Below are 141,479 nucleotides of genomic sequence, written 5' to 3'. Positions count from 1 at the left end.
GAGGTCAGGAGGCACCTCAGAATGGACAAAAGCACCTGAAGAAAATAAGCTGAAGGCACAGGTGTCGGGGCTCGGCCAGGAGCTGACCTCTGAGAAGAGCCGGACAGCAGAGCTGCAGAAGGCCGTGGAGCAAAGCAAGGAAAACATCAATGGACTTTAATCTGACGTGTACGGAAAAGACTCTGAGGTTTCTGCCCTCAGTAAGAGCTCAAGGCATCAGAGCAGAAACTGAGCATGGCTCAGGAGGAGCTGGCTGATAATCGAACCCATCAGTCAGGCTTAGAGTCCCAGACACAGGACTTGAAATCAGGCTGGAGCTTGCTGGAGCAGGAGGTCGCCAAACCTGACAAGAAGCTCCTACAGCAGGAGCAAACCCTGAAGGAGCTACAGAAGCAAAAGGGTCAAGTTAAGGAGGAGCTGGACAAGGAGAAGATGCAGGACACTGGAGAAAAGGACTGCCTCAATTGGGGCCAGAACCAGTATGGACAGAACTTTGAGCAGCAGCACCAATGGATGCAAACAGACTGAAATGGAGGAGGGCAGGACCCCAGGGCACGCTTCAGGCCGTGGTTTATCCAGAACACCAGAACAGGAAAGTGATGAACACAGACACACACAAACACACACACACACACACATCTACATGCATTGACTCAGAATGAAGAGAAACACACATATGAACACATATGCACTCGTTGATTCACTGACACACACACACACACACACACGTGCTGAGTCAATTGAGTGAGAAATGACGCACACAAATCGAAATGCTGATTCAATTCACTGAGAAGTGATACACACACACACGCTGCTGCAATGAAGAATGCTTTACTAACAAATGCTTATGCTGACACGCAAAATGCTGCACACAAACGTCCAAATACAGAATCTGTTACAACAACAAGAAGCCATTGATTGTTTATTGGTTAAACGCATTTCATGTCACCCAGAGGGCGTTTGTGTAGATTTGGGGGACAGGGTCTAAAGCAGTTTGGTTATGAAAACAATGTCTGTGCGTGATGTCTGTCTATGGCTCAAGGCCTCGACTGAATTGTTTACTGTGCTTCACACAGCCTGATAAGGAGCAGTGGTACAGAGTGAAAATGATGAATTAACGGTGTGAGCCTTATTTCGGAGCGCCACATTTTTGATTGAGATTTAATTGAAGGAGGAACACACTGAAAAAAGAAAAGAAAAAGAAAAAAAAAAAAGGGGGGCCAGCCCTTGGATTTACGTAAGCATCTCGCGTGTGTTAACACAATTGCCTCAGGCTTTAAAGATCTGTACGAAATTCAACAACTCAATTTGTTCTCATTGAAATGACACGATACAATCTAATAAGAGTGGTTAGTTGCTCAACTCACGGAATTCACAACACCGCATACGATTTCAAACTGCAGGAAAATCACTGGAGTTATAAGAAGCAGACAACGACACACACACCACATGCATGCTATTGCTATTTATTGTGGATTAACCTGTCAAGGACAAGAACAAAAGAATTCTGCATCAAATACAGGAAATCAGAGCTTGCCTGTATTTCCTACATTGTTGGCATGCTGGTTAGTGCTGTTGCTTGACAGTGAGAAGGTCCTGGGTGCAAGTCCACAGTCTGGCTAGTTTGCAGTGGTTTCTCTCTGGGTATTCTGGTTTCCTGCCACAGTGAAAAGTCATGCAGCTATTAGAGCTAGGTTAACTGATGATTCTAAATTATCCATGAATGTGAGTGTGAATGGCTGTTTGTTTCTATCTGATAGACTGGTCAGCTGTCCGGGGTGTACCCTGCCTGATAACCTATCGCTTTAGGGTTATTTCCCAGCCCTGCTGCAACCAGGAGAAAGATAGGAGGATGGTAGTTGTTGTAGACCCATTCAATTATATGGTAACCAGGATCTAGACAGGATCTAGATCTGTTGAACCGCATGCAATATGAAGACAACATGTAGTATTTAAGTGACCAAGTAGAATTTGAATAAAAGTTATTGAATAGTGTTGAAATAAACTGACAGAATTGAAGGATCAAAATATTCCAGGAGCTCAACTTACTCCATCTGAACATGTTTCAATCGTGTTTTATGAACACGAAATGCACAGGTTTACTGAATATGAAAAGGTTGTGTTGATTTAACTCAGTTGTTTGAGTTTCTGTCGGAGCAAAACATTTGTGTGCAACCAGTGTCCATTATTGAATCAAGTAAATCCAACACGTTTTTTGTCAGGGCAAAAAGGAGTTACGGTCCCTGTATTCCTACACAATATTGTCCCGAGAGGGAGAAAAACTTTCTGGTGAATTTTAGTTGATTTTTGGGTTTTGCTTAACACTAGGTTGATTTCATCAGTGAGGTTTGGATTGTTTTCTTTCTCTAAGAGAGAGAGAGAGATGGTTTTATGCTTGGACATGTTTGCAATGGGCCCCAGTATTTGTTATTATATGAGTATTTTATTGGTTACGTTTGTCTTTGCTTTTGTTACAGTGCACTGAAATAAGAACATCTGAGAGGTGTGATCCACCGGTGGTGATATTTTGGTATTTTGTGAGTTCCTGATTTAACAAATCAGCTCTTTAATCCAGGCCTGAGAGATTGAACTTTAAAGCGCTATAAAATATTCTTACTGACGACAGTCGCAAAGTTTTTTCTCCATGATTATAATGGGCTTGGGAGAAATTCACTTATATGGGACACTGATCACATGAGAAGTCCTGAGCCTAAAAGGATTGCAGCGAGTCAATCCAGTCAAAAAACAAGGAACTGTTTTCCTCTAAAATGATGACGTCATCTTGCTGGTGAGGGAGGCTCGAATAGCTTGCGCGTGAGACTCCATTATCAGCAACTTCTGGTATGAATGTGTGTGGATGTATGCATGTGGCTGGACTGTGATGGACTGACGACTAAAAGTTTTAACTGATTTGATACTGAGACAAAAACGGTACCGACTTTAGGATTAGTAAATGTCCACAAACAATTCACCCAGCCTGTAAAAAAAGGTGGATGTTTTGTCTTGCTTTGTTTTGTTTTTACAAGAACAGAAGGATGACAGAGACTAAAGGGGGAGACTGTAGCTTGACATGAGTGTGAACTGCAGACTTAACCCTTTGGTGGCTAATTTTGAGTTACTGATGTTTGCATTAAGAAAATTGTGTTTTAGTAGCTGTGTTTCGATTAATGTATCACATTATATTGTTGGGAAGGTTAAATGCTAAAGTGAAGAAAAGGTTTGATTTCACTCATGACTGAACATGTTATTATTAACCATAGCAGGCCACTGTAAAGAGTCAATTAACTTTTATAGAGGAAAAAAGCAAAAAGCAAAAAAAAAACAAAAAACCCTCTTTTGATGTCTATGAATAAAAGGGGAATGATAGGCTTGTCACATTCAAAATGGAGATATGTAAGGATAAACACTGGTCCCCATCTTTTAGGTCCTTTCATTGAAATAGTCAATAATTCAGAAAAGTAGAGATATAACCGACAGGGGCATGTGCTGAGAGGTGGTGCTGCACAGGAACAAGAGCAAAATAAAGAAAATTTTTGTGTTTAGCTTTGAGAAATTAGAATTAAAATTAAAATGTACCATTACACTCAGAGGTTCAATATGAAATCAAATATATGCTAATTTTGTATGAAGTACATGACTGGTGACTGTTCTGTCCTGAGCTTTTGTTTTTACAGCACCCACTTGACCACACCAACAGTTTCTCGCCACCAAAAGGGGGTACTTGCAAAGAATAGGGAGGAATATCATCAAAACTGGGAAAGGTAAGCCCCAAAAGGGGGTGATAACACCATAACTTTCACTTATGGTCAAATTCTCAAAATTTGACCCCCGGCTTGAAGAATTCTTCAAAACATTTAGAGACCGAGTGGAGTTTTAGATAAATATAATGTGCCAAACCACATGCGGATGGAGAGTTGGAATCGATAACATGGTGAAATAACACGCAGGAAAATATTGACCATGTTGATTATGTTTATTCAAGTGTGCAGAGATTGGCTAATCTGACAAGGAAATGTTATAAAATGAATTGTCGGAACAGTCAGCGTTAAAGTCACCTTTGACAGTCCAGAGCAAGGTTATTATCGTTAATAATTCAGTCTAAACTGCTGCAAGTGAATTGGAAACAAAATTTGAATGAATTTAGGACAGTTCATACTTATAACACAAGTGATTTTAAGCCATAACTTGATTAGGTAAAGCTATTAAGATAATTGTGAGCTGCCTTGACACAAAGAAAGTGAAGTCCTTCACCCTGAAAGGATGGAATTATGCTCTGCCTCTGTAGTCAAGTTCAGACATAGGCCTTAAGCAATCATGAGCCACTAATAAGCGTGACAGAATTAATAAGCTTAAATAAAGCACATTGGGTGAGCGACCCTGACAAGAAAAAAATCTATGAGCACGCAATGAAGTGGATTTGTTAGAGCCCGTTTAACATCTGTCTTTCAGAAAGATAAATAAATAAATTGATTTGCATTAACAGACACACATTAAAAAAAAAAAAAAAAAAATCCCATTTGACACTGATAAATCCCTGTTCAAATAGAGTACATGTAAACAAAATATCGAAAACTAGAAGTGAAAAGAAAAAAGACATTTTCATTAACAGAAATAAAAATAAGAACAAAAGGAAAACTAACTAAAACTGTAATGAGCGTTCACAAAACTAACTAAAATTAACTGAAGTTATAGCAAAATGTGTTTAGTTTTCATTGAGGTGTGCGTGTCCTACAATAGTCATGGGTGAAAATGAAGTTTCGTTTCCAGATTTTTTCTTGCCGTCTCATTATGCCAGCAGGTGGCAGTACGTTAGTCGAGTCGTCTGTGTTGCTGCTCCGTCCACGCGCAGAATCATGTCAGGAAAAGTCGGGGAGAAAGCGCCAGAGTCCAATTTGGGATTACTTTGAATATGACTGTGTTTTGGATAAAGCAAGTGTCTTGTAGTGGAAAGAGACAAATTATGATGGTCACTTCTAAGGGGAAAAATCCCACTTTACAAACCTTAAAGTGCACTTGAAAAGCCCACACAAGAAGGCTGACCTGGCTTACCTTGAAAAGGTAAGGGGGAGCACACTCCCCCTCCTCAGAGAGCTCCCCCACTCAACCCTCATCACCAGAAAACAGAAGCTAACCCCATGCAAGGCAGCGTGATGCATCCCAAGACAACAGGACTGGGACATCTACATAACTGTGTGAGTCAGTTGCCTTCAAAAAGTTTATCAATTGACTTGAACCAAAATTGCAAACACCCGGTGCTGCAAGAGTTAATAGTTTCAATACCCAAGGATAAGCAGAAGAGCATGACTGATATGATGAAACTGGGATTTTGTTACACTTAATTATTGCAAACACAACTAAAACTATAACTGAAACTGATCAAAACTAAACTGAAACTAAGGATTTTCAAAAAAAATAAATAAAAACTAGACTGAACTAGCAAACAATTGGTAAAAACTAATTACAACTGACATAAAATTGAAAATCTGAAGTCGAAGCTAAATAAAAATAAAAACTAATGAAAATTGCAAATCTATTAGAACCCTGATCCAGACTAAGATGGCATTGGACATCTTCAGGGCGGAAAAGGGTTGGTGTGACCAAGGTGTGGTTTGGCTTGTTGTATGTATATTTCGAGATGATATGGCTCTGGATGGACCAGTTACCAGGGCATGGAAGGAGGACAGACTTATTAAATGAGGAGAAGGAATTTTCTGGGATTGGAGATCCTCTGGGTGAGTGGTTGACTAAAAACATGCATAAAATAAAAGCTATTTTTCATTATTGATTGGTAATAGATTGATAATTGGCCACATTTACAGCTGTATTGACTTGTTGTGGACGTAGTCTACTTCATGTTTAAGCACTCTAATTAACAGATTGAAAATAGAGACATTAAAGGAAGAATATGCAGCACCACCCTGTCAGACGCCAGTGGCGATGGGGCTCAGTGATGAATCAGGTGGGCTGGATTCATGGCTGAATCAAAACAAAGGTTCCCCTGCTGTGGTCAGTGAGGGAAAAACAGGGGGAAATAAAATTCAAAAGAGGCATGGATAAACGTTTATTTGTGAAGTTTGTAAACGGGATAAAAGGAGGTGTTTTACTGTTATTTTAGCATCAGCATTATTATTGCATCAGAATCATATAACAAGCATTGCATTAATGATTTATTGAAGCTTTTGACATTATATTAACATTTGTGTTCCGGTGATTGTCATAACCTCAGGTTAATCTTCTATTTACAGGTGTCAGGATAATCGTATGATCTTTCATTGCAGGTGTAACCATGATCATTTTTATACATATTGCAGTTTGTTGCTCATTATAGAGTTGTGCTCAAGTTAATAAGGGTTTAGAGCTACAGTCAGCGCGATGTCTGGCTGATCTATGGACTGGAGTGACTTTGAGCATAGAAGGCCGCACGCGCTTACACAACACAAATATCATGCTTTTCTTGGCTCCGGGCGGAGCCTACTGGAGCTACGACACTGGATAGGAGAAAGTCTGATACTTTCTGAGAGATGAGGTCACTAACCTTTTCTTTTAAATTTCTAGCTCCGTTGATTTGACACATTGGAATGTGAGATCTGATGCTGTCTGCGTACGGTGTCCATCTCCCATGCGTGTGATCATTAAAATCATCGTTTGACTCAACCCGGCCGGACCAGTGTTGTTATTTTGGTTTTTCCTCTTGTATCCATCCCCAATATTTGAATCCGTAACACCATCAAAATGATCTCTGCAAACACAATGATGTGCAAAACAGTGTTCTTATCAGTACTGTTTTTATTTTTGACAAAGCTAGCCACAACTTCCAATTTTCAAAGGTGGAAAATGTTTGTCATTTTGTTGCCAAAATTCAAAAATGTGTTTGTTTGATTGTTTTCCTTGACATAACTGTGCTTTTCTTACTCATTAATTTTACTGGTCTACTGGTCCAATTCTCGTCTTTATGCAGCAACAAACTGTCCTTGAGAGTTCAGTCAGACTTGTGCCACATATCAAACACGCGGTTACCACTATAAGAGATCCTTTTCATAATATATATTGTCTTCATCATTCTGGTAAGTGATAGCAGTCTGTCAGTCAGACGTGACAAACTTTAACACTAATACAGGCATCATTAATATAATTGCTGGTGTTAATAATTTCAGAGTCTCAGCTGAATGTTCACTGCTTAGAATAGTTTTCATTTGCTCATTTCTTAACTTACTTATTTGCTTTATCACACAAGAGCACCGAAACCCAGATTTCCAAATGAATAAGGACCGGAAATCTTAAAATGATATTTTTTGTGTAGTATATAAACATACTACATGATACTGCACAGTTCAAAAGGTGCAGTGGAACTATCGTGTAGTGATTAACAGATTTGCCTAACACCTGAAAAGTCTGAGTCAAGCCTGGGAGGAGACGCAAATCCCAAAGAGGTCTGCGTCATGCAGGACATCTGGTGTAAAAATTGTGTAAAATTCACTATGACTACAAAACTTCTTTGTGATAAGCATATTGTGTATTTGTGGTACCATATTTTTTATTTTTATTGATTGATTTCTACTCATTTCCAATAGTATATTTAGCTCATTCAGCCAAAGGACCTGTGAACTTTTCGTTACTCATTAGTCCTCCTATAGAAATGGTAAAACTTACACATAATGGTCTTTGGGCTTTACCATACAATATAAAGCATCTCAAGATAGCATAATTTCCTTAGGGATTATTAAAGTATTCTGATTGTGAAGATCAAGGTTACGTTTGTCACTTTACAGGCAATAATCTGTGAATTGTGAGAAAACTGAGCTGCTGGGTTATTGACATTATTCTCTGGTTTTTGGTACATTAAAAATATGTATATAGAGTATATTCCACTTTGACTTTTATTTAGTACGTTTATGAGATATTTTACTTGAATTAATCGTCACTAATTTGCACAGAGATAACTACTTTGGCTTTTTTAATTCATGTTCTTTTACCATGCTGTAAATAATGTTTAAACCTGGATTATAATAACACCATGAGGTATGAACAGTGAGATTGATGGTGATGTTACATTAAACAGTGGTTTTTGTGTTGGTTATTTGTTAGGTGTTACCATTTTTATTATGTACAATAGTGACAAGGTTTTTGTTTTGTTAATGAATTTAAAATTTAAAGTCAAGCCAAGTTTATTTATATCACTCATATCACAACAGACATCAACCAAAGTGCAGCACAACAATTGGTAAAACAATTAAAAAGACCAATTTACATAGGAGGACAGGCTAAAGAGAAATGGTGAGTCTTCAGTTGAGGTTTGTAGGCTGTTATTGAAGCAGGCAGTCTGACCTGGAAGGGGAGATTGTGCCAGAGTTTCAGAGTTACGTCTTTATACCCCAGTCTGATAGATACTGATACTTGTGTATGACCGATGCAAACATTTACAAGTGAACTAAGGAATTTTATAGTGAACTCTAAACTGCACAGGTAGCTAGTGTAACGATGCCAAGGCTGGTGAAATATGTTCATGTTTTTCTTTACCAGTCAGATAAGGCATCTGGTGTAAAAGATGTCCCAAATCAAACATGTGGAGCTACCCACTTTGGCAATAAGAGAACAGTCAAAAGTAGCTGCTTCAAATTTTCAGACCACAAGTTTTTACCAGACAGATGTGTAGCATCATCTAGAATTAATTCTTGGCGTCTGGCATTACAATTGCATTAAAATCCACTGATAAAATCATATGATTTGTGCAGACAGACACTTCTAGTCTCTCACTCATACATTCTGAAACTGCACAAATATCAATATAATACATTTTTAGCCCAGGACATTTCAAACTGTCTAAATGTTTGCATAAACATCGCTGTGGATTCAATTCTGGGACAGTTTGTGATGTAAGAAACCACAATATAAAATTAGGCTAATACCCACCCCTCTATTGATTGTTAAAATGCAGATAAATTAACCTGAATGTTTCTCTAAAGAAAAAAATCAATTGAATTTAATTTTGATCTCAATAAAGACAGTTTTGCCGCTCATGATCCAGCAGTGCGTGTATCTATGACTTTTATTTTGACAAAACAGAGACCGGAAGTTGTTGAATTATTGCACAGGGGAAGGACGTGGCATATTTCCGGTACTGGCGGCATATCCAGAGGTAGAGTTGAAGCTGTCTAATGGCTGCGGGTGAGTGTTTTGATCAAAAAATTTACACCGAACTGTGAAGCCAGCGGATTTTCTGTGAATGAAAGTCTCCATATGTGAATCCAAACAGTGCGCAGCTTGTCACGTGTGCACATATCAGACATTACTGTCATATTATGCTGTGGCATGAACCAATCTGCGCTAGCTTCCCCCCTAATATTTAACCAGCTACATGAGAAATGCTGCTTTTAAAAGGAGGAGAGAGCTGATGGAGGCAGCTAAGAAAGCACTGCAAGTTTTGATCTCTTGTAGTTTATTATTAAAACTGGGAGCTGGTTTGACAGAAGAGGGGCCTGAAAACTGAAGGCTCTGCTTCTCATTCTGCTTTTAAAACCCCTGGGATCTACAAGTAAGCCTGCCGTCTGAGAGCAAAGAGCTCTGTTGGGATGATACGGTACTATGAGGTCATTAAGGTAAGATGGGCCTGATTATTTAAGACCTTGTATGTGAGAAGCAGGATTTTAAATTCGATTCTGAATTTAACAGGGAGCCAGTAAAGAGAAGCCAGTATAGGAGAAATAAGCTCTCTCTTTCTAGTCCCTGTCAGTACTCTCACTGCAGCATTGTGGATCAAATGCAGACTTTTCATGCAGTTTTTAGGACATCCTGATAATAATAAATTACAGTCACAATAAATACATGAACTAGGTTTTCAGCGTCACTCTAAAACAGGATGTTTCTAACTTTAGAGATATGGGACTAATGAAAAAAAAAAAAAAAAGTTTAATATGCACATTGAGCTAGCTGCCATTGTTCATTATAAGTGTGTGTGTTTCAGTGTTTCCAGCAGATGTCCAGCAGCTTTTGGTGATAAAAGAAGAGGTTCCCCATGAATGCAGTCTCAGTCTGGACCATCATGACTCAGAGCTTCTTCACATAAAGGAAGAACAGGAGGAATTCTGGAAAAGTCAAGAGGGAGAACAGCTCAGTGGGCTGGAGGACAATATCTCTGGGTTCCCATTCACTGCTGTCCATGTGAAGAGTGAAGATGATGATGAGAAACCTCAGTTCTCAACGCTTCATCAAAGCCAAGCTGAAAACAGCAGAGAGACAGAGCCTCCAGCTAGCAGCTCAGCTGAACAGATAAAAATAGGAAATTATTCTTCACCAGATCCAGTCAGACACCCCCATCCAGATACTCCTTTACAATCAAGTACTGATGGAGAGGCCTCAGAGTCTGAAAAGACTGAAGTCAGTGAGGACGATGATTGGCAGGAACCTTTGTCAGATTGTGGACCTGAAACTGATGAAAGCAACAGCTGGCTGAATGACAGCACAGTAACTGAGTCAGGTGTAAATAATGATGTGAGATGTAACGCTGCAAAAAAGTCTCTAAGCTGCTCTGAGAGTGGAGAACAGTTTGTCTGCAAGCAGTCTCTTCAGAAACACATGACATGTCATTCAGAAAAAAGGTCTTCCAACTGTTTGGATAATGAGAAAATTTGTAGAGTGGAGCAAAGTGTTGATTCTCAGGTGAAACGATTTGGATGTGACGATTGTGGTAAACGATTTAACCAAAAGAAAGATCTTAGAATACACATGAGAGTCCACACGGGAGAGAGACCATTTGGTTGTACTGAGTGTGATAAAAGATTTAGATATCAAGGAAATCTGAAGATGCACACAAAAGTTCATGCAGATGAAAAACCATTCGGGTGTGATGATTGTGGACAAAGGTTTAGCCGAAAGACAAATCTTACCAGACACATGAGAGTCCACACGGGGGAGAAACCATTTGGCTGTGATGAATGTGGACAAAGATTTAACCATAAGGCAAACCTTAAACTACACATAAGAGTACACACAGGGGAGAAGCCCTTTAGTTGTGAAGACTGTGGACAGAGGTTTTACCACAAGACTGATCTTAAGAGACACATGAGAATTCACACAGAAGAGAAACCATTTGTCTGTGATCACTGTGGTAAACCGTTCAGATATCGATGTAATCTGAGAAGGCACATGTCAGTTCACTCAGGAGAGAAACGGTTTGTTTGCGGCGTTTGTGGTAACATATTTAACCGAGAGGGAAATCTAAAGATACACATGAGGGTCCACACGGGAGAGAAACCATTTAGCTGTTACGTTTGTGGTAACACGTTCAACCGGGAGGGAAATCTAAAGATACACATGAGAGTCCACACTGGAGAAAAACCATTTGACTGTGAATTTTGTGGTAAAAGTTACAGACATCAGTACAGTTTTAAAACACACATGAAAATCCACGTAGTGTAGAAACTGCACTGTTGCACTTCATTAAAACAACACATTTCCTAATATATTTAGTATATTCTATTTAAAATATTTTATTCTTTATTTAAAAAAGATAACAATTGATCAGTGTACTTTGATCTGTGTCACGAATACAACCCAGGAGTACAAGGGCTGCATGTTAGTTAGCATGAAAGGTAGAGGCACTGACAGTCAAAGATGGTGTGGATTTAAAGAAGAAATGAGGTGTGTAACAGTCAACTGTTTTTAATGTGCTTTTTTACTGTTTTGTGTACAATGTGCATATTCAACACCTGTATTAATTTAAAATGTACAGTATTATACTGATGTCCAGAACTTCTTTACACTTCTACTTGTCTTAGGTATCCCAAAATAATTTCATAATGCATATTGAGATACACACTGCTGTGGTGTCCATAAACGTGAAGTCTTTGTGTTTTATGCGCGTTGCCAGCAACAAAAGAAAAAGAATGCTGGGACTTCTTCCCCTACTGTGTCGACTCTCTTTGTTATGCTCATTCTGTCTGTAAACATAGTAGCTCAAAAAGTTTTGGATGAAACACACATATATATACACACATATATATACATATACACACATATATACACATATATACACACACACACACACACTGGGTGAATGTGCAGTAGTAGCAGCAAGCAGGTGAATTCTGTACATTAATATGAATAGACATCTGACTACCGTCGTTGTTGCTAACGACAACGCATAAAAACAGGCGCTTGTTCGTCTGTTGTGTGGTTATATTAAATGTAAGAGAAAGAGAGAACTTTAATAAATTAATATAGCCACTACAGTGACCATCAAAACGATGAGAAAATATTGCTGTAAACAGTTTATTTTGTGACACCACGAAACAAACGATAGCGTAAAATGAAACGATAGACGTTTTTATATCGTCATCCGATATATATCGTTATATCGAACAGCCCTATTGAAAATTAGTAAAAGTTTTAAAACTAAAGTATAAAAGTATAGAGTATCTAAAAGTATAAAGTATCTAAATCTAAAATATGTCACAATTGACCTCTGACCTCTCCTTCAAGGCCAAAAGATTGATATGAAGTTCAAAGTGATTAAAATGTTAAATAGGTTTTTACCCCACAGCCTTAAAACGGTGATGGGATATTTTTACTTTGCAGGGTGGGCGCACCGTGTGGACACCTAATTTTGTGAATGCGATAACTGGAGAACAAGGCAAGATTTTCAAATTAATTCAAATCTCAGTGACAGGTGCATGTACAAGAAAGCTTAGGGAAAGTTCATCAGCCACCAGTATCTTTGTAAGACTTCTTTCAAAAAAAATGCCTTATCTTTAAAGCAGTTCTTAAAATTCTACTCCCTTTGTTTGTATTGGAAGCATTTAGGAAATGATATGGGGATTCTAAATATCACATTATAGTTTGCATCCCAATAGCATGTTATATTTCACCGCTGATCTCAGTTTTACATTTCATGTCTGCCTTTCTGTCAGGTTTACCCCAGAATGTGTTATTTGTACAAACAAAATCTCCTTCCAGGAACTTGCTGACATCTGTTAATCTTTATAATCAGGCAAGAATTTATTAATCTCTCACTGAGAAAAGTAAATTAAAAAAAAACATAAATGCAAAGTGGGGAATCAACAATACTGAACACAATCACAATAGCTGTGGGCTGCATCAATGCAATGTGGAGTTGCATTCCCATGGAGGTGCACGTGAGGTTACTGCATAGATTACCTTGTAGGTTTTCAGAGCATTTGCGGTTAAAACATACCTATTGTCATGGTGAGCTGTGTGGTAGGCCATGGTTGGACTCAGGTGCAGGACTCAGAGACGGAATATTTAACTTAAAGGTGGCAGTTTTTATTCACTGGCAGAAAACAAACCTAGAAACACAATACATGAGCCCTAGAAACAAAACCAAAATTCAAACTAGGAAGGATGATCTAAACTGGGAGTTCATGACATGACATGACATGACATGACATGGCCTGGCCTGGCCTGGCCTGGCCTGACAAAACACAACAACTGAAGAACACACAACTAACGCAGAGGATGCAACGGGCAGGGAAAAACACAGGGCTTAAATACATACTGGCGTAATCAGGGAATGGGAGACAGGAGGGAAACACAGCTGGGATAATGCACTCATGACGAGACACGGAGAGCAGAACTGAAATTATAAACATGGGACAAAGACTACCAAAGTAAAACAGGAAACTGAGACAAAGCACCAAGATGCAGACTTGACACTAAGACGCGGAAACATAGGAAGCTGAAGCACAGAGATGATACAAAACAGAAACCACAATCCAAGGACTAAAGATGTAACCTAAGCAGAAAATCATAATAATAATCAGAACTAGAAAAATTTGCATTTCCTGCGAAAATGCTGTGTGGATGCCTTAACGCGTAAGATGTCTGCTGAAAAAAGCTGAAAAAGTTGAAAAGTTGCAAAAAGTTGTATGGCGGTGAAGAAACTGAAAATTTTGCAGAAAACAGGTGAAGAAGCAGAAATTTTTTGCTGAAAAGTGGTGAAAAGCAAAAAATTCTACTGAAAGGGGTAAAGACGGAGAAATTTTTGCTGAAAAGTGGTGAAAAAAAAATGTTGTCCTGAGCAAGATTCGAACCTGGCCCTCCTGGTTTCAAGGCAGTCACTTGACTGACTAAGCCAATCTCATTCTCTCAGAGAAGAGGTGGAGAGACTGACAATTTTGCTGAAATGAGCAGAAGCTGCTGAGAATTGTGCTGATAAGAGGTGAAAAGGCTGAAATTTTTGCAGAAAAGAGGTCAATCAGCAGAATTTCTGCTGAAAAGAGGTAAAGAAGAAGAAAGTTGCGCTGAAAAGAGATGAATAAGCAGAATTTCTGCTCAAAAGTGTTTTTTTCTGAAAACAGCTGGGATTTGTGCTGATATGAGGTGAAAAGGCTGAAATTTTTTCAGAAGAGGTGAATAAGCAGAATTTGGGCAGAAAAGAGGTGAAAATTCTGCTGGAAAGAGTTCAATCAGCAGAATTTCTGCTGAAAAGAGGTGAATGAGCAGAATTTCTGCTGAAAGGAGTTTTTTTCTGAAAACAGCAGAAAAAAACTGAAAATTTTGCTGAAAAGAGTTGAATGAGCAGAATTTGTGCTGAAAAGAGTTGAATGAGCAGAATTCTGCAGAAAAGAGGTTTTTGCTGAAAACAGCTGAAAAAGCTGGTATTTGTGCTGAAAAGTGGTGAAAAAACTTAAAATTCTGCTGAAAAGGGTTGAAAAAGCTGAAATTTGTGTTGAAAAGAGTTAAAAAAGTTTAACTGTTAACTGAAAGAAATGTTGCCATAAGCGGGATTTGAACCCTGGCCTCCCAGTCTGAGAACGGATGCTCATCTCACTGAGCTAAAACACAGCTCAACCCGGCATGCAAAATCAGTGACCACATTGATAATGTCTTCCATTCATTTCAATGGTCAAAAGTCATAACACACATTAGCAGAAATAGTTTAAAGTTTAAACATAGTATTTCTGCTAAAACTTAGTATTTATACTAAATAATATTTTTTTCCTGCCAAATCATAGCATTTGTGCTGAAACACAGAAAATTCGGCCAAATCATAGTATTTGAGCCAAATCACACAATTTGTGCTAAAACATTATTTATGATTTAGCAGAAACACTGGGACTTGGTAGAAATACTATGATTTACATGAAATACTTTGACTTAGCAGAAGTACTACAATCTAGCAAAAAAGTACTACAGCATAGCAGAAATTCTATCATTGAGCAGAATTACTAGGATTTAGAAGAAATACTAAGATTTGGCACAAATACTATGTTTTAGCACAAACACTGATGTGGCTCAAGAACCTTTATTGTGCAGTTATACTATGATTTGGAAGAAATACTATGCTTTGGCACAAATACTATGATTTGGAAGAAATACTATGTTTTAGCACAAATACTATGATTTGGCTCAAATACTATGATTTACCAGTAATACTATGTTTTGGTACAAATGCTATGCTTTGGCACAAATGCTATGATTTGGCAGATACTATGATTTAGCAGAGATATGGTGTGGTTTCTATGATTAAGAACAGGGTATGCATTACAACGTGCATACAGATTAAAGATTAAGAAAACTGGCAACAAATTCCTCCACTACAAATCAGTCTAATGCCACTTCTTACAGGGTTCACGTTTACTAAGGCACTACCCAAAAGGCGCCACAAGAGGGCACTCCAACACAAGAGATGACCCATTTACACTGTTGCACTTAGTAAACAGTCAGCCCCCTACTTAGCCACTACATAATACAAATTCACATAAATTGGCAGAGGGAACAAACAAAGCTGTAACAAGCCCAAAACAATCAAATAACTGGGCTGCCATAGCTATCGCTAACTAGCACATATGCTAAAGGTAACTAAAACCAATACACACAAGTAACAGTGTAACCATCTTAAGCACACCATCCCCAACAAATACAGGATGGGCTATTTGTTTCCCTTCCCAGCAGCTCTCTCAATCGTTAGCCCAGGAACAAACGAAGACCATCTAGCTCAGATGTCCCATGAATCCCATCACTGCTCAGAGGCTGTTGGGTAATGTAGTTCACACTAACACAGGCTTTTCTACAACTATGATTTGGCAGAAATACTATGACTTAGTAGTAATACTATAACATAACAGATTTCCTCAAAATACTATGAAATTGCAGTAATTCTATGACTTGGAAGAGATACTACGTTTTAGCACAAATACTATAACAAAGCAAAAATACTATGACTTAGTAGTAATACTATAACATAACAGTTCAATGTTCTTGCACAAATACCACAATATGGCAGAAATACTATGTTTTAGCACAAATACTGTGATTTGGTATGAATACTATGATTTGGCACATATACTATATTCCGCAGATACACTATAACATAACAGATATTCTACGACTTAGTAGTAATACTATAACATAACAGAATTATTAATTGGGCCCAAATACCACGATTTGGCACAAATACCACGATTCGGCACAAATACGATGACATGGCAAAAATACTATGATTGGGTACAAATACTATGAATTGGCAGAAATACTGTGACTTAGTAGTCATACTATAAAATAACAGATATACTGTGATTTTGCAGACATAGTATGTTTTTGCACATATAGTATGATTTCGCTCAAATACTATGAAATTGCAGTAGTACTATGATTTTGAAGGAACACTATGATTTGGCAGAAATACTATGATTTCGCAATGATACTGTGTTTTAACACAACTACTGAGATTTGATTGAAATACTATGATTTAGAAGAAATACTATGACTCCATACAAATATGATGCTTTGGCACAAAAACTATGATTTGGCACAAGTACTATCATTTAGTACAAATACTATGATTGGGCAGAAGTACAATGTTTCAGTACAAATACTATGATTTGGCAGAAATACTCTGATTTAGCAGAAATACAATCTTTTGGTAGAAATTCCTGCTAAAAGGTACTATTTCTGCTTTTTAGCAGAAATACTGTAATTTGGCACAAGTACTATGATTTAGTACAAATACTGTGATTGGGCAGAAGTACAATGTTTCAGTACAAATACTATGATTTGGCAGAAATACTCTGATTTAGCAGAAATACTATCTGTTGGTAGAAATTCCTGCTAATAGTACTATTTCTGCTTTTTAGCAGAAATACTGTAATTTGGCATAAATACTATGATTTGGGATAAATACTATGATTTGGGATAAATACTATGATTTGGCACATATACTATATTCAGCACATATACTATAACATAACAGAAATTCCTCCACTTAGTAGTAATACTATAACATAACAGAAACATTATGATTTGGCACAAATACCATGATTTGGCAAAAATACTATGATTGAGCAGAAATACTATGATTGAGCAGAAGTACTAAGTTGTAGTAGAAGTACTTTGATTTAGCACAAATACTATGATTGAGGAGTAATACTTTAACATAGGAGAAATATTAATTGGGCACAAATACTATAATTTGGCACAAATACGATGATATGGCAGAAATACTATGATTGGGTACAAATACTATGATAAGGCAGAAGTACTGCGTTTTACCACAACTACTGAGATTTGATCGAAATACTATGATTTAGAAGAAATACTATGACTCCATACAAATACAATGCTTTGGCACAAATACTATGATTTGGCACAAGTACTATGATTTAGTACAAATACTATAATTGGGCAGAAATACTATGTTTCAGTACAAATACTATGATTTGGCAGGGGTACTATGATTTAGCAAGAAATATTATGTTTTAACATAAATACTATTTTTTGGCAGAAATTTCTGCTAAAAAGGTACTATTTCTGCTTTTTGGCAGAAATACTGTAATTTGGCATAAATACTATGATTTGGGATAAATACTATGAATTGGCACATATACTATATTCAGCACATATACTATAACATAACAGAAATTCCTCCACTTAGTAGTAATACTATAACATAACAGATATATTATGATTTGGCCCCAAAACCATGATTTGGCACAAATACTATGATTGAGCAGAAGTACTAATATGTAGTAGAAGTGTTTTGAAATACTATGATTGAGAAGTAATACTTTAACATAGGAGAAATACTGATACACACACACATACACAGAGAGTAAAGGGAACAGGAGCTGTTAAGAGTCTGGGCTTGGTATATCTAGGTCAGTTGAATTAGCTGCACCTGCTGTAATCAGCCCTTACACACACAGACACCTAGAGAGATATGAGTTTTCTTCAGTGTATTTCTGACATTCAGGATTCCCCTCGAACAAATGGCCATAATTTCCTAACCGTAGGGGCTAGAACGGTCATTCAGACATCGTTTTGTTCAGAACAGATGGGGGAATCTTCGAGTCTTCATAATTCAGAGAAAAAATATAAATTATTAAAGATATATGACTTGTAACACACTGCAACTGAGAAGAGGCGAAGCAAAAACTGCCTTGACTTGCCCTCAAACAACCTTTGGTAACTCTAAATCTCTATGGAGCATCAAAATCATTCTTTCACCGTAAGAAACAGCAGGCTTTGGTGAACAGTCATGGAAATTTTCAGGGCTCTGTGGAAATCCATCAAAAAGATATGACGAGAGAAAAAAGTGCCTCATTTCCAGAGATTGAAATCTGAAGAAATCTGAGTGAGGGACAAATTTCCTACCCTGAAACAAATGTAATTCATTGCCAAACAGTAATAGGTGAGGAAATTTTTTTTGAATTGTGAGCATCAGGAGAGTCTGAAGATATATTGGCACAAGCCTCATGTCTCAACTTTGCTTTGTTAAGGAGATATGACAATTTGAAAATGCCCCTCATTAGAGAAATCCAGCGGTGATTTTGAATAAACTCTCCATTGACTGTCTATGGAGAGTTTTCAGACATAGTGTTGCTCTGAGGAGATTTGCAAAAAATATGCAACTCCCACAACAATGATAGTGACATTTTCTGAAAGCCAGCAAAAATACCTACGTTTTGATGTATAATTTGTGGGGGTTGAGTGGAAATTGAGCGAGTAGCAAGAAGTTGTTCAGACATGAAGAGAAAACTGAAAAAGGACAAGTGCTCACTCTGAGTTAATTGCATAGCAACCATAACAACGCATGTGTTTTCTGAAAAATCACAATTTTGCAACTGAAAACTTAAAGAGGCATTAAATGAAAACGGTAACAGATCTGAAAAAGCTGAATCACACAGGAATAGCCCAATCATTTGAGAACGTTTTAAAGTTTGAATTGAGTTTCTACGTGAAAGTATGAGCATGTAGTTACGTTTCAAAGAAGAGAAAGTTTTAGCAGAATTGTGGAAGTTTCCCATTCATTTCAATGGGACAAATTAAAGGGAAAAAGTGTAATATTTTAAAAAGTATAATAGCAATAAACACCAAAAGTCATAGCGCACATTAGCAGAAAGAGCAGAACAGTTTAGAGTTTGAACAGAGAAAATCGGCTGAAAACTGAGGGAGTAGTTAAGTGCCAAAAAGTGTACGGAAGCAACTAGAACTAGAAAAATTTGCATTTCCTGCGAAAATGCAGTGTGGATGCTTTAAAGCTGAAGCTGTCTGCAAAAACTAGCTGAAAAAGCTGAAAAGTTGCAGAAATTGTAAAAACTTTGCAGAAGCAAAGGAACTTTGCGAAAATGGAATAACTTAGCAGAACTGCAATATCTTAGAGGAAATATAATACTTGGCAGAAATACAATAGCATAGCAGAACTTTGCAGAAATATTGTAACTTACCAGAAACATGATAACTTCTCAAAAATACAAGAATTTAGGAGAAATAGTATAAGATAACAGAAAGAATATATTTAGCCAAAAATACTTAAACATTACGGAAACACTATGATTTAGAAAAATAGTACAACATAGCAGAAATACTGTGTTTTACCAGAGACACTGTGATGAACTATGAATATTGTCATTTTAAATTAATACTATGTTTTAGCACAAATACTATAATTTGACAGAAATACTATCATTTGGCAGAAATACTATGTTTCAGCACAAATACTCTGTTTTAGCACAAATATTATAACATAGCAGAAATACAATTATATAGCAGAAATGCTTTATTTAGAAAGAAAAATATAATATAGTAGAAATACTATGATTTAGCAGAAATACTACAATATAGCATAATAACAATGATTTAGAACAAATACTATGATTGAGCAGAATAGTAATAACTTAAGTGAAAATACTGGAAAAGTAAGATGACAAGCTGAAAAAAAAACGGAACATGGTTAAGTTCCCTCAAAACTAATTGTTGTTCACCTGTGAAAAAAAAATAAAGAAATAAAAATAAATTTAAAAAACAAGAAGGAACAGCCAACAGATACACACAAAATCAAATATGTATACACAAATGCACAGAGAGAGAGACACACGGAGGGTCTATGCCAGTCAACCAGTCTGAATATATTATATTTTTTTCCAACAATGAGATGCTGCCCTAGAGAGGGTCTCTCTCTCTCTCTGTCACACAAACACACACACACACACACACACACACACAAGATCCAATTCAGTCAACCAGTCTAAATATATTGAATTTGAATCTTACAATGAGATCATCCCATAAAAAGGCTCTCTCTCTCTCTCTGTCACACACACACACACACACACACACACACACACACACACACACACACACAAGATCCAATTCAGTCAACCAGTCTAAATATATTGAATTTGAATCTTACAATGAGATCATCCCATAAAAAGGCTTTCTCTCTCTCTCTCTCTCTCTCTCTCTGTCACACACACACACACACACTCACTCACACACACAGAGGGAGAGAGAAGCAAGTTTCTAACTCAGTCAGGCAGCCTAGGAGCTGCTAAATTTGAATCCACCAATCAGAGAGGCTGTGCACTTTTTCCCGCCAAAACAGGTGCACGCAGCACAGAGAGACACAGGATTATTGCAGTCTATTTCTCATAGTGAAGACTCCCCTCAAACAAATGACCATAATTTCCTAACCGTAGGGGCTAGAACGGTCATTCTTACACCGTTTTGTTCAGAAGAGATTGGGGAATCTTCAAGTGTTGACAATTTATCATTAAAATATGAATTATTAGAGATATATGACATGGTTGACTTCTTGACTTAGAAGCCACGAATTCCCCAATATGCAAATTTGAATGCCTCAGCCCACATATATGATTGGCTGGCTGGGAAGCCGTGCAGGCCCTGATTTGTGGATTTGAATTCCTCAGCCCTCAGATATGATTGGCTGGCTTAGAAGCCATGAAGGCCCCAATATGCAAATTTGAATGCCTCAGCCCACATATATGATTGGCTGGGAAGCCTGATTTGAAAATTTGAATGTCTCAGTCCTCACAGAGGATTGGCTGCCTGGGGACCTGGCAGAAATATATAGAAATAGTATGATTAAGCATAAATACTACATTTAGTAGAAATACTATGTTTTAGCACAAATACTATAAAAAGAAGAAATACTATAATTTAGCAGAAATACTATATTAAGCACAAATCCTATAAAAAGCAGAAATACTATATTAAGCAATATAAATATCCTATAAAAATCCTATAAAAAGCAAAAATACTGTACTATGATTTGGTAGAAAAATTCTAATTAATCAGAAATACTATATTTGGCACAAATCTTATAAAATAGCAGAAATAGTATGATTTAGCACAATAGTAATAACTTAAACAGAAAAATTGGAAAAGCAAAATGGACAGCTGAAAAAATGCTGAACATGCTGAGGGTCCCTCAAATATACTTGCTAAATGAAAAAAATCAGCAAAAAAAATATAACAGCCACACAATCACAAAAAATTGTCACATAAGGAAACACACATGCACAGAGAGACACACACACAAGATCCAATTCAGTCAACCAGTCTAAATATATTGAATTTGAATCTTACAATGAGATCATCCCATAAAAAGGCTTTCTCTCTCTCTCTCTCTCTCTCTGTAGCACACACACACACACACACACACACACACAGGGAGAGAGAAGCAAGTTTTCAGTCAAGCAGCCTGGGAGCTGCTGAATTTGAATCCACCAATCAGAGAGCCTGTGCACTTTTTCCCGCCAAAACAGGTGCACGCAGCACAGAGAGACACAGGATTTTTGCAGTCTATTTCTCATAATGACGACTCCCCTCAAACAAATGACCATAATTTCCTAACCGTAGGGGCTAGAACGGTCATTCTTACACCGTTTTGTTCAGAAGAGATTGGGGAATCTTCAAGTGTTGACAATTTATCATTAAAATATGAATTATTAAAGATATTTGACTTGTAATGCACCATAACTGAGTAGAGGCGAAGCAAAAACTGCCTTGACCTGCCCTCAAACAACGCTTTGTAACTCTAAATCTATTTGGAGTATCGATATCATTCTTTCACCGTAAGAGACAGCAGGCTTTGGTGAACAGTCATGGAAATTTTCAGGTCTCTGTGGAAATCCAAAAAAAAGATATGACGAGAGAAAAAAGTGGTTCATTTCCAGAGTTTGAAATCTGAGCGAAGGACGAATTTCCTACCCTCAAACAAGTCCAACTCATCTCAGAACGGTAATAGGTGAGAAAATAATTCTTGAATTGTGAGCGTCAGGAGTGTCTGAAGATATACGGGGACAAGCCTCATGTTTGAACTTCGATTCGTTAAGGAGATATGACGATTCGAATATGCCTCTCATTACAGAAATCAAGTGGTGATTTTGAACAAACTCTCCATTGACTTTCTATGGAGAGTTTTGAGACCTTGTGTTGGTCTGAGGAGATTTGCCAAAATTTTATAAATCCCACAACAATGATAGTGACATTTTCTGAAAGCCAGCAAAAATACCTACGTTTTGATGTATAATTTGTGGAAGTTGAGTGAAAATTGAGCAAGTAGCAAACAGTTGTTCGGACATGAAGAGAAGACTGCGAAACCTTCAGTGGCACACTGGAAGCCAAGAGCATAGCAACCATAACAACGCATGTATTTTGTGAAAAATCAAAAAGATGAAACTCAAAACTTGAAGAGGGATAAGATGAAAACGGTAACAGATATGAAAAAGCTGAATCATACATGAATAGCCCAATAATTTGTGAACATTTTAAAATTTGAATGGTTGTTCTAGGCGAAAGTATGAGGAAGTAGTTAAGTTTCAAAAACGAGCAAGTTTTAGCAGAATTGCGGAAGTTTCCCATTCATTTCAATGGGACAAATTAAAGGAAAAAAGCTTAATATTTTAAAAAGTATAATAGTAATAAATAGCAAAAATCATAGCAGAAATTAGCAGAAATAGCAGAATAGTTTAAAATTTGAACGGTGAAAATAGCACAAAAATTGTGGAAGTAGTTAATCGGCGAAATACGGAGCAACTAGAAGAATAATAATAAAGTATAAAGTATAAAGTATAAAGTATAAAAATAAAGTATAAAGAATAAAGAGAAACAGGAACTCAATAGTGTGGATGCCTTAAAGCATCCACACAATAAAATAGTGGAATAAAGAATAAAGAGAAACAGGAACTCAATAGTGTGGATGCCCTTGAGGGCATCCACACAACTATCAGTTCACCAATAAACACAAAGCACTGGGTCCGTGACCCAGTACCGTGACACCCATGGCAATATTAACACAGAAGTGTAAATCCAATGAGTGACTTTAATCAAAAGCCAGACTTCCCAGCATGGTGCAGGTGGTGCACGGACGTGATCGATTGCTCCAGCAGAGGATGAAGGCACCTGAAAAATGCTTTCAGTAAGAAATGCATCAAACAGCTGACACCAAGGTGGATTTCATTTATTATATTGTGTGTATCTGCTAGCAAATAAATCATTTTTATTGATGGCAGTAAACAAAAAAAGCTGCCCAACAAAGTTAAAACTGCACCAGCAAGAGAAAAACTAGAGAGCTCAGAGACTTGATTTTCAAATAGGACTGAATGTTAAGATTGTGTTGTAAAAATTCAGTGGACTAGTTAACTCTTTAATTGTATATATAATATGCGAATTGTATATATAATATACATATATAATATATAATATCTTGCAAGATATTATATCACAGATCTACATTCGGTCAGTCAGCTTTTTCCATAAAGGCCTGCCATCTGGGGAACACACTTCCAACCGAAATCATATTGATTACAGACATCAGATCCTTTGCATTGAAGGTTAAAGTTTGGTTAAAGGGAAATCAGAGATGTAGTCATTTTAACTAATGATTTTAATTTTATTTTAAATTATTGTCTATTAATTGTATTTATGATGTAATTTGGCTTTATGAAAATGTATGTTTTATTGTAAAATGTACCTATTTTGATTGTAAACCCAACAAGGGACAATTGTTGAAAATTAGCAATAGCTATAAACTTATGTGTGTTACATCAGTTTCATGTTTTGTACTTGGACTACTTAAACTGCACTGTCCCTTTTAAATAAATAAATTCAAATTCAAATATTTTTGGGAAATAAACCTAAAAATTTAGACAGCAAAGTTCCTCCAGATTCCACTAAATATCCAGGTAGGGCATGCCCCTGGACCCCTACATGTCACCTTCTGGACCAACTGGTACAACTTTTACTGCCTTTTCAGGCTTTTTTGGGGAGGATCACTCTTTTATACATAACCTGCTATTCAGTGATAATTTAAAGACTAACAAAAGACCAGAATTAGAGCACAAATTTCTTGGACAGCCTGTACATCGAATGAAATTCTCATATTCTCATAATTCAATTAACATGATCTAAAGAGCACAAACACAATGGAGAGCTTTAGTTTAATGACTCCCAGTTAGTGAAGTCTAGCAGACACCGATTGGCTACAGCTGCTGGAAAGCTTCATGAAAGGCACCAGGATTTCAGAGGGGCTCTGCTCTTTGCTTCTACACGCCTATAACCTCTCTGCTGTCTCCCAGGTGAGAAAACCTGCACAGTTAAGCATGCATTCATGAGAAAATGGGAATGTGCTGTGGACTCGGGATGGCAAGCAGCCAAAGGAATCTGTTAAGCACACAGAAGACACAATAGCAGCAAATCCTGCTTTTTCAGACACAAGCACCTTACTTAAGTCAGACTCAAACATATTTATCTAAGATAAAAGCTGAGCGTTAAGCCATTTAACAGATAAGAAATGTCCGTCTGAATTTCCTTCTGTGTAACATTAACCATAAATCAAACATTATTTTCCATAAAATGACAATGTGTTTTGGCACGCCAGGATGTGAGACGCTCTGACGCAGGTCAGCCCACGTGGTGCACCCGGTTGTCCTGGTCACACACACTTAAGCACAAACACTCGCTGTTTTTTCGGTTCACAGACTCTTTGTTCGGTGGGTGTGTGTTTGCGTGACCACAGCTGGTTACACAGAACAAGCTCATGCTTTCTGAAACAGAGAAAGGAGTTCCCTTTGGGATGATAAATGGCACCAATTCACATGCCAAAAATGCTACTGATTATTTCATATGCAAATTAGCATTTCTTGCTATTAAATAATTCAAAGAAATTCACATATTTGTTTATTTTTCTTTCTTTTTGGGCACGTTTGCTTGGAGTAAAATTTCAGTGCCACAGGAAATTGTTGTCCTTTTTCCACTAACGACAATTGTTCCTTTCTGTAGTCACTCTAGAGATAAGGATAAAATTGGCCATATACAGCAGTGGCATTAAATTACTTTCCAATAACAGTGAAATCGGGGGGGAAAAAACAGGATGTCCGGGACGACACTGTGAATAACTATCTTGCTGTTTGCTTTGACAATCTCTCAATCATAGGCTTCTTCAATAAAAAGTGACAATAGTAGCACGGTGGTTTATGGTTGTTGACTTGTCTCATAAGTACTGCAGAGTGTGTGTAACGAGTGTAATGTGCAGTACATGCTGTAATCCAGTCTGTTTTTTTTATATGTGCCACTTGTATTTAAACCTGTTTTTTCAATCAACACAATTCATATTTTCAAACAATATGAACTTTTTATTACACTAAACTTTTACATTCAACACTTTTTATTTACATTCAATATATAAAAAAAATCAGAAGTACAGAGCTAATGTTTGACACAGAAGCCGCTGTTTTCTCCAGTAACATGACACCCTGTAAGGTTCAATTACGGTAAGGGAAAACCTTCTAGCTCACATTTAGGGAATTTTAAAGGAAGTATATTTTGTTTCTCCAAAAATATTTTTTTTTAAAAGAGAAAGAAACAAGACAATCCTACTAGTAAGTATTTTATATGTAACCAAAACCTGATACAGCTTAGGCAAGCTTTCTTGTCATTTCTTTAACTAGTCTTCAGAATTACTTCTCCAGGTTTCTTAAAGGACATTTAAAACTCTTCTTTGGATGTTGGCAGCGTTTTGTTCCGTTCTCTGTCAAGATGACCCCACACTACTTCAATAACATTGAGGTCCAGGTCCAAATCTTTCTACATACTTTGTTACTGCTAGTAAAGTGCCGAGAGATACAACTTAAAATTGTTTTTTCTACGAAACACTTGTTCATTCCTCAAGTTAGGTGTCTTTTCTCATGCCTGATTTATTCATATGTCATTGTTAGAGCCTAATAAAATAAAAAAGCTCCTCTGAAACTGGTCAGGTACAAGAACTTGACTGAAAATGAATAAAAAGCAGCCAGTGTCCAAAGAAAAGCTTTGAAAGGCTGTCTGAAAGCCTATTAAAATTACAAGTAAGTTCATGGAAGCAAAATATAAAGACATGATGAGTGGCTCAAAAGTTTTGCACAGGACCAGAAGAAAAATACTATTTTTGTAGGTTTTATAATTATTTTGTATTGCATTTTATGCCCAAGACTATGAAATTTCATTCTGCTGTGGTCATGCTAGCCAGCTTGCTTTAAAAAATATAAATGACACTAAATATTTCTGGCTTTTTAAAAAGAATTTTAAAAGATCTTTAGTTAATAAGTGACTGAATAGCAGACTTTTTATGGTTTTAAAAATACAGAATACCACCAACCTTACACTATTAGATGAATCTTCTTTACAGTCTGAAACCACTAAAGTAAATATGGTTTTCCTATCACCTTTCTCCTGCTTGTAAACTTTCTTTGCTAAATGAAGCAGACTCATAAAGCAGTGATACTTCCACGTCATGCAACTTGCAGAAAACAGCTTATGTACAGTACAGCTAAATGCTAAGCAATTGAATTGTTAATTTAGCAAATGCTCTACTGTTTTTAAGAAATATCCTTCATTTAGTCTACAGTAAACACACACACACAAAATAACCTTTCGACCATCTACATTTTGTTCGAAACCCTTATTTATAACTGATCACTGAATACGTGCACTGTCTCTGCGGAAATTTCCCAGAGAGCACGTTCAGCAGTTTACAGTCTGTTCAATCAGAGTTGACTATGTCAACGTACAGGACTGTGGCTGGCCAACTGGAAAAGTAAGCAAGCACAGCGAGATGTGCAGCACGAGAGCACTATGTCAGTAGCTGGGAGAAGAGGTTTAGGAAGAACTCAGCCTGTGCCACGCTGCCACCACTTTCTCTGGATGAGCCATTGTGTCCTTCCACTGCTCCACAGCCTCTGGAATAGGGCTATTGAGTCCCAGCTGAATCTGCCACAGATGCAGAGAAGGAGGCAACTCCTCAGTTTGTTGCAAATAACTTAAAAACATTTTGATTTTGAGTTTTAGGCTAAAATAGATGAAATTGTATTCATTATATTAGAAGTAATGAAAGAATAGGCTAATAAAATACACCAAGGGACTCACCTGTCCGAGATATTGTTTCCTCCTGACTGAGCTGCGACTGTAGAGTTTCACTGAGAGTGAGTAGGCGTGGTCTAAGGTGGCCAGATGGAAGTGAAATGTCTCAGCCCACTGACACTGACCTCCCGAGGCCTTGAGCACTCGGGTCTTCTTCTTCGTCACCTGCTCCAACTGGGTCATCTCCACTTTGACAAAAAAAGCTTCAGAGGACAGGTGCAAGAGAAGAGAAGTTACCATTAAAGCTACAAAGCTACTTATCTTAGTGGTTAAATATTGAAAAATACAGATGTGTATTTTACAGGTACCTTGAGTGAGCGGTGAGGAGGACACTGGGAGGTTTTGAGCAGCAAGTACCTGGACCTGGATGCGTCCATTCACCGGCTGAAAGCACGTAGTAAGATGCAACTCAGAGTGGCACACCTGTAAGAGAATGGTGTCAATGAGCTTTTACATTTACTAACATTTAGAAAGAAATAATAAACCTCTTGCGAGCCACTGTCCTCTAATAAGAACATCACATTTCTGCACCTTATAATTAAGTAAAAATCCATTAGCTGCTTTCTAGTAAATTACACCCAAAGTAGCTCCAGTCTTGCGCATTTGGACCTTTAACCACTGTTCTGCCTTTAAAGTAGTCAGTGCAGGTTGTCAGGGCATGTTTTAGTTGCACTCATAACATGAAAGCTTCAACAGATTGAGCTTTAATAATGGTAAAGTGGCTACAGTTACTGTATAGAGTATGCTTTTGGTCTTATCAACAAAGTTTTAGACTACAAGGTGCTTTTACTGATTTTTCTTGTTACAGGACATATTTCAAAGAATTAAAACAATATAAAGGCTGTTTGTCAAAGGAGGCTATGTAGAGTCATTTAATAATCCAAAATAAATAAAACAAGTTAAACACTGTAACCAACAGTTGTTCTTTCTAACCAAACGCTGTAAGGCGTTTGGTTAGAAAGAACAGCTGTAAAACTGATGCAGTGACATCATACAGGTTCCTGTTGAACAGCTAAAAACAAAGAAGAGATTGACACGGTTACTTTTCTTTCATTACTCAGTGTTGTGGTTTTTTCCCCTTCACTACCGTCTCCACCATATTGTCAACACTGAGTGCCACACCAGCGCACTGAATCTCATCATGCTTCACAGGCATCTTTGCAGAGCAAGTCCAGTCTCAATGCCAGCCTGGAAAAAACTTACTTCATGGTCTGGAGTAGTACTGGAGTATGAACCCTAATGACCTGATTTCTTCTACGTGAAGTACAATTTTGCTTCATCTCCTACAAAAATCCTGAAGTGACACCACATCAGCAGCAGCTGTACTTTGTGTTTGGTGCTACCAAAGTTGACTGAAGGGTAGTCTTTTAAAAAGACGAAACTCATAGTCTATAGATGATGAGCTGGGAACATGTCAGCATGTTTACATTATCACCAACACTCTCAACAACTTTTAGACATTAATACAGTTTTGACAATGAGATATTTTGGGACAGTGAAGTATTTTTGGTCATTTGTTTTCTGTGCAATAGTCAAGATGAAGTGCAGATTTTGGGCTTTGACTTTAGGGGTTCAACAAAACTATTTCAGTAACTAGTCTGTAATTACAGCCTTTTTATTTTACTTTTCACAGGCTCGAGAGTAACTGGACAAGCTGAATAATCTGAAATACAAGGGATGTTTTAAATACTTGGTTGAGAAGTCTTTGCAGTTAATGTGTGCCTGAAATCTAGAAACCAGAGGCTGCATTTCCTCTTAGAGATGCTCCACCAGGCTTTTACTGGAGCCATCTTTAGCTGCTGATTATTTGTGGATCTTTCTGCCTTCAGTTTTGTCTTCAGTAATGGAAACACTGCTATGTTGGGCTGATGTCAGTGGACTGACTAGGCCATTGAAGAACATCCCATTTCTTGGGGTGCTTTTACAGGATGTGTCAGGTCATTATCTGTTTGTACTATGAAGTTCTGTGCAATGAGTTTTGCAGAATTTGACTGTATCAAAGAGCACAGCCATGTACACTTCACAGTTCATCCTAACCGTAACCATCCTGCCTCTATAAGCAGTCACGTCATCAATAAACTCTAGTAGCCCTGTTTCATACATCACCATGCCATGTTGCCTCCACCATGTTTGGCAGATATTCTGGGCGGTAGGGGAGCTTTGAATCATGAAATGCTAAAGAAAAGTTAATCTTGGTAAGAAATTTCTTCTGTCCTAAGACTTTTCCCCAGATCTTTGCCGGCTCTATTAGGTGTTTTCTGACCTTCCTGTTCTTGAGTGTATCCAGTAGTTTGCAGCTTGCTATAAACACCCAACAATGATAAAACCTACAGTGTGTTGAGTGTGTTCTTAGCTTTGTTAGATGTTGTGAAGATGTGTTTTTCTTAAATAAAGATATGAGGTCAACCAGGCTTTCAGACCCTTTGGTGTTATTTTGCTGGCCAGTTTATTTCTTCTTGTTGACTTGCCCACTCTTAAAGTCCTTGTTATCTCTCTGACAGGTTTTGGTATGCAGAAAAATAAAGGGACAGACCTTACCTCACCAAGAAACTCCTTAATAGTCCATTGTTTATCAGTAGGCAGAAGGGGACTATATAAAAATTGCTGTAATTCCTAAACAGTTGATGCAATTCTTTTACCAAACCCCTTAAACTGAAGCTAAAAATCTGCAGTTCAATCACATATTGATTGTTTGAGATAAAATCCACTGCAGTGGTGTACAGAGGCAAAACTACGAAGCACATTTCAGTGTCCAAAAACGTATGGACCTAACTATGGCCTCTCAGAACTCCTAAACATGCTGCAAACCAGTTTTCCCACTTAATAATTCTACTTTTTTTTCTTCATTGGGTTCAGCTGTCTTCAGCCTTAAGAGCCCCCTCTGAATGACAGTGATTTGGACAATTTTGCTCTTTTGTGTCCAGCAGATGGGTAAAATAACCGAGTGAATCAATTTGTCCCTCTGAAATCTAATGATGAGTCATCCTCTGATTTTCCAACTATACCGACAGTTTGTATTTTACCATCACTGGCCAGACATAAATCCATTTATCAACAAAACCACTCTGCACTGGTAAAGTGGTTTAAGGTCTGACCTACTTTCCATGTCTCACATTTCCAGGACATGCTTTCTGCTTTTTACTCTTATTGTTAAAGCCTGTTTCCTTATTCCCTGAAAAATGAATTCCATTTCTGTTTTTCCTGTGATTATGCAACAAATTCAGCAACAGCATTAATATTTTTCTGTTCGGGCCGAGAGGATAGTGTGTGTCAGTGGGCTACCATGCATCATGGGGACAGTTTTACGAGGCACCTTTAGCACTTTCTCCGCATTTTCTATACTTTTAAAAAGAAGTGACAAAGGAAAGCAGCCAACACAGGAAATGGTGAAGAATAGGTAGTAAAAATCCAGGGAATTCCCACACAGAGTTTTTGCTCTTGGCCAAAGGAGTTGGAAAGTTGTGGCCAAGTACGAATTACATAGATAGTAGTTAACACTTTTCTTATTCTTTGCTTTCAAATAAGTTACAATCTTATCTAAAACTTAGAGCTAACATAAAAGTAAAAACAGCTGCAGAATTCATGAAAAGTACTGATGCAACATTGCCCTAAAACAGCAACAAGATTGGCAGAGATAGATACAGAATAACAACTGACTCTCTCTGTATACGTCTTTCATTGTACTGTATTACTATTTAACACATCAGTGACGGAAAGCATCATGGAAACAGCAAACAGACTCTGTAAACCAAGCTTCAGTGCTACAGGCCCACCTAATGAACAATGTAGTGAACTCCTACCGAAGATTTAGACGGAGGGTTGAGTTCAAGCCAGTGCTCTGTCTCCTGAGAACTGAGGTGTCGCAGGGAAAGGACACACTCTGCCACCGTGCGTTTTTTGGGGTTGTGTGTCTGCAGTCGCAGCACCAGGGCGCTGCAGCGCAACAACTGGAGATGCAGCGCAAACACAAAAGTCTCCATGAAGGACACATCCTGAAAGCAAAGAAAGGTTAAAGTAGAGATTAGGCAGTTCTGCAATAGCGCTTTAAGGTCCTATAAATACTTAATAAATATAAACAGCATCAATACCTGACAGTACTCTCTAACTGAGCTCTTGAACTGTATAGGTTTGGGGGTGGTAATGATTGATTTGAAACCAATCATTTGCTGCTCCCCTCCATCCGGATGAAGGTTGAGGTCTGAGCACTGTTAAAAAAAGAAGATGTGGTTCAGTCTATGTGTAGAACAACAAAGGTTTTATCCACGGCGCTCTACTTGGAACAAAAGATGAAAAAAAAAAACAGTTCAGGTTTAGTTCTAAGAAAGTCATCAGGCCAGACAACAGTGGCAAGATCAAGTGCCACTAATGTGACCTTAGGATAAAAAACAAACCAGAACCAACAACAAATCCCAAATCAAAGCTGGCAGAAGAGTACACCTTGTGGAGTTAGAGTACATATCTGCAGTAGAAGTTTATTTAGTGTAGGGTTTTGATTTCTGAATAAACAAACACTTCCTTAGACGATGTTGGAACTATTGAAACGTCAGTCAGGACAGTTCAGTTCCCTTAGAGGAACTTTTCCTTCTGAGTGTCTGAGCTGGAGTTAATAGAGCATTGAGAGGAGCTAAAGGAGCGCTGTATTCTAGACGAACAGAGGGTCCATTGAGAAATGCTACCAGTGACCACAATAGGGCTTTTTGTCCCTGAATCCCCCTCCTCCATACTGCATGTAACCTTACCTGAACCAGGGTGATCCACACCTGCTCCAGAGCCTCCTGATAGTTCAGCCGGACACACACCTTCCCCAACTCGCGCTCATCCCCAGACAAGGTGACAGACTCTGCAACATTTGGAAACAGACAGCAGGATGTGGCGTTAGCATTTAAATACGAGTTTATGTACTGTATAATATGATGTTTTAAAGATTTTAAAGATGATGCTTTTCAATTGTTAAACTCAAAACTCAAGGCAGAAAGATTTACAAACACACAGTAACTCAAGATGGCTGCACTAAAGGGTGAGAGGAGCATCTCAAGGGAGGAAACACAGAAATTGGTGATGTCCATGAGTTCTAAATTTCAAGCAATTATTTTAACTGTGATATTAAAAACAATCCTTATATTTGGGATTATTTGTTGTTTTTGTTGTTTTTCCAGCTACTTTTGAACCTTGAACCTTTGAACCCTGAAAATTCCTAAACAGTAAATGCTACATTTTGATTAAACCCCTTAAAAGTCTCCACTTCAGTCACATCTTGATTGTTTAATTTCAAAAACTGTGCCTTTGTCCCAAAAATGATTTGCTTGACTGTATGAAAAAGCCAGAAACATTATATATCAGGAACTAAGGTTGAAAGTCTCTTTTTCTTTTTACATTGGGAAACTGCTAGAACAAAAAGGTTTGTTTGTATGATGTTTACCCAGGCTGCTTGTCATGGAGCTCATCTTGGAGGATGCACTGCTGAGGGACTCAAATCGCTGCAAGGAAAACAGAACAGACGACACGTGTGAGACCAGACATACTGCAGTTTCCCCCTTCTTGATCCCACACCCCCTTTTTCTCTTAGCAAATGTGTCACACTTATCATTAAAGACATTTTAAGAATACAATTTCAGTTATTAGGGGTAAAAAGCTACCCAAACCTACCTGGCCCTGTGTGGAAATGTAATTGCTTCTAAAACAATAACTGGTTGTTCCACCCTTGCACCAAGAACTGCAACCAAGTGTTTGTCATAATTCAAAATGAGTCATTCGCATCATTGTGTAGGAATTTTGGCTCGCTCTGCTTCCCTGAATTGTTTTAAAGAGGCCAAAGTGGAGGAGTTTTTGAGTGTGAACGGCCCATTTAAGGTCAGGCCAAAGCATCTCAATCTGATTTTAGTTGAGATTTTGACAAGGTCAGTCTTTTTTTTTTTTTTTTTTTAACATTCATAGGTGGACTTGCTGCACTTGCTTTCAGATCATTGTGCTATTACATAACCCACGTGAAATTTAGCAAGTCGTCAGGTCCTGAAGCAGCAAAGCCTTACACTACCGCCACCATGTTTGACTTGTTTGATGTTCTTTTTTATAAAATGCTGTGTTTGCGTTACACCACACATAAAGGGGCTCAAACCTTCTAAAAAGTTCATATTTTGTCTCATTAGGCCACAGAATACTTTCCCAAAAGTCTCAGCCATCATTGAGATGTTTTTTGGCAAATATGAGATGAGCCTTTGTGCTCTTTTAGGTCAGCAGTGGTTTTCGCCTTGGAAATCTGCCATGGATGCCATTGTGGCCCAGTCTCTTTCTTATTATTAAATCATGAACTCTGACCTTAACTGAGGCAAGTGAGGTTTGCAGTGCTTTACATGTTCTTCTGTGACATCCTGGATGAGTTATCAATGTGCCTACTTCACTCTATCAAACAGGTGCTATTTAACTGATTTCTTGATCCCTTGATTTAGGGTGTAAACACTTTTTCATAGCACTGTTTATAAAAACTTTATGGTCCAAGAATGAAATATTTTGCTCATCGGTTTATGGACTAGTTTAAGTTTTCTTTTACAAAGAATGCTGTTCATTTTATAAATTGTGGTGCCATTTAGAGTAAAATGGAGAAAAAACATAGTATGATGTGGTGTGTAGCTCCCCTGTGATTGCCCTGCAGTATCCTCAGCTTATTAATCACATTCACACTTCGCTTGTTCAGATCAGTGTTTCTTCAAAGCTGTTGTGTTTACTGTAAGATCTATTGCCAGTAAGGTGGTTTGCATTTTCTGCCTATAAAACTTTTGTTAGCTCATGATGGTGTCAAACTAAACAGCTAAGCTAAACAGCTATGCTAATTTAACTGCAGTTGTGCATGCAATGGATGCCGTAGTGAGCCATCAAGCCAAAAGAAATGCACAGAAATGTACCTGTGTTAGTTCCCAGGAAGAAACTGCCCTGACATTTTTGACACCGTGGGCTCTGAATGAGGTTTTGTAATGTTTATTTAGGTTTAGGGAGTGACTAGATTGATTGTAAGAGACAGTCAACTATTTATGTAAAGTAACAAGGAGCTGATGACAGGTGCGTCACACCACATCCTTTATTGAACAAAGAAATCCAACCCAACCTGGTCCTTTTTTAAATTGGAATTACTGATAAATGCCCACTTTATCATAGGCAATCAACAGGTATGTTCAGTCAAAAAAGCTGGAGCTGAATCACATGTGGCAAACAGAAGTAGATTTTATCATAGCTACTAAAGGGGAAGAATAAGCCCAAAAATGAATCACGACTTTCAAATTCATCGCCATAATTTTAAAACAAAATTATAGGCTTATCTTAGCCATAGATTATTAGTTGAGACTGAAGGTAACTGAATGCTTTAAATGAGGTCTACTACCTAAATAAATTACACAGTTACATACCTAAACGCGACTGTAAACATCCTCTAAAGAAGATTTCATCTTTATTTTAATGTCAGATCAGTTGATAACTACTACTTGGCTTAACTAATCTCAGAACACTTATTCTCTCTTCTTTTTTCTACCAATGTTATGGGACAGGAGTCATACCAATCTCATGTCTGTATGGTAAATATAGAGGTAGCTGCATTACACAGTACACATTACACTCTTTGCTGCTTAAATCAAAATACCAGCTTCTGAGCCTTGTTTGCAATGCTCCACTATGCTGCTGAGGACAGTGGAAACTATAAAAACTATATTTAGTCTAGGTTGAGACAAGGTGAGAATTCTGTGTGAATACAGATTAGATAGAGGACAGTCTCACCTGCATGTGACCCTGGGGGTTGGACAAATCAAACATGGAGCTGCTCAGTCGCTCCTGGCCACCTAACTTCATATTCCAACCTGGGAAAAAAGATAAAAAGATGTTTTGAAGCTGTTTCAATCCTGAGATAATTCTGGTTTTCATGCTTCACTCTACAGCAATCTGCTGACGAGTTCAGGTAGAGCTCAGTAAACTACTGAATAAACTGCTCAGTATTAAGATGAAACATGTGTCTATGTCCAATTTTGTCATTATGTAATATGTTTACTACAATTTTAGTTAAATCATGCCCAAATTCTTGTTTCATATTCCTTTCATCCATCCGTTTTCTTCCACTTATCCAATTTAGGATCATGTTGGAATTGGAGCCTGTCCCAGTGCCATTAGGCGAGAGGTGGGTATGGGGTACACCTTGGACAGGTATTCAGTCTGTTGTGTTTCATATTAAACAAACAAAATACCACTTTTTCTGGTATTTGGTACCTGGGCTTTGTGGACCAAAGCTTCTCTTCTTCATTGTGTCTCGGCGGCTCGAGCCGGGGGAGATGTGCTCTGCCATGTGACCCTGATGGAAGAAGGACTCGGGGTAGTAGATGAAGGGAGTGGTGCTGACCAGCTCTGCCTTCCTTGCTGCATATGTGCACCGGGCTGAACCTGCAAGCAAACAGCACAGCTGGTTGTTATCATGCTTCAAGCACATTATTGTTCTCTGCATCTCTAACAAGTATGAATAGCTATTCATCAAGAAACAAAGTGCCTTCACTTCAGTGCATTGAAGAGAGCCGATAATATCTTAATAACCCCTGAGATAGATTTACTGCAGCTTAGATTCTGTTTGTTTGCCGTAGCCTTTGCGTCAAACTAACCCTGGGTTGAGGCATGTTATGTAACTTTCACTTATCTGTCTTGTGGTGCTTCTTGTTGAATTTAATAGTGAATTAAAATTAAAAGTGAATGTTTCCACTTTTGGCAGTAGGATCCTGCACTAGTTGATCATACCCCAGGTGTAAACTTCCAAGTCAGTGTAGTCATACGTTTTGTTGTGATATTCCCTGGAATCTGAATGTAGACGTGGGCTGAGTTGAGCAGAAAATCAGCTTCATTTAGAAGGAATTCAGCCCAAATGAGCCAGATTTGGCAAACAATCACCAGCAAAAGTCATTTTTGTTAACTCACATTCTAGTACAGCCAGTCAAATAAAACAGGTACAAACAGCAGTTTTTATTTTATAATTTGTCTGTTAATTTATATGTTTTGCTTTTAGGATAACTCTTAAGGCAGACTGCACATATTTAAATATTGATATGAAGCAGAACCGAAACCAACAGTTCAGTCTCATTACTGGAAGTATCATTATTTACCAGCCCATCCTATAAGTCATCACTATCCTCTCACACGCTATAACTAATTTGGATCATCACTGTTTGATTCTTTAAATCATATACACACCTTAAAACTTAATGTATGTACTAACTGATACAAGTACGTACTCTGTGGCTCAGCCTGTAATTTAGGGTAGCTTGGTTGGACATAGGTCGGCACAACAAAGGGAACCTCTCTGCCGTCTGGGGGCATCTTGGAAAGTAAGTAATCTTCAGATACATTTGGTCCTGGGGCTGCTGCTGTGTTAGGGGGCATCTTCAGTGCAATCACTTTAAAACAGAAGATATTATTCAGTGAGACACAAGTAGGTCTGTTAAAACCAGTCTGATACACATCTGTGCAGGACGGCAGCTTACCTTGGGTCTCCCGCTCCTGCTCGTTCTTCTTCATGAAGTTCTTGCAGCAGTTTTTGATGCACTCCATGGCTGAATCTGGAAATATTTAAATGTTGAAATAGTAAGTGGAAGTTGCAGATTGCATGGTAAACAGTAACAAGGTGGCTAACAATGAAAAGCCAAAAATTATTCATGGAACATGCCAAAATGACCTGGGTTTGCTACTTCTAATCTAACTGAACACTCAAAGCACTTTGATCTGTAAGCCTCAGTCATTGAGTTACTCTGACATTCATGCAAGCATGCAGACTCAAGGTACCCAGGATTAAACCAGTGACCTTCCAATAAGTGGATGACCTGCTCTGCTTCCTGAGCCGCAGTCACCACCTTTAAAACAAATAGTCCGCTTGCACAAGTCTAATAAATTTTAGGAAAGTCCCCAAAATGTGCTGAACTTGTTTACCTGCTCTGCAGTTGCCACAGTGTGGTAGGCTATTTTATATCTGTTGAATTCCACTCTTTGATATGATCTGAGATCTCAAGGTCCCCTCATATCACCCCCAAATTTAATTTGGTAACATGTCATTTTTTGACAGTGTGCTTAAATGTGGTATAAGTACCTGTTGCTATGGTGTGACCACACTTTATAAATCGGATACATTAAAAAATATATGTTATTTGTTATATGCTCAAATTAGGAGCACATAAAAAAAAAATCATAAGACACATAAACATAAGAAAGTTCAGTCACTCCACACCACTTCTACAACTATTCCAGTCCCCAGAAACAAACAACTACATTCACTGCCATGACTTTCTTCAGGGGGCTTTGATTAACCGGGATTATTGATTAACTCACCGCTTAAAACTTAATAAGTAGTTATTTAATAAACCAGTTGGGCTGCCAGTGGATGGAGGAATTTCCCTATGGCGCACGCTAAAAATAGCACATCATCAAACATCACTTTAACTTACCAAACAAAACACAGATACAAAAAAAAGTTTATAAAAAATAAACTTACCGACGCCTTGTTTTCATTTAAAGAGGATCCGCTTCGACCACCCAGGCCTGAGGTTCACACTCACCGGCAGGCGGGAGAGAAATGCCACCGAGCTCAGGTTTAAGGCTGACTTTCGTTACAGGTCTGCCTCCCTCCCTCTCTTACTCCCGCCCACGCTTCTCTCCTCTGTCATTCCCGGACTGACAGTGGCGCGCGCTTCCTTCCCCGAACAGCTGTGATCACAGCGCTTTCTATTATAACCTTTTTGTTTATCACTTATCGCTGTGTGCTCACTGTCATTTGTTTCTTTTCATCCTCGGTCGATATGTTTGCATTGTGTGCATCATCCCAGCAGAAACTTGGCCATCTCCCGGGATTGGCGCTTACTGACAGATTTACAGCTCCTTGCTGAGATAACAATGACGCAAATAAGAAATTGAAAGAAAACACATAACTTTCTCAGGCAACTGTTTTCCTTCTAAGTCGCCTATACTTGACATATTACCCACCGATTAATTAATGTAGACTGAATTCGCTGATTGCAAAACATTTGCTCATATGTAAATATATAATTTTTTTTCTTTATATACCTAAAAACTGTCATGTGTGCCCAAATCACGCAAATTTTCTCAGTCACCCCTCAAATCTATTAACAGTTTAGATCCTGAAAAAAATGTACAAGAGGTGTTAAAAATGTGGTTCCCCATATTCAAAACAAGTGTTGCTATAACATCCATATTAAGTAACCCTCACATGGTATAGCACCCAATGGTTTATTATATGCCCTTTTCACAAATTCTGATACCCAAATAAGTGCTGCTATAAACCCATACTTATCCCAAACTGACAGTTTTGTATATATGTGTAAATCCAGTAATTCAAAATGTATCACAGTCCCACATTATAATCCATAAATTAGCTGTTGTTTCAGGAGTTTTTGCTAAAGTGACCCCTAAAATGCATTGATATAATCCCACATTTTGTTATAGTGCCAAAAACAATCCCCATCCGAATTCCCCAGAGTATCCACAAAACCAGGTGATGCATTAGTCTGGGAGCCGCCTCATGCCAGGGACAGCTGTTTGTGTGGTGAAGAAGTTTATTGGTCAAAAAGAAACTGTGATCAATAATTCAGTTAATGACTTGTTGTTACATCATTTCAAATACTGCCTCTGTAAAATGCACATTTACACTTCTGCTTCGGATAACTGGCTCTCCTCTTGTCAGCTAAGATCAGATGCCACTTGAGAGGAAATGACAACATAAAACTCACAGCTTATGTGAAGGGATGAAGATTCACAGACAAATGGACAAGCTCGTGTGTATATACACCGATTCTCTGTGATGTTGCTGTTGTCAGGTCATCCTATGAATGGAGGATGTCGGAAATTGTACACCATAAATATCCCTGCATGTCTGTGTGTGCGTGGGTTTGTGTGTTGAAAGTCAATATCGCAGTCGTAAAAGCTCAGTGTCTATTAAACAAGGGTGGAGATTCCAGCACGGGAAAGTCTTCCCGTCAGCTGTTCTCAGCGGAGTCCTGTTGTGTCTCTACCGAAGGTGACATAATGAGGGGGGGGGGGACAACAAGAAAACTATTACATCAGCTGCAAGTGAAAACAGCTGCTTCATGCTTGACTTTCTTTTGTGGCAATGAAGTTCATTTGGGACCCTCAAAACGGATGCTCTGATACAAATATTGTCAGACGGATGATGGAGCTGCCTCTGAAGTTGATGACATTGTTGACCGTGACCATCTCCAGGTCCAGCACCACCTTCTTCGGCCCCTTGATTGGCCGCGATAAGACGAGCGTGGCGCTCACATTACTGGTTTGCTTTAAGAGAAAGAGGACAGAGACAAAAGGGGAATGTGAGGAATGAATTACAGGAAACACTACTGCACACAGCGGAAGAAACACGTGGCTCAGTGCCTGGTTATACAACTTCCAGTAAATAAAACAAGAGCACATTTGTTTAGAAAGCCAACTTAGCAGTTTCTGATCCATCTCTAGAGCAAAATCAGCTTCTCAGATACATTACACACAATTACTGTGCCATCTGCTGGGTGCACTCTGCATTGTCAGGTTCTTACAACTCATTAAACCTGTGGTACACATATATATATTTATAATTTATTCAAAATAAACGGTATTCCGTAGCCACTGTTATCTAAACACCTGATATTTCTTTGACGTGTATCCAGAATTTGATCATAATCACAGCTACAAAAAAAAGATCTAACCCTAACTTTAGCCCAGGATCAAAACTACCATCTATTTCTTTCTGTCTCTGAGCACAAACTCGAGTCCTTATTTTAAAACGTCAAATCAGTCCTGTGCAAACTGTAAATAAAAACAGAATGCAATGATTCGAGAATCTCATAAACCCACATTTTACTCATAAAACTACATAGAAACCATGTCAAATGCTTAAACTGAGAAAATGTATCACTTATGAGCTCATTTTAAATTTGATGACACCAAGACATCTCAGAAAAGGACAGTGCTATGTTTACCACTGTGTAGCAGCCCCCCTTCTTTTATCAACAGTCTGTAAACATCTGGGAACCGAGAAGACCAGCTGTTGGACTTTTGAGAGGAATGTTGTCCCATTCTTGTCTCATGGAGGATGTTGGACTGCTCAGAAGTCCTCATATTTTTGGTTTCATGATACTCTAGTGTTTTCAGCCAGTAAGTCACATGTACTTTTTTACAGATTGGTCAACCTCTGTCCATTTACTTCTGGGTATAAAAAGAACATCAGCTAACTTGTTCCCAATTAACCTCATTAGTCGCAAATTGTTCCTCGAGCTGTTTCTTTTTAGCACCACCTCCTTTTACAGCCTTTTGTTACCCCCATCCCAACTTTTTGACACATGTTACTGCCACCACAGTCAAAATGAACTCTTTTTTTTTTTTTTTTTCGAAATAGCAAAAGGTCTCAATTTAAAATGTCATGTTTTGAATGTTCTGTTATGACTAAAATATGGGCTTATTGGATTTTCAGATCATTGCATTCTGTTTTAATTTACATTTTACGCATTGTCACAATTTTGGGAGGGAATATGGTTTGTATTAGAATGAAGATCAAAAACTTTGTGTAATTATTTGTTGTATTTTTGGTTACATGTCACTCCGTGCTGTGGGTGAACAAATCCTGATCATCTCACTGTGTAATGATACGAGGAAGTGCTGATACTATTCACTTAGATAAGTGCCAATACTAGATGGAAATAAAAAAGCATTACAAGGAAAGGTGCTCCAGGTGGTCTTACTTAAATCTCAGATCAAACGCCTATGGGAGTTTGTTACATTATATCATATTACTGAATCAATAAGATGGATTACATTAAATGTATCTTTTAGATAAAAGTTTTTGTAATGCGCTTACATAATTCTTTCAGTTGTTTTCAGTATTTCATTATGAATAAATTTGTATTCATTCATCTTTTTAGATAAATGTCAAGCATTGCATTACTTAACCTTTAAGATAAATGCAATACAATAAAAAGGAGATTTTTTTGCGTCGCATGGTATCTTCTTTGCAGTGATTCTAATATGTTTTTCTCACTATTAAGCTGGTGAATTATCATCATCTAGGACCAGTCCAAGACTGATTTTGGAAACATCTTTGGTAACTAAACAGTCACAGCTGTGGAGTTTCTGGACTGCATTCTTTAACAACCAAACACTACTGTCATTTCCTTTCCTGCCTAGTTCTGCAGTTTCCTTGAATTTCCCCATCAATAGAGTTTGAGTTTCTGTAGGAGTGGGGGCCCACTTTCATTTATTGTGTTACTTTGCATTAATGTAGTGCATTAAAGTCTTCCATCTGCCATATCTTCTGTTGATGGGTCTCTGAAAAACGTACCCTCATGTAAAACTCTCGCCCATCGTTGCCCGACTTTATCTGGAAGATGTAGAAGGCACCTGGATAGCGCGTGGTGGCCTGCATCTGGAAGATATCTGCAGGCACACTGCGCCCCGACGACATGTCCATGTGTCGGTACAAAATGGTGAAGGGCTTATCCCTGCAGGCAGGGTTCTCAGCTGAACACATACACTGACTGCCAAGGAGGAGACACGGTCACTTTAAGCTTTAGAGGATATTTTAAACAAATAAGCAGTGAAACAGTTTATAATTTGGTGTTAAAAGGCGTCTAGAGAAAGCAAAGCAGTAAAACTCACTTGTCACTAACTTCGACGTAAGGAGGGTTGCACTGTAAAGGATTCAGGCATGTATAGCTTCCCTGGAAATTGAAACACACTTGTGCTGTTGTACAGGTGTTGTTACCAGTGTCACATTCATTGATATCTTTAAGAATCAAACACACAACAATCAAAGTCAGTTTAAACATCATCATCAGGAGAGAAGAAGAAGAAGCTTAACAATGTTGATATTAAAGAAAAATAGATGCATGTGTCCTGAGTCAAGAGAAGTATTTAACAATAATAACTTTATCACATAAACTAATGCATTCAGTTAGGAAATGATGTATCTGTGTGAGAGTTCCTCATCCTCTTACCCTCACAGCTCCTGCCGTCCTCATATATATAATATCCAGGTGGACAGATGCAGGAGTAAGAACCGGGGATGTTGACACATCTGTACTGACACAGAAACTCAGAGAAACTGCACTCATCCAAGTCTGCACGAAGCAAGAAACAGAATTAACACCTATCAGAAAAGGACATCAGCACCAACAGTGTTCAGTGTTCAAGCTCAACCAAGCCCACCTCAATATGTCTGAGTGAAGTCTGCATGTTTTGTACGGTCTCAGTCATGCAGCTTGCTCTTTCTAAACTGTGTCGACCTAGCCTGTGATAAACTGGAACCAGTCTCATACAGCAGACCTGCTCTCTGTGATCCTGCTGCCAAAGCAAACATTTTTATTCTATTCAATTCACCTCTGTCATATGACTTTTTGCTCCTTTTTACAAAAATGCATCTCAGTTTCTGGTTCTTTACCGACTCAATCATTCACACTGCTTCAAAGATAGATTAATATTGATATATCAAAAGAATAAAATCTTCCTCACCGATGCAAGTAGTACCATCAGATGCCAGCTCAAATCCTTCGTCACAGTTGCACATGTAGGACCCGTAGGTATTCAAGCAGCCATGACTACAAGGTTCATCTGCACACTCATCCACATCTGGAACAACAGAAGCTGGAAGCTGACAACACTGGTACACGATATACAAGTGTTTCTTTTCCTGTTGTAAAGCCGAGGCCCGGTGCTTGTGAATGTGTTTACCTTGACAGGTCCGGCTGTCTGGATTGAGGATGAAGCCAGGATTACAGGAACAAGAATATGAGCCGGGCACGTTGGCACACAGCTGCTGGCAGTAACCATAGCGACATTCATCAATATCTGGTACCAAAAAAGAAAAAAAAAAGAAGAAAATTTTGAAAAAAGTAGAAGGTAGTCACTGACCATAACACATATTGTGCTGTAGGCAAGTTTACTGTAAGTAAATATACGATTAGTGTTTTGATTTGAACAGACTCTGCTGGGCTGCATTGCACCACAAAGCATGAAGAGGGCGCTGTTCTTCTTTTCTAAATGAGGACAAGTACATGCAGGGACTTTACTGTATTATCCAACAGTGATCATAAAAATTGACATAATCTCTGATCTATGCTTTTTACAGTGTTAGTACTAAGATATAATAGATTGCTGGTTTTGCATGTCCAAGACTACATTTGCATTTATTAGTGCTTGAAGAAGAAAATCAAAGCTTTTGCATCACTTGGTAATACCAGAAAATATTGAATTAAAATGCTCGGTGCTTGTTTTCCTAGCTTCCTTTCATTTGATAATTTGCACAAAGTAATGGCAAAATTGAGCGATGGCTGAACGATAATAAACCGACTCTGAGTTCACTTTGTAGAGTATTTGCAGTGATGCAATGTGAATTCCATTGGGTAAAGTGTATTGTTAATATATGCTAATGTTTAAAGAAGTTTCAGGGAAAAACTGGCTCACCCTGACACTGTCCACCAAGGAGCCAGTAACCTTCAGTGCAGGAGCATGTGTAGCCACCTGCTGTGTTGATACAGACCTGGGTGGGGTTACAGTGGTGAGAGTTTGTCTCGCATTCATCAATGTCTGCAATTTTAAAAAAAAGGGGGAAAAAAAAGAGGAGAAAAAATGAACAAAATTCAACAAAATTAAAAAGGACGGTTAAAGAGGCAGAAGCGACATAAAACAAAAACAGTTTAGCACATTAACCCAAAAAACATGTTTTTCTGTTACATTTGGCAGCTAGCCCTTCAAATCGACACAAAAGTAACACCCAGAGAGACACTTTCAAAGTTTGTTGAGAGTTAGGAGAAGAGTATCACGTATCATCTAAAGTATTTCATAAAGTGAGGCATGGATATTTTTAAAATGACATCAAAGTAAACAGATGAGATAAAAGCACACTGATAATATTGATTTCCATGTGGGAGTTATGCTTTTTGCACTTCTCGGACGTCAGTAGATTTGATTCCAAACATTTAGGTTTAGCCTTCACCTCACCTTTTATTGACTAACTCCAATGCAGGATTTGATGCTCATGTGCCTTGCTCGAAAGCACATCAGCTAGTGAAATTTTTCCTGCTGGCTTGGAGATTGCACCAGCAATCTTCTGTTTGAAAATCAGTTTATCCAACACTCAGAGTTTCATCGCCCTGTGCTTAAAAAAACCCAAACTCTTAACCAAACAGTTATCATTTCAGCGCTTATGATCGTTTCTACACAGATTTGCAGATTTCTCAGATTACAATCTGAATTCCATCAACGCCCCTGGAGCAGCTCACACACTAAATCATAATGCCCTTATGAGGATACGACAAATCGCAAATTCCAACTTCTGTTTATGGTTCTCAGACAATGAAGTCACCGATCTCTAGAAAACCGGTGGGGGGAAGTAGGTGGGAGCCTGTTTTTTTGTTTGAACAGGCAGCTATGATAAGCGATAACGTCTGTCTGTGGGACCGTTGCCCTTTATGCCAGCTGGGACCACTGGCCCTTCACGAGGGTGGAGGAGACCCGGTGCATTAGGCCACCGGCCAAAAGCTACACAGCCACGGCACCTGCTTACAGTTTCCAGTGAAAATCTCCCTGAATGCCCCTCATCTGCACCCCATGTGTAGACCTTACTGCAGATCTCCAACATATACACACACAAGCCGCAGGAGCGTTTCAATTCACCTCCTTATATAGGCTGTTTTATGAGCTGCCCACGAGTTTTTGGGGTTGCTGACAGTCCTGATCAGCTTCAGAGAAGACATGACAGGGTCAGATGTAGATGCAAAAAAAAACCAAACTCCTGTGCAAAAAGATCTTGACCACATATGGCTGCACAAACTGATTCAAAATAACAGTAAGTGACACAAAACCAGCTTGCTTTTCTTTATCAAGATTCCAATGAAAAGATTATAAAGGATAAGAGTTTATAGCTTCACTACCAGAAAAATGCTCTGTTAAAAGATGAGCTGTTGTGCATTTTTGAGTTGACCCACTGGTTTCGAAAGTCCATAAGGCTGGATACTTTTCTCAAGGCACAACGGAGCATGTAAACCCCTGGACTCCAGTAAAAACCTGAAAATCCCTAAAACTGAGTTATGAGCTGAAATGAATATTACAGTCTCTAGTGGGATGAAAAGCACAGCATCTGAACTTTAATGGTTTCTTTTTTTTTTTTTTTTTACTTAGTAGAGAATAAAAAGTGTGCTTAAGCAGTGACAGTTTTGTACAGATTTTTAGCAGGTGTCATTTTTATAATGTTAATTTGATCTATCCTCATCTATCCTAATTATTGTGTGTTTGTCTAGAAAGTAAACTGTAAGCACTTTTATTACGGTCCATTTATTAGAGATAGTGTGATTAAATAGAGTGAAAGCTCAACCTTATTCAACACCTTCAGGATGAAGCTTATCATTTCTATTGTCCCCCCAGACTGGTTCCATTTGAAACACTGACATGCCATTAACTCAGAAACAAAACCGCAATTGTTGCAGGTTCAGACGGGAAGTTGCAGTCTGTGTATTTTCTGCCCCACAGCAGCATCAATCAGCAACTAATTACATCACTGCACACACAGTGTGCCAGCCTTCAGGGGTGTGCTGAGTCGTTGCCTCCACAGAGGCATGCCTGTTCTCTTGCCCTGGCCTAGGCACAAATTTGGCAGCATATGACCTCATTTTTGGCACTCACATGGTGTAGTTTACCCAAACAATGTTGCGAACTGATTCCCTCACGGACCTTCTCCCCTACAAAGAGGGGGAAAAAAGTCCATATTTGTCCATGAGCAAACTTCTAGAGCTCTCTTTGGAGGGGGAAAACTGTACCACATATGTACATTTTCCTCCTCCCAGCATAGTCATGGCTAATTTATCCAAAATGACAGGAAAACACCCCAAATGGACCTTAAGGAACCCATTTTTTAACAGCTTGTCCCTGCTAGACCCGCCAAGGAAAGTTTGTGAAGTGTTTATCTAACAGCTGGGAACTCTTGAAGTTGTGAAATTCAAACAGCTCAATTAAAAAAGATGACATTTATTCGCTTTGAAAAGTTAAATGGGCCTCTGGGTCGGAGGGGTGACAGCAGACAGGCTGCGGCACAAAACACTAAAAAACATCTGTCCCTGTGATGCGATGGATTCATGTATTTCTCTGGATTTTAACCACACTGAATTCCTATTCTTTATCTTTTTCCACTCATGTTACCTCGTTCATAGCTTGACTCTAATATCTGATAAACCGCAGCAGGTGGCAGATGTCAAGACTACATTCTGCAAAACATTCAAATGTTTCAGCCACTGCTGAAATCCAGTTAAGAGCCTCAAGACCAGAAACAGCTGCAGCCGCGGATAGACACCTTCCACCCTTATATCTCCTGCAAGCAGTGAGACAGTATAAAAATGAGCTTTGGCAGAGATGGGTTGCAAAGCAACTTGCAGATGTGCAGTAACTTCACGCCCTGTGATGAAATTTGCCAGGTGATTTCTGATCAGCTAATCCACAGGGATCCTGTTTGAAATTTGACTTCATAACTTGCCTGAAGTAACTTTAAAGATGCATTAGAGTGGCAGCAAAGGGAAAAGCTGCGATTGTGTTAAGAAAAATACTCCAGAAAATCAAATTTGACATTCCTATGTCAGTTAGGGGGTTCTCTTAAAGGGGAAGGTAATTAACAAGAGAGGTTACAAGATGACCACACATTTTAATGGAAATTTATGAATAATTACATCTTCAGTCCCCAAATAGAGTTGTTGAATTTCAGTGTTTTTCTTTTTAATAGAAAGGCTGGGATCTAAACCCTGCTTGTGGTTACATTCCCTCACTGTGATGAATGGGTGCAAATGTTGACCCACCGTGAACAATCAAACAAGCGCTTTGTCAGACTGATGTAAGCAAACGACTGAAAACAATAAGCAACTTTGAACTTTCGGGGACTTCTGATGAACACGAACAAAAGACTTGGCTCGAACAATGTTTACTTCATTTTTGAAATTGGCTTGAACGGAAGAATTGTGACGTTTTCAGCAGAATTTTTTATGAGTCAGTCTCATATGACTGAACCGCAGCTACGGGAGTTCTCCTGAGCCCAAAGTTAATACTTTCTGCATGCGCAAATATGCAAGCGTCCAAGTGACATCAATTTTTAATGGATGCTAATTTTGTCATCAGAGGTTTTACATGATGATTTGCGCAGACAACCACATACCTTATGATTATCAGGATTTAACCCATTAGCAATTACCAGATCATTTCTAAATAGAGTAGTGACTGCACTGGCTTCCTCCAAATGGACAAAAAAGGTTGTATAATAAGAAAAACTAAGTATAATCCTGGCTTCAAGCAGGTGACCAGCCCCGCATAGAACAACTGGGGAATGAAATCAGACTGAAAAACTTGCAGTACATTTATTCCAGTGCTGTATTAAAGTACAATGTTGAGTTACAATACTTTGCAAAAGTCTTGAGCTGGCTCTCATTCCCTTATACTTTGCTTCCAAAGGGCCAGACTTTCTTGCCTTTTTTAAGGGTTCTTGAGCAACAGTTCTCCAGTCTTTCAGAAGGTCATTGGCTGCTTTTTCACATGAACATTTTCAGAGGAATGTTTTTTGTGTTTGTTTGTTAGGCAACATGGACCTGTGTAATCATTTAAACAATTATTCAAAGATAAAAAAGGCACCTAACTCAAGGGATAAACCAGTGTTTTGTCTACAGATCATAGACAACTGAGCAGGCACTTTGTTAACAGCAGCCTGTCTCACAAAAACACATAATTTGTTCAAACTTCTTTAGTTGAATTCTAGAAATTTCAAAGATAAGGCAGTTTGACAGACATAAAGAAGTACTTTTGCACTATTAACTACTAGCAGCTATTAGTTGAAAACTTGTCACACCTCAGCATGGTGTGCAGTCTTTCCTTTAAAAAAAATGTAGCTAACTGCACAAATGGAGGACAGTATTTGAATGTCATGTCATTAAGAAACAGGGGGGGGGGGGATCTCAAGAAGCTCATCTTAAAGAAGGGAAGCAGGGAAGCAGGGAGAAAAGATGGAGGCATGTCAAATTACATAGGAACTGGACTGAAAATCAATGGGAACAGGTCTTATGGAGTGATGAATCCAATTTCCCCCCCTAAAACTGACAACAACTTGAGGGAAAATTTTGAGGGAGTTGGGGAGAAAGGTACAACAGTGACCTGTGAGCCATCTGTAAAACACGGTGGAGGCTCTGTCATGGTTTGGGGCTTTGTTTCAACCAGTGGTGTTGGAGATCTCATCAAAGTTGATGGAATTATGAAAACTGAAAAGCACCATCAGAATTAAATCCAACATAAAATACCATCTGGAAAGCATAGGGTTGACTATAAATTCATTTTTCAGCATGACAATGATCCCAAACACACTGCCAATGCAGGAAAGGCATATCTGGACAGACGAACGCACAATACTATCAGTCATAAATTGGCCTCCCTAGAGTCCAGACCTCAAAGTTACTGAAGCAGTGTGGGATCATCTGGACTGAGAACAGAACAAAAGGCAGCCAACATCCAAAGAAGAGCTTTGAATGTCCTTCAAGAAGCCTGGAGAACTATTCCTGAAGAGTACTTACAGAAATAACAAGAAATCTGGCCTAAGAGACTTCACACTGTATAAAGAATAAAGGTTTCATTTTAAATATTGACTTTCAAGCTTATTCAAATTGTACAAACTGTATTTGTGCCTTTATTTCTGTTTTAATAAATTATTGCAATTATTTCTCATTTTCTTCTCAAAATATAAAGAAATCAGGGGTAGCTCAAAAAGTTTACACATTACTATATTCTACTTGTGGTAGTAAATATCTTAGACCAGTGAGAACAAACTGCAGAATCCTACTAACCGTTACAGGTGCCATCCTCTGCAAGAGTATATCCCAGGATACATTGCGCAGTGCTGATCACTCTTGGGTAGCTGGGCTCCACAGATCTTGGGGGAGATGGGACGAAAGAGTCTGGAAATCCAGCTGAAGGGTCCGGGTAAACCGGCTCAGGCACTATGGGATCCGGTCTGTAAGGCTGGTTGTACAAGTTCCTCGGGATGCATAGGTAACCTCCGTTCTGGTTCACACAGCGCATGTCTCCTCGGCAAGCATCTGGCATGGTACGGCACTCATCCACATCTGGAATACAGAGCCGTGCACTGATAAGGACATTCTTGCATCCGGAGCATGTGTGAATCTGTGCTACAACCCATCCCGGTGCTTTGGGATTTGATTTTCTTGCGCACACTGTGTTTGCATTCCAGACACGTCTCTTTGTTCTATAAATGTAACTTTTCGATGCAAAAAAAAGCCACAGAAGTGATGCCACTCACCTATACACTGTCTTGTTCTGCGTTCATATGCGAAACCTTCTGTGCAGGTCTGAAGAGAAGTGATCAAAATGCGGTTTGAGCATGTTTTTTAACGCATTCATTTGCTGAGATGTCAAACTAGTATGAGAAGAATATATGTTATAATGCATAAATATATTAGCTTGCATCAAAGACGCATTTGCATCTTTATTGGTTTTGGTAAGTTTCAGAGCAAATTTTTAGTTAAGTGATCACAGCCTTAGACTAAATGGATGAAGGTGTCTTACCTGTCCGCGCCCAGGCTGGACACAAAGCAGAATAAATACCAGAGCTGTCAGCATCCTGCAAAGAGGAAATTTTACGTTTTTAGGCCCTTTTCGGAAGGAGTTCGCAGAAGAAAACAGGAACTTGATACAGGCATTTGTCACATATTCATTCAAACATGCAACGTAAGTAAAAAAATAAAAAAAAAAAGTCCGTTATGCAAAAGATGCCTGCGGAGAAAATAAAGTGGAGACTACTGACCTTGAAGGAGAGCAAAACCTGAAGCCACGTCCCTCTGAATGCATGGTTTACGACTCCAACTGAGTTCTCTCAAAGGAAAGATTTGAAACGACCCGTAAATTTGAATCCCCTCGCCACTACTCAGCAGGACTCTCACCACCACCCCCAACTATGCGCCTTTACGCGAAAGCCGACACCAGGTTTTCATTAACCGCTGCCTGGTCGAGCTGAAGCTCCAGTACATTGACCAAGTGTTGGAAGAATGCTTTTTCAAAATGGACTGTTCTGCTTCTTCCCCGCTCTGTCGGCGCTACAGATTATTTAGCAATGCAAATTAACGGGCCCCCTCCGAGCACTTTCCCAACAGCTGGATTCAATCAGGAGAGCCAGCCCCCTCCAGTCAGAGCGCACGGAGACGGCGGCCCCACAGCGGCGCGCTCACTCCGACAAGCGGCTTCTCCTGGGCGGTTAGGAGGCAGAAAAGCATAAAGCTTACACACACACAGTGTGTGTTTTCCAAAGATATAAACAGTCCACCCCCTCACCCCCTTCCCCGAGTTGAATGACACTGCACATCTGGCGCAGGAAAGTACGCTGTCCGCGCTGTAGTAGCCACATGTGGCTCAGATGCCTATAATCTGGCGTTAAAATAATTTAAAAAACAAAACAAAAAAACGGTAAAAATGACAAGATGCACACAAACATGGGGTCAGCAGTGGTACCTTTATTTGATGTTAAAATTCCAATTAATTCACGGGTACTAAACTTAAGTAAAGCTAATCAAAGTCCGAGGCAACCCGACTCCTTTTAGACGCCCAAGTGTTTCAGATTTTACATCTACAAAAAATTTTTTTCAAGGAGGATTTACAGTTTGTACATTTAAACATTACACCTGGAGAAGCCCTGTAACATTCCTTCTGCAGCAGCTGATTGATGTCTATACAAAAATGTAGACCAGCTTCCACTACTGTGGTCCTTCTAAATGTGCAATTTTGTAAATATATTTTTTTTAATATAATTTTTTACAATCCTGATTATACAAATATGAAATTAGGAAAAAAGACAGGCACTTTTTACTTCCACAACATCCTCAGTGCCTATAAATAGAAAACAAAATAACACCACCCATTTTTACACATATATATAACTATATAATAGTACTGTACTTAAACATAAGAGCAGTCTCAAGCTTCCGATCAACCACAGTCAGCAGTTATAGCCATAATTACAACGCTTATTGCATATCACAGTCTAGCCGTCTGGAAAAGACAAGATTTCTGCAGAAATGTCTTTATGGTTTTAACAGATGTACTGAACCACATAAATCTCTATGCAGGCTGCTGCTGCCAGAGTGTTTCAGGCGAGTCCTGGATAAGAAACAGCTCACTGCATTGTTGAAAAGAAAAATAAAAGTATTCAACAAATAAAAAGTTGTCCTGTGAAGGACGTGTTTCCTCTTTCTAACAGAGGTGATGACTAGATTCAGCCCACTTGTATTGTACTGCGCAGACGGAGCTGAAAAAGGTCACTTGTGTTCAGATGTGGTGCGATAAATAAAAATCATAATGTAACTCAGATGACCAGATCTTTGAAAACTCTCACTCTGAATGACTCAAAACTTTAAAATGCTCCGATCCTGCATCATTTTTGAAGGTAGAGTCTCATCATTGATCACTTATCAATAATTCTGAGTGCGAAACACTTTCACTGGTGTGTAAAGGGAGAGTCTGTTGCATAGAACAGTAATTGCAAGTGAAACAGAATCTAAAAAAACCAAAGAACTTCCGTTTTAATCATCTCCCCGAAATAGTGACATTAAGCCTTTGTGAACGCTCTGCTCATTTATTTTTGCAGAAAGTAAAGAAAGCAGCAAAAAGAAGCAGATCTGCTCCAAAATCTCAGTCTTTGTAGTGTAAAACTTGTGTTGGCTAAATTAAGACATCTGTGTTGCACTCCTCACAGGGCCGATCACTGCTTTAACAAGTCTTTGAGCACGGCTCCACCGCTGGCCTCAGCTGAGACCGGCACAGGAGTGAAGGTGGGCAGGGTGTCAGAGATGGGCTTCATCAGCAGGTGGCCTCCTGGGCCCCCAGAGCCGGAACCAGCCAGCAGAGGCACCGCTGCAGAGCGAGGGGCCAGGAACGGATTGGAATCACCGGCTCGCTTCAGGGAAACTGGAGCCCCTGAGAAGAAATTTAAATAAAGCTGGATGCGTGAAAAGGAAATAAGAAGCAAGTGTTTTTCTTTTAAGTGGGCCATTTACCTGCGGCCATGCTGGAAGTGCCGCTGCTGGTTCTTCCCGCGGGTGGGGCGCTCAGAGGCTTGATGTCATGAACCGGAAGCTTTGGTGCAGGCAGAGAAGGAGTCGACTCCATCTCCAGAAATTTCACAAACATCTCTGAGAAGGACTGCAACAACAAGGAACATGACAGTGAGTGAATGACATATTTTACTGAGCCAAATGGGGAAATTCTTCCTGAAAACCAAAGTAAAGAGCTAGCATCACAGTAGCATCCTGGTAAAAAAATAAAATGAAATTTTCAAAAAAAAACAAAACTTGTTTTCTTATTCTTTAAATGTGGATTCTTCACAAGCACTAATATTAAAAAAGCATTCATTTTGCTAAAAAGCAGTTTTGTGTTGTAAAGGGTTTTATTTATAATTGTTGCTATCATCTCAGCCTTTTGCACATTTCTATATCATTCTGTTCTGTCTGGTGTTGCACAGTCTTTGTTTTTTTGCAATTTTTGCACATTGCACTTTATGTAAACCTGTGTTGATTGTGTGTTATATGTCATATGTGGCACCATGGTCGTGGAGGAACGTTGTCTCGTTTGTGTACTCTACCACTGCACGTTCTATACATTTTGAGGACATTTTAGAAGTTAAGACCTTGGATCAAGTCTGCGGACTGTTTTCTGTTTAAAATAACAACTAAAAAGTCATGTAAAAAAAAAATAGCAGGACTGGGGGTTTGTGGGTTCATGTGTGGTCTTCTGTCAGAATCATGACTTTTCGTTATTTATTGATTTTGTTTGAGATTAACTGTAATTGCAGCTATGAAGTACAGAACGCTTGTCAGTATTTCTCTTTAATGAATCCTGTGTCAGTGCTACACTGCATGGTGATGAAAGACAGTTTAAAGAACTGTTGGGCTGGGTTCTATTCTTCAGGGCAAAATATATACAGTGAGAACTGTGAATCATGTCTTACAGAGTTGAGCCCTTGGCCACTGGTGGGTCTCTGTGGAGTGTTTGGGACACTTTGTGCTCCTCTGCCTCCCAACCAGTTCGATACCCATCCAGTAACACCGTGGCCCCTGTCCTCCTCCAGCATCTGCAGGTAGGAGAAGTGCAGATAAATATTTGGGATATTTAGAACAAATACACCGATTTGCTATGATCAAATACACAAAATAGGCTTAATTCTTATTTAAACAAGCACAAGGATGAACAGTGCTGGCAAAGAAAAGGTGACACTGATGATTCAGGCTACTTTTTGGGATTTTCTTTTGTCACAAAGTTTTTTTTTTTCCTTTCAGCGCTTGCCAAAACTTTCTGGAAAGTTACCCCCTGTCACTCACTCCAAGTCCACACTTTGTAGAAGAAGCTTTACTCACTGTCACACAGTCCTACCTAATCAGTATCATCAGTTCTCTGGCAGGATTTAACTGGACAGAACCCATATAGACTTTATGGATGACAGCACAAGACTTAAAAAGGGGACAAGAAAGGGGGTTAGCTTCTCTACAGAGACAGATTCTGAAAACTTGCCTGGTTTTGTGGGACAATTGGCTCCCATAAACACGAGTTGAGTGGAAAATTTAAATAGCATTAACAGGAAATGAAGAAGGGATGAGGAAAAAAAGTAGAATGATTTCCAACACAATAAAATGGCTTTTCTGAGGAGTTGTAATCGCATTGCCCCTCACTCTGTATCTGTTTTCTTTTAGGAGGGTTGGATAATATACTTGGAGTACTCTGGCGGGAGCCCTGTGGGAATCGCGCCAGAGTACTTCAAGATCTGGACAAGAAAATGTTTTTTTTTTTTTTTTTCCAGGGCTGAGCTCCGAGAGGATTTTCAGGGACTGCTGGAGTCAAAAGAAACTGTTGGACAACTTTGTAGTTGACTGAACGATATCTGAAGGACATCATTACCCAATTCATCCTGTCAAAAATGTAAAAAAGGCCTGTTGACAGAGTGTCAGTGTGACCTGTGACGGAGAACGCAAATAACGGAATCAGCCACTGAACTAAACTAATATTGATCAGCCTGACATAAATGTAACATTTTGCGAAGGTGACATAAGTAAATGTTTTTGCCAAAAGTGTGCCAACGCAGCGTTAACGGTGGAACATTTAAAAATACTACACAGGTGCAATTTTGCTGCAATTAATATTTGACTCATTTGAAACTCCAGCAAGTTGAGTTTATTCTACAGAAAAAGGTGTCGCTGGAGAATCTTTTTAAAATACTGATGGAAGAGGGAGTACAGAAGGCTCTTTTTTTTTTTTCCTACGGCTTCTGCAGAAATTCTCCTTTTATTTTTCCTACTGCTACATTCGTCTCCCTCTGTAAGTGCTGTCTGGGAGTCCCATCATCCCACGTGGAAGGAGATGCTCACAAACTCAAGCCTGCAGGACTTTGCATGTGTAACTTTCCTGTTATCATTATTTCATCAATTGTGACAAGATCCCCGACAGCACTGCCTGAAACGCAGCCCCAAACAATGACAGAGCCTCCACTGTGTTTTACAGATGGCTGCGGACACTCACTGTTGTTCCGCTCTTCTGACCTTCTCTGTACTTATTGTTGATGACTGAGCCAAAAACATCAAATTTCATCACTCCATAAGACCTGTTGTTACTGATTTTCAGTCCAATTCTTGTGTAATTTGGCAAACCTCATCCTTTTCTCCCCCTTTCCCTTCCTTAAAAAAATGAATTCTTGACATTCACATTTCCACTGGGACTGTGGTGGCGGGTGTGGTTTTGGCTCGGCTGCAGGAGGAGATGTGGAGAGGAAGGTTCAGAGGTTCAGTGTTAAGGAAAAGCTGAGTGGCACAGCTGCCGATCTTTTAATCAACCTCATCTATTTATGCAGTAGCATGTTAGGCATGGACACTCATGGAAGTACAGACAGCAGCTAGCTGATGATTCTATGAATGCACATAAGAGTGAAACACACCACGCTGGAGTATAAAGTGTAAATATAATAATAATAATAATAATAATGATAGTGAAAAGATGAGTCCATATGTGAGTGTTTGGGAACCCACAGTAGACAAGAGGCCAATCTGATGAGGCTTCAGTGAACAGTAGATGGATCAACAAAAGAGCCATGTGTCATGTGTCAGGCCTTTGCTCGATATCTTTTCCCATTTCTTAAAGACATGACTTTCAAATACTGCTAGTAACAAAATGTCTAAAGACACTGTGTTTTGTTGAATTGCCTGTAATGTGTAGACAAAACTAGTTCATCCCTTGAATTAGGTGCCTTATAATGCTATAATGGTTCATAGGTCAGTGTGAAGTGGCTAAACAAACAAACAAACACACAAATACATTCCTCTGAAAATGTTCAGATACAAGGACTGAAAATGATTGAAGAAAAAAAAAAAAAGGCAGCTGATGTCCAAAGAAAAACTTTGAAAGGCCTTTAGATTACTGGAGAATTATTGCCCAAGAGCATTTTAAAATAATTACAACAAACTGACTCCTTGGAAGGAGAATATGAAATGATGAAGGGTGGGTCGAGAATTTTGCACGTATAAATCTTTAAACACTTAATTAATTTGGCAAATAACCAACATTCAAGACCTTTTAGTGATTACTGCAGGAAGCATAAAGATGTTAAAGAGTGAGTTTTATTTTTAAATAAACAGACTTTCATTTTTTGGTTTTCTACTAATTCAACAGAGTTTTAAGAGAAGCAAACCAGCTGCTACCCAACAGACGCTGTCGCATTCGTGTCACTTCTTACTAACCTTTTAGGTAATTGGACTTTTTGCAAAAAAAAAAAAAAAAAAATCAATGAAACAAAATGATTATTGTCAGTCCAGAAATCTCTCACCTTTTCAACATCTTCTCGGTTTAGACCCAAGACACTTCCCATGAGCTTCAGCACATCGGCACGCTTGGTTTTGGGCGTGTGGAAGTATCCTAAGAACAAGTTACGCATCAGGACCCTGCAGGAAGAACAACATGGGCAACAACGCTGACTGATGATGTAATTCAAGGTTTTAAAAAAACAACAAAAAAAACAAAAAAAAAAAAAACAAAGATGTGGCTATGATCCATTTCTATGCAGCTGCATGAACAATACCTAAATTCAAAATGCATCAATCTTCATCAAAGCTTATTTATAGCACTAAACACTATACTGGCTAGAATGGTACATTTCTTTTCCATAATTGCTGCAATCCTTTAAAGACCACGTATCTCTAAAATAATCCAGTTTCCGTGAACTTAGTACAATTTGGAGGGGTTTATGTTGCTAAAGATGGAAAGTATTTTTTTCAAGCTAGAAAAAAAATAATAATAATAATTCAATCACTTCAGTTTAACAGAAAAGGTTTAGTTTGATTCACCTGGTTTTACCTAAATGGGAACAAACTGCTTTAATCATAAGCTTGATCCTCTGAATTTCACAGTTAAAAAAAAATGAGAACTTGAAAGTGGGAAATCTACCTGAGGATTTTAGAATAATCCATTAAAAACAATGGAAAAATGTGATCATAATCTAAATACACTGGAACTAATATTTAACAGAAATGCACTTGAAACTTACTTGTCTATTTTACCCTCTGTGCTGTTCAAAAGGTTCATGAGTTTCCTCTGTGCCTCTTCCAGCATCTCCTGCCTCACATCCTCTGCAGCATGGACACAAACAGAGTGACAACTTTAACAGTAATGTTCAGGCCTCTACTGCACATGGGCCACTTTGTGCCTCTTGTGTTTCAACATCTGCAGTGAAACCACAGTGACACAAGTTACAGACTCCTCTAATCCTTCTTGATTAAAAATATAACAGCGACTGCATAAATACAACATTTTTCTCTCCCGTTTATCAACAGATGTAACGACAAATGGCAAATGACAAGCAATAAATTGTACTATTTTGTAGGAAATTAGGATAACACAACAACAACAAAAAATAAAAATGTGTATGTTTTCTGGCTAAGGTGGAAAATACAGTGCAAAAAAAATGTTTGGCAAAGTCTTAAATGAGTCAGAAAAACTTTCAACAAGCTGTTAGTGTTGCAAAAAGATCTGGATTTACAAAGATTTCAGGCTATTTACTTTTCTGAATCTCAGATATGTTAATCTGTGGTTCAAATGACAGAGCAATGCTCCACAGACATACCAAAGCTCGACTGTTCAGTGCGTTCTCAAAGTTAATCAACTATTTTTAGACACAATGTAAATTTTCATATAGGTGACTGATTTGTAAAGAAAATATAGCGCCTCGTATCAGGTCTGGACAAAGTCTGAACAGCCAGAGAGCAGTAAGGAAAAAAACAACAGTCTGAGAATTTGCTGTGATGTAATGGCCATATCTGATAGGAATGAAATCTGCTGCAGAGTGTGAAACAAAGAATGGCTTCCCACTTCAGAGAATTACAGTTTCACTCATTTGGTCCTTTTCTTGGCCTATGCAAGGGAGGTAAGTGTTTCTTCAAAGGCTGGCGGGTAGATGCCTTCCACACGATCTTTAGGAAGTGCTGTGATCTTTAAACCGACAGCCGTTTTATTGCAACCTCACATTTTTCAGTAAAACTGGAAAGCTGAGCTTTATACAGTCTGATAAAAACACCATTAACACAGCATTTATAGTTGAGATTTAAAAAAAAAAAAAAAGAAAAAAAAAAAAAGGCATGTTTAAGTCAGTAGGTGAAAGTGCTTGGCTGAAGCTCACCTTGTTTTTTCAGCTCCTCAATTTGTTCCTCCTTCAGATCGAGCTGATCCGTGAGACGAGATGCTGAATCTAGAGCAGCGTTGGCTTCATCCAGGTTTATCTGACAGAGAAAGTTACAGCGTTACATAACGTTTGTCTTACTGACTTTTATTAAAGTGTGACATCCACCGTCTTCAAAAGATTATATGAAATTCTGATATCTAGCAACTTAAAAAAAGAAAAAAAATAGCGCTACTGATGCTAATCACAGATATGATTCTCTGATAGGTGGTTGGTTGCTGGTTTACCTGGAGAGCAGAAGCTTGGTCCTCCAGTTTCAGAGCTTTTCTTTTCCACTCCTCTTTCTCCTTCTTGTGCTTCTCAAGTTCTGCCGAGTACATGGCTTTCTCTTCTGTCGGAGAAATGCCGATAAAAGTATTACTAAAAGTAATCAAAAAAGGCATTGCCGGGTACACCAACTGTAAAGCGCTATGAGGAAAACACAGTTTTAAATATTCCAGGATAACAGACACACTTATCCTGCTCGAGTCTGGTCTAAACAGCAAAGATCTCTTTGAAGCCCTCAAACTTGCCTTGTTGGAATTGCTCTAGCACCATCTGCAGGTTGGAGAGTGACACTGCATACTGGTTGACTTGTTCCTGAGAGGTTCTGAGTTGGGCCAGCGCATCATCTCTCTGCTTCACCACCCCCATTAACTGCTCCTGCAGAGACTCTACCTGCATGCTGGCCTGTTGGCTGGAAGAGAGAGGACGGGTAAGTAGAAACACAAAAAGAATGACACTAAAATAATTTTAAAACATTTTCATGCAAAATTATTTTAAGGTAAACAGCAATGTTGGATCCAAGTGAAAGTAACAGTTTTATAATCAGTAAATAATTAGCTGTCAACTAGTGAGTCAAACAACATTTTAGTTTGACAAAAAAAATATTTGATCCTACCAGGTTTAAACATGTTATGTAAAAAGGTCAAAGGTGAGGAAAGCATACTGTAGATGTGTTATTTCTATGCATTTCCACTTCCTTGTCAATGAGAACAAAGTGCAATATACATAAAGAAAATACCTGAACTAATTACAGTAAATAACGGAGAGTTCCTGGTGATTTTATCAGTCTTTAATCAAACCTTTTAAAACACATTCGTTTTATGCTAACCTGGCACTCTCCACAGCACTTGAGGATGTCGCCAGTCTCTCATCTAGCAGAGCCACCTTCCTGCGCAGCTCTGTCTCTCTGTCCTCTGCAGCGAGGGCTTCTCTCGTGTATGAATCTTCAATCTCCAACAAGTGATTACGCAACCGCTCAAGCTCCAAGTTTAGGCGGTGCTCTTTGTCTCTCACATGTTGGAGCTGTAAACAATCAAACAAAAAAAAAAAAAAAGATAGCTTCAGCAGAGTGCCATTTAATTTGACGCAGCCATGTGTTATTATCAACAGACTAAGTATTTACTTGACTAGACAGTTATAGGGTATATATACACACAATGGTTGAGCAACATGATGAAGCAGAGATTCTATACTGCAATAGTCTGAGTATTTAATGAATGAAAACAGAGCATGTATAATGATGCCTGATAATTAAACTTGGTAACCTGGAGGGTTCCATATGAAGTTACAATACCACCACAAGTAAAATTAGGGGCAATGGGTGAATATCGTTCTCTTACCTCAGACTGTAATGCCGTAGTCTCCATTTGCTTCTGCTTGAGTGCCATCATCACCTGATCCCTCTCCTGCTGAAATGCCACAGCTTTGTCCTGCATGGACTTCACTTCGTTCAGGAGCTGATTCAGCTCACCAGATTTACCCTACAAGAGAGCAATAAACAGTAAATCATAAACTAATTTTGAAAGAATAAATGACAAAGTTTCCTGTCTAAAATGACGCTGATGGATACATTTCATTACTAAAATGCGTCAGTATAAATTCAACTACAAAAAAAATAAAAGTTACTGACCTGCTCTTTGTCTTTGAGCAGTTTCTCCACAGTGGCAGCCTTCTCGCTCATCGCGCTCAGTTCAAACTCCTTCTCTCGCAGCAGGAGGGAAACCTGCATGTTAGTTTCCTGCAGAGCTCTAAACTCTGACTCTTTCTCTCGAGAGCGTGCAGCAACCAGCTCATTCTCCTCCTTTAGCTTCTTCACGTCCATCTCAAGAATGAGTGCACGCTCTTTGAGGTTGGTCACCGCCTGCTTCAGAACCTCGTTGTCATTCTCACGGTTACGCAGTGCTTCACTTACTTGAGCTAGTTGGTCTCCTTTGCTTTTGATGAGCAAGTCTTTCTCCCTCACAGACCTCTGTAAGGCCTCCAGTCTCTCTCTGACCTGTCGAGCCTCCTCTGCCTGACTTCGCTGCTCGCTTTCTGAGGCAGACGCGGAGTTGGAGAGTCTGTGGTTGTTTTCTTGAAGAGTCCTGATCGTGTTTTCTTTCTCAGTCAACTGTGCTTTCAGTTGAACAACTTCTTGCTGCATCTTCTCATCTTTTATAGCAGAATCTGGCTGATGGCTTGGAGCATCAGTACTGAGAGAGGAGCCACTACACTGAGTGGCTGTGACTTCAGGTGTCTGTGTGACGCTGTCCAGTTTACCTAACAGGACATCCTTTGTGCTGCTGAGCTGGGTAATAGTTTGTTGAACCTGTGCAAGCTCCAGACTCAGACTTCCCAATCTCCTTTCCTTCTGCTCGTAATTCTGGACCAGTCGAGCGTAGTCCACTGAGAGCTTTGAGCTACAGTCACTGTCGGCAGAAACCTGACTCTGCAGTTTGATCAGCTCCTCGTGCAGCTGAGCCGACTCGTGCTGCATGTTCTTGACTGTTGTGATGACCTGCTGCTTCCACTCCTCCATCTTCTTCACCTGCTGCTTCAGTGTGTCCCGCTCCTGCAGTAGTTCCTCAAACTGGTTGCTGCTGACCCCTCCAGAGCCAGCACCGGGCTCTCCTCCTGAGGACTGCAGGACGGTCACCAGCGTTTGGCACTTCTGGGTCAAGGCATCGATCTCTATATCCTTCTCCCTAATAATTCGAGACAGATTCTGGATGGTCTCCTTGAACATCTCCTGGCTTCCTGAGGGATCGCTCATGTTAGAGAGGCGCTGATTTTCCTGCTGAAGCTTCAACAGGGCTGCTTCCTTTCCTGCCATGATATCCATGAGGCGGTGATAATCGGACCGAAGCTGGCTGTTCTCTCTGGTCTTCTCGTTAAGCACGGCAATCACTTGCTCTCTCTCCACAGCGTATGCCTGTAGCTGCTGCTGTAAGAACATGACATCCTGGCTGTGTCCGCCTCCCATGGAAACTCTGGCATGAAGTGCCTGAATTTCCAGGTCCTTCTGCATGATCATCTGTGAGAGTTTTCCCACTTCATCACGAGAAACCACCAGCTGATCCAGCTGCCTGGTCAGTGAGAGGTTCTTCTCATTAAGCTGGGTGATCTCAGTCTCTTTCTCCTTGATGCCCCTCACCAGTCTTTCTATATCTACCTTAGACAGGTCGTGTTTCTCATTGCCATTCTCCTGATTTAGGGTCTGAGTCTTTTCCTCCTGCAAGATGACCTCTCCCTGCACAGACGGAGAGTTGGCTCTGCTCTGACTCTCACTAAGCTGCTCTACAGTTTGCTGGAGGCGGGTTATCTCTTCATCTCTGGCCTGGATGAGTCTGTCATAGTTTAGCGTTGTCTGCTGATGGTGAGCACGAGCCTGTTCAATCTCGCTCTGCTGAGCCTGCAGAGACTGTTGAGAGAGAAGTAGAGAAGCTTGCTGTTCCTCAGTGGTTCTCCTCAGAGTCTGGACCTCCTCGTCCAGAGCATTACGGGAGGATTTGAGTTGGGTGATCTCCGTCTCCAGCTCTGTGATGATGTCCAGAGTCCTGGGCTCAGCCAGAGGTTGAGGTCTGCTCTGCTGATCCCTGAGGCGGTCAATCTCCTCTTTCAGATGGCTGTTCTCCTCCTTCATACCTCCCAGCTGCTTATCCTTTTCATCTAGCGACTGTTTGAGCGTTTCAACTTCCTTGGTGAAAACTGAAACCTTATTATCCAGCTCTGTCTGTAAATCTGCAGCATTTTGTTTTAAAGTGTCCATAAAGACATCTTTCTCTTGCAGCAAATCCGTCAGCTGCTGCTGCCCTGCAACTGTGATTGATAGCATCTCATTGGTGTCTCTGTGGTCAGCTGCCACCTGCTCCACATCTCTTTTCAGCTGAGCAATCTCCATGTCTTTCTCCTGGTTTAGTTTGATGGCACGTTCATGCTCAGTCTGCAAAGCAGAGGCGTCCATAGATCGAGCTCGAGTTAACTCCTCGATGGTCTGCTGGTACTGTTTTACCTGTTCTTTTAGTTTGTTCTCAGCCTGCGTCAATTCACCTTCGAGCTGATATTTCTCCAGTTTTAAAGCTTCAATACGAGTATCCTTCTCCCTCACAACCCTGTTCAGAACACCCTGGCTTTCCTTCAGCTGCTTGGTTAGTTCTTCCACTTTACCCAAGGTCTGCTCATTGTCCGCCTTGAACCTCCTGTTCTCCACCTTCAACTCATAGTCTTCAGACATCACCTTCTCGTGGGAGCGCCTCATCTCATCCAATTCTCTCCTGAGGTCTGACAACTCTCTCTCCTTCTCTGCTAGCGCCTCATTAGCACCCTGTGCCTCACTTGCTCTTTCCCCTCCTTCATAAAGTTTTGCTTTAGCAGCCGATAACAGCTCCTCTTTCTCCTGCAGGGTCTTCTTTAGCTCGGTGACCTCTCTGCGTGCATCCCGGCTCTGCTCCTGTGAGTGTCCCAGTTTGTCTTTTAGCTCTTTCACTGTCCGTTCCAACTGTTGTTTTCCCATATGCAGTTCGTTAAGGGTAAAAGCACTCTGGCTCATTTTCTCTTTTTGGGTCTCCAGCTCTTGCTCAAGTGCCCTTTTCTGGTCACTGGATGTGTTGAGCTCTGCAGTCATTCTTTTCAGCTCTGTCTCAGCCTCTTTCAGCTGTCCAGAGAGCTGCTCTTTCACTGAGATCATATGCTAAAGTAGAAAAACAAAAGTGTTAATATTGTCTCTACTGTTGGGCTTTGTTGTGTCAAGTTGGACTGTATTTTCGTTTTTGTTTTTCAAAACAAGATGTTTTTTCAGGGTAAACTATACAGACTTCATATAACTGCTGAGGAAAAGGCTGAGTTGTATATTGTGCGTTTTTCTAATCAAGTAAAAAATTTTAAAAGTCCAAAATGTGTCAAGAAATGACAATCTGAGATGCTAAAATGTGACACTTGATATCAAACATCTCTAAATAAGTTGCTAAAATACAAATAAACAAAGAGATAAAGCACCAAAGTCATGCAGACCTGTGTAGCTTCCTGGTTTTGTTGGTCTAGTTCCTCCAGTTCAGACATCAGCGTGTCCCGCTCCTCCTCAGTAGCTCTCAGGGTCTTTTCTCTCCTCCCCAGTTCTGCCTTCAAATCATCCAATGACTCCAAATCAGACTCAGCTTCATTTCTGCTGACTAGTTGTTCTTCTGCCACTTTAAGTCTTTCTTGCAGATTAAGCTGTGGACAGAAAATCTGAAACTCACTTACAGAGGCTGAGTACCTTCCACAACCCATTATTGGTAGGAACCAATCAACAAAACCACCTTTTGTTTTTCTTCTTACCACTAACTGACACAATTACACAGAAAACAAATTCAAATAAAGTCATGCGACAAGTTCACAGGTGACTAAAATAATATTTATGTACAATATAAACAAACCTTTTCTTGTTCTAAGTCTTCCTTTTCTTGTCTCAGTGCTCCAATAATAGTGTTCAGTTCTAAGATGTCTGCATGCTCGACTTCTTCCTTTGGTTCTGCCTAAAGTTAAAATAAGTCATTAAATTAATTGGAGAAGCCTATGAAGGTGACTCCGGCCATTAAAAGCAAAAACTGCACACCATTTAAATGTATCTGTTGTCCCCATTTAGGTCTTCGTCTTGTGCAACTCTTTTGAACGTCGTCTTTCTTTGGTGTCACATTTGACATGCACTAGATCTCCTCTTTCTTTTCAAAGGAATGATACACAACCTCCTTAAATTTGGCAAGCCTGATCCTGTTTGCACTCCTGACCTGATGTGTTGATTTTGTGCTTAGACAATGCAAGCTTTCCACTTGAGACTGCTGTTTGATCTGAGTCACAGCTGGAAACGCAAATCTTATCATTGGTGATGATCTTCAACAAGAAAGCTGAATCAATGTGACTGAAGTCCATCACAAAGTGTTCAGGATTGAAAATCCAGTGTAAACAAAAAGCAGCATAAGCACATGAAACAGTGCAGCACATCACTAGATGACAAGATTAAAAGAGAGGTAGCCAAACTTGCACACAGATACAGTTTTTGCTTTTATAGCCAGAGTCACTCAGTTTATGCAAACATGTGCACATTGCTGATCTTCATGCTTACCTCATCCAGGTTTTTCAGTCTCTCTATTTCCTTTTCTGCAGCTAGAAAGTGGACATTTTAGTTAATATACAGATAAGCAATGGCTTAAAATGTGACGCCTATGACAATTTTCTGCATCTACATGTGATCAATATACAGTCCCTACAATAAAAATTAGAATTAGAAATAGCTGCAACATCAATAAAGAATGTTAATTAAGCAGATAACACATCCATATGAATAAGACATAATTTAACACAATGAATACCTTCCAAGCTATTTCTTAACATTTGTATCTCATGATCTAGCTGGGCTTTTTGCAAAGCCTTCCCCTCCTGCTCTTGTACTCGTGTCTGGAGCTCGGCCACGGAAGCCTGCAACCGCGTGTAGTTCTGCAGGAGCCCGGTATTCTCTTGCTGAGCATCATCCTTCTCAAGCTGTAGTGACGCTTGTATCTTCTGTGCCTCCTCCAAATTGGCAGACCGTTCGGCCAGCTGCTTCTCACGCTGCTCCGCTGCTTCTTGCAGGGACTGTATGGTTTGATGGAGTTCATGCAGCTTGGAGGTGTCTGACACAGAAGTGGGCTGACCACCACCTGGAGAAAATTATTAAGAGGACCAATTTTATTTGTGTGCGACACTAGAGTTGTGCGACTGAGATACAACTATTTTACATCAGATGCATTTAAATATGTGCCTTGCTCTAACACACTGTAAGAATTTAGGTCATAGCAGATCATTGTTGCAATAAACTCTCAAAACTCTCTAATGGCCCAAGCTTCCCATAGTTATTCCAAAAATGAGCTGACCACTCTGAATCTGTTCCTCCAGCTCCTCTATCCTCTCCTCGTACTCTGCCAGCTCCTGCCTGTGTCGCCGGGTGACATCTGCCAGCTTCTGTCGCTGGGCATCCTGCAGAGCTGCAAGTTCATGCTGGTGTTCATCAACCTCACGACTCATCTCATCTCGAAGCTCCTGAAATGAAAATCCCACAGCAGCAAAGTTAGAAAAATGCAATATCATTTGCACAGACAACAATAACAGACCATAACATTTACCTTAATAGTCCTTTGAAGCTTGAGAATCTCACTGTGGTTGTCATTACCAGCTCCTGTTGCTGTTGATGCCTGTTACAAAAAACAAACAAACAAAAAAAAGTGTGTTCATGTGGTTATTTTAAAAAAAATATTCAAAAGGTAAAACCATTTGTTCCATAGTCATCTAATTCTTCTGTAGTCTTACCTGAGACATTCGTCGCCAGTGTGCTACCTCCGACTCCAGACGCATGACTTCTGTCGACAGCCTGTTGATCTCTTGCTGCGACCAGATCACGTCGCTGAGGTCCATTTCTTCGCCATGGAAGCCCTGGTGAGATCCTGGGTGACGTGACAGGAAAGAGGAAGCAGAAGAGGAGGTAGTGGACGATGACGTAGTGGTTACGGGCAACATCGCAGGGCCAGCTGAAGCAGACTGGGCTGATTGCTGCAGCTTCTGGACTTCTTCTTGAAGCCCACTCTGCCGAGCTTTCAGGTGACTGATCTCCACCTGAAAGGACAAAAATTACAAGACTTTCCCTAAAAGACTTCCAAATGAAACTGGGTTTGTCTTAGTCTAACAAAGCACAAATGCCAAGTTTGATTTAGGCTAGACATACATGTCTATTTAGAGCTAAAATTCCTTTCATAAGTAGCTTTCCATTGCAGATAAATTCCCAATGTTATTGCCACATCTGCAAACAACGTTCACATGTTGGTGCATACAAAACCTTTTAATAAATCTAAAACTGAAATAATGTGTCTTAACCACTTTTCAATCTTTTCTCACTTAAAGCCAACACTGTTAAATTCATATGTACATACATCTTTCTGCTGCAGGAGGGTCCTGTATTCTGCAGACTGACGCTTGATTTGGATCTCCGCTGCCTCCAGCTTCTCCTCAAGCTCTGCATGAAGCTTTCGCAATCTCTCATGCTGCAACAAAGACATATCAAGGAGTAAAGACTGAAATACAGAAACATTCAGAAAATTAGAATGTATTTACAACTTTTACAGGGATCAACGTCAACTACAAGGCAGACATATTGGATCTCAGAGACACTAAAATACTGCATTGTCGCCAAAACTAAACCAACAATATTAACCCATTTCTGTCTATTTAAAACTTTTCTGTCTACTTTTTTCAATCGCACTGAGCTCCAAGCTTATTTAATCCTTCCAGAGACTTAAATCTGTTTGTGACCATAAAAAGCACATCACAGAGTACATGGCCTTATGCTTTTATAGGGTTAAATACTGGCCACAAAACAGATGGGAACAGCTGTAGCTTTGAGCAACTGTTACTTAAAAAGGAAGATCTAATGTAGCACATTTGCCCAGGGCTATATTTAGCCACAGATTACAATGCATTTGGAAGAGTAGTGAAAGCAGCAGGATAGTGTGTGAGGGACTCAAAGTCAACTATAGCTTGATTCATGGTAAGAAAGAAGCATACAAACAATGTTTTTCACTAATGTGTTTTTAATAGTTTTGTGGGAGCTCAATGTCACAGAGGAATAAGCAATATGAAGCCTAGAGACAGTGCATGCTACTAGGTCAAATTCACTGTTGGCTTATTTATCTTAATTGGCAGGAAGACAAAATACAGAATGCTGCTACTTTTATTCATTAAGGAAGGACCTATTGCCATCTTTAAAACATAGTTTGATAGTACTGATAAAGTTCAGCTATGATTATGGAAGTTTGATGACTTGGGGTACGAGCAAAACAGACAAACCAAACAACAAACCCACAGTTAATGATATTAGTTTCAGATTTCCTACTATGACAAGTGGCCAGAAAGGTTTATAGTATTGCAGAGTGAATAGACTAACCTCAGATTTCTGAGCACCAAAAGCAGACTCGACTTCAGCCAACTTGGAATTGGAAACCTGCAGTTCTGTGGCAGCATCTGTAGTTGCATGTGGGGAAAAAAACATTTTAAAAAAGTAGCAGTTCCAAAATTATTCATGACTCAATGTAAAAATCACGCAGCACATGATTTAAATCTGTTGCATCATTTTAATGATACAACTACAATAAACACAGTAAAAACACACTTGTGCATTACTTTTTTTTGTATTGAGAGGGGCTTTTCTGCTTTATCCATCATGGTATATGTAGCACATTTAAGTGATTCTAACTGGAGCCTAACCTTGCTCACGTGATAAACAAACACGCTTGACTGAGCAGGCTGAACATTCCTCGCCATCTTGTCTGAGTTATGTGATCTAACAGCTGAAGGAATCTCAGCCAACACATAACATTCACACCAAGCCTCAGTTAAAGATCCAGCAATAAAAGTTTACTTAGTCCCTCCTGCAGTGATAACAATTCACACTTCTTGTTTTTGTCTGGAGCGGCGAGTTGGATATCTGTGGCCAAAGTTCTCTTTCTGTCAGTGTTTTATCATTCATCACTGTTTGCTTTAGTAGGATGACACTTCAGGGTTTAAGTGGGTAAGGTTGATGGGGCTCTTCTAATCCAATCTCTACAATAACTGCATTTTAGTACTATGCCCAAAACTGGCGAATCAGCAATCAGTATTTTCATATTATGCAGTACTGTAAAAAAAATAAATCAAATAAATCAGACTCTCTGCTCCCTTTTTCATATCTAGCGACTGATGAGTTCAAAACAACACTCTGACAGGAAAATTGTTAAACACCGACTACAGTTTAAGTCTTGGTGTAAACAACAAAGCAATTTAGTGAAGTGATGATGAGTTCAAAAACTAGATATGAACACCCAAATATGAGCAATTCCGGAAATCAAACAACGCCTCTCTATCAGTGTTGACGATATGCTGCTAAACCTCAGCTGACAATGAAAAACAGGGCCCATGTTTGCTTAAGTTTGCACCTAAATGAACCCAGAGTTAGAGCTTTTACCTCGCAGATAGTCTCAGAGGTGAATCGAGTCGCATATTTGGGAACATGCATTTGTAAAAAAAAATTAATAAATAAAAAAATTCCAGTTGATAAAATCAAAGGCTGATGGGGAATTAATGTGTTTCAACATACAAGAATGTGTCTACATGGAATATAAATAACCAGTGCTAAAGCTGAATAATCCAGTAGCGTAACAGGAAAATAACATAATGCATAAGAGGGAAAAATCCACTTTAGGATTCTAAAACAAAGAGCTGAATCTACTTTACAGTTAGTTCTTGAATACTGAAGGTAGTCTGACCATGTTCTGATAGCAGATTATGCTGCACAATAGCCATCAGTCTAATCAGGCAACAGTCAGTTTGAAACGAGACACCTTTTTAACTGCACCACACCAAAATCACTGGTACAGACTTTTGTGTTACAATAAGTAAACTCTGCTGTGTTTCTCCGATCCATGTGTCCATATTCAGCTGCTCTCACCTGGAATTTATCTGTCGGTTTACAACTGAATTATTATTTTTAAATTCAGATATTACTGACTTTAATGCACCATTGAGAAAATTTTGAGTGTAATAAACACAAAAGGAAAATTTTATTTTTTCAGGAACTAAGAGTTCTTTCAGTCAACACATGTCTGTCAGAAGCTCAAACTTAAATATAGTGCTGTGGTGGTGTGGAAATGCAAGTATGCTCTAAAACCTACACTGTAAGTCACAGCGGCTGTTTCAGCCCTTCAACAGTTTGGAAACTTTTAGTTCACTGCTAATGGATATAAAACTCAAACAATGTTATCATACTAGCTGTCCCACTCATTCAGTGCCAAACAGAGGAGCTCCGTTTAAGATCAAAAAAGTTGTTTAACTTTTATAGACTAATAGCACATAACTATAATTATATACAGCACAGCATGGATTGTTTTTTTTTTTGGGGGGGGGGGGGGGGGGTTGTTGGGATTTTTTTACATCTAATGAGGACTCACAGTCACAGGTGTCTAATTAGATACGTAGATATTTTACTGTAAATACACAAGAATACAGAAATGCTTGCAAATTATTTGAACTTCTAAAGACTTGTATGAGAGGCCTTTTTAAATTTTAACTTTTGAATTGCATTGTATATTGTGCTTGATACGGAATTCAAAATTTTCAGAACTCTTAATAAACTTTCAGAACTTTTAATAAACCAATTTGTTTATATTTTATCCTGCATTTTGAATCAATCACCATTTTGAAAGGTATGCATCCCTGTTTAATACATAGCTAGGTATTTCACTGTCTATATTATGTGCTGCTATAGAGCACTAATGTTATTATTTACTGGAAATGGCCTATATCTCATTTGAGATTAATTCCAAGCACCTAACAAAGTAAACTACATTTACACACTGATTTGACAATTTATAGCAAAACTAAGCTGAAAATGACAGACTTTAACACAACAGCGCTACTGTAATCGTGATGTCAGTTAAGTTTAAATCTTTAAACAGCGAAGATGATTCAACTTCAAGTTGAAGTTTGTGATGGTGTTAGAGTGAGCTGTGCGGCAGTGCGACTCGTTTCTGATCCTGATATAAATGTTTGTATAAGCACGGTGCAGTACTATATTATTTTCTGAATTTCTTTCAACAAAATTGAGTTGTGTCTGTTATCCGTTGTGTCATATCCAAAATGCTCAGTGAAAGTATAATTCAGAGCTGAGGGGCCACCAAAAAGTTCAGATTTTCTTTGTGATGAATAAGTCTATTTCGGCAAGTATTATCTTGTGTGGGTCAGGCAAAACAAGCAATTTATGCATTTCTGCTCTTTCTGTCACATCTGAAAATTAGAAAATGCACTGCAATATAACCAGTTACTTCAATATAACCATAAAGTTAAATAAATCCATCTTTTAACACAAAACTGAACACTGAAAATGCTCTTGAACCTATGACTGGTGTATCAGACAGCACAGGTTTTAATTGTACGGAAAAATTTGGAACTGGCAGTTTCTGCCTGTTTATATCATGGCAGATGGCCCTGCTTCTCGATGCCAGTAAGTTAACTAAGTTAACGCCAATTTACAGAAAGATATAAATTTTATATTAAAGCTATTCTGGTGTCTACTTCACTTTAATGGCTTCAAGTCAAAACTTTTGAGGGATTACTTTTGGACGTTTATGAGCTTTAGTAGCATTTTATTAGAGTGAGATTATAGGACATATACCAAAACTGAAAATCATGTCCCTACACGTGTAGAAAAAGCCTCACTCAGGTGTGCTCTAAAGGTGATGTGGACATCGCACGGATCAAACCAGGAACACAAACAAACTTACCTCCTACTTCTTCTACACCCTCCAGCAGCATGTCTTTGGTAAAGTTCGATATCTGCCCGGTGAAAGATGACAGACTCCCGCTAACCTGGCCCAGAGACTGGCCGAGGCCGGAGCCGATTCCCCCCAACCACGATGACATCTTCGGAGGAGACAAAAACCAAACAAAAACAAAGCAGGGCCGAGGAGAACAGGGGAGCTAGCCTAGCGTAGACTCGAAAGATAATACAGCTAGCTCGCTCATCAAGCTCAGCTGGAGACTCTCAGCCACGGGGGACCCGTAAATTCTAAAATCCAATTTCTTTCCTGCGTGACAAAGTCGCTTTCCAAACCGACAGAAGCTCATTTAGCAAGCACAGAACCCGGCTAATGACAGCTGGTCGTCCACACGAAGTAGTTTCCTGAAGACCGGCGGACATAATATCGAAGTCTGACAGCTAATACCTGAGGTGACGACTTTATGTTGGAGTCTGCGGTCAGCCTGAGAGGAATATTCAGCGTTTTTTTTGGCAAGTCTAAACACCACAGCGACCCAAAAGTGCCACCTCGACTGCAGCCATTATCGACTCGACCGTAGCGAAGGGTGTCAAGTTTGACGTGGACACCGCACACGACAGCGGTGCATTGTGGGATACTGGAGGACCAACACACTGAAGGTGCGTTCAAGTCCTGAAGAACACCAAGCGTTGCAGTCCCATTTAAATAGTTTATTATAAATGTTGTAAATTCCACAAAATACACTATACTACTACCAGTGTTGGGCAAGTTACTTTGAAAAAGCAATTAATTATAGTTACCAGTTACCTCTTCAAAAAAAGTAACTGAGTTAGTAACTGAGTTACAAGATTCTAAAAGTAATTAATTACTTGAAAAGTAATTGGCCATTTTTAACTACTTTTGATGTTTCCTCTACATTTCACCTTTAAAAACTGTTTACTTTCCCTTGTTTGGTATCATCCTCTTCAGCACAACCTCACGTGTCTATATTTACAGTTATGTTTTCATTTTGGCATACTGTATTAACACAATTGATCTAAAATCAGACAAAAAACATTTAACGTTGATTGAATAATATTTCATAACTTTAAATGTAAATATAAATTGTAAATTTTAAAATCATATGCACAAGTTTTGCATAGTTATTTGCAGCAATTTACCTTTTACCCTTTTTTTTAACCATTTCAAACTATTTACATAACAATCGGGTGTTCTGCATTCAATAAGATGCCACACAAATTATTTGTGCCACTCCAAATATTTCTGTCCACTATAAAGGAGAACATCACAGCCTGATACCTGCAGGTCTGACAGCAGCAGGTGTGTCACTCCTGTTTTTACCTGGAGACAGCAGTCACCTCATTGTTCTGACACACAACACAAAACTATCCACAACACTACACACTAACTACACAAGACAACACACTAACTACACACTACAAACACGCTAAACGTCACAAATCTCTCTTCCTAAACAACCAAATGTCGTATTGCCATATCATTTTTGATTGGTCGCATGCAGCTGCTTAAAGGTGTAGCGCCCAGATTACTTACAGCTACTTCCATACAACTGATGCGGTAAGATGAGCACAGCTTCAACCGTCTGTTTGTTGAAAAATAGTAACGCGACGCACCGAATTTTCTTGTTAGTAACAGTAACGGCGTTGTAACGATAGAAATAGTAATTAGTTAGATAACTCGTTACTGAAAAATGTAACGCCGTTAGTAACGTCGTTACTTGTAACGCCGTTATTCCCATCACTGACTACTACTATATCTTCTTTTCATAAAATGTAAAATATTATTAAGATAGTTGATTAATTATTGTCAAATAAGCAATAAGTTACAGTTAGTTTATTACAGTGTTTATATCTTCCACTCAGTATTTTGAGAAAGAGCTTTATCGAAATGCATGCAAACATATATCGAAAAACAGTGTATAAAGGATAAGCAGAGCTTGAAACTCAGTATTTGGTCTTTATTCTTCAAAACAGCCTGAAGTGTCTTAGGCAAGCTTTATTATAATTTCTTCAGACAGTCTTCAGTTCTCCAGACTTCTTGAAGGACAGTCAAAACCCTTTTTTGGATGTGGAAAGCCTTTTGCTCCATTCTGTTTGGAGATGATCCCACACTGCTTCAATAATGTTGATGCTCAGGCTGTGGGAAAGCCAGTCTACAGGGAGTGCAGAATTATTAGGCAAATGAGTATTTTGTCCACATCATCCTCTTCATGCATGTTGTCTTACTCCAAGCTGTATAGGCTCGAAAGCCTACTACCAATTAAGCATATTAGGTGATGTGCATCTCTGTAATGAGAAGGGGTGTGGTCTAATGACATCAACACCCTATATCAGGTGTGCATAATTATTAGGCAACTTCCTTTGGCAAAATGGGCCAAAAGAAGGACTTGACAGGCTCAGAAAAGTCAAAAATAGTGAGATATCTTGCAGAGGGATGCAGCAGTCTCAAAATTGCAAAGCTTCTGAAGCGTAATCATCGAACAATCAAGCGTTTCATTCAAAATAGTCAACAGGGTCGCAAGAAGCGTGTGGAAAAACCAAGGCGCCAAATAACTGCCCATGAACTGAGAAAAGTCAAGCGTGCAGCTGCCAAGATGCCACTTGCCACCAGTTTGGCCATATTTCAGAGCTGCAACATCACTGGAGTGCCCAAAAGCACAAGGTGTGCAATACTCAGAGACATGGCCAAGGTAAGAAAGGCTGAAAGACGACCACCACTGAACAAGACACACAAGCTGAAACGTCAAGACTGGGCCAAGAAATATCTCAAGACTGATTTTTCTAAGGTTTTATGGACTGATGAAATGAGAGTGAGTCTTGATGGGCCAGATGGATGGGCCCGTGGCTGGCTTGGTAAAGGGCAGAGAGCTCCAGTCCGACTCAGACGCCAGCAAGGTGGAGGTGGAGTACTGGTTTGGGCTGGTATCATCAAAGATGAGCTTGTGGGGCCTTTTCGGGTTGAGGATGGAGTCAAGCTCAACTCCCAGTCCTACTGCCAGTTTCTGGAAGACACCTTCTTCAAGCAGTGGTACAGGAAGAAGTCTGCATCCTTCAAGAAAAACATGATTTTCATGCAGGACAATGCTCCATCACACGCGTCCAAGTACTCCACAGCATGGCTGGCAAGAAAGGGTATAAAAGAAGAAAAACTAATGACATGGCCTCCTTGTTCACCTGATCTGAACCCCATTGAGAACCTGTGGTCCATCATCAAATGTGAGATTTACAAGGAGGGAAAACAGTACACCTCTCTGAACAGTGTCTGGGAGGCTGTGGTTGCTGCTGCACGCAATGTTGATGGTGAACAGATCAAAACACTGACAGAATCCATGGATGGCAGGCTTTTGAGTGTCCTTGCAAAGAAAGGTGGCTATATTGGTCGCTGATTTGTTTTTGTTTTGTTTTTGAATGTCAGAAATGTATATTTGTGAATGTGGAGATGTTATATTGGTTTCACTGGTAAAAATAAATAATTGAAATGGGTATATATTTGTTTTTTGTTAAGTTGCCTAATAATTATGCACAGTAATAGTCACCTGCACACACAGATATCCCCCTAAAATAGCTAAAACTAAAAACTACTTCCAAAAACATTCAGCTTTGATATTAATGGGTTTTTTGGGTTCATTGAGAACATGGTTGTTGTTCAATAATAAAATTATTCCTCAAAAATACAACTTGCCTAATAATTCTGCACTCCCTGTATGTCTGATAGGGTTCCACTATGTGTTTTCCTATCCAGGTATGCTCTTACACTGGCAGTGTGTTTGGGATCATTGTCATGCTGAAATATGAAGTCGCTGCTTATCAGATGCTTTCCAGATGGTGGCATGGTGGTTCAAAATGCGACTGTACTTTTCTGTATTCAAAATTCCATCAACTGTAACAAGATCCTCAACACCACTGAATGAAGTGGAGCTCCAAACCACAACACTCTGTGTGAGCCTCCACTCTGTTTACAGGTGGCTGTGGATGGCCACTGTTATACCTCACTCTTTACTTGTGGTGCACAACAATGATGATTTCGACCAAAAATTTCACTTCATCACTCTATTAGACCTGTTGCCACAGATTTTCAGTCCAGTTCTTCCTTACTTTGGCATACCTCAGCCTTTCTCCTTGTTTACCCTTCTCCAAATGATTTCTTGACACCCGCCCTTCCACTGCAACCATTTCTCTGGTCTTGTGCCAGTACTTTGCCGTCTTTCCTGTTTCTGAAGGACATGACCTTCAGATACCGTTTGTCTGCAGTTTTGTCCTACTTTAAGGATACATTGCTCACAGTTTTCAGCTAACAACTCTTTGGAAACCATCTTTTTGGTGTGAAAATACTTGTTTGTTTGTCAAACTGTGTTATCACATCATCCTTGCATCCTCTGTTCATCCTTTGGTGTTCTTCATAGCCCGCAGAATTTTGATTCTGTTCATCTGAACGTATCGTATTCAATCCTCAAATACTTTTAAACTGAGTGTTGTGCAGAAGATCTGTGAAGGTTCCCTTTCTGTTGCTTTGTGGCTCAAACAATGTGACAGAGAAGAGCCAGTCTCTGGTTTTCCTTCTAATTCATTTATTAAAAGATTATTTTTTGTACATAGTGTTAAATACAATCTCTCAGAATTCTGAAACCAACACAATTTTTGATTCATGTCCATTTAGGAGACCACCAAGACAATATCACTCTGTAATTACTTTAAAACTCAATGCTAACCATCTTCATTTGGAAACAATATAGAAGAAATTAGAGGAAATGTCTTTTAATTCATAGCATATTTGTGCAAAACAGGGAGAGGTCCCAGAGCCCATATTCCAGCAGCTTCCTTACATTAAAGGCCAATGAAAACATCTTTAAATACCCAACCATAAAATGCAGGCCTTCTATCTTCCATCAGGACGACCATGCATTTCTGGTGTGTAGGTCAGAAGAACAATCATGACCCACAGGTGCAGTACCGCCTGCAAAGAAGGAAAAAAGATCATGAATAAACTACAGATGTTACAGACCACTTTACCAGCTACTGAGCACTCTCTCATTGAACAAAGGGTTCATATCATTTCAATAATAACACTGACCATGTACAGGATGACAAAAACTCTGGCCATTGGGTAGCGCCTCAGAAAGATTCCCAGTCTTATGCTGTTATAAATAAAAGTATTGGTCACAGTGAACAGTTTTTCACTTGTAAAACAATGGAACTGTTGCACAGTAAAACGGTGAACAGTGAAAGCTTACCTGAAGCGGTCAATTGTGCTGGCTGCCTTACGTACTTTTCCATACACTCCTGGACTGTCCTGGTCACTGAAGAGCACAGGTGTGTTTCTTTGTCTTGCCCCTGACAGTCCAAAACAGAGAAATGTAAATGCATATATTATATATTAGGTTTTTTTTAATAAAACAGGTCTCATTTACCAAAACAAAAAGCAAATGACAGCTTCTCCTACCTGCTCCCTCTAAACCGCTCATGTTGATTGCCGGCCCTCCACTTTGTCCTCCCTGAGTATTCTTCAGCTGCTGCTCCAAGCGCTCCAGCTGAAAGACGAGGGAATTTTTTTCCGTGCCAAGAGCTTCCACCATTGTCTGCTTCTGGATCAGTGTCTCCGTCAGCTGGTGGAGCCGGTTCTCCAGCTCTGTTTGGCTGTTGCTGAGTGTCTTGTTGGTCAACTGCAAAAGGAAATTCATCAGACATCATTATTCAGTGGTTTTAATAGACACAAAGCAAATGTCCTGATCCGGGAAGGAGACTCCTCAATTGTTTTGTATAACTTCAAGGTACTGACCTGGTTCCTGAGTTTTTGGATTTCATCTTCTCTGTCTTTGATTCGACTCTGCAGAGTGGTTTTGGCTCGATGGTGCTCTTCCTCAAGGTACTGCAGCTCCTATAGGCACAAAGATTAAGTTAGTCAAAACAGCAGCTTGTGCACAGCTTTTATAATTTTTAGCCTATTATTATTATTATTATTATTATTATTATTATTATTATTATTATTGTAACTCTCTTTTACCTGTTTGTAGCGCTCCACCTCAGCCTCTACCTCCTGCTTTGCTCTGTTCTGTAAGGTCTGCTGCTCCTGTAACTGCGCCTGCTGCTCCCTCCACGTCTCTGCCTCTGCCAGCGCCTGATTCTCCAAATCCTGTAAGCAAAAATTCAACCTCCACTGAATTACTGGCCTCTCTCGCTAGTAAGTAATTTTGCTTTTTCCTACTGCATATACTATCTCACCTGTATTTCAGTCCTCAGAGTGAGAACTTGCCCCTGCAGTTTTTGGATCTCCTCCCTCTGCAGGTCCTTTTCATGACGCAGCTCCTCAAGCTCCAGAGCCATGGTCCCACTGCCGTCCAGGGTGTCTAGACCAGATCCCTCCTTCAGACTGCTGATCAACTTCTCTTTGGACTAAACAAACATTTAAAAGTATTAAATAAAAGTTCAAACATATAATAATGAGATTTACTCCACTTTACTCCAGGGTAAAGCTTTCAATGAAATCATTTTTCGGGAGAGCCTCCACAAGCCTTACTTGTAGGATGCGTGAAGCTTTTTGCTTATAGTCTTGTAACTCTTGCTTGGCAGACTCAGCTGCAGCTTTGGCACTTTTTAATTGGTGTTGGAAGTCGTCGACCTTGAACTTCTCCTCTGCTGCTCGCCGCTCAGCTGCAGTCACTGTTTCTGCAAGGGTTTGCCTCTCGGCCTCCAATTTAGAGAGCCGGCCAGCATATTCAGTCTACACAAGAACAGAAAGTTAAGTCTCATCATTTCCATATGACCGGTCTATATTTAACCGTTGTAAATACAGAAAATGAATGGCATCGTGTGCACCTGCATCTGCCGGTAGCTGTCCTGTTCTCTTCTGAGCGCCAGTTCAGCCTCTCGCAGCCTCTCCTGTAAGGTTTCCAGAGCTTGGGACTGCATGCTGTTCCCTTCTGTGTGGTCTTGCATAATTCTAAAAAAATCAAACAAGACAAGAAAATGCTATCTAAATCAGTTCTTTGTAAGTTTAGTGTAATTTCTATTTAAGACTTTGGCTCCAAAAGCATACTTTGACTTTTCCTTCTCTGCCTCCTCTAATGCAGCACTGCGGGATTTTAGAAGCTGATCGGCTTCATCGAGTCTGATTTTTAGGACTGCAAGTTGACCGTCTTTGGCTGAGAGAGCTTCTGTTAGGTCATCGACTTGTGACCGAAGTTCTCGTAACGTTCGGTCAGTCTGGGACTGCTCCGAGTTCCATTTGTCTGCACGTAGACGGGCCTGGTTTAGCTCTAAGAGAGAAAAAAACAAATTAAATCACAGGACGAGGTGTAGCCAGGTGAATGTGTGCCATTTTCGGGTTTCAGTATTGGCTTTTTTTGCTAACCATCTTGTAAGTCTTTTGCTCTCTGGATAACGGAAGCCATCTCTTGATTCAGGGAGGCCACCTCACTGCGCAGCAACTGGTTCTCTAGACGCAGGCTGGACAGGATCTGGTTCTGTGGTTCTTCTGTTGGTGGAGGAGGCTCTTGCCTGCTGGACTCCAGAGGGACAGCCAAGCCTGAGTCTGAACTCTCAGGTGTATCTGTGGTGGCCAGGCAAGAGTAAAGAGAAAACAGCATTTACAGATATAAGTGTGGTAGCTCTTATGTTATACTTCTAAACAGCAACAAACTGGTATAATAAAGCATTAATATAAAATTATCTTATTTCATACCGTTGTACTTTAAGGTTCCCTGTCAAGTTTTGGACACTAAGTGGGTTAATTCTTTAGTGGGACGTGGTAAATTTACCATTTTAAAAAGGAGTCCCACAAGGTTCAGTATTAGGTCCCATGTGGTTCATATTAACAATATTGCACCCTCTCTCTATAAGAAAATATACCATCCATCTTTATTAAGATGCTACAGTTCTGTACTGTATTAATAATATTCTTTACTCAGCCACTGAAACCCAACAGCAAGTCTTTCTAAATTGCAAGAACCACATAACTTCAAATTAGCTTTGAAAGCAAACAAGTTATCAAGAGCTTATGAGAGATTATGGAGACTATCTGTAAGTACACCTCTGACTCCATTCTTAAACCCCCTTAATTAATTTCAGCTCTTCAACCAAAGATTTACTAATAAAAACATTGATTCTTGTTTTTACTGGGTTTCATATAGAAAAAGCTGAGTCATGACTGTGGCACAGTAGTCACTGGTTTTCATTCACTTTCTTTAAAGACCTTTATTTTGTTGTAAAATAATTTTATCCCTTCGTGCAATTGACTATTTCAATATGTAATTACAAACCAGAATGTTCTTGAATGTAACTGTTATCTTACCAAGTGACTAATTATTAGTTCCTTTTCATGTGTTTATTCACTCCATTTTCACTGTACTCTTTAAATCTTTGCAAATTAGAGCATGCTATCACTGACTGATTTAAACAAAGGCTGCTTTCATGTGCACCTGCACATAATTTTTCTCTCATAGTCATGAGAGCCTATCAGTAGAAGTAATGTGACAAAAATGCACTGATGTGCCAATAAAGGTGAAGAAGAAGCTAAAAAAAAACTGTCTTAACTGTAAGCTGAAATTTTCTTCTCCTGTGAATAAAGTTTATTGTTTATAAAATGTTTGAGTGTTGTTAATTAGTCAGACAGTGCGCTGTTGGCTTTGCTCATACCTTGGCCTTGCTCTTTAGCAGAGTTCTCCTCTGTTCTGATGCTGTGAGCAGATAATGAGCTCATGCTTGAAGCTCTTGATACACCCCGGGTGGAAGGGGGTGTGGAGGGGACTGATGGGGTTGTATGAGAAGTGGTGGAAGCGGGAAATGTTGGGTTTTGGGCCTCTACCACTTTTACAAGGTCCTTTCTTGAATCCCTCCGATTGCTGACTTGAGGCTCAGAGCTATTCAGAAAATCAAAGAGCATGTCATCGTCCACATTCTGCTCACTCTTTTTGGGCCTCACAAACCCAGATGAAGTCTTGCCAGTGTTGGGGGCGCTGCTACCAGAGCCCAAGGGTGTACTGGTCACGTTGGCAGACCCAGCCAGCATGGTTGCATTAGATTTCTTGATGTTGCCAGCTGCAGCAGAGATGTAGCCCTGGGCATCATGAGAGGATGCATAGGTATGATGTGTCACAGCTGGGTTGGTCTTGTAACCTGCAGAGTTGTAGTCCGTTTTAGCAGTGGATTCTTCTCTATAGGCTATTGAGAAGGAGGAGGATTTTTCCTGGCCTTTACTCAGGGCAGTAGCAGCTCCCTGGTCCACTTTATTCAGGAAGTCTTCAGCTTTCCCAGCCAAGTCAGTAAACCAAGACATTTTGCAACCTAGCGATAGGGACAAACAGCAACATGTAAAGATTTATTTGACGGATAATATATTTATTTACTTTCCAAGTTCTTGGATTTCTATTTAACAACATAAGGAAGGTCAGTGGTGGAGTAACAGTCACTATGTCAATGACAGACGCTGAATCTAGACACGCAGTTTAACTGTAAATAGCATTTCACCTCCCCTCATCATTATCACCACTGAGATACCATCCAGTGAGGCCTTCAGTTTCAAAAGCTCAGGATACACTGCCTAACTGTACCTGTGCATGACAGAGCTACTTCTGGTGTGGCTACTATCAGCCCAGGTAACCATAGCAGATCTTCTGCCTTCATCCCCCTCTTTCTCTAAGGCTACGTTCACACTGCAGGTCTTAATGCCCAATTCCGATTTTTTAATCAAATCCGATTTTTTTTGTCTGCTTGTTCACACTACAAATAAAATATGGCAGCAAACGCGCTCTAGTGTGAACCCTCAAAGCGGCCCGCATGCGCAAAAGAAGACGTCACACACAACGCGCTCTGTTTAGACCCAGACCAAACAGTATTGTTTGACTGATGGTCCTTAATATAAAGACTTGTTTTGGACTTTACGTTTCCCAATTTTGCTTTAAGTTATAAAGTTATTTTATTATTTACATATGGCCTAATAATTATCCTTATTGCTGTTTTAGAGAGGAGCGGTGCTTCAAAGGTAGGTTGCAGATTTCTGTTAGAATCTGCAGATTATACAGTACAAATAAAATGTTCACGTTTCTCCAACGCTGTCTTCCCAACAGTTTCACTAACATCTACACTGGATGGCCAGGAAGCGTTCACGTTGTCTTCTCGGGCGCTGATAATTGGCGTCTGTCTTGTTCAGTGACGTAAAAGACAGATTTAATGCGACATGACCGTTCAAACAGCAGTCGCTTTCTAAAACATCAGATATGTATCGGATTCAGTATCACATGCGAAAGTGACCCAGGTCGGATTTGTGCTGTTCACACTGTCATACCATGATCGCATATGGGTCGCATAGGGTCAAAAAAGTCGGATTTGATGCGCTTCCGCCTGCAGTATGAACGTAGCCTAACAGTCTCCTATGTTACATCACACCACTGTATGCCCTCCTTCATTAGATTTATAATTCTACTCTGATGTCTTCCTGTAGACTACAGGAAGAGCAGAGCAAACCCCCTCCCCCTGGCTGTCAACAAAGGCTGTGTAGAGAGGGTTTCTCAGAACCTTTATTGCTGACAACCTCACCTGGTCTGCTAACACAACAGCTGCAGGTAAGACAGCTCAGTGGCGCATTCGCTTAATAAGGTTCCTGAAGAATAACAGTCACGGATGAGAAACTACTTTTGGTAACACTGCAATATGCCAACTGCTTTGCTGCAGCTATAAATGTTATCCACAGGGTTATAAAGACAACAGAAAAGATCAATACCTGTGCTCTTCCCTTTCTCAAAGCAACTGCAAAAGCAAGAATCCACTCAAGAGGGTCAAAACAGCTCTCACCCTGGGCACTTGCCGTTTGACCTGTTGCCCTCTGGTAGGCACTACTGGTCCAACAAAGCAAAAGCAGGCAGTTTTGGGGGTTTTTTTTTAATCCAAGTGCATACTGTCCAAAATAAATGTGGCAATAAATGCATTCTGAGGATAGCATTGAAACTAGACAGGACCGAGCTAGATGGGAAGCAAAACTGCGAATTGATCCATATTAAATAAACAGGATCGCAGCAACAAATTGTAGACAGTTAGAGTTGGGACTCTTCCAGCTTTGTGAGCAGCCTGTCAAGTTCGACTCAGGACTAAAACGCTCCCTGCGACAAATGCTGCACAGCTAGCATGCTATAACAAAAAACTAAGCAGCGAAATTTAATCAGCTATAATTTTTAACGACACCACGCTTTTTTTTGTAAAACGTAAATGAACAAATGGTTGGTTATTGGAAGTGTTTTAACTCTAACGTTATCGTAAAACGATGTAAACACAGTTGTTCAGGATCAAGTCCATCAGTGCTGCGGCTAACAGGCTAGCTGGCTGTTAAAGGAAACATTTAAACGTACCGTTTGACAAGAGGTATCAGTCTCAGGGTGTCTCCAGTCACCTGGCTGCCGCCGAGGTTAAACAGATCAGAGTGAAAGAATAAAACTGCTTGGAAAACAAAGTCAAATATCATCATCTGTCAAGGAGGATGTTGGTGATCCTCTCAATACGTGGACCAGGAAGCGCTGCAAATAAGGACCCGACAACAGAGCGCCCTGAGAAAAGCCTGATCGAAAATTAACCAACGGGGTTTCCAAAGCGCAGAACTCACCTCTGTTAAGGACTTTACTTTACTGTAAATAAAAATAAATTAATGGAGAACAACAACAACATCAACAATAATACTAAGAAGAAGGAGGAGAAGACCTGACCAACTGGTAAGTTGTTTACTTTATTTATTCTCTATGCATCTCCTAAATGTAGATCTTGACAATGATATGCCTACCTGCTTAAGAGTGTTCTCAACTCGGTTAGATGTTGTGAAGTTTTTCCATCTTAACCATGGATATAATTCTTTCACCGTGCCCTTTAGCTGTCTTCTTGTTTTTTGGGGCCATTTAATGTTGCGGAGCTGCCCAGTGCATTCATACCTTTTAAGAATTTACCAGAATGTTGTTATGCAGTTCCTGTGACATTCAGCCTAAGGATGACCTCCTTTGCTTGCATCTGCATGTCTTTGGACTTCCTACTTAAGAGTTGTCAAATACAAATTCAACATTTGGAATCAGCTCCAGCCTTTTCATTGGCTTCATTTGTCAACAAATGGTGAACACTTGTCAGTTAATTGCCTTCTTACTTTTGAGTGGGGCACTAGCATACAATCGATATGCGACTGTCTTCTTTGAGGGCACAATTCATTTGCTCATGTCTTGGCAGCTGTATCCAGACAAAACTGTCACTAGTTTTCTTTCTAGTCTTTGAAATCTCTCTCTTCTTACCTCTGCTGAGCTTGTTCTGTACTTGAAGGTTCTCTTTAAATTTCTTGATGATTACTTCTAACTCCAGTTCCTGAAACTTGGAGACATTGTTCTAACTTTGTATATTCACTTGCCCTCATCTGTAGTCCATGCAGAAGACAGACAAAATGACACAGAAGTTATGAAACAGTGCCCCTTTATTTTTTTCCGCACTCACTCAAAAATGCATATTTACATGGCATGCCACATCAAAACAGGAACTGACTATGGACACAATCAATAACACATAGAATCTGCTCTGGGAGTTGAGGGCACGGGAGTTATCCCATGAACAACCAACCGAGGGAAACCAAAAATGAAGCAACACTTAGAATAAGGTCGGCCATACAAAAGAGTTCCTCTTTATTTAGGTTGATTAAAAAGTGACAGATGTCCAGCTGACCTGTACTGAACGTTTTACATTTTTCATGAAGGGCCAACACTGTGGTTAAGTCAGAGATGATGATAGTGAGAACTCTGCAAATAACCACAATGCTGTTGAAATTTAGGATGGAATGCAAGTGCAGATTTTCATACATACAGAGGGGGAAAATGTACTATTTTAATTTATTACTGATGAGAACAAGCTGGTCAAATCCGAAGATGTCCATAGACTTTAAAATGCCTAAACAACTTGTCTAAGATAGGTTCCTTGTTCAAGGTAATAATCCACAAGCGCCATGTTGTCTTTGTCCTCTTGGAGAAAAATTTAAAAAAAAAAAAAAAAAAAGGGAGTTGACTCCAGAAGATCCAGAAGAGTAGGAGAGAAGTTAAATACATTAAAAAACAAACAAACACAAACAAACTCCGTATACAAGTTTGTCTGTGAATGCAAAAAGAACAAAAAAAACCCAAAAAACAAACATAACTGGACAAGGTTTTCTTTTTTCTTTTTCCCGAGAAAGATCCTTTGAGAAAAATGTTGTCTCCGTTTAATCAGTATTTCCTTTGTGTTGGATGTACAGTCTATTTTATCATCATTCAAACACACATCTTTCAGGAGTCATTCACATTCTCGCTCTTGCTCATACACACAAACACCCAGTCTCTCACTTTCACTCACACACACACAAACTCTTGCTTACACATGCAATGTAGGTTCTCGATGAGGTTCTGCCACATCAAATCAGCCCCCTCCTCTTCTTGTAGTCTTCCAGGTTGAGGGACCTGCGGGGAGCGCCGTCCTTCACTGGCAACGCGTTAGAGCTCACAGACAGAGACTTCGCCTCTGCAGACGAAGAGCAAAATTACACAACTTCACTATATCAGTGTGATACAAACTGGCATTCACCTTGTGCTCCAAGTAAGCAGAACATCTAGGTCGTATAGCTTCAACAGTACCACAAAACACGCAAGGTTAAAACGAGGGTCTCACCTGCATTGGGAACCTGTAGGTCAATCTTTACATCAAAGTCGTGAACTTTAAACAAGTCTTCCGAGAGGTCAGTGGTTGGCTTCGGGACATCTTTGTCTTTCGGGTTTGTTTGACCCTAAAACAAAGAAAGTAAAGATTTCTTCAGGATAAAGAGCTACAGTTCAGGTTAGTACTCATTTCCAGTCCAATCTCTTTTAACAAGACCTCAAAGAAAAATACATTATTTTCTGCTATAGTTTTGCCATATTCTAAAATAATAGTTTTTTTTCATTATTTTAAATATGACAGCTTATAATTCATGAATTCACCAAAAAACACTACAGTGCTGAACTCAGTTTAGTCTTTCAAAAAGTTGAGTTTATCTCAAAATATCTTTCCTTGGATAAAGCCAAACTTCAACACCAGTTTTGGCATAATTTTTTATGAGCTATCAGGGAGGGTCCTGCTTACCAGTTTGTTCTTCTCTGGACTTGAATTGTCTGGTGTTGAACCAGAGCCATATTTCTGGTTTAGGTGAGCAAGAATAGCTGCATGGACTGACGGATCTCTGGCCTGCCAAATTAAAAGAATCACAGTGACAGATCAGATCAACAGAAGTAGAAGTAGTGGTAGTTTAGGGAGATTTCAGACTGCTGTTATGCTGCATGCACATAATTAAGCATGTCTTCAGTCTTATTTATAACAATTCAGTAATTTAAACTGTCACCTTCATGATTCAGGTATAAGTGTTTGTGAAAATGAGGCATGTGTTATTTCAGTGTGTTTAAACAAGCACAATTATCCAATCTGATAAATTTATTATAGAATACTTACATTAGACACCATGGTGGGTTTGCACTGTCTTCGTGTGAAAGGATCCATTTGTTGGTTTTTGGCATTTTGTCCTTCAGCCTGTTGGAAAATAATTAATGTTATGAAACATAACAATACCTAAAATTCATAGGTATGTTATTTTTACTACACATGCAATAGGACGTGACGGTTTTAAGCCTATGCAGGTTGTCTTGAACATACAGGTGCTATAGTATAAAACTCTTAGGCTGGCAGATGCCTGAAGTGAACCACAGTGATACTGAACACGGTCACAGTAAAGCAGCACCAGATTAAGAAAACACCTGACATGAGGAAGCACTTTGAGGAAGATTATGAATGTACCTTTTTTATAAAATGCTGCAAAAACAGACTCAAAGTGTAAGAAAACTGACTTTATAGCCTGATGCTTGAGTCATTGATGGTTTTCCTATCCATAGATGTATTAATATGGTGTCATGCTGTCAATATTTTAGCATAAAGTTATGAATAAGGAGTAATTGCATTATGTAATATAGCTTCTTTTTTTTTCTTTTTTTTAGCTCATCTGAGGCTGTGATGACTGTATATGGTGCTGTTTAAGAAGGTGAACACTTACCACAAGAGCTTTCTCAGATTCAACAATGTTCCAGCTTCTGTTCCTCTGATTAATGTAGCTGGGTGACAAAAGAACAGTTTAATGATAGGACTATATTTACATATCACACAAAGTTTTTTAAACATAATGCCTGGCACTACCAACAAAACACAATTTAGCTGTTTTTCTGTAGTTTACAATAACTTTATTTAAAGAAACCAGTGTTTTAAACTGTGTATTTTAATTCAGGAACTTTGCATAGCTGTTTTATTAAACACAGTAAAATGTTTATAAGTGTAGATTGTGTACCTAATAGCAGAGATGTTCTTGGTCCTTTGTCTGTCGAGGGCTTCTGCCCTTTCCTCAAGCTCATTCAGTTCATCCTGGATCACTTTCACTCGTTCACCATCTCCACTTTCCTCTGCCATGGCCTTCAAACCAAAAGAGAAAAAAGAAAAAGAAATGAAAAGGTAAGCCTGATTAGCCTTTGTCTCTCATCAAAGTTAAGTTCAATGACATTTGCTGTCAGTGTCCATGTTTTGTTGGTACAGATTTACAGGTTATCAGGGTGACATTTAAAGGGCTACGATAATTCCACCTTATCTTGGAGTTTAAAAAAATGCTGGTTTTCTTTTACCTTATCTTTGAGTAACTGCGTTTTCTTCATGGCATAATTTGGTGGTGCTTTCCGGAATCTGTCCTTTTCTTTTACAATCTGCAGAGAGTTTAGACAAAACATTTTTATGACTGCTCATAATTAATGACGTCAGAAAAAAGAATGAAGACCTAGTAAAAAAAAAAAACGACTTACATCCTCAATGTCTTTATCATTGAACTTGTAGTTGAGAGCTTCTTTGATGGATTGCTCCTTCTTGGTGATTTCATCCAGAGTTGGCACTTGCATTCCAGCAGCAATCATCTGGGAAAAATCGATGAAACACATTTCAGCATCACTTTATCGATTATATATTTAGGACTGTTTAAACATTCTTCTTTTATAAAATCACCTACCGCCTCTTTCCACTTCATGAATTCACTTTCTGTGAACTCTTGATTTGATACAAACTCAAGCCTGAAAACCCGTGTGTCACCACCATGCCTGTAGATGATTTACAACATTAAGAGTTGTGTTTTTGGAAACCAGGAAAAAAAATAACATAAATAAATATCCACCATAAACTAAATGATCCATATATCCATGACAGTATGCCTACCTTAACTGTAATCCCTTGTTTGTTCGTGTTGATCCAAGCTGGTAAACCTTCGCCGTCTCTACTACATCAACAATTTCAGCAACCTTTCAACAAGGGAACAAGAAACTCAAACATAAGTAAAAATACTTCCAAAATAAATAAATAAACCTTACAATAATATATTGGTGGTAGAGGAGATGTAACGAGAATATAAGCTCACCCTATAAACTGGTTTACTGCTGCTGTTCCCGATTCCTATCCTTACAAAGCAGCCAGTCACAGTCTTAGCAAAGAAGGGCATGTGGCACCAGCGCTCCAGCTTGTGTCTGGACAGGCGGATCCTGTTGAGTTCATCTGGCAGGGAAACGGGCTGTGACTTTGGTGGAGTCTCCTCTTTTCTGGTAGCAGAACACAGTTTAAAAAGTTACTCAGAATCAAGAGAAAAGCATCAAACTTGACCATTGCTCTTCTTGTGATGGCACTGTGGTGAATGCACTGGTTGATACACTTACTCGTCTTCATCGTAAGATGATGAACGGGAGCTGCGATCGCTTTTGACAGATGACTTGTCATCATCCTCCTCCTCTTCTTCCTCATCGTCAGAGTAAACCTCACTCGTCTTCAGCGGCTGACGCTTAGCCAGCAACTCCGCTGTTAAGAGACGACACGTCAGCGTTTGAAAGACAATCAGATTGGCACAACAACCTGTCACAAAGGAGTACAAAGCATGCCAACCTGTTTTATTTTTCTTCTTCTCTCGTTCAGCCTTTAGTTCTTCCATAGCCTGGGATTTTTTGTCAAGTTTTTCATCACGCTTGGATCGTCTTTCCTTGTTGTGGGACATGACCTGTAGACATGAGCATGTAGAGGTTAGAATTAGAAATATGATAAAGACAACGTGTAATGCCACCCCTTCTCATACCAGGCAGAAATGAGGAGGCATCAGATTTCACTCAAATTACTGAGTGAAATTAAAAGTTCAGTTCAAGCTCTTATTTAGGCAAGACTATCAATGATTGATAGATAGAGGCTTTATTAATCCTACACTGGGGAAAAAGCAGTTGAATTAGACACCCCAATGTATTATAGAAGAGTAAATTGTACTATATACAGATGGTTACTATATACAGTAAAAGGCACTAAAAGACGTCACAGATATTTTTTTGTTGTTGTACAGGGAGTGCAGAATTATTAGGCAAGTTGTATTTTTGAGGAATAATTTTATTATTGAACAACAACCATGTTCTCAATGAACCCAAAAAACTCATTAATATCAAAGCTGAATGTTTTTGGAAGTAGTTTTTAGTTTGTTTTTAGTTTTAGCTATTTTAGGGGGATATCTGTGTGTGCAGGTGACTATTACTGTGCATAATTATTAGGCAACTTAACAAAAAACAAATATATACCCATTTCAATTATTTATTTTTACTAGTGAAACCAATATAACATCTCCACATTCACAAATATACATTTCTGACATTCAAAAACAAAACAAAAACAAATCAGCGACCAATATAGCCACCTTTCTTTGCAAGGACACTCAAAAGCCTGCCATCCATGGATTCTGTCAGTGTTTTGATCTGTTCACCATCAACATTGCGTGCAGCAGCAACCACAGCCTCCCAGACACTGTTCAGAGAGGTGTACTGTTTTCCCTCCTTGTAAATCTCACATTTGATGATGGACCACAGGTTCTCAATGGGGTTCAGATCAGGTGAACAAGGAGGCCATGTCATTAGTTTTTCTTCTTTTATACCCTTTCTTGCCAGCCACGCTGTGGAGTACTTGGACGCGTGTGATGGAGCATTGTCCTGCATGAAAATCATGTTTTTCTTGAAGGATGCAGACTTCTTCCTGTACCACTGCTTGAAGAAGGCGTCTTCCAGAAACTGGCAGTAGGACTGGGAGTTGAGCTTGACTCCATCCTCAACCCGAAAAGGCCCCACAAGCTCATCTTTGATGATACCAGCCCAAACCAGTACTCCACCTCCACCTTGCTGGCGTCTGAGTCGGACTGGAGCTCTCTGCCCTTTACCAATCCAGCCACGGGCCCATCCATCTGGCCCATCAAGACTCACTCTCATTTCATCAGTCCATAAAACCTTAGAAAAATCAGTCTTGAGATATTTCTTGGCCCAGTCTTGACGTTTCAGCTTGTGTGTCTTGTTCAGTGGTGGTCGTCTTTCAGCCTTTCTTACCTTGGCCATGTCTCTGAGTATTGCACACCTTGTGTTTTTGGGCACTCCAGTGATGTTGCAGCTCTGAAATATGGCCAAACTGGTGGCAAGTGGCATCTTGGCAGCTGCACGCTTGACTTTTCTCAGTTCATGGGCAGTTATTTTGCGCCTTGGTTTTTCCACACGCTTCTTGCGACCCTGTTGACTATTTTGAGTGAAACGCTTGATTGTTCGATGATCACGCTTCAGAAGCTTTGCAATTTTGAGACTGCTGCATCCCTCTGCAAGATATCTCACTATTTTTGACTTTTCTGAGCCTGTCAAGTCCTTCTTTTGACCCATTTTGCCAAAGGAAAGGACGTTGCCTAATAATTATGCACACCTGATATAGGGTGTTGATGTCATTAGACCACACCCCTTCTCATTACAGAGATGCACATCACCTAATATGCTTAATTGGTAGTAGGCTTTCGAGCCTATACAGCTTGGAGTAAGACAACATGCATGAAGAGGATGATGTGGACAAAATACTCATTTGCCTAATAATTCTGCACTCCCTGTATATATTATAAAGTGCAGTGGGAGTACTGCACTAAAAACATATTGCTAAAACAATATGTTTTAGCAGGTACTGATACACACTGTTGTATAGTATGTAGAGCAGGGCGATATGGCCAAAAATATTTATCACGATATATATTTGAAAATTTGCGACAACGATATAACTGACGATATAATTGATACGAAACAAAATACAACTCCACAACTTTACTAGCGCAAAAAAACATCCATTTATTTTCACTTAAACAAGCAGCTGTTTTTTATGTGCATTAAAGCTATATAAAAATTCAACAGTGCAAATGCAAATTCCTTGCTGAAAGTTTAACCAAAAAACATTTCCAGTAGAAATGGGCTGACATATCCTGAGCATAACCATGTATAATATCCACTAAAGTTAAAAAGAGGTGCTTTGCAACATTGAACTGCAGTGTGCCAAATAAAAAAGTAAAATATGTATTTTTCGGACCATAAGGTGCACGGGATTATAAGGCACATTAAGCGAAACAAAGCAGTCAGATAAATCAAACTTTATTCAACTCATTCTTCTTGCGTCCTCCACTTCTGTACCATTGATTCATTAATGCTGTATTCTATCACAGCTGCTCTATTCCCATGTTGTTGCAGTATATTAATGACTAACTTCGTATTGTGGATGAATTATATCAGTTGTTCTCCTGCCTAAGGTTTGGTCTCTTTACAGCATGCTGCCATGCGATTGCATTTGTCTCTAACCATCAGGAACCCTCACGTTAACTTTTGAGTGGAAAAGTGTTAGCATTCATCCTGCAGCTTCCCTGTGTTTATGTTATGCTAACGTAGCTGTGTCGCTAGCGATCACGTAGCACATCATTATATACCAGCTAGCCCAACTTCAGTAACCCTACAAACGTCACTGCTGTTTAGTTTTCTGTCTTCATTTATGTTGGAAGCGATAGCAGAGCTGTACGTTTGAATTTTTTCTGAAATCTCTCAGTCAGAACATGCTATGTCATAGGGCTGTGCGATATGACCAAAATCTCATATCCCGATATAAGAATTCTATCGTCCGATAACGATATAAATCACAAAAATTTAACATTTTCTGTAAATTCTGTGAATCTCGGGCAGCTTGACTTGCGGGAAGTGTTTCCAGCTGCGCGTCCTTTACCCGGAGTCGAGTGTTTTAACCGATGCATGAAACTATACATTTTTAGACATAAGTTGTAACGGCCGCCGTTTTCTTTGTATTTATTACACGGCGTGCTGCGGGTTGCCTGTTCTAACGTTTGAGTCTAAGGTTTATTTTTTAGCACCTGGCGGCTCTTTTTTACTTCTCATCTGTAAATAATCTGCTCTTTCACGTGATTCAGTTTATTTTGAAAAGTCTCAACAGGATCTTGAGTTTATTGTGAAAGGTTTATGTGGAACATAAACAAGCGGACACGCGAAGGTGTTACCGTCGTTGTTGCTAACGACAACGCATAAAAACAGGCACTTGTCCGTCCGTAGTGTGGTTATATTACATATAAGAGAAAGAGAGAACTTTAAGAAATGAATATAACCACTACAGTGACCATCAGAACGATGAAAAAATATTGCCGTAAACTGTTTATTTTGCGACACCACGAAACAAACAATAGCGTAAAATGAAACGATAGATGTTTTTATATTGTCATCCGATATATATCGTTATATGAACAGCCCCACTATGTCATGCTTAAGTAACTAGTGAAACTAGCGAGCTGACCTCCGCTAACTTCCTGCTAACTTCTAACTCTGTTAAATGTAATAAATTCTGTTTTCATGGATGCCTGGATGTTAAACTTAATTGTTACACCTGGTAAAGCAGCAGTGCTGATCATTTTATTAAGATGAAAGAATTTAGACAGTTTTTAACTCTCAGTGATACCGCAGTGTTCGTTTGACTTTGGGACCTGAAGTTGACGGAGTTTTGGACCCAGATTACTCCTAGATTTACGAGCACCTTAGTCCGACAAAAACGGCAATAACGACGGCCCGCTTGCATGTTGTACAAAAATATGTGCTTTGGTGGGTATCTGACAGACAAACACCAAACCAGTTCCACATCACTGAAGTTGCAACATTTTTACAAACCAATTCTGTTTCATCCGTTTCACTCAACGATCCGCTTTCCCCCCCTTCTCATTCTCCGTTGCCGCCATGTGCGTATGAAAACAAAGGCACTGCGCATGCGTGTTTTACCCATATTCTATCACGATATTTTATTTTCTTATCGTTGCCCAACATTGTACCGGTATTACCGTGAACGGTATAATATGGCCCAGCCCTAATAGTGTGTCTAATATTGTTTTAGATGTGTGTGAAACTAGACTCACCACTTGTGTATCTTGAACCTGAGATTGCTTCCTTTTTTCTTGCTCTTCTTCCTGCTTTTTCTTCTTCTCCTCCTTCTCCTTCTTCTTTGCTGTCTTTAGTTTCTTCTTGATTTCAAACCTTTGAAAACAAGCAGAATCCTGAGTGAATAAACGGTGAGCTCACGTCATAACTTAAAAATGCCGTGTTTTTGCATTGTATGGCAAGTTTGTCGAAGTAAAATAGGAGTGCTCTAGTGTATTCTAACAAATAACTATCTTGTAGGATTTTTTTTAACAACTAAGAAAAAGTTATTTATGCCAAGTACAACTTTTTTTTTAACGATTTTTATTCCCCACTCACCGTCTCTTTAGCACCTCTCTTTTCTCAATTCTGTTGAACAGCTCTTGTTCTCTCTCCTTTTCTGTCATCTGCTCAAGTCGAGCTCTGTCCTCAGCATCACCCATCAAGTCATCATCATAACCATCCCTGAACACCTCGTCCTCAGAGGAGTCCGAGTCAGAGCTGGAGGACGAACTGTTGCTCTCTGAATCAGACACCTCGCCTAAAAAATTTCAAGGAACCAAAGACAGGGAACACAAAAAACAAAAACTGTTTTCAAATCAATTACAAAACAAAAAGGTAGACACGTCATCAGAGAGATTTTAATTCTAATATATCTGACTTTTGTCTACAAAATGTGTCATAAACAGCTTTTATAAGCAGAATTTGGAAGGGAAGCTTTTAACCATGAAGCAGTTCTAAATCCTTTTAACATTGCCAATGTAATTAGGTCCCAAAAAAGTAAATAAGTGTAAATGTGAAGTTGTACTGTAGGCTTTTCCTCACTCAATGTAGACCGTTTCATGTCAAGCATCCACTATCTCAGTGGATTACCAAAACTGAATTGGATTTGTGAACAACCACAAATTCCCAGGAGAATTTTTTTTCAGGTTTTTCTTAATGCTGTCAACCAGTTCACACCAGGACAATGTGACAAAAATAAACAACAGCTTAGATGCTTTGCTGTGAGACACCTGAGATAAACAGGATGAGTGAGTGAGTCATGTAATCCTAACCTCTTGAAAAACCTGTGGATGCAGCACTGTAGTGATGTATAATCTACAGTTCGTAATATGTCTGGATGTCCCGCTCTACACTTCATGGAACATGTTTTGAACATGTTTTGAACATGAGAACGCGTGCAAGTCTGTTTTGCTCACCAGTTTAGTAGCATTTCAAGGCTACTAAATTTATGAACAGATGTGTGACTTAATAATATATTTTTTTTTAAAAAAAGGCTGCAAAGAAGCCTTATTTAAGAGCAGGGAAAATCTTTTTCAATGTGAACACTGAATTAAGACACCCACCTTCCTCTGGTGCAGAGCTTTCAGCTGAGCTGTCCCCATCTGAGCTACCAGACGCTGTCGCTTTATTAACCTTCTTCTTTGTAGCGTTCTTCTTTTCAGACCCTTTGCCCTGCTTAACCTTCTTTTTGCCTTTGGTGCCACCGACCGTCCACTACACAGAAGGAATGAAAATGTAACTTTTGATTATATAATTGACAGAGAATTGAGGTTTAGTCTCCTGTGCCTCACATGTCCAAAACTGTAAGGTCTTTTAGAGTAAATACTAATAGTGCTATACCTCGTCATCACTGTCAGATGTCTCAGAGTCTGTGGAAGCTGCTGCTTTGCCAACAGGTTCTTCTTGCTCACCCGAATCAACCCTTTTCCTCTTTGCCAAAGACAGCAGCTCCTGAAAGTGACAAAACAGCGATGTGGTTCACCTACAGTGAGGGAAATAATTATTTGATGCCCTACTGAATTTGTAAGTTTGCTCACTTACAAAGAACTGAACAGTCTTTAATTTTGTTCCAGTTTAATGAAGAGACAGAATATCAATCAAAACAACACATTACATAAAAGTTATAAATTGATTTGCATGTCACTGAGTGAAATTAGTACTTGTTTGATTGACTAAAGCCCAGCCAGAATTAAGGCTCCACAGGTTAGTACTCCTGCCTACAGAATCAATTTCTTCCATTCTGATCTCACGACCACCATAAGTAAGACCAAAGAGCTGTCAAATGATGTCAGATATAAGATTGTGCACCTGCACAAGGCTTGAATGGACTACAAGACCACCAGCAAGAAGCTTAGTGAGAAGGTGACAACTGTTGGTGCAGTTATTTTGATCTGAAGACAGTTAGGACCACAGTCAGTAAAACACCATTCGTAACACATTACACATAATGAACTGAAACCTTTCAGTGTCCGCAAGGTCCCCCTGCTCAAGAAGGCACATGCACAGGCCTGTCTTACGTTTGCCATTGAACATCTAAATCACATGTGTCAAAGTCAAGGCCCATCAAGTATGGATGTACTATTATTGTTATGCATGGCCCGGCGATATGAGGCGCTAATAATATACAAACTACAGATCCCATAATGCAGCCTCCTTGCTGAACGCTAGGCTAACTGGGAACATTCCAGCGTCAATCAAGTCAAACTTCTGTTATTGCGAAGCTAGCTGGTCACAATGGTGGAGAGAAAAGTTGATTCTGAAAGCAGAGCCTTTCAGCGCCAGTGGGTGACTGAATATATGTTTACAGACATTGCTGGTAAACCCGTGTGTCTTATTAGTGGAGCTAATGTGGCTGTAATTAAGGAATTTAATTTAAGATGGCACTACGAGACAAAACATCAGGATAAGTTGAAAAACCTAAATGCAGAAACTACAGAAAGTAGAAGAGCTAAAGAAGAATCTGACATTTCAGCAGACATTTTTCACCAGAGCAAAATCACAAAGTGAAGCTGTTGTGAAAGCAAGTTTTATTGTAGCAGAGGAGAAAGCCAAATCAGCCCAGTACCACTCTGAAAAGCTGCATGATGAAGGTGTGCGGCGTCTTGTGTCCAGACAAAACGCAGATTTTGGCAAATGTGAGCCTGAGGAGAAATACGATTGCTGATCGGGTTTGGCCACTGATTTAAGAACACAGTTAGAAGCAAAAACTTTATTGCATACTCTCCTGCTGTGGATGAAAGTACAGACATGATGGACATTGCACAGCTGGTCATCTTCATCCGTGGAGAGGAAATATTGAACATTAAATCGATGCACGGGACAACGACAGGAAAAGACATTTTTTAAAAGGTATGTCAAAGTGTAACCGACATGAAACTGCCCTGGGACAAACTTGATGGACTTACAACAGATGGAGCGCCGGTGTTGTGCGGTGAAAAAAGCGGACTAGTCAGCAGGATGCGAGTAAAGATGCAGGAGGAGAACTGTACCGGTGAGTTATCAGCATATCACTGCATCGTACACCAGGAAAGGCTGTGTGGTAAATTCCTAAAAACGGAGCATGTAGTGATCACCATAACGCAAACTGTAAATTTCATCTGAGCTAAAAGTTTAAATCACCGTCAATTTCAGTCTTATGTGGGAAATAGATTCAGAGTTTGCCGACATTCCTTATCATACAGAGGTCCGTTGGCTAAGTTGGGATAAAAATTCTCAATAGAGTTTTTGAGCTCAGCAAGGAAATCTGTCAGTTCATGGATATGGCATGTATGATGCGGTGAAGGCATTTCAGGTGAAGCTGTCACAAATGCACCAGGTGCAACCTGCCTCACTTTCCCTGTTGCCAAGTAATGTTGAACCAAGTCAGCGGACTTTGCTGAACTGCACCTGTGCAGATTCAGATGGAGCTGCAGTGTAATGATACACGCAAGGCAAAGGACGACACTGAATGGCCCGCACAGTTTATTAGTTCCATTCCTGAGGCAGTACCCCAGCTCCGTCTATATGCGGCTCGAACCTTGCGTATGGTTTTTGGCAGCATCTTCATATTTCTAACTTGCATAATTTTGACAGGGGATATTTTTATGAAGAGCAAAATATTTAAAGTTAGTTTATTTTTTTAAGTTTATTTAATCTGGAATAATATTCCTGTCTGTTTTTATTCATATTTATGTTTAAAAAACATTGTTTTAGTGTGTTCAATAAATGTTTATCTTGTTTGGCCCGCAACCTAAAGTGTGCCTTGAGTTTTGGCCCCCTGTGCAATTGAGTTTGACACCCCTGATCTAAATGATTCACAGGTTTGGTGAGAAAGTGCTGTAGTCAGACAAAACCAAAAATCAAGTTCTTTGTCATCAACTCAACCTGGCGTGGTTAGAGTAAGACAAATGCCAAGTATGATCCAAAAAACACCTTGCCCACAGCCAAGCACAGAGGCTTTGGGGCTGTTTTTCTGCTAAGGGTAAAGAACATCACTACATTGAAGAGTCAAGTACCAGAAGATTTTCTGGTATGTGAAGATTTTCAGATAAGAGACCCTTTCCGTCAGCCAGAACACTCCGGAGAGGTCGTTGATGGGTCTTCCAGCATGACAATGGCCCAAAGCATACCACCAAGGCATCAGGAGTGGCTAAAGAAGCAGCAGATTAAGATAATACAGTGACCTAGCCAGTCTGAAAAGTGTGAAGGGAGCTGAAGCTTTGGGTTGCCAAGCAGCAGCCAAGAAAATTAAAGAACTTCTTTATAAATGAGCAAACATACAAATTCAGCAGCGGGGATCAAAAACATTATTTACCCATACTGCAGTACAAATGGACAGAACTTCTCAAGCCACTTGAACTGAACTGGACTGAAATTCATATAGTGGGACAAAGTCAGCAGAAGTAGAACACTTTAAATTTAATGATTAAACCCATGGAAAGCTTCTTTTTCTTATTATTTAGCAGCAATCTGTTTCCCAGAAGTAAAATTACATGTGCCTTGTATTTCTCAAAACACCTTCTAGTTTGATGATTAACTTGCCTCATTAATGCTGTTATTCAAGACAACTACTCAAACAGGACCTGATAACACACAAAAAGAAAGTGAACCTGCATACTCCACTACTATAAAATGTAGAAAAAGAAAAACAAAACTATGCTCTCTCTCTCTCGCACTTGAGAGCTTTCATTAAATACAATTTCTTTCCCTGTGACATAATATAATGCAGGGAGGATCAAGTCGGGACACTGGTCAAAGATGGTTTTTCTCGTGAAGTTCACAATAGCAGCTTGCTTGTTTAACAAAGACTCAATTTGGTTTATTCAAGGTTACCGATTGTATAGAGCAGCAAAGAATGTAAAGCCTGACAAAACTGCTATACAGGGAGTGCAGAATTATTAGGCAAGTTGTATTTTTGAGGAATAATTTTATTATTGAACAACAACCATGTTTTCAATGAACCCAAAAAACTCATTAATATCAAAGCTGAATGTTTTTGGAAGTAGTTTTTAGTTTGTTTTTAGTTTTAGCTATTTTAGGGGGATATCTGTGTGTGCAGGTGACTATTACTGTGCATAATTATTAGGCAACTTAACAAAAAACAAATATATACCCATTTCAATTATTTATTTTTACCAGTGAAACCAATATAACATCTCCACATTCACAAATATACATTTCTGACATTCAAAAACAAAACAAAAACAAATCAGCGACCAATATAGCCACCTTTCTTTGCAAGGACACTCAAAAGCCTGCCATCCATGGATTCTGTCAGTGTTTTGATCTGTTCACCATCAACATTGCGTGCAGCAGCAACCACAGCCTCCCAGACACTGTTTAGAGAGGTGTACTGTTTTCCCTCCTTGTAAATCTCACATTTGATGATGGACCACAGGTTCTCAATGGGGTTCAGATCAGGTGAACAAGGAGGCCATGTCATTAGTTTTTCTTCTTTTATACCCTTTCTTGCCAGCCACGCTGTGGAGTACTTGGACGCGTGTGATGGAGCATTGTCCTGCATGAAAATCATGTTTTTCTTGAAGGATGCAGACTTCTTCCTGTACCACTGCTTGAAGAAGGTGTCTTCCAGAAACTGGCAGTAGGACTGGGAGTTGAGCTTGACTCCATCCTCAACCCGAAAAGGCCCCACAAGCTCATCTTTGATGATACCAGCCCAAACCAGTACTCCACCTCCACCTTGCTGGCGTCTGAGTCGGACTGGAGCGCTCTGCCCTTTACCAATCCAGCCACGGGTCCATCCATCTGGCCCATCAAGACTCACTCTCATTTCATCAGTCCATAAAACCTTAGAAAAACCAGTCTTGAGATATTTCTTGGCCCAGTTTCAGCTTGTGTGTCTTGTTCAGTGGTGGTCGTCTTTCAGCCTTTCTTACCTTGGCCATGTCTCTGAGTATTGCACACCTTGTGCTTTTGGGCACTCCAGTGATGTTGCAGCTCTGAAATATGGCCAAACTGGTGGCAAGTGGCATCTTGGCAGCTGCACGCTTGACTTTTCTCAGTTTATGGGCAGTTATTTTACGCCTTGGTTTTTCCACACGCTTCTTGCGACCCTGTTGACTATTTTGAATGAAACGCTTGATTGTTCGATGATCACGCTTCAGAAGCTTTGCAATTTTGAGACTGCTGCATCCCTCTGCAAGATATCTCACTATTTTTGACTTTTCTGAGCCTGTCAAGTCCTTCTTTTGACCCATTTTGCCAAAGGAAAGGACGTTGCCTAATAATTATACACACCTGATATAGGGTGTTGATGTCATTAGACCACACCCCTTCTCATTACAGAGATGCACATCACCTAATATGCTTACTTGGTAGTAGGCTTTCGAGCCTATACAGCTTGGAGTAAGACAACATGCATGAAGAGGATGATGTGGACAAAATACTCATTTGCCTAATAATTCTGCACTCCCTGTATTCTCACATGGATGAAGCAAGACATGTGGTATTTGTACTAAAGAGCAAGCAGCGTGGAGAACATTTGCAATTCAGCTTAGAAAAAACAACCGCATTTTCATATACAGCTCCTGCAGTTAATGTTAAGAAAGATTCACAGCCACATGCCTGTGAAAACAACCTGTTATACTACTATAGGTCCTCCAAAACACTGAGGGCATCTCTTTAGCTTATCATGCATTTATTCACCATTGCTCCATATCATTAACAAGTCCTCTCAGTCTTGCAGTTTCTACTTTTTACCTGTACCCAAAGAAAGCCATGTACGTCTGCAGTTATTGTCCTCACCAATTTGGCCAAACACATATCCATGAACTCTGAGTCTGCTTCTATTGGGGGTCTCTTCCTGTTACAAAGGAGCTTTCCTCACCATTGTCTTGAAATGGGTTCATCTCTATGTTAAAAAGATCTAGAAATTCAATTTGTAAAAAAAAAAAAAAAAAAAAAAAAATCAAAAACCTTAACTTAAATTTAGCTAATTTTAATTTTGCAATGACCTGACTTATTTGGGTTTGGAAACTGCTGGCTCTTCCAATGAAAACTCAAATTCAATCTTTGGGAGACTCAAACCAAGTTTCTTCAGCAGCGATTATACTCATTGTGAATGTTGCTTGAGTGTTTAAGGTCCATGGTGAAACTTTTAATATCCACACTGAAGTGCTCAGAAAAGGAGTTCCAGGAACCAATCTCAAAATAGCATTGCAGGAAGAACCAGCGCAGAGACTGGACATGAGAAGAACGGCACCTTGGCTATAAAATAAGGTTGGTGAATTAGAGGCTTATTAAAATGCCTTCTCCTACATGTTCTGGCTGTCATCTTTGACACATTGTGCCACGGATTCACAGACGTCTTACACATCCATTTTCTAGTGCAATTACAAAACAAATTTGGTTATTCAGACCATGAGGGTACTATTGAGAAATACCAACAACACTATCATGCTGTAAACATGAATTGATGCATGTTGCTCAGATTAATGTCAGGCTTAAACAGCAGCAGAGTTGTCGTCTTTCTCACAAACTGTGTAAACAGGCATGCATGACAATGAGTAACTATGGTTACAGTGTGACGCTGTGAAGCTCATGATTGCCAAGAAAAAAAGATCTTAAATTATTATGCATACGCAAAATCAAGAATGAACCTCAGTGCTTACATTTAAGTAATATGGATATATACTCTGTGGGTGGCTGTAGCTCAGGAGGTAATCACAGGGTTGGTAGTTCAATCCCTAGCTGTTCCAGTCTGCATGATAATATCATTAGGCAAGATACTAACTCCGGCTTGCTCTCAGATATATCCATCGGAGTGTGAACGCTAGATAGGAAGCACTTAACCATAGAAAAGGTGCTTTTATGAATAGGTGAATGAGACAAGATGTATAAAGCACTTTCAGTCCTCAGAATAAAATAGTGCTATACAAAAAACAGTCAATTTACTATGCAGCATAGATTACTTTTTCAAACATAATATTATTGACACAAAACTATATACTGTGTGAATAATAATATTTTAGAAGGAAAAAATTAACCATCTATGTGCATTTTATGTAACTTACCCTATAAACATTTGTTGTGCTATTCAAAGCTATGCATGTCTATTTATTCAAAGTGTGCCATAATAAGAAGAATATTTGAGTCTGATTAGTGCATACTGATTCTTTTTATATCCAGGACAGGAGGAGAACTGATTGCGTACTTAAAAAAGAAAGGCAGGCTAACACACCTGATTGCAACTGTTACAGAGTATGCTATTTTACTATAATGTCTAATTAACAACTTTAAAAAGTTGCTGTTATCAAGTGAAAATCCAAAATATTTCTGGGTCCTTTTAATCATCCAAAGTTTCAAGATCCTAGCAATGCCTCTGGTAACATTCGACACCTCATTCCTCAAATCTTCTTTCAGCTGCTTCCTTTAAGGCTCACCACAGTGGATCATCTGCCTTGAGCTCACACCATCCCTAGAATACCTGCATGTACTCCTTTACTACATCCATGAACTACATCTGTGGCTTCTATTTTTCTCCTCCCTCACAGATCCATATTCAACGCCTTTCCTCCAATATATCCACTATCCCTCATCTGCATATTCCAAACCATCTCTAACCGTCTCCAAACTGCTCAATCTGAATTGTCCCTTTGATGTACTTTTTTTTTTTTTCTTAAATCTTGGCATTTTCTGATCACTCCCAGTGATCATTTCTACCTACTCTACCCTGTCTGCACTCTCTTTTTCACCTCTCTTGTCTGTTGCTTTGGATGGTTAACATCAGGTATTTAAATGCATGTATCTTCACTACCTCCTTGCAGCTTTAGTTATACCTGTTTCCCTCTCGTTCACATACGTTTTCTGCTTTGGTTCTACTGACTTTTATTCATCATCTCTCCAGACTTACTTCCATCTGCTCCCAGCTCTCAATACAGATCACTATGTCATCTGCAAACATCTTAGTCCATGGAGACTCCTGCCTGATCTCACCTGTCAACATGTCCATCAACACTGAGAAGAAGAAGGGGCTCAGAGCAGATCTCCAATGTAATCCCATCCCCACCTTAAACCCTTTCTCTTACCACACACCTCACTACTGTCTCTGTGTCCTTATACATTATCATGCACCAGCCTCACCTGACTTCCTCATGCAGCACCACAGATCCTCTCATGGCACCCTATCACACGCTTTCTCGAAATCCACAAAGACCGTACAACTACTGAAGATAACTATATTAATCCGCACTTGGTCAAAAAACACGCACGATCAAACCTACTGACGATTTGAGCAACCAAAGAAGCTCGTCTTACTGACCCAGTCTGATCTTCTGTGGTCACCGTTTCTGTTTTCTCGGGGAAAAAAAACAAACGGGTCAAATACACGTGAGTTTACAGGTGATGTGAACAGCGTTGGCAGCTCTTCAGACTGACATATTTCTCTGCCAGCTCCAGTTTGACAACAACACCACCGAAATAGAACTTCGTCTCATGACGTCATGCAGGAGATAATGTTCTGACTAAAGCAAACGCGACTCCAGAACGATTTCATTTTGCCAAAAAAACAAAACAAAACCCAACACACTCCATTCCAGTTCAGTCTGAACGCTAAAGCACCAATTATTCAACAGAGCACGACTGCAGTCACGCAGCTTACGGCTCGAAACCAGTCAAAGGCCCACGGCGCGGCATTTTCATGGCTACTTAATACTGCATGATTGCAAGCGTTGGGTACCTTTCATAACTTAACGAGCTGGCTCTGTTCAAACTCAAACACGTTCCATTTTATCCAGTACCATGCGGAAACCCGTAAACGCTTAGTAGAAACCTAGCTCCGTGTTAAGATTTGAGTGTTTTATCACAAAGGAAACAGCGGTTGTAAATAAAATAGGCCCACTCAACGCAATCAGCTAGCACACATTAGCGTCAGCCTCAAACTGTTGTCAACTTCAGAATCCACCGGTGGGGAAAAGGGTAAAAATAACACCTACCTGATCTAAATTATCGTCACTAGCGCTGTCTTCGGAGTCAGAGTCAATAACGACTCGACCTTTCCGCTTCTTTACATTCACCATGATTAGCTGCAGAGCTAACCCACTAGCTACCACTGTGTCGTCTAATGTAATGTTCTCTACAATAGCTGTCGCTGCTACCTGGCTAACTCCGGAGTCGATCACACAAAGGCGGCACTGCGCATGCGCGTCTGTATTAACAGCTTGATTGACGAAAACATGTTTAAGTGAGATATAACAAAAATTTCTGTTCTTGGTCCCTGTGTATTAAATACGAAGCTTCAACTAAAGAACATACTGCAGAAACGGAACCGCTGGATATAAAAGCATATACAGTTAGCAGAGAGAGGAACCATATATGAGTACAGGAGTCAGGACAGTAATCTTTGATGCACGGAAGCTGTGTTGAGTGATTACCTTGTGGCTCATTCAGTGACATTTCTGGTCGAAGGTTTGCTGAAGGAATTTCAGTCGTGTTGGGTTACCTATTTTTACTAGGACAGCGTACACCAGCAGTCTATATATTATTTTGTTCCTCATAGCATAGTGTATGATGAAACCTAACCCAAACAAGCCCTGATGTATCTACGAGACATTTGCTTCTACATCGTGGTCAAGGTAAATGTAAACAGTTTACACTGTGTTAAGTTATTAACTGTAGTTTACGTCATGTAATTTTTTCCACGAAGTAAACAGTTTCAATCATTCCAGTATGGTTAAGCTTTTGATTAATTTGTGTGTTTAGACAAATATAGTTCGAAATGTATCTGACAGTCATTCTAAACGAATAGCACACAATCAATTTTAATTCTAAGGACTTAGAGGTAACAGTCTTTATTCACCAACTGTGTAGACAGAAAAAAGTAAGTAAACCTCCTCATGACCTCTCCCGAAACAACTTGGAGTCAGGTGATTGAATTAAGAAATGAGAGTGGGATTATAGAAATGCCCCTCCCTAATTTAGTAAGTGTCTTGGGTTGAATTTCTCTGTCTTTAATGTTTTCCCTGTTGTGAATAATTTTTCGCGTTGTAAAACCCTTCCAGAAACCTCTTTATGATCTTTGCTAATGTCATTTTTCATCAGCATTGTGTTTACACACATGTGAATGCTCCAGACCAGCAAACTGCCAAAACTTCTGCTCACACTTGCCGATATGTGAGCAAGTGTGAAAATGGGTTTATACGTAAAGAAAACCCATGAACACATAATTCAAACAAGAAACCTTTCATTTTTCTTCATAAATATAGTTGTTTGAAGTGGGACATTTTAAATGTTTAAAGTGTGTCAGGCCATTATTTTGTTTTTGAGAAACATATTCTTGTTTATATTCATTTGACTCTGTTACTCTGTGTTCTGTATCTCAGCAGTGAAACCTGCAGATCAGCGTTGAAATGTCCCTGCCGAGGATCACACACCTCCCTTCTGGGAGGCTGCTGAGCACCATCCTCCACCACCAGCCGCTTCTCCCCTCCATCATTCCTCTCACTGTGCCCAAAAGAGCTGTGATCCAGGGTGAATACAGACGACCCGGCCAGCCCAAAAAGACCAAGTTTGCCTGGCAAAAGATTAACTTTAATTTCTCAAAAGGTTTGGAGGGGATAAAGAAGCATTTCACACTCCTAAAAAAGGAGTTTACCGACCGCTGGGTTGGCCCTGAGGGTAAACCGATTGTTGAGCACATGCTGGAGCAGAACAGAGTTGTATGGGAGTTCAGAGGTCCAGAGAGCCTGAGGGAGTGGACGGTGTCCTCTGATCGTGAGATTGGAGGCCATAGTGAAGCTTACCTGAAGCTGGGAAGGAACAATAATACCTGTTTTCTGTACGGGACACTGAGCTCTACTCCCCCACGAGATGGAGAAACACGCTACAGTGGATACTGCACTATGCGCTCAAAGCAGCCTCTGGTTAGTGTTAGCTGCTGAATACCATGTTTTTGTTGAATTCAGTAGCGCAGAGAGAGATTAGTCTCCCTCCAGTGATTACTTTTCTTTTAGAACATAATATAGGATGGATGCAGAGGGGAGGAGGGGGTTCCCCATTGCAGTTTATCAATGAAAGTTTATGTAAATGCCAATTTCCAAGTCTTTTGTGTCTTCTAGGCTTCCTTTGATAGAAAAAAACACCATGATTGGAGCAGTTTTAACACTCTGCAATTACGTGTACGTGGTGATGGTCGCCCATGGATGATTAACGTCTCAGCAGAAACGTACTTCTCTCACCAGAAGGATGACATATACTGTTATTTCCTATATACCAGAGGAGGACCCTACTGGCAGGATGTTAAGGTGAAGTTTGTTTGTTTTTTTAAAGTAAAATTATTTTTAAAAAATCTATAGGTCTGTTTAAGAGGCATGATAGTATCAAATATGTTGATCAGCCTGACTTCAAATGTTCTTCTGCAGATACCTTTTTCTAAGTTCTTCCTTACACATCGAGGGAGGGTACAAGATGACCAGCATCCTGTCTGGCTGGACAAGGTAGTGCAAAGAAAAATTCCCTCACAAAGTGATGATAAAACTGATGTCTCATTACCCTAATCCCTTTTTAGCTTGTGGCCTTCACATTGTTTTTTGTATTTCTATTTACAGGTTAACACCATTGGGTTTACTTTAGGAGACAAAGCTGATGGCCCATTCCAGCTTGAAATTGATTTCATTGGTGTTTGCAAAGATTATGCACACACAGAGGAGTTTGCCTATGAAGCATACAAGAGGAACCCAGAAGTCTAAGAACGGTTAATGCTGCAGTCAGACTGTTGGGAAAAATCTGAACTTATATTGACACCATTTCTGTAATGTCATTACAGATTTCAAACTATTAATATTTAATGACTCGTGTAGACTGTTTATTATTAAATGTTGTATTAAATACCACAAGAGAACAAATGAAAAAAGACAAGATCTTGGGTCAATAACTCTTTTATGAGTGCCTCAATTCTAGCAAAAAGTAATAAAGCAAATGAAATTTTTAATTAGTTTCAAAATGCAGCAAAACAGGACAGACTTCAATCACATCAAAATATTCTTTTAAAAAAAAAAAAAAGGGATTAGTTGGAGCTAAAAGTGTTTAAAAGACATGCAGGATTTGAACCTCAAAAACGCTGGACAGTACAGAGCTTCGACTTTTCTATAGGGGCTACAAAATGCTGAAACTGAAGCTGCAGACAATGAAATATTTACACTTCAACAGGCTGTACAAACGGCCACAAGCAGACGCAATATTTTTATGCCATGACAAGGCCTCTTCTTGCCCCAAGCATACTTTCTTTCTTCTGCTTCCGATCTTGTATCTGCTTTGCTCTCCTGCCCTGCCTAAAATAAGATTAAAGATATTCAGAGATGTTGCATGAGCAAACTGCAATGGGAGAATTTTCAGCGTCAATTAAAAACCTACCTTGACTGGACTTTGTGCTGTTTGTAAGCTTCCTGGTGCGGATTTGAGACAGACTTGTTCATGGCCGTGTTTTCTTTGACATCTTCAAATGGCTTCAGTTTACCTATGTATAAAATAAAAAAACTCAATGCTACATCTTGTCCAATCAAATGGTGTTTCACACGAACAGGGAAAATGAGAACATTTTTATACCTTTATGAGGCTTGTAGGTGAGGGGACGTGACAGACTCGCCTTCAGATCAAAGCTGGGTTTCTTGTTTGTGCCAGGCGTTGTTGAAGTGCTTGTGTTGCCAGTGAAAACAAATGGTCCTTTCAGAGGGGGGAAAAAAAAAAAACAAAAAAAACAAAAAACAAAAACATAATCATCTACTGTTTAGAAACATACTTCAAATATATAATTCCAAGGGTTGAAAGGCCAAAGTACCTGGAGTTTTTGTTGCAGAGAACGATGCAGTTTTGAAACTGCTGGGCTTTAATCCATTGGCGGTCTGTTTCTGCGGGGTGCTGGAAGCCACGCAGGGTGACATGCGTGCAGGTGTCTTCACCAGTGACCTTTTATATTCATTGTCATGAGTAGCTTCTGAGAACCTGTATGAAGACAGTTCTCATTAAAGCATTACATTTAATACAAAACTTAAATTTGAATGTTTCCACTTTGCAATACCACTTAATGTTTATTTTGGAATATCCACTCTTGAATTCAGGTTTATCCTTTAGAATGAACCATTATTTCACAAGTGTTTGCAAACAGAGACTGCATGGCTAAGTCATAAGTTTTATACACCTGTGCGAATGTGATTGATAACTAATGAGAAGATTAAAAGACTATGGCTTAGTACTTTTGTCCATTTAAAAGACATATTAGATCCCGAAGAAATTCATTAGATTTGTTGTATCAAAAGGCCAGAGGACAAAACGGTGACTCACCGAACATTGATCCTGCGAGTAGAAAGAACAGACGGCCTGAAGGAGGTGACCTCCTTTGCAAGAGGTTTTTTGGTGGCTGAAAGCAAAGTGTGCCTGCGGTTTTCTCCACCTGGTGTCTTGTTCACTGGGGCAGGGCTGAACATGGAAGCACGAGTTGCATTTGCCCTCTGTGGGATTATATACATGTGTCATTAGTGTGCTTCAGAAGTAATCGATATATACATCAAATGTGGGTGACCAGTAAATGGTGGTGCTTACCACTTGAGCTTTGCCATCAACTTGCAGCAGTTTAGTTTTGTTGGACAGACTCTACAGGTAAAAAAAATAAAAATAAGATAAAGTTCAAGTAAAAGTTACACTTAATTTTTCCTGAATAAAAATAAGCCAAGATGATTTGGCACCTTTAATTCCTTCACTGAATTTCTGTACGTCTCCATCTGTTTAGTCTTCCGCTGAACATAGGAATCGATGGACTCCATCTTGTTGAAATGAGCCTCATGAAGTTTTTTGAAATCTGGATAAACAAATAAAATGTATAACATATTCAAAGATTTATTTTATTTATTTATTTTTATTTGGGGGGGGGGGGGGGGGTAGTTTTTTTCTTTAAAAATTGATTAAGGTTTTATTTACTCAAGCAAAATAGTTGTGCATCTATAGAAAACAGGAAAATGTACACATTTCTCTGAAATAAAGTAAGATAGTCGAGTCTCTGCTATGTACAGCAGAGCCTAAGGAGCTTGGAAAGAAAAGCGTCTGGATTTCTTTGAGTTGCTTGAAGACGTTCCCCCTCCCTCTCATCTGAGAAGCTTCTTCAGTTCTAAGGATGAACGTCTTCAAGTAACTCAAAGAAGTCCAGACGCTTTTCTTTCCAAGCTCCTTAGTCTACAATGACCTGGATGACTGAGAACCTTCACAGACATATAGCAGAGACTCCAAAAAAGCTTTTGCTGAATCAGGCACAAAAAGAACCATATCATTGAAAGAGAAACAAAAAAAGTTAAGAAAAAAAACTTACTGGGGGTAACAGGCTTCAACAAAGGCTTACTCTTCTGCTGGAGTCGAGGAATTCTACCAGCTTTTGCCACTTTTGGTGCCTTTTCTGGACACAGACCTTTAAAGGTAAAATTTGTGCAAAAGTCAATGATCTTAAAGTCCAAGGAAGAAAACATAAATGTGTATCAGCTTTTATCAACTATTGCTAACCTGTTTCAGCAGTCACTGGTGCTTCATCCTTAATGGCAGGCTGTAGCTGCTGCTCCTCATGGTCAGCAGTCTGGATCTTTTTAGGAGGCTCATTTTTTTCTTTATCGTTTGTAGAGGACAGCTTTCTCTTCTTACCACCCCTGGCATTGCAAGGTGCAGTAAGTGCATCAACTTCAGTGTCACCCTTAAAAAGAAAAATAAGCATAAAGGTTTTAAACCTCCAGAATGCAAAGAACTTAAACAGCTGCAAAGCAACCCTATGCACAGGGATATAGAGTGCTTCAAATGTATTTATGTTGAATACAGTGTAATGTATAATACCTTTGCAGCAACTGGAGGCATCTTGGCATCGCTTTTAGTCAGTGTCGCAGTATCAGAGATTTTTCTCTTGTTACCCTTTCCTTTACCTCGACGTGTGTTCACAAACCCAGTAGTGCTGGAAACTTCTTCCTTGCAAGATGAATCCAGGACAACCTCAGATTTCTCCTGAGCTTCATCATTAATATCGTGCTCCTGGAATAGTCATAAATGCATTAGCGCTGTGCACATGAGATGCTGACAACAAAGCCAATACATTACAAAACAGCAGTAAGTTACCTGCTCCTTCGCCTCTTTGTTCTTTTCTTCTTGATAATGCTGATTTATGGCCTTCAGAAGTTTGTCGGCCTAATGTTGCCGAAAAAAACCGGGGGAAAATGCATTTGAGTGTAGTCTGCCCAACACACGTTGACGTTAGAGAACAGCCAGCTACCGTTAGCGAATACAAGGTAAGTCTACCATAACCCCGCTAGAAGCAAATTTTTAAAAAGTACCGCTTTCTTACCTTCATGTTCGCCTTGAGTCCCAGCTCCTTAGCGAGACTTCGCAATTCTGTATATTTCATAGAGTCCAAATCCATGCCGGTATGACAGTTTATTTCGCTTTTTTTAAGAAAAAAAATCCGCGCACAAGTCGGTGTTTCTCAAACGGCGTCGGTTAAAACTAGCCTCCGATTCAAAACACAGAAGCGCGACACATTTGATTGGCTCTTCACTCTAACCGGATATGCCTCACAGCCAATCAGAACATCCGTGCATTTTCGGGATTTTTTTTTTTTATCCCCCATGCTTATTTTTTCTTTCTAAAATCGTATTTTTTTAATAGAAATGTTATACATCTAAAATATTAAAATTTAATCAGCCACAATTTTTTTTGTTAAACTTGTATAAAAGTGTTATTCGGTATCTTGCACGTTTCTTTGTAGGGCCGTGGTTACGCTGAGGGCGTGCTTTCCTCTGTTGTTCAAATTCGCGAGGAGGGCAAGTTGCTGGCTAGGCACCGTGAAACATGGAATTTAACGACAGCTTTTTAATTAAACACACCGATGACTTAAAGCTGCCGGTCACAGGAACAGTGCACAGACAGCAGATGACTCTCCACTGTCAGCAGTGCAACGCCGTCCTGGCGGACTCCACAGGCGTCTGTGGAGAGATGAAAAGCATGGACTCGCTTATGTGCTCAAGTAAGTACACTTCATTTCTAAAAGCTTGTTCGCTGAGGCGTTGGGCTTGTGTTAAATGTAGTATCAGTTTACAGTGCTAACTAAACTCATAGTAGATGGATTTTGACTTGTTTTTATGGCGACTGTCAATGAGATGATAAATACATTATTCAATAGCAATATGGTAGTATGCCTGGTGATAGATGCCTTTCCTGTAGCTGCAAAGCTGAATCAGTCTTTTAGAGAGACTACCTATTCAGCGCAGTGGTGGATTATCAATGATGGATAAGTTTCATCACAATATCCTCAAAGTTTCCAATTTACAGCCAGTTACAGAGTCAGCCTTCATAATCAGTTTATTCAGTCTTCTCCCCCAGCAGAGTTCAGCCTACTGTTGATGTGGACACCCAGGTACCTGTACTCATCCACCACCTCAAAAGGAACCTTCTGAACTAGATCACATTCCCTCTGGTCTTATTCATATTCAGAAGCAGATGAATCCTCCCAGGCCATGACACAAAATCATCCACTAGTGCTCTCTACTCCCCATCCTGCCTCTAAAATCAAACCGTTGCATACTCATTAGAGTATTTCTGTAGGTGCCACAACCCAGAGCTAAACTCCTCAGTGTCTTAGGTGTGCAAGGTGAACAACAATGGAGATTGCAGAGTCCCCTGCAGAGCTCCTGAACTGAACATCACCAAACACACGGAGTACTTCCCCAGTCTCATATGCTGTGACCTGTCTGTCAGTGGATGTGTTTCCTGACATTTCCTGTAGATTCTCTCTCAGTAGCAGCAGATGAAATTGTGTTAAATGCACTTGCGAAATCAAAGAAGGTAATCCTCACTGTGCAGCCATTACTGTCTAGATGGCAGTAAGCTCCCTGCAGGATGTAGGTGATTGCTTCCACATTTGTTCTGTGTGCAAACTGCTGAGGGTCAAGAGATGATTTCGCCTGTGGTCTCAGCTGGGCCAAGATTAGTATCTACAGTACATTTGTCACATGCCGTGAGGGCAGCTGTTTGATAATCGTTAAGCTTTGGCGGTGTTGACTTCTTTGGTACTACTTGGGCCAGCGCACTTGCTCTGGTGTAGTTTCTTCTGCTGTCTGTTTGGGAGTGGAGGGGATGGAATAGCCTGCCTGTAGTCCTGTCCTCAACACCATTGAACACTTGTGGGATCAACTGGGACGTGCTGTTCGTGCCAGAGTGACAAAAACAACCACATTTGCTCCCTAATGCTCTTTTAATGTCTGTTTTTTCAGGGGTACTATACTTAAACTCCACTGATGATTTTCAAAAGTTTTATGCCAATATAATATTTCTACCTAATGTCTTTCTACCTAATTTTCTTTAGGAGTAACCAACGATGTAGTCATTAGTGACAAGATGGAGTCAGAACATAAAGGGGAAATGACTAATTGGTGAGTAGGGTTAAGCTGCAGCGTTTATTGACCTTGTAGAGGAAATTTGTTTTGTACCACAAAGCATTGTCATGGGCACAGCTTAGACTTTAGTGGTATAGACAGGTTGTTAATGAATGTCTTGATCACTCCCAGCATCTACAGCTCTTTAAAATGCCGTGGCTGCCGCTGTGCTCTGGGGAAAGTCATTCACTCAGCACCCTCACGTTTGGCTCTGATTCGGTCCATCTTTCTCCTCTACAAAGCAAACATCAACTGGTAAGCCCTCCGGTTTCTACTAACCACACGACCATATTGACTACTTGTGTACATGTTTGTCTGGGGAGGGTAGAATAAACATGTGGCTTATGAACTTTCTTTGTTCACTTCATATTGTGAGCTCAGGTCAGAGATGAAACAAACCCTGTATATGTTGTACACTTGATGAGTAGGTTTAACTATTCACTTTATAAATAAGTGTGTGGTAATTATATTTTTCATTCTTTAATGGAAACCATTTCATTGAAGTTATTTTTTGCATCCCTCGATCTTCAAGAACTTGCTTAATTCTCTCTGCAGTTACATCCTCAACAGCAGCTCCCTGGTGAAGGCATCCACACTCACATTTGATCAGAAGCCGCTCAGACAAAGTATGAATGAGGTGGGACACTGAAATAATAATATCATGTCGGAGCAAGAGAACCAATTTTACTTTTTTCCATTGGGTTTTATTGTGGTTCATCAGTGCTCACACTCACTTCACAATAGAAGAAATTAGTGCATAAAGCAATCCAGTTAGGAATGAAATCAATTATAATTGCCTCTGCTGAGCAAATAAATGTGTTACTTGCTTTCCGTTGCAGGTGAGACAACAGTTTGAAGCACAGCTGGAACAGATGTCACGCATTAAGAACAGACTGGTAGACAGAAGAGTTACCAGTAATATGGTCAACTAGTGTACACAGGACACCCAGCTCGACCTGGGATTAGGGAAAATATGTTCTTCAGTCTGCTGCGTACTGTAGATGGTTTTTGGTGATGGTGTCATTTATGCGCCTCCATATGCTTGTAAAGAAAATTATATCACTAATAATGGATTAGAGCTGAAATGTGTTTGTTCCATTGGAAAATAAAGGGATGATCAGTGAACGCTAATATGTCAGATTGTATGTAAACAATGGATGCAGCTCCAGCATTCAAGAGTGTGAATACTTAAACCTGACACAGACCTGCATTCTTTAGAAGGACCAGCAGAGGGCGCCTCCTCATTAAAAAATCAATTCTTAAGGTAAAGCTGGAAAAACCCTCCCGCTTCTTTGATCTGCCACTTTCCTGTTGAGTTTATGGCCTTGGTCACTATTTTTATGTCTTACTGAATACAGCATGATTGTTTTATTTTGTAAATTATGGCCCCACTTAGGCTATAAGGATACAAAACAAAATGGTATGCTTTATGATAGGCTAGTTGCTACTGTGTGACCATGAAGTGTCCTTGGTTAATCAGTCAGATTCACCCCTCCCTTCTGATGTGTTGCTTGCTGACCAGAATGCTTCAGAACTGGACCTCACTGTGCCAACATCCATCTTTTATATACAGTCTATGTTGACAGCTACTAAGTGAAATTACTTTTTATTATTCATTTTCTTAATTGTTGTAGGTTAAATCAGGGCATTGTTGTGAAATATAAATGTCATTCCACCTGTATTGTTACTTTGGTTCAAAACATTGTTGCTGGTACCCTCACAAGGTATTTGTCTAAAATGGCAGAATGCAGATATTAACAATTGTTACAGATGATGGCAACAATTGTTGACACAGCTTCTCAGATCCCTTCTCTGCTGCTGATAATGACTTCTTGCCAACGTTTGAGATGTATGGTCAATGTTCAGTCACACTCAGTTCAGTTCAATTAAAATGTCAAAGTAATCTTGATTTACTGTAGTTTGTTTGTAATGGACAGCATGCACTCAGTGGCCACTTCATTAAGTACATCTTGCCAGTACTGTTTTTGCCTTCTGATCTACTCTAACCTCCTAGGACCTGGCGTCCACATATGTGGACATCACATTTTAGGTTATTTAGACCAAAATACTCAATTTTGCTCTACATGGGCCTGATATCCACTTACGAGGACATTATACTGCTACTGTTATATCAAAATTTTAAACGAATATCTTCATATGTGGCTCTTATTTTTCTTAAAAACAAAAATAAGGTAAAAAATAAAATAAAATCTGGTAATTCTTTGTTTTTACATTCATCTGGCCCCAATCAGCCCAAATATCAAAGAGAAATTAAAAATGCATGACGTGGAAGAGTTCGGGTCTTAGGAGGTTAATTCTTCATGGCACAGATTCAACAAGATGTTTGAAACATTTCTCAGGGATATTGGTCGATTTAGATGATAGCATCACACAGTTACTGCACATCCATGTTGTGGATGACCTGTTTCACCACATTCTAAAGGTGCTGTATTGGATTGAGATCTGGTGACTGTGGAGGCCACTTGTGGCCACCACTACCAGTCTGAACCTTTGATTATGAAAGTGAGATCGATCCATACTTGCATATTGTTTATGCCAAATTCTGACCCTACCATCCTCTTGCTCGTAACTTTCTGTTGTTCAGTTTTTGTAGCCTGAGTTTCCCATTCTTAGCTTTGCCTTAATTTTCTTATGCTTGCGTAATGACAATAAGACAATCCCCTCTTACTGAGAGGAGTGGCACCTGCTGCGATCATCTCTATCTTCTTCAAGGCTGGACATATTGTGTTTTAAGACATGTTTTTCTGCATAGCTTGAATGGGTGCATAACTGCTAATTTAAATTATTATTGTTGACAGCAGTTTCTGCCATACTCATTCAAACAACCATGTCACATTCAGTGTCAGTAAATTACTTTTTCTCCCCACTCTGATGCTCGGTTTGAACTTCAGCAGATCATCTCAACAACAAACACATCCCTCAATGCTTTGAATTGCTGCCATGTGATCGACTGCTTAGATAATTCTATTAAAAAGCAGTTGAACCTAATAAAGTGGCCAGTGAGTGTATATCTCATGTATTTGCTGTAAATGCTATTTTGTTAATAAAGTTAATTGTTCCCACGATTTTAGGATCAACAGTTCAGCGAGAGCAAAGGTGGTTTTGTTCCTGCTTACAATCTTCAAACCAAGCTAGAATTAGGTTCAAATCTTCCTTCAGTAATCATTTTCTGGTGTGTAACCAGCCTCAGAGTGGTATTAAGGACAACAAACTTTTGGTTTGTTGGTTCGTGTTATATGGCATTCAAACTGTAGTCGACACCCAAAAATTTAATTGGCACCATGCTGCGTTTTATTGCTGAACTTCTGATACAGATTCTTTTTTCTTTTTAAAGTTAATACAAAACCAGACAAGAGGCTCACACATAACAAGCATGCCCATTTCCTCCCTCTGGAGTGCATAGTTTCTACACAGTCCACATCCTCTGTGGAAAAGTTGATCAACAAAGTGATGTCGTTAATCTTACCTAAGCTCTTGATATATATATATTTTTTAATGGGAACAAAGGTTGATTTGTTTTTCAGCTGCACTGTGGCTACACTGTCAGGTCATATTTGACACAATGGAGAACTACTCTGTTCTTTACTGTATCAAACTAGCAGGTAGTCTGTAAAACTGTTGAAGCTTTTTCAATGTGCTCGCCGTTGTGTCAAACAAGTCCTGACAGAACATCCAAAATGAACATTTCAGTTTCCTAATTACACTCATTCACATTACAAAGTTGGATTATTGCATGCAATACAAATCATTCATTATTCTGCTAAGACATGCATATTTTTTAAACCCATATATTAATGTTGCTAGATGTCTACTTGCTTATAAATTTTTGATTACAAATTCCAAGAAAGAGCATTACAGGGTTGTTAGAACAAAGTATCCAAGACAGGGTGGAGATGATGACGGTGCAAGTCAGTACATAGAGAGAGAAAGTGCTTTTCAAACAAGTGTCAAGTTCGTTCAGTGAGGCCTTTACAGTTACAGAATTACTTCAATATTTATTTCTAAATAAGAAGTGGGCTTTGAATGGATGTAAAAATGCTACGATTGAAGTTTAAAGCATCTCTCGTGTACTGATGTAATAACATGATGCTACAGCTGTTCTAGAATACACTTTGTTCTGCAGAAAATATCCTAAGCTTTCAGTGATAAATCCATAACTCCCCAATGAAAGAAGTGTCTAATTGACTGCATGAGCAAAAAATAAATAAAATAAAAACGGGTGGATATAACCCTTTCCATGTGATGCTACAGAAACCTTTAAAACACTTTCACCCGGGCACTAAACTCATGCATTATTGTAGGTTATTGCTTCTAAAACTCTAATCAAATACAATTTTATGGATTAAAATATAATGCTCTGAATCCCAAAACTATGAGGTAATATATACAATGTGATGTCACTGAGAGATCATTATTCTAGGACTAAAAGTCAATTTCGGATCCTTACCAATCAGATCCAAATCTAGGATTAAATTTAATCTCATTCCCAATAGAACATTTCTTCGTCACCATCACACGTGAGACTTGGGAGATTTTTGGCTTTTGCATATTAACTAATTCTTTTAATGCTTTATAGTGCATAAATAAAAGAAATTACTTATTTTAAGCATATATGCTATAGTAAATGACTTGTTTAAATACTTAACTTACCCTGATTGTGCCTTACATTAGTTGTATTTCGATTGCACAAACTAGCCACGTGATGAAAATGAGATTTTGCAGTAGAGTTTAGAGTAAAGCTGTGTCTCTATGCAGTGTATTTAACTGTACCTAAGTCTACCACCCTTTAACTTCGCTGAAATAGTTTCCAAAGTTTGGCGCTCCAGCTTAGCCTAGAAATCGATTTCACTATTCCTCATGAAGCAAGCATCACTACTGGTCATGCACGGCTACTATAATGTTGGCACCACAGTCCCGCTAAATAAGCTAATGCACATGAGTCTATACATATCTTAATGGAAGACATTGGTGATTTTGTTGCTTTCAAACAACTTGTCACTTGTTTATACAATATACAGTTTGGTCAACAACATGACAGTTAGGATCAAATATTGCACAAATCCCGGTAAAATGTGATTTTTTTTCCTTTGAAAAATCACAAAAGTGAACAAAAGAAAGAAAATGCACAGAAGCAGCATGCATTCACTTGAGGAACAATTATGCATTTCATTAGATCACGTTACCATTATCACGAGAAGCTCTGACCAGCCTACTCTTTGCCACTTGTTTATGCTTTCAAATACATGCCTGAATGCAGTTTAGATGCATGAACATCAACTGAGCTGCGAAGAATTTTTTTGTTCGGCTGATCCTAAAGAAACACCATAATGTCCGACAGACCAAGATGAGCTATCTACCTAAAGAAAAAGCTACACTAGATTAAAATAAACAAGCAGGACTTTGTTTGATTCCATTGGGTGGATCTCTAAATTAAATGTAAATCTTCTTCTAGGAGTAATTTCACTAATCCTAAAAAACAGCATTTTGTTTTTAAATGAAATGGGTTTCTCTGAAATCTGAGATAATTACCTGGGTAATTCAGTGGGAAACTGTCATTTTCTTCCTCAAGTGACTGCATTTTACTTCTGTTAAAATAAAAAAATAAAGAAAAAGAAAAATGAGACCAGGTTTTTGGGTGAGATAAAGCATGTTTGATAAAGCAAATCTGATTGCATCTTCTCACAATTCCTTAAAAGAAATCAAAACTGAAAATCTATCTCAACCTGAATGTCCCATTATACACGCCCTACATGCAGGAGGGGGGAAAAAAAACCTCCCAGCAATTTACATGGGAAAAAACTAAATAAAAACATGTTAAATTGAAAATTTAAATTGAAAATTTAAATTGAAAGAGACCAGATGAAGGGAAACTGAATCAGAATGCTTCAGGAGACAAATCTGAAATAATACAAGTTGCCAGATTTTTACGTAAAGGACTCAACATTAAAAGGAAAACTTCCCAATTTTATCTCTATGTGCTATTTGTAAAGAAACACCTGCCGACCTGACAAAGGAGAGCACAATACAATGCAAAACAGATGCATAGGAGACCACAGTTTGAGTGGTTCAGTGGTTTTTTGTTTTTGTTTTACCCAAAATGAGTGACAGTGTGCATCGTGTGCTTGTGTGCTGCTCAGTCTTCTCCCATTTACAACCTCACTTTTTGACCCCCAGAAACAAAACTAATCATCCAACATTATACAACTTTCTGTGGCACTTGACAGCCTTTTAGCTAATTCACCACTCTCCTCGTCCATGCTGTTGGACTTCCCATGGCAATGAGGTAGAGCAAAAAACAAAACATTAACACACCCAATGAGTCTAATGAAAATCACAGGCCTTGATCTTTGCTACAGTATCTTGTGTCTTTTGCTATGTTTCCCAGAAAATTGGGAGCAGGTACTTTGTTCTTTATCAAACTGTTTTTTGTAACTGTGGTGAAGTAATTTTTTCCTTTCTTACTATTTGGGAAGTAGAGACTATGTTTACATGCAGCCTGACGAGAATGTCTCAAGTATTTCTAAAGGACTTTCAGGCAGACAAAATAATACTAGGCTGCATGTAGACATAAGCAGTGTGCATCATGCAAGTCCGACCGCCCAAAATTTCAACAGATGGTGTTCACTGATGATCCGTGGGATGCTGTAGAGGAGAGGTGGTTAATGTCCCAGCAGGAAGGAGAGCACCAGTGTCCCAGAAGCCCAAATGAGGTCATCTTGATAGTGTCCGTTTACCTCCAAATGTCTTGGTGGTGGCGGATGTTACATGTTGGTGTTGCTGGGGTTAATTTGCAAAGCAATATCACTTGCAGAGGATTCATGACTCCATTAAATGACGGTTTATTCCTAAAATAACAATTCACATGTTACCTTCATAGAAGAAATATGACCATTATTCATAATTATACTCAGCACATTCTCTCATTGCATTTGGAACAATTAGATATGCAGTGATGTACAAAAATCTTAAGCCATTCTTGATTTCTTTATATTTTATCTCAGCAAATGGTAAATATTCAATATTGAAGTAAATTCAAAGCTCTTCTTTGGATGTTCACTGCCTTTGTTTCGTTCTGTCCCAAAATGATATCTCAATATTCAATTTAATCTTTTTTTTTCTAAGCTGTCTGTTATGTGTAAACAGAAGAACACAGGTCATCCCTTGAGCTAAGTGCCTTTTTTGTGCTTCAATGACGAGGTGATTATTAAGTGGCTTAACAAATAAATAAAATATCATGACTGGATTGAAAATGAGTGAAAAAGCAGCCAATGGGGGGGGGGGGAGAAAGCCTGAAGCCACTTTGAAAAATAATAATAATTTAGGTTGACTCCGTGGAAAAAAATTCATAGAAATGAAGGGTGGCTCAAGAGTTTTACACAGTACTGCATAATGAATGCATTATATAATGCTGCAATCGATTCTGCTCCTTAAGTTAATTTATTCGATTACGAATCATTTCAGCTTTAAACAGAGATTACAGTAGAATCTTATGGTGCTTAATGGACACAGTGTCATTTAATGCAGACAAACATAATTTTCGATGGTGTGACTTTCGGTTAATGTACAGACGACTCCTTAAAATAACTCAACACAACGTAGAAGTCCGCTGGCATGCAATTGTCATCAGTTTTCAAAAAGTGAAGACAGAGGTTTAAGTAAAAGCTGACCGAAGCACTGACCTTGATGCGAGTTGGACCGAAAGGATGCAGAGATATTTCCTCTGTGGTCTGAGCTGCAGTTGCACACAATGGTAAACAAAAGCCGTGGAGAGGAGAGGGGGTTTCTTCCGCTACCAGGACACATTTAGGACTCCCAAACGAACGACTGTCTGATTTATCTTACTAAGAGAAACCGCAGCGGCGAAGAAATAAAGTTCTGGACCCTCTTCTTTCCCCGGTTACCACAAACGAGGAGAGAAGAAGGTCCTGTCGTCCTGTTCTCCCGAACACCTCCGCTCTACGCCATTTTCGCTCCGCTACTACGAGCTAAAGGGAAAAGGATTGCGCTGGATGGCTGTCAATCAACATTAAACCCGCCCCGGAAGTTGTTCTTCTTGTGTCCTGAACATGGAACGCTTCACTGCCGCTAACTGGGTCACCCAAAAAACTTGAAAATAATCCACACAAACAATGATAAAAAATGGTTGTGTGAATTACATTTGCCCCAAAGACAAAATACTAAAATTCAAACCTATTTAATATAACAAATAATTAACACAGAAAAAGGGATATGCTGTTAATCTTTGGAAAGTACCAAACTCACAAATTTATTTACTCTAGTTTTTCACAACGTTTAAAAAGGAAACTGCGTATTACATTAAAACCATATCTGAATTCAAAAATAATAAATCTCAGTATATTTCTTATTTATTTTATTGCTATCGCCGTTGACTCCGTTAATGACTACCAGTGTTTATTGTATTTTCCAATATTTACGATTTTTTAAACTCCTTGAATGCCACATGTCAGATCTAACATCTAAAATAGTTACAAATCCACGGTTGATTTTGCTTATACATGTTTTTTGTTGTTGTTTTTTACGATTGTTAAACCACTTTTTCTAGAACAGTAATCATGCACTGCTTGTGGTGTTCCTTCTGACTAGTGTGTCACGCTAACCAATGCGACAATATTACCCATAATTCCAAAATAAGACAAGGTAAAGTCTAAGTTTCCTTCCTTTATTTACATAAATACACTTGTCCTTGACTCCCACAGTGCATTACACTCCACAACTTGCTTCTGTTTTTGAGAAAACACCAATATTAGCACTTATTGCAACCTTGTTACCGTGCATACTGAAATCAACTTTATAAAAACACGTTAAACACATATAAAATACTGTTAAGTAAAATTTCTTAAAATGTAACCATGTCACCATATCATTTTCAATAAAAGTAAGCAAAAATATTTTTATTAGCTCACAAAAGTGTTTAATCTGTTGCCTTTATGATAGTTTTATTCATTATATTGATAGTGTATTTAAGCATATATTTGAAAATAAATACAGAAATTACTGAGGGGAAACATGTGACTATTAAAAACTTGGGCAAGGATGTCAAAAGTTGCTTGAATGAATGAAAATTCTCTATTAAGGTGATTTTTCAGGTTCTAGGGCATTGGTAACAGGGTTGAGTGTTGTTTAAACCATAGCTGCTTCCCACCAGCCAGACAAGAGAAATGGCGGCCTTGTGCTAAATTTAAAGGTACAGTGCTTTTACAAATTACAATTTTCAAAGACCACCATCCAGAGTTTTATTATTAGCAGAAAACAATAATAAAGCGTGTTATTATGTTTTGATTGAGATGATTCAAATTTCCACATAATCACTGTCTCTCCTATTCAGGGCCTTAGTGCCCTATAGCAAGTCTAAAACTCAGCAGGTGATTATTATTTATGAATATCTGCTGTGTGCCCGCATCAGTGTAACATGATGATCTGTTTCCTGTGTCAACTGTTGATTGGCTTTGTGGGGGCAGTGATCTGATAAATGTCACCTTTAACATTTCCAGAATCCTCCCATAGATTTTTATGGAAGATTTTTGATATTTCTGGGCCATCCACTTATTCTCCTTTGTCAAAAACAGGCTGCTTTAACTCCTCTCCCTTTGAGGTTCCACAGATAATACAATTTTCTTCTAAATGGGAGATCTGCGCCCACAGTTCCTGAGATAACCATATTAAGAATACCAAGCGTAAGCAGTCCAAAGTCTAAGAGTTTGTTAACATGGGATCACTTTGTACACACTGACCTAATCATATGGAAATCTGGATATGGTTAGTATCCACAGTTCTAACAGTATGTCACACAGAAAAAGAAGGAAAACCACGATAGGTCCACTTTATATCCCTATAAATATAGTAAGTATATCTACAGTATATTATTTGTCACTGTTGTCATTGTTATCAGCCAAATATTTAATTCAAGAAATCAACATTAACATATGAAGTTGTAGTCTGTTATATTCTAATTTTATCACACTCTACAATTTTTTAATTCCTAAAGAATAAATAAATAAAATTGCCAAGCTGGATGTAAACTGTGAGTAGCACAAAAAAGCATCATAAGAACATCCCAATAAATGAGACAAAGAAGCATGGCACTTATTTTTATTCAAATCAAATTCCTGAATCACTTTGATAATACCTCGACCAACATCACATAACGTGATTCACATCTGACTGATGATCACAGAATGATTGATAAAATGGTTGAGCTGTGTTTCCTGCACTGGAGGGTGCTCTAGTAATGACTTCACAGACTCACATTAAAGATTTAAAAGGGGTCATGCACAGTGACATGTCCCAAAAAATAATATGCCCAATGCATCAGGCGCTGGTCAGTGAGGAAAGACATTCTAAGAAATACAGAGCAGAGGAGAAATCAGCATTTTTCCTTAGCTGCAGGGAAACTGATCAAATGAGTAAAAGCACAGTATGTTATCTTTGCCTGCTCTAAGTCTACAGACTAGCTGATCCCACGGCCCAATTTCCAAAACAGTACTCATAGCAAGGCCTTCTTTAAGTCTTAAAGCCTTTGAGGGCTGGCCCAGGTGGCAGATACTTTTTAAGGATATCAAAAAACCTACTGTGAAAGTCTCACATACTGATGAGACACCAGCATTTTTGAAATCTCCATGCCACCGTTCTCACCTCTAATTGAGTGAGGCACTCCTTTAAACCAGCAGTGGCTCCAACAGGCCCATAATTTGAGTCTACAGGTAGCAGTTGATCCACGGTGTAGTGGTTTACACATTCATCTAACAAATGAGATTCCAGGGTTTGATCCCAGTCGTGAAGGGCATCTGGCTTAAAAACTGCCAACATCAAACATGTGGTCCTACCCACTGTAAATACGGGAGCAGCTAAAAGTAGCTTTAGAGTCTACTGGTTAATTATATGAAACCGTACACAAACATGGCCATGGGTTACTGTTTAGCTAATAACTTACAAAGGGGAACCAGACACTTCAGTGAATTACACAAGAACCTGAGGAACAGGTCAGTCCGATTTTGCTTCAAGAGACAAACTCGGATTGGCTGGTCTGGCTCGCTCAAAGGAAACAATTCATAACAGATGGCATTAAAACACTGACATTTTGAAGTGGAATCACACAATTTTGAATCTTTGCATATTTATATGGACAAAGATGCAGCATGGGCTAAATATCAGTGGAGCAGCATGATTAAACTTATAAACTTTACCTACTGCGATAGCAAAAAGTTAATCTGCCACGCTATAAATATTTAAATGTTCATGTGACAAATGAACAGAAGTGGTAATAACTATGATCCTCTAAAAAGTTTCCTAATAAATAATGTATCATTACTGGGAAAAAAAAAATACATAGTGACATTGCATAAAACAACCCAAGGCACGCAACGTTTCCCTTTGTTTACAGAGCAGTGCAAAGGCCGAAACTCAAGATTTATTATGGTATCCACCCAATGCTTGGCCTGAAGGACTGAACCCATAGCGTGGGCCACAGCAGCTCGTTGAGAAGCCGGATGAGATTGTGTCCTGAAATCAACTGACATGTTCAAGCGCTACTCTAAATAGAATTACAAAAAAAAAAATGATAACAATAATGAAACTTTAGTGCAGGAACCGGATGCTCATCTTCTGTTCCACATCCACCTTTTCCAAGACCTGCGAATAAACAAACAAAAACAAGACAAGTTTATACTACAGAAAAATGTGCTGCTCTAAAGTTTACATTTGCGGCTGGGCCTTAAAAGAACATCTGTTTTAAATCAATCCCAAAAACAAGTCAAAGCTCTCCTGCCATTTCGGTTAACCATCACCCCTGTCCTGGGTGCTGGTTCACCCATTACACCACTACGACTTCAGTCCCACACAAACTATTTAAATCTGAATGTTACACAGTGTGACATTTTTGTCCAGCTACCTCATAAAACACCTTTAACTGTCACTATAAGCTGAAAATAGCACATTATATATTAATTAAAACAAGTCTTTGGAAGAGTTAGAGGTTGAGACAGTTTAACTTGCTTGTAAATGTCCACACAAATCAAACTGTGAAAACCAAGGCCTGAATTAACTGGGATTATTTCATCCTCATCCTCTCTTAATAACTAACATAGATACACAATCAATTTTTTGTCCTCTGGAAAACCAAGCTCTGCTATGCAAAATGCATGCTTGATAGATATATATTTCCTTCTTTTCTGTGGTTAGTCTTGGGTTCTAGTTTGTGTACCACTGAGGCCTCCGATGCTAAAAATATACCTGCACATGGTAGTGGTCAGTTTTTAATTAAAAAGAATCCTTCAAACAGCATCTGTTATGTCATTTTAAGTTTAGCAGCAATGCTTCAGTGGTGAACTTAAAAAGGAAACCACACAACAGTACAAATATGTATGTTGACCACAAAGCTTGCCTTGATAAACTCATTGAAGGAAATGCAGCTATCTCCGTTTGTGTCAGCCTCCTGGATGGTCCTATCAGCAATGCTGCCGAGTTGTTCATCTGAAATGTTAACTCCAACCATCATCCGCAAGACCTGGAACAAACCAGCAAAATCTATTTTTAAGAGTCACCAAATAACAAGGTGACGTATATTTTTGCAAGATCACACAAGATCATTTGTAGCTATTTTGGTTCATTGGCAAAGCCACACTTGACTAGGAAATACATGATAATAACTGATGGTGCACGCATAATGAGTGAAAAACGAGTGCACAAATAGTACATTTAGCCCTACAGGTTCATGCATTACACAAAGCAGGTGACACGGTGAAATGTTTTGCGCAAAACAAGAGATGTGGCTGAGTCATTAACCCTGAGCTTATAGCAATTACAGGTCAGAGAGTGTCACTGAGCTTGACCCGCTTTAAAGCGGGACGACAAATAACACAGAGGGAGTGCAAAGGAAGCCAAAATACAGGATATTAGACTGTCTGGGAAGGATCAGCCTGTAGTTAAGGTGAGATATCACATCATTATCAGCACAAGGGCAAAGTCTTCTTTGATGGTGAAATCCTCCTCTCTGTAAAACACTTTAAAACAAATGTGGTGCAATAGCACTTGTTCATTTGTCAAACGTACAGTCTGTAGAGATAAATTTACAGAAATAATAACTGATATTCACCGAAAGGAAAAGTAGCATCTGAAAAATGTCTTACATTCGGTAATGTACAAGCAAGAAGGTAGGTATGAAATCATATCCAGACTTTATGAGGGCTTCCAAGAGGCCTCGGATGAAACAGCCACCATATTAAAGACATATGAGAATTTGAAGTCAAAATAGTTCTATCTACAGGGGACTGGGATAAAAATGACACAAATCTCAACCCAAATACTGTTTCACGTACTTGGAGTGGATCCGATTAGAAAAATGTTAACTTTTATTTTATTACTCCTACCATAAAAGACACCAAAGAGTAGGAACAAAGTGCTGGAGGTTATACGGACCAACAGTAGCTAATCATTACCATTAATTGCGTTCTGAGTATCTATCTGGGAACATTCGAGCACAGAACATTCAAGCTAAAGAAGACAAATACAAATAAAAATACATGGAAAGCAAAAGCCAAATAAAGATGTGGTTACACTCTGAAGGCTGGCTCAAAATCATTTATGAAATCTACGTAAAGGAAAGAGTCATTTGCTCACATTTACAGCAGGATGAATTTATGGAATTGTGGTTCAAATTGATTGCATTCATCACCTCATTTAGATCAGATTTAGCCTAAGTGGAAGTCACAAATTATCTTTCACCGAGAGAAAAACAAAAAAAATCAACTTAAAACTTGTGTGTGAACTGCAACAAGAATAGAGAAGAGAGGGAAGTGTGACATCCTTCTGTTCTGATGTATTCTAGTGAAATTATATAGAAAAGTAAGTTAATATGACATAGAGGTTTCTTATAAATGTTACAGTTTTTGCTATATTAACAGACGACAATCCATGCATTTAAAATTTAACCTGTATGCTGATGTTTTTATTTGGGAAATTACAATTTGACCTCGGAAAAATGATACATGACGTCTCAACTAAAGAATGACAACACAGGGCTGACTGAACTTCTGATAAATGGGTGTGGAATTACAGATATTAATTTTTCTTGTAAGCCCCACAGTTGCCAAAAGATTCTGTAATGTTTAAACACACTAATTATTCACTGTGTGAACCACAAACTACATGATGACTCCAAGTCAATCCACTCACCTGCAGGAGCTCATCTCGGGAGATCTTGTCATCTCTGTCCAGGTCATACAGACGGAAAGCAACTGAATAGAAAGAAACAGGTAAGTCAGATACTCTTAAACCGACGCTAAGATGATACCAGTTACACCCCAACACTCACAAAGCAGCTTGTTTGTCCTGCTGTTCAGGGGCTCTGTAGCTGAGGGGTTCTTGTTCTTCTCGTTGTCTTCGATTGGTCTGAAGTGAGCCAGGGTCCGCATGAAACCCCGGAAATTTACCTGGTCCTCTCTAAAAATCACAAGCACGAAATATCTACTATAACTCTCTGAAAAGTTCAGTCAGATTACCTTTGTGCTCAAATGCGTATTGTGGACACCACAATGAGCTAGTAACCTAACACCAACGTGCAGATTGGAATGGTTTCTACATCAAGTTGTTTAAAACAAACAGGCCAAAACCAGAGAAGCCAGAATCCGTCTGAAACCATTAAAAGACAGAGCTGCAATTACAACGCCTACACATGTGACCTTTTAGGATTTTAATGATATATCTAAAGACATCTGTTTGGGTTTTTTCCCTCCCACAGTGATGAAAACATCCAAATAACTGTCAAGTATACAACTCAAAACCCCATTTGATTTACTTCCACACAGACTTGGCAGTAAGGACTGAGCTTCTCCAGCCTGCAGTTAGGAAACCACAACTGAAAGGCATTACAGCCTGGTCCAGCTTTGTGGCGATGGTGCTGGTGACTCAATTTTATAGTAGTGCAAAAACAAGCTTTCCAAACTACTGCAGAGCAATAACACAGACTACTCACCCCTCAGGAAAGAATGCGTTGATGATTCTATCTCCCAGAGGGTTGATGGCCAACTCGGGGATTCTCTGGAAATCTTCTCGACTGTAAAAAGGAGACGTGATCAAAGTTAAATTCTAAACTCAGTATGTTTTAACTGTTCATTTTTACCTAACAATTCACCAGTCTTATACTGAGAGTTGATGAGCTTTACCAAGACATGACACATAGCAAAACTCATGAGGTCATGTGATGAGTGATATATGACATAAATCATCATTTGTTTATAACAACAAAAAAAAATTGTTAAAAACATTGTTCAGATTTGTTACACACTGAAAATTTTTCTTACTCCAGTTGGTTGGACTAGAAACAGCTCTGTGAAATCTCACTGTTGTGAAAACTAATGAAACGATAAGGAAGTCACACTGAACGAACGTGACTTCTACTGTGACTGGAAGCACTTGAGCAAGAAAAAAAAAAGTACAGCCAGGAACTTATTATGTGTAAACACAACATCTTTCATATATCCAAGTTGAATGAAACCAAACGGAGTGTGTGTATGGGGGGTTTCGTCTGCCCTTGAGAAACTGACTGCCCTTTCCCCTTCAAGGAATCATTTTCAAATAACCAAAGGGCCTTCAAATTAAAATTTTAGCTGCTTAATGATTACCAGTCTCTTCACCTATCAGTTAAGACAGAATCTGAACCAGATGAATAGTCAGTGACAGGAGAAAGATTCGTTACATGATTTCATCACTGAAATGAGAGACAGATCTCACATTGCCCACCTTCATCTCAGCACAACACCTGGTCTTAGACCTAATTTATTAATATAAATACCACATTCAGAGAGGCAAATTTGGTAAAAAACAAAACAAAACAAAAAACAACAACAACAACAAAAAAAACCTATACACTGTAAGATTTTCTCAATTTAAATACCCTTGGACGTGTGTTTTTTTTTTTATGACTCATTCTCAAGTCAACCAGAAAACTTAACTGCTTAGGTGACCTCTATAACGGTGTCCTTGTAGTGTGAGCTGGTAAAGGAACAAAACAAATGAGGTGCAGCTTGTGGCTCCTGTTTATGTTTTTGCTCACCTGAGGGTGCCGTTTTCCCCTTTATCCAGGCTGGTGAAACGGCTGTACAGGCGAGTGATCTGACTGTGGGAAACTGCGGCGACAAAGATTTTGACTATCAGATGAGCAAAAGATAGCTGATACACAACTGAATCCACAATAACCCCTCACCGATATAATGCAACCGATTAAACTAGCAAAATATAGAGAGTTAATGAGTACAGCCTCAATCAGAAAAAGCATTCAGCCAAAGGCATCTAAATATGAGAGTACAGCAATCAACTAGCTAATGTCCAAGAGGTTTTGTCTTCACACAAGGACTAAACTCTAAACTCTGAGCTCAACTTACAGCCAGTTTCCTTCTTAATTTCTTCAATTTCCTCTTCTCTGAGTAATCTGGACGCTCTGGATCCCATGGTGAGATGTTAACGGAGGTTTAAAATCGAGATGATTCGCTAAGGCGTCTTGCGCAAGCTCTCCAAGAGTCTCTATTAAAGTTAGCAAACAAGCTAACTAACCGAGCTAAAAAGGCTGCTATGTTCGGTTAAAAGGAACGCAGCTGGTGTTAAATCTAGAAATTTGCTGTTTATCTTCCTGCCGATGTAACGCAGCTGCAAGTCTGTCTGCTGCTACTGCTTTTCTCCGGCACACAGCGACGTTTTCACGTTACCAAGACGGGTTTCGGTGAGGTTATCTTCCTGGTTTATGGAGGAGGCGGGGTTAAGGAGGTCGCCTCCCCGTTGGGGCCGTTCTCACCGGGGTTAGGTGGCAGACTTGATGCCTGCTTAAAAATGTCAAAAACGGCGGTGTATAAACAATAATTACAGTTTTAAAGCTTAACAATTATAATTAAAACTAATAATGGACAGGACAGAGCTGGATATATAAATGCTTTTAAAAATTGTATAATTTGTGGAAAATGTCGACAGGTTTATTTTCTGGCTGAAGTAAGAACTAGTAAATAAATAGATAAAAATAAAAATAGTTTCAACTTTTAACAGTTCCAGATAAACACACACAAAGTGGATTTCACTTCCATTATACATTATACTATACCATTTTTAAACAAAGTTCACTAAGGCTCATAAAATTAAAACAAACAAATAATAATGATACTACTACTACTACTACTACTAATAATAATAATAATAATGATAATAATAATAATAATAAGAAGAAGAAGAAGAAGAAGAAAATAATTTCAAGTTACGTTTCTCAAAATTTGAACTTTTCAACATTTCCACATACTTTTTTGTAAGATGAAATTTTGAATACCTTACTTTAAATTTAAAGCTATCAAATCAAAAATTTAAGAGGCCTGATAAGAAGAAGTCCGATTTTTCAGGTCAGTACCCGCAAACCTGGGCATTCTTCATAAATCAAATTGTTTTTTTTATATCTCCCACAAATAACAAATAAATAAATAAATAGACATGTACATACATACTGATGGTAATTCCAATGCAGAGCTTATACAGAGACATACACTGCTGTTCAAAATAAATGACTCAACCACCATTTCTTTCAGTTTTGCTACCAAGGATCCAGATGTTCTTCTAAGTTTTGTGTTACGCACATAACATTGACCTGGGAATCATTCAAGCATAAAAAGAAGAAACGAACCAGTGTTATGTCTACACATAACAGACAACAGAAACTGTTTTAATTGTATCTTTTGGCACTTTGTAATCATCAGCCTGTCACAAAAACACATAATTTGTTCCTGCTCCTTAGCTGAATGAAAAATCCTGAATTAACCAACTGTAAGGGGGAGGGGGGAGAGAGAAAAAAGGTTTGCACCAACAAGGCGATTCTAAAAACTTAGCAAATCTCAAGAAATTGGACAACTGGAGGATAAATAAAGAGTGATTGCGTGTGTGTGTGTGTGTGTGTGTGTGTATTATGTGCAGGTGTTGTCTGTTATGGTTGTATTGAGAGTGTGCATATGAGAAAGGATGACTCACGACTACAGACTGCCCTAAAAAACTATCTCCAGCACATGTCTGGAATGCATTTCATCCAGCGGTCATGAAGATCTTATCAAAATGGGTGGAATCACCATCTTGACGCAGAATACAGGGAGTGCAGAATTATTAGGCAAATGAGTATTTTGTCCACATCATCCTCTTCATGCATGTTGTCTTACTCCAAGCTGTATAGGCTCGAAAGCCTACTACCAATTAAGCATATTAGGTGATGTGCATCTCTGTAATGAGAAGGGGTGTGGTCTAATGACATCAACACCCTATATCAGGTGTGCATAATTATTAGGCAACGTCCTTTCCTTTGGCAAAATGGGTCAAAAGAAGGACTTGACAGGCTCAGAAAAGTCAAAAATAGTGAGATATCTTGCAGAGGGATGCAGCAGTCTCAAAATTGCAAAGCTTCTGAAGCGTGATCATCGAACAATCAAGCGTTTCATTCAAAATAGTCAACAGGGTCGCAAGAAGCGTGTGGAAAAACCAAGGCGCAAAATAACTGCCCATGAACTGAGAAAAGTCAAGCGTGCAGCTGCCAAGATGCCACTTGCCACCAGTTTGGCCATATTTCAGAGCTGCAACATCACTGGAGTGCCCAAAAGCACAAGGTGTGCAATACTCAGAGACATGGCCAAGGTAAGAAAGGCTGAAAGACGACCACCACTGAACAAGACACACAAGCTGAAATGTCAAGACTGGGCCAAGAAATATCTCAAGACTGATTTTTCTAAGGTTTTATGGACTGATGAAATGAGAGTGAGTCTTGATGGGCCAGATGGATGGGCCCGTGGCTGGATTGGTAAAGGGCAGAGAGCTCCAGTCCGACTCAGACGCCAGCAAGGTGGAGGTGGAGTACTGGTTTGGGCTGGTATCATCAAAGATGAGCTTGTGGGGCCTTTTCGGGTTGAGGATGGAGTCAAGCTCAACTCCCAGTCCTACTGCCAGTTTCTGGAAGACACCTTCTTCAAGCAGTGGTACAGGAAGAAGTCTGCATCCTTCAAGAAAAACATGATTTTCATGCAGGACAATGCTCCATCACACGCGTCCAAGTACTCCACAGCGTGGCTGGCAAGAAAGGGTATAAAAGAAGAAAAACTAATGACATGGCCTCCTTGTTCACCTGATCTGAACCCCATTGAGAACCTGTGGTCCATCATCAAATGTGAGATTTACAAGGAGGGAAAACAGTACACCTCTCTGAACAGTGTCTGGGAGGCTGTGGTTGCTGCTGCACGCAATGTTGATGGTGAACAGATCAAAACACTGACAGAATCCATGGATGGCAGGCTTTTGAGTGTCCTTGCAAAGAAAGGTGGCTATATTGGTCGCTGATTTGTTTTTGTTTTGTTTTTGAATGTCAGAAATGTATATTTGTGAATGTGGAGATGTTATATTGGTTTCACTGGTAAAAATAAATAATTGAAATGGGTATATATTTGTTTTTTTGTTAAGTTGCCTAATAATTATGCACAGTAATAGTCACCTGCACACACAGATATCCCCCTAAAATAGCTAAAACTAAAAACAAACTAAAAACTACTTCCAAAAACATTCAGCTTTGATATTAATGAGTTTTTTGGGTTCATTGAGAACATGGTTGTTGTTCAATAATAAAATTATTCCTCAAAAATACAACTTGCCTAATAATTCTGCACTCCCTGTAGAGAACAAAAGCAGAGGTTTGGGTGTCCTTCAAGAGGCCTGGAGAACTATTCATCCTGAAGACTACTTAAAGAAATTACAAAAAGCTTGCCTAAGATGGTTCAGGCTGTTATGAAGAACGAAGGTGGTCATACCGAATATTGAATTTTAATCTCATTAAAACTCTGCCTGATTTACTGTATTTCCACAAATGTTTGCACATCTTTAAATAAACTGCTGCCCCTTATTTTCAAATGTCCACGCAAAATATAAAGAAAGCCGTAAGTGACACAAGGGTTTCACACAAGCGGCGTGTCAATAACAACAAATACGGGGGCTGAGAAATATAGTCAGTCAAAAATTAAAGAACCCAAACAGAGTATAAATACAGCCGTTTTAATTTTAACATGTAAGTAAAGATTTCACCACTAGATGGAGCAATTTTATAGTTTTTCGTCACACTAGTTCATGCAGAGTTTTAAGGGTTTCGTGTTATGTTCAAAACTCAAAGTATACTTAGAATGACACTATCTTTGATGTGTTATAAATAATATCAATAAATAACAATAAACAGCACTTCCGGAGGAGCTAACTGGAAGGTAATTAGCTCTTCCTAATTTGAGGTAATAAGCTCCCTTCTTCCTGGAATCCATCTCTTTCGTTTTCTAAATTATAATTTTTAAGTTACCACAGTTTAAACATATGTTTAAATATATATACATATGTTCAAAAATTCTTCTCAAAATGAGAACTTGTCAACTAGACTTAAAAAGCACTGATATTTATAACAACAGTCTCCACTTAACTCTGGAGAGACAAAAAATAGTCAAGGAAATGTGACTTCATTAGGTTCAAGTGTTCGACAGTTTGTTTTTTAGGCAAAATCACTAATCAGCCAATCTCATGGCCTCAACCCAGTGCTTGTAGGCATATATGGTCAAACTGTTCAAACTGAGCTTCAAAATGGGAAAGAAGGTAAATTAGGTGAATTTGAAAGTGGTATGGTTGGTACCAGATGGGCTGGTTTGAGTATTTCAGAAACTGCTGATCTGCTGGGATTTTCTCACACAACCATGTCTGAAGTTTACAGAGAAAAGTCCAAATAACAGAAAATATCCATTGACTGTCAGCTGTGCATGTGAAAACTCCTTGTTGATGTCAGAAGTTAAAGGAGAATGGCCAAAAGTCTACTACTAGAATGGAAAACTTAGACTGAAAGTCCCACTGGACAGCAAAAGATTGGAGAAACATTGTCTTGTCTAATGAGAGCGACATTCAGATGGCAAGGTCAGAATTTGGCGTGAACAACATGAAAGCTTGAACTGACAGTTTAGCCTTCTGGTCGTGGTGTGAGGGAGTTTTTCTCAGCAATCTTTGGCCCTCTTAGTACCAGGTCAGCACAGTGTTTACCCATCTTGTGATAGCTGCTTCCAGCAGGGTAACATGTCATGAAGCTCAAATCATCTGAAACTGGTTCCGTGAAAACAGTTTACTCAAATGGCGTCCACAGTCACCATATCTCAGTCCAACAGAGAATCTTTGGGACATTTTAGAACAACAGATTTGCATTACAGGTGTACAGCCGACATCTGCAGCAACTATGTGATTTTATCATGACAATATGGACCAAAGTCTCTGAAGTTTGCCTCCATTACCTTAATAAATCTGTGCCATGAAGAATTAAAACAGTTCTGAAGGCAAAAAAAGAGTCAAAGCCAGTATTAGCAATGCTTAGTGAGTGCATTTTTACTTTAGATTTCTTTCTGCAGTGGAAAATGAGGAAATTCCTTTAAAATATGTTTTTAAAGGAATTTACATAAATCAATGACACTAATAGCCCCAATGCTGTAGTATAACCAAGTTTGTTTTTAATTGATCAATCTCAAGCCCTTCACCTGATCTCTGATGACCCCACAGTCTCTGTTCTGTTTCTGTAAATATAGACCTGCTCTCGGGCTCATTGGTATCCTGCAATAAACTATCAGCTTTTAAAAATCAAGATCACAGGGAGTCCAAAATCCTGTTAAAGCTCACGGCAGTTCACAGCCAAAGAGGATATGGGTGTATTTCTGTATCTATCACACAGTGGTGTGCAAACTTAAAGGTTTCTGATCATAGGAAATGCAGAATTATCTGGAAAAGAAATCCTTCTGAGGTTAGCTGCTGAAACAGTAAACAGCAGCTATTAGAAATATCATCCAGAAAGCATGTCACCTTTGCTCCATCGGATTTTATTCCCAGCAGTGTCACAAAAAAGTCTCTTGAGGCTTAACATTCATTGTTTGGTGGTCTGCCTTTGGCAATACCACAAATAAAGCTTAGCAAACAATTTTATTTGCAGTCCATATTATAATTGTGTATTTTGTTCTAAAAACAAAACGGGTAGCAATAAAAAGTCTCGCACGCTCTTCACTGTGAAGTCATCATAAAAGAAAAATCAGTAAAATCAAAAACGACTTTAAAATTTATAGTGTGCTCATAAGACAATAAGGTCAGCTCCACATCCGACTGATTCCCAAGTGGAGCAAAGAGAAGCTCAGTTTTCTCAGCTTCTCAAGCGGAAGAACCAGAGGCTTTGATGGTTTCACAGAAATCCTTTTAGTGGCCACACACGGTGTCCATGGCCTGCTGGATGCTGCGGAGAGATAACAAAACAAGATTACCTTAGTATTAGATCACCAAAAAATATATGTCCACAAGAAACAGAGTGTCTTTATCACTTTTCAGAAAGAAATATGACTGATTATCAGCTATTGATTATCAGTCAAAAATTTTATTTTTAAGGACTGATGTGAAAAATTCACTTCATATGTTCCTAGAGACCAAGATGATTTATTCAAACAGCTTTCCCCTTGACAAAAACACAGCAAAACCCACTGATAACAGACAGGAGAGTCTTAAACAAACAAAAAAAAAGCCACATTTAAATGGTGCAAAGGTTTTGTACTAGTGTATAGCTACTTCTATTTACAAGAAACAAATCGACTAAAATCTGAGTTAAGATCAGCTTGAATCCACATACTGTATATATATAAAAATACCCCAAATCAGATGACTGACACTGAATTAGAGAGAAAAAACAAAGAGAACAGAAACTCAGGTAAGTGGTTAGATTAAATGAGAAGTGGTCTATACCTCTCTGCAGGATATCCTCCCTCACATAGGTTCACCAGCGCATACAGATGTCTGAGTGCGTATTCGTACTGGAAAGAAATCAAATCGTCACACGTCAGAAACGTCACCACAATCTGTGTTTTACATGAATCTTCAAATGTTCACCAGCTTCCTCTTGTTTTATCTGATGCCCTTAAACGTCAGAAACTTTCCAGAGAAAACAAAAGAAGACTTTCAGAATAAAAGCACACAGCTGCATGAAAGCACCTGGGAAAATACTGAGTTTAAATCATGTGATTAAGGGCTTTCCCAGTCACTGAGATGACAATTAGTGTTATGGAAGTTACTGATTGTAACTTTGTATTCTGGTGACGTCTTTACCTTATAATAAGCGCCTTGAGACAAATGCTGTTGGGATTTGGCAATACATAAATTAAACTGAATTGAATTGAAGTATTTCTGATCATTCACTGCCAGATGCTGTGACAACCATGATGAACAGAGAAACAACATTTACTGCTCAATTGTTTTAAAAATCCAACTAATACCGATTTTTTTTTTTTTTTTAACACGTAATTAACATATTTCTCAGTATTATTCAGCAAGTCAATCCAATATCTTAGTCATGTGATTTTTTTTCATTATTTATTACTTTATTGAGTGATATTACTTTTAATTTACCTTATTATTTATATATTTTTTCCTCCATTTACCCTTATCCTAAACCTAAATAATCAGAGATCACAGTGGGCAATATCCTTACTGCGAGAAGCTTTTAACATGGCTTTCATAGAACTGTGAGTGGGAGTTCAAGCTTATTCTCAGAGTGTCTGGATTAGAGTCAGCTGAATGCAAAAGAGCTGATGAATGAGAGTATGATACCTGCTGATGAATAGCATGTGAAACTGATTTGGCACTTCCCCTTTACAAGGAGAACCAGAGTCTAGGCATGAGAACGAAATTCTACTGTAAGCTTGAAATGTGGCCACAGTGGTGACTCATTTATTAATGGCTTTATATGAATCACAGACACTCTGTAAACTGCAATGGGATGTCCCGGGTCTGTTAAAAAGGAGCTGAAAGACTCATAGTGTGTGGCTCTACCTCAGGTTTGCTCCAGTTGAAGCAGTTGTGTTTGAAGTGCTTCACTGCCGCCTTGTAGCACTGATGCTGGGAGAGGTCAGCTCTGCTGTTTAACATGTCATTGGCTTTGAACGTATTGCCAACGACTCTCTCGACCACTTTGCGCATAGTGTCGGCCATCACGTCCCTGATCTACACAGACAAAGGTTCACACACTCTTTAATGGTAAATTGTCATCAAATGGATTTTCAGTGTACTGGCACACTGCCACAAACATTAGAAAGCTTTGTCAGTCTTTACCTTGAGGTGGGCACTGATCTCCATGAGCAGGCCCCGTGCCACACTGATGTCATTGGAGGCCATCATCTTCCTCTTCAGGATGGCCAGAGGAACGTCAGGGCTCGGGGTCAGATCCAGGTTTGTAATTGGTGGCAGGTTCATCGGAGCAGGACTGTCTGCTTTGTGATTACCCTGAAACTGTATAACTTTCATGTGGGCCAAAGTCTGTAGAGAAAGATGTACAAGCGTTAAAATAGAAGGAGGAAACAAACTTTGTTTTTTTTCACTCGCATACATGAACACATTCTGCAAGTCATTCCAACTTAAAATGAAACACTACTTCCCCCTCAAATTTCCTTAGTCTAGAACTGACAAGTGCTCATTGAAGCATTTTGTTCACAGTTTGCACAGCCTTCTTGCTCTCACCTTGTTTCCGTACTGCTGGACGTGGCTCGTGTTTGTGTGGTTCTTCACAATCTTAAACTGCTGTAGCAATGTTTCTTTTCTCAGATCCTCCTGGATGCACAAAGACAGAAGAAAAAAAAAAAAAAAAAAAAGTGAACGTGACAAAATGCTTCCAAAATAACAGTCACATGAAGAATCAGTGAATTTGTTCCGTAAAATAATGTGTGGCAGTTTGACGGTCTCATGGTCAGGTTTCTGTTCTGCTGTTACACACTTATGCAAAGTACTCGGGTCTGGTTAAAGACAAAAGTTCTGCTGCTACGTTTGGAGACGTTTATCACTTCCTATTCCTGCCAATCTTAGACGTTAACCGTTTCTTTCTTTTTCATTCTCTCAGTGGATTCATGTTTCTGGATTAAATCTACATCTACACCATAATCCGATGTGCACCTCTCTAAAAATGTAACTAAATGTTGCATCCCTGCAGCCTGAAGTCTAAACATTATAAGATGTGTTAAAGCCACCACACAAGATACTCTGAACTTCAGTGTCACAATATAACAGACAACAATTACATTTTTCTTTTTAAAATATTTTTCAAAAATGAATAAATATTAGAAGCTGTGATTTGGACACAAATGAGGAAGATAATCACAGACCACATCAGAGTCCTCCATCCAATTCACGCTGTACCAGTCACCCAGGTAGGTGTCCCGTTTCTCATCATAGTAGCAGGCATAAGAGGACTCCTCAGCGTTGGCTGCTGTGGTGGCATACACTGAAGAATACACAGAGATTCTCATGTTAGGAGACTTTAGTTTTACACTAGGCAGATCTAAAGGTCGCTCGCTAATCTGTTTAACAGCCTCAGAAAAATTTGAAGGTTGTAACTGAAGATCTAAACACAAATTTCAGTAACTTCTTTACACTTGGACTCATCAAAAACAGACATTCATTGAAAACAATCAAAGAAGAATCTTGATCAATGTCATGTGCAGGTCCGGTTCTGTTTATCACTTGATGTCCGACACAGTAACTGTGCTTAAAGATGACCACAAGCTGGACTGCTGACCTCAGCATTTAATGGATTCTTGCAAAAGACTAAAAGTCAAAAGCAGAAGTCCTCAAACCACGGACCTGACATCTGTCTAGTCAACATAACACGAAGCGTAACGCAAGGATGATTTAAAAAAAAAAAAAAAAACCCAAAACATTAAAACATGAAAAATAAAAATCACATGATCCTAGTCTGATCCCATCAAAAGCATAGACCAGCATCAGTTTCGCTCTCATCACTTGATGCTGGTTCATCATTTTTTTACTGGAAAGTAATTCTGCTGATAAAGTTCAACTCACCATCAATGTCAGTAGGCAGGTGGTTCATCATTGACCCGGACTCACATGCTTCAATGTAGAACACCATCTATGTGTGTGTGTGTGGACCAAACACAAATGTTATGACCTTACACATCAGCACAGCTACATCAACACTTTATCAACTGAATTTTAGACTGCGGGACGTGCCCACACTTGTACGGTACATATCAAACATCACATCACCTTTTTGTATTTCTTGTTGTCGTGCATGTATGTAATGGCTGCTTGAAGGTCTTCAACATGGAGCTGCAGACAGAGAGGTGACAAATTTGCATTAACCACAATTATACACTAGTGTTTCTTAGAGCACCGTGATAGCATGCACTGCAAACATAAAAACTGATTTATCAGCAAATTAGGAGATATGTAAGGTCCCAAAACACGGTTAGTTTACTTGGTGAGGATGTCTCCCTGGTTTGACAAGTTAAAACACTAACAATGCTGATTGCAATGATAAGGTTAATGTTCTGATATTAATCATAAATTGTGTTAACCATTTGTGTTTGACCTCAATGTGGCGATTGCTAGCTTTTCATAATATTCCATCTAATAATTAGATATTTCACGAAATTAAAAAAAATTGAAAAAAAAGAACCCAACCCAGACATATCAAAGTGATTGTGAAGCAATAAGGCTCTTTGTGAATCTGGTGTAATCTGTCTGTGGTTGTTGCAGTGCCAGGAAGTTAAAAAAACAAAACAAAAAAACAAAAAGGTACTCACCTCATCGGCGGGAAATGCCAGAATACCAGGTGCTCCGTGATCGGTGAAGTAAACAAACACATGATCATTGGGTCCACTGCCAGGAAAATGAGAACAAAGTTAACAGGGACAAAAAAAAAAAAGTACATAAACCAGATTTATTGTTGTTTGGCCACACGCTCGTTACTTCCTGTCTTTTTTAGCCACTTACCTCTTCAGCACTTTTCCAGAGCCACCTTTGACTTTTGAGGCATCACCCTTCAGCACTGCCAGGAAGTTTTCTGGGGTAACATCCTGCAATAACAGACACATCAACCCACAAAGTTTGCTTTCAGCAGAGAAGCCTCTTCAAACAATCGTGTGGAAAATATTGAAATCAGTTGATCTTTTATAGAAATGCACTGAAGCACTCACTTCCCCGATGTAGTCTTTAGGAACTCCCTTGTACACATCACTGCCATTTGGTCTATTGATCAGTATCCCAGGGGTAGGATTCCTGGAAGAAAAACATGATTCAGACACACAGAAGGAAGTGCAAATAGCTGATAAAACACTTTGTGAGATAAAAGGGAAACAGATGGATAACAATGATTCACTCATCTGGTGACAGAGCCACAAAACAATATGACACCACAGATGTTAAAATAAATCAATGAATAACATTAATAGTGAAATCTTATGGTATACATATCTGCGCACAGATACGTACAGTTTGTCTTTCTTTTTTACAATTCTGTAGCTAGATATTTATTAACCAGATGCTCAGTTTGTGATTACAATGGCAGTGATACAAGAGCGTGACACGGATATTAAAAAAAAAAAAAAATCCCATATTGCATAATGTCTCTCAAACTCTCAAAAAAACAAAGCAGACTGACATTCATGGAACATTTTAAGGTGTGGGAACAGTTAACAATAACAGCATAACAGCATTACTCAGCGTGCATCGTGTCTGTCAACTTGAATAAACATGTCTACACATGGGTTATGATCCAAAACAACCAGAAACATAAGGAACATATGTCTCCCATTTATCAGAAAGTTCTATCAAAAACTTTACTAAATGTCTGAAATGAACCTGAAAGAATAACTCAATTGACTGCCTGGTAAACTTCAAGCAAAACACAGTGAAAAGTCTTTGTTGTAAACAGCTGCTAATATATTAAAGTATCTCTAATTAAAGTAACAGCTAACTACATGTGCAAGTCGGCTGGCACTGAAATTTAAGTAGCACAAGCCAACTCTCTCAAATCACTGCTAAAGCTGGGTTTTACATCGCGTCCCACTATGTAACTGCCATTGTGATTCCTGCAACCAACACATCTCCTTACATTACCCCTCCTCTGCCAGTAACATAACTCCGAGACTATTTCTATGGAAGCACCTTCCTCGTGACTCCTCTCAGCACGACTCATTCACTCAACCCGTTTTTCTGAGCGATGCAGGGCCCTGCAACACAGTGACAGGAGGAATGCCAATGCAGCTTTTTGATCTGATTGGGAAATTCCTGCGAAAACCCTGAAACCCACCACTATCTCCAAAGATGATGCCAGCAGACTGTTAGTTTTCCATGAGATAGACTAAAGATGTTCCATCAGAATCAAAAAAGACGAAGACAAAAAAAGTAATGACTGACAATACAACTATTTTTATTTTTTGAAAAAGTAGATCCAAGAGTAATTTAATCTTCTGAGCATTTTTAAACATCAAGAATTAATTCATTAAAAAAAACAAATCCTGTAGTTCAGTGTCTACAATGGTTGCTCTGATTTGTTTGTTTATGTCAGTCAGTCACCAAAACTGAAGGCCATTTCAGGTTATTTAGCAAACAACTGGATTGTCAGCAGTTACTTTTTTGTCTTTGTCTTTTGTGATCCTGATGAAACAGTGTTAGTCGGTCTTATACAGGGAGGAGATTCACAGTTTGACACCATAGACAGGTGGGGAAAGTCTCCAGCTTTAGGTTCCTAGGAGTCACCATCACAGAGTGCCTTTCTTAAGCCAAACTCCTCCAAAAAATGCTCAGCAACTTCTATAGATGCATCCTCACAACCAAGGTGTGTTGTGAAAACAGCACAAAACCATCTCCGGCCCATCTTTAGCCTACTCACTGTGCAAAGAGTGAAGGGGAAATCCACAAAGACTCTGAAGGTGCCTTAGAGCTATCCTCACACAGAGGATTTCAGGCTTCTTGGTGAACATAGCTGTCAAATGACTTTATAACCCTAATGTGATAGATTCTCCTGCTCAATTCCACATGTTTATGCTCCTCAGGAATATATGGATACATTTATATGTTATATATTTAGTAACTCATGTAAAGTGCATTATCCTATTGCTCAAATCCACCCTAAGATATATACATTACACATATTCATATATAAGTAGTTTATAATATCTCATATTCAGTGCTAACGTACAATATTCTTGTGTATGCGTGTATTTGTATGTATATATACACACAAACACAGCAGATACATGTGTCAGTATATTTATCTGTTATGTAAATGTAATGCAGCATGTGAGATAGTAAAGCTAGACTTTTGTTATGGATGCATAATGACAGCAGACTCTTGAATTTGAGTCAGATATAACAGGGCCTACAAACAGCCTTTTCTGGCTTAAGATTTCGTTTTTGTGTGCTATATCTTACCAATAGTTAATAGCCTACTAAGGTCAACAGCTACTAAAATTAGGATGAGTTTGTGTCAAACATTTTAAGGAAAGAAGAAGTATGAACAAGCATCTACAACAGAGAAACAAGTGCCAACTCACTGTTCATTTTCAGCCAAATCATCGTACATCATGACCACAATCTGCTCGTCGGGGATGCCATTCCTGTGGACAATCTGGTAGGCATGGCAAGCATCGGCCTGAGCGAGCAGGAGAGCAAAAGATTCGGAGGTCAGCTCCACATTATCACAGTATGCAGCCTTTTAAGCAGCGGGAGGAGCACTTGGAAAACATGCATTTGGGAGGGGAAGTAGCTTATCAGAGCTTAAAGCGGTGCTTATCAAAAACCATGAGAGAAAACAAATGAGTCATGCACAGCTCGCACGGTGGTCGCAGTTTCACCTGGTGCCTGTAGTTGTACCAGCTATTGGAGCCAGCCACAATAAGCACCCAGTGTTTTCCGCCACTGTCTTCCTCTTCCTGGGTGGGAAACCCAATAACGAGTCCGGCTGTCAGGCCGAGCAGGGCGAATAGGACGGACCGACACATCTCCTCGCTTTCTGTGAGATTCCTGGATGGATGACAGTAGGGAAAAATATTCAGATCCTCTTCTAGATTTCAGCTATGTTTACTGAGGTGGCAACAAACACGGAAAACTGAAAAAAATAAAAACACGTAAACGTCTCACCTGATAATTCTGGGAAGCTAACTAGCCATCAGTAGCACAACAAGCTTCGCAAAACATGGACTTTTAAAAAAACACTCGGAGTGAGTTAAAGCTATTAAGACACAGCGCTCCGTCCTAGAAGTTTTAAAGGAAGACAAAAACATATTTTATTACCTTTTCTTTGCGTTGTTAGATGAGGAAGGGGCAACGAACCGACTACACGCAAATCCTCAGCGGCACTCCACAGTTATATTTAATGTCGGGGGGGCAAAACAGTTGGCATCGTCTTCTACGGGAGCCAATCAGAGTGCTCTGGGGCGGGGCTTACTAATCATGTGAGTAAGGTAACAGCTCTCCGTCATGTGATACTATTATGTTATAAGGCTATAACACAAGCATAAAGGCATTTATGTTTTGGATGTAATTTCAAAACAGCATTATCTCCTTGGACATCGGTTTCTGTTATTATTTTTATTATATTTTAATTTGGC

The 141,479-nt window shown here is 39.2% G+C and overlaps 11 protein-coding genes across 15 annotated transcripts in view; 3 read left to right on the top strand and 8 right to left on the bottom strand.

Moving 5' to 3' along the window:
* LOC146365677 (uncharacterized) overlaps positions 1-11,898 on the top strand; it is a 15,502-nt gene extending 3,604 nt beyond the window's left edge. For both annotated transcript variants that reach the window (XM_084915762.1, XM_084915761.1), the window contains 2 exons: positions 1-9,165; positions 9,962-11,898. The exon at positions 1-9,165 is cut by the window's left edge. In XM_084915762.1, coding sequence (XP_084771888.1) covers positions 9,156-9,165; positions 9,962-11,415 — 1,464 coding nt within the window. In that variant the 5' untranslated portion in view covers positions 1-9,155 and the 3' untranslated portion in view covers positions 11,416-11,898. The remainder of the gene's footprint in view (positions 9,166-9,961) is intronic.
* A 13,652-nt stretch (positions 11,899-25,550) lies between these two features.
* On the bottom strand, positions 25,551-38,376 carry tc2n (tandem C2 domains, nuclear). The gene is made up of 12 exons (XM_084914337.1): positions 38,153-38,376; positions 37,152-37,226; positions 36,903-37,064; positions 35,896-36,066; positions 35,413-35,492; positions 33,071-33,128; positions 32,391-32,491; positions 31,740-31,856; positions 31,452-31,643; positions 27,960-28,074; positions 27,658-27,854; positions 25,551-27,501 (listed from the first exon to the last, which is right to left on the bottom strand). Exons 2-12 carry the CDS (start codon positions 37,216-37,218, stop codon positions 27,391-27,393), a joined length of 1,371 nt encoding a protein of 456 aa, XP_084770463.1. The 5' UTR covers positions 37,219-37,226; positions 38,153-38,376; the 3' UTR covers positions 25,551-27,390.
* Positions 38,377-38,660: 284 nt separating this feature from the next.
* On the bottom strand, positions 38,661-50,964 carry fbln5 (fibulin 5). Its single transcript, XM_084914336.1, has 11 exons — positions 50,498-50,964; positions 50,260-50,314; positions 49,994-50,042; positions 49,521-49,799; positions 44,122-44,244; positions 43,390-43,506; positions 43,171-43,287; positions 42,657-42,779; positions 42,319-42,445; positions 42,002-42,197; positions 38,661-39,966 (listed from the first exon to the last, which is right to left on the bottom strand). Exons 1-11 carry the CDS (start codon positions 50,539-50,541, stop codon positions 39,805-39,807), a joined length of 1,392 nt encoding a protein of 463 aa, XP_084770462.1. The 5' UTR covers positions 50,542-50,964; the 3' UTR covers positions 38,661-39,804.
* Positions 50,965-51,180: 216 nt separating this feature from the next.
* On the bottom strand, positions 51,181-71,635 carry trip11 (thyroid hormone receptor interactor 11). Its single transcript, XM_084914335.1, has 21 exons — positions 71,014-71,635; positions 67,644-67,720; positions 66,634-66,744; positions 66,017-66,319; positions 65,833-65,901; positions 65,584-65,749; positions 65,044-65,370; positions 64,797-64,837; positions 64,111-64,209; positions 63,707-63,907; positions 60,348-63,386; positions 60,058-60,198; positions 59,547-59,740; positions 58,966-59,129; positions 58,681-58,784; positions 58,394-58,493; positions 57,266-57,347; positions 56,549-56,663; positions 53,690-53,812; positions 52,740-52,884; positions 51,181-52,659 (listed from the first exon to the last, which is right to left on the bottom strand). The coding sequence occupies exons 1-21, from the start codon at positions 71,150-71,152 to the stop codon at positions 52,445-52,447; spliced, it is 5,955 nt and encodes a 1,984-aa protein (XP_084770461.1). The 5' UTR covers positions 71,153-71,635; the 3' UTR covers positions 51,181-52,444.
* Positions 71,636-75,578: 3,943 nt separating this feature from the next.
* golga5 (golgin A5) lies at positions 75,579-82,528 on the bottom strand. The gene is made up of 13 exons (XM_084913864.1): positions 82,364-82,528; positions 79,659-80,306; positions 78,376-78,573; positions 78,061-78,280; positions 77,841-77,964; positions 77,542-77,745; positions 77,247-77,417; positions 77,029-77,157; positions 76,804-76,902; positions 76,468-76,687; positions 76,259-76,358; positions 76,099-76,162; positions 75,579-75,981 (listed from the first exon to the last, which is right to left on the bottom strand). Exons 2-13 carry the CDS (start codon positions 80,296-80,298, stop codon positions 75,904-75,906), a joined length of 2,247 nt encoding a protein of 748 aa, XP_084769990.1. The 5' UTR covers positions 80,299-80,306; positions 82,364-82,528; the 3' UTR covers positions 75,579-75,903.
* A 911-nt stretch (positions 82,529-83,439) lies between these two features.
* On the bottom strand, positions 83,440-102,732 carry rtf1 (RTF1 homolog, Paf1/RNA polymerase II complex component). Its single transcript, XM_084913865.1, has 18 exons — positions 102,544-102,732; positions 93,953-94,063; positions 93,676-93,826; positions 92,669-92,870; positions 92,329-92,446; positions 87,990-88,101; positions 87,767-87,905; positions 87,475-87,652; positions 87,276-87,358; positions 87,073-87,160; positions 86,873-86,980; positions 86,699-86,776; positions 86,371-86,492; positions 86,083-86,140; positions 85,488-85,565; positions 85,125-85,226; positions 84,675-84,789; positions 83,440-84,527 (listed from the first exon to the last, which is right to left on the bottom strand). The coding sequence occupies exons 1-18, from the start codon at positions 102,625-102,627 to the stop codon at positions 84,421-84,423; spliced, it is 2,034 nt and encodes a 677-aa protein (XP_084769991.1). The 5' UTR covers positions 102,628-102,732; the 3' UTR covers positions 83,440-84,420.
* A 158-nt stretch (positions 102,733-102,890) lies between these two features.
* Positions 102,891-105,968, top strand: ndufaf1 (NADH:ubiquinone oxidoreductase complex assembly factor 1). 2 transcript variants are annotated; one of them, XM_084913869.1, is made up of 5 exons: positions 102,891-103,182; positions 103,933-104,469; positions 104,665-104,850; positions 104,968-105,042; positions 105,154-105,968. In XM_084913869.1, the coding sequence occupies exons 2-5, from the start codon at positions 103,957-103,959 to the stop codon at positions 105,292-105,294; spliced, it is 915 nt and encodes a 304-aa protein (XP_084769995.1). In that variant the 5' UTR covers positions 102,891-103,182; positions 103,933-103,956; the 3' UTR covers positions 105,295-105,968. The 2 variants fall into 2 exon arrangements, with proteins under 2 accessions (XP_084769995.1, XP_084769994.1); XM_084913868.1 differs by having other exon boundaries at positions 103,930-104,469.
* Positions 105,597-119,031, bottom strand: nusap1 (nucleolar and spindle associated protein 1). 2 transcript variants are annotated; one of them, XM_084913867.1, is made up of 12 exons: positions 108,915-109,100; positions 108,689-108,757; positions 108,413-108,604; positions 108,092-108,275; positions 107,904-107,999; positions 107,287-107,399; positions 107,144-107,194; positions 106,886-107,052; positions 106,383-106,546; positions 106,151-106,267; positions 105,959-106,061; positions 105,597-105,876 (listed from the first exon to the last, which is right to left on the bottom strand). In XM_084913867.1, the coding sequence occupies exons 1-12, from the start codon at positions 108,987-108,989 to the stop codon at positions 105,789-105,791; spliced, it is 1,419 nt and encodes a 472-aa protein (XP_084769993.1). In that variant the 5' UTR covers positions 108,990-109,100; the 3' UTR covers positions 105,597-105,788. The 2 variants fall into 2 exon arrangements, 1 of the variants encoding a protein (XP_084769993.1); XR_014798508.1 differs by lacking the exons at positions 105,597-105,876; positions 105,959-106,061; positions 106,151-106,267; ... (6 more) ...; positions 108,413-108,604; positions 108,915-109,100 and adding exons at positions 109,453-117,866; positions 118,701-119,031 and having other exon boundaries at positions 108,743-108,757.
* On the top strand, positions 109,285-112,903 carry oip5 (opa interacting protein 5). Of its 2 annotated transcripts, none has more exons than XM_084913870.1 (5): positions 109,285-109,592; positions 110,931-110,997; positions 111,133-111,255; positions 111,556-111,637; positions 111,840-112,903. In XM_084913870.1, exons 1-5 carry the CDS (start codon positions 109,418-109,420, stop codon positions 111,930-111,932), a joined length of 540 nt encoding a protein of 179 aa, XP_084769996.1. In that variant the 5' UTR covers positions 109,285-109,417; the 3' UTR covers positions 111,933-112,903. The 2 variants fall into 2 exon arrangements, with proteins under 2 accessions (XP_084769996.1, XP_084769997.1); XM_084913871.1 differs by having other exon boundaries at positions 111,556-111,626; positions 111,840-111,944.
* A 2,083-nt stretch (positions 119,032-121,114) lies between the features above and the next one.
* On the bottom strand, positions 121,115-127,809 carry chp1 (calcineurin-like EF-hand protein 1). The gene is made up of 7 exons (XM_084915231.1): positions 127,419-127,809; positions 127,091-127,163; positions 126,011-126,091; positions 125,351-125,478; positions 125,212-125,273; positions 123,422-123,544; positions 121,115-122,670 (listed from the first exon to the last, which is right to left on the bottom strand). Exons 1-7 carry the CDS (start codon positions 127,483-127,485, stop codon positions 122,617-122,619), a joined length of 588 nt encoding a protein of 195 aa, XP_084771357.1. The 5' UTR covers positions 127,486-127,809; the 3' UTR covers positions 121,115-122,616.
* A 5,090-nt stretch (positions 127,810-132,899) lies between these two features.
* lgmn (legumain) lies at positions 132,900-141,272 on the bottom strand. The gene is made up of 14 exons (XM_084915029.1): positions 141,163-141,272; positions 140,724-140,892; positions 140,424-140,521; positions 138,063-138,144; positions 137,860-137,942; positions 137,670-137,745; positions 137,131-137,193; positions 136,927-136,993; positions 136,230-136,348; positions 135,592-135,681; positions 135,187-135,390; positions 134,908-135,078; positions 133,825-133,892; positions 132,900-133,324 (listed from the first exon to the last, which is right to left on the bottom strand). The coding sequence occupies exons 2-14, from the start codon at positions 140,868-140,870 to the stop codon at positions 133,288-133,290; spliced, it is 1,305 nt and encodes a 434-aa protein (XP_084771155.1). The 5' UTR covers positions 140,871-140,892; positions 141,163-141,272; the 3' UTR covers positions 132,900-133,287.
* Between the last annotated feature and the right edge of the window lie 207 nt (positions 141,273-141,479).

Source organism: Perissodus microlepis, chromosome 19 (genome assembly GCF_051167445.1).
Source record: "Perissodus microlepis isolate ML-2025 ecotype Zambia chromosome 19, ASM5116744v1, whole genome shotgun sequence".
In the NCBI taxonomy this organism is placed as follows: domain Eukaryota; kingdom Metazoa; phylum Chordata; class Actinopteri; order Cichliformes; family Cichlidae; genus Perissodus; species Perissodus microlepis.
Note: the sequence above shows the minus strand (reverse complement) of the source record. Positions and strands in the feature narration are given on the sequence as shown.

Coding starts and splice junctions, on each gene's coding strand:
- ndufaf1 (XM_084913869.1), top strand. CDS start 103,957: ATGTCCCTGCCGAGGATCACACACCTCCCTTCTGGGAGGCTGCTGAGC. Junction 104,470..104,664: donor TGCGCTCAAAGCAGCCTCTG/GTTAGTGTTAGC, acceptor TGTGTCTTCTAG/GCTTCCTTTGATAGAAAAAA. Junction 104,851..104,967: donor CCTACTGGCAGGATGTTAAG/GTGAAGTTTGTT, acceptor GTTCTTCTGCAG/ATACCTTTTTCTAAGTTCTT.
- fbln5 (XM_084914336.1), bottom strand. CDS start 50,541: ATGCATTCAGAGGGACGTGGCTTCAGGTTTTGCTCTCCTTCAAG. Junction 50,043..50,259: donor TCCAGCCTGGGCGCGGACAG/GTAAGACACCTT, acceptor ACTTCTCTTCAG/ACCTGCACAGAAGGTTTCGC. Junction 43,288..43,389: donor AGACAGCCGGACCTGTCAAG/GTAAACACATTC, acceptor CTGTTGTTCCAG/ATGTGGATGAGTGTGCAGAT.
- nusap1 (XM_084913867.1), bottom strand. CDS start 108,989: ATGGATTTGGACTCTATGAAATATACAGAATTGCGAAGTCTCGCTAAG. Junction 108,276..108,412: donor TGCCTCCAGTTGCTGCAAAG/GTATTATACATT, acceptor TTTCTTTTTAAG/GGTGACACTGAAGTTGATGC. Junction 106,547..106,885: donor ACTCGCAGGATCAATGTTCG/GTGAGTCACCGT, acceptor GTCTTCATACAG/GTTCTCAGAAGCTACTCATG.
- rtf1 (XM_084913865.1), bottom strand. CDS start 102,627: ATGGTGAATGTAAAGAAGCGGAAAGGTCGAGTCGTTATTGACTCTGAC. Junction 87,359..87,474: donor GCAGTAAACCAGTTTATAGG/GTGAGCTTATAT, acceptor CCTTGTTGAAAG/GTTGCTGAAATTGTTGATGT. Junction 86,493..86,698: donor CGCAGTTACTCAAAGATAAG/GTAAAAGAAAAC, acceptor TTTGGTTTGAAG/GCCATGGCAGAGGAAAGTGG.
- trip11 (XM_084914335.1), bottom strand. CDS start 71,152: ATGTCATCGTGGTTGGGGGGAATCGGCTCCGGCCTCGGCCAGTCTCTG. Junction 58,494..58,680: donor ACCAAGCTTCTGCTCTCCAG/GTAAACCAGCAA, acceptor TTTCTCTGTCAG/ATAAACCTGGATGAAGCCAA. Junction 52,885..53,689: donor GTGGCCAAGGGCTCAACTCT/GTAAGACATGAT, acceptor TTGTTGTTGCAG/TCCTTCTCAGAGATGTTTGT.
- chp1 (XM_084915231.1), bottom strand. CDS start 127,485: ATGGGATCCAGAGCGTCCAGATTACTCAGAGAAGAGGAAATTGAAGAA. Junction 123,545..125,211: donor CCCGAGATGAGCTCCTGCAG/GTGAGTGGATTG, acceptor GGTTTGTTCCAG/GTCTTGCGGATGATGGTTGG. Junction 122,671..123,421: donor CCTTCAATGAGTTTATCAAG/GCAAGCTTTGTG, acceptor GTTTATTCGCAG/GTCTTGGAAAAGGTGGATGT.
- lgmn (XM_084915029.1), bottom strand. CDS start 140,870: ATGTGTCGGTCCGTCCTATTCGCCCTGCTCGGCCTGACAGCCGGACTC. Junction 136,994..137,130: donor ACAACAAGAAATACAAAAAG/GTGATGTGATGT, acceptor ACACACACATAG/ATGGTGTTCTACATTGAAGC. Junction 135,079..135,186: donor AGATCAGTGCCCACCTCAAG/GTAAAGACTGAC, acceptor TTGTCTGTGTAG/ATCAGGGACGTGATGGCCGA.
- oip5 (XM_084913870.1), top strand. CDS start 109,418: ATGGAATTTAACGACAGCTTTTTAATTAAACACACCGATGACTTAAAG. Junction 109,593..110,930: donor GGACTCGCTTATGTGCTCAA/GTAAGTACACTT, acceptor AATTTTCTTTAG/GAGTAACCAACGATGTAGTC. Junction 111,256..111,555: donor TACAAAGCAAACATCAACTG/GTAAGCCCTCCG, acceptor TTCTCTCTGCAG/TTACATCCTCAACAGCAGCT.
- tc2n (XM_084914337.1), bottom strand. CDS start 37,218: ATGGAGTGCATCAAAAACTGCTGCAAGAACTTCATGAAGAAGAACGAG. Junction 32,492..33,070: donor CTCCATGACAAGCAGCCTGG/GTAAACATCATA, acceptor CAAATGTTGCAG/AGTCTGTCACCTTGTCTGGG. Junction 27,855..27,959: donor CTCCTCACCGCTCACTCAAG/GTACCTGTAAAA, acceptor TGTCCTCTGAAG/CTTTTTTTGTCAAAGTGGAG.
- golga5 (XM_084913864.1), bottom strand. CDS start 80,298: ATGTCTTGGTTTACTGACTTGGCTGGGAAAGCTGAAGACTTCCTGAAT. Junction 77,746..77,840: donor ACAGCTACCGGCAGATGCAG/GTGCACACGATG, acceptor GTTCTTGTGTAG/ACTGAATATGCTGGCCGGCT. Junction 76,903..77,028: donor AGGTGGAGCGCTACAAACAG/GTAAAAGAGAGT, acceptor TTGTGCCTATAG/GAGCTGCAGTACCTTGAGGA.